Below are 144,179 nucleotides of genomic sequence, written 5' to 3' on the forward strand. Positions count from 1 at the left end.
TCGAGGTGATGGACGTAGCACAGTCAAACACCTCCACGATAACGCACAGTCAGACATCTGCATTACGACACAAGGCCTCACGTAATTCTGCACTCCCGAAAGATGCTACAATACATCATTGGACTATTCTTCCACTTCCATCATACAGCCCAGATCTCGCAGCTTCTGAATTCCACCTGTTTGGCCCAACGAAGGATGCACTCCACGGGAAGCTATACATGGATGATTGGGAGGTTATTGATGTGGCAAGACAGTAGCTACAACTTTGATGCTCCCAGTAAGGCAGCATAAGGCATTTACATTGAACAGATTGTGTAGAACAATAAGGGTTCGTAGCTAAAAGAGGAGGGATAATATGGTGTATTGGAAACCTGATTAGAACTAACATGCTTTCAGAAAAATGTGTTGTATTACTTATTAAACGCCCCTCGTACAAAAAACTTACATATGGCAACATTTGTGTACCTGCAAAATTTAGAAAGGACTCCCAAATTAATTATTTTCCGCTACTAAATTGTTGTCAAGTGCCATAAGATATACAGGCAGTAATAGGGAAGACCTTTAACTCGACGACTGAGCATTTTACTTGTCCCATCAAGACTCGTCTCGCTGAAGTCCAGTCAGCGTAATATGTATGACACGCATGCCGTTCTGTAAAACTCACATGGGCAGTGCTGCCTAAAATCCACTTTTAGAAGAAAGTAATCAAATTGTTCTCACGGCAAAAACTCGAACCTCGCATCTCATTCCATACTCGTAATACAAAGCATATTTCGGATGTTGATCTTGCATGGAAAAGAACAGGGAAAATCTTTATTGACTGGAGTTTTCAGTCCTCTGTGAACGCGTCAGTTTTTGACGCAACAGCATTAAATTCTGACACTATGCTTGTGTTTTGACTGAAGAAAGGCCTGCTGTAGTCATCTGCAGACATTAGATATGTGAAAACATTTTGATAAAAATATGGGCTGTATTAACACAGGTGTGAAAGACTTAAAAGACTTAAAAAATTTCAAAATGTTTGGTGTTGAATCTATGTTGAACTAGAATACAGCACAGAACACGTGGATAATTTGCTGATACCTTACATTTGTTGCAGATACTTAGAGAGAATTGCATTGAATTTTCAGAATTAACTGAGATGTCTCTCTCAAAATTTCGTGTCCCAGGATTATCCATCAAGCGACGTAGATGGCGAAAGCCGCCAATTGCTTGGAAACGTATACTGTGTTCTGTGATGTGATACCACATGCATATTATACAATTTGTGATATTTGTATTCCTCTCACTTTTAGGGAAAGTTGTTATATTTTTGGAGCAAGCTGATACATTTTCTGTTGTTGAATGAGACGAGACCGTTCTCTCCAGACTGTCCCATAACTGTGGTTGTTGTTGAATTTCAGAGATAACAAATTCCTCGAGCATTATTTTTGGAGGGCAACAATTTAATTACGTCATACAAACAAGGCCAATTTGCATACATCTAATTAACATAGCAAGCATTCGGTTTACAGGAACAATACAGGAACAATACTAACAGATGTTTACGTCCAGGGGCTGTAAAAGAGGAATGGATTCTCGTTTGTTTACCGCACTCTGTAGATCATTCCTTAATAACAAAGTGATTGCCATAGAAGAGATGTGCTTCATAGCAGCAAACACGGACAAGTGCTCATAGCTCATAACGTATGGTATTTTACAGCCGATGTTTATTGCAAATTTTTATGTTATTTTGGTCTCAAAATACGGAACATCTTTCTTTAATTCCATGTCTATAATCGGACTTTTTATTAAAATTTTGTGGCTTTTATTGTAATACTGCAGTCAGATTAATGTACATGGTAGGGAAATTGTCTCGCTCTATTATTTTTTACGAGGGTTATTTTTATTTTCTAGATCCGATCCTTTGCGAAATGGAAATGAGGGTGAAAACTGGAACTGTTTAATTTGCAGAACTTAGCCACTCCTTCCAGCTGCTTGTCTACACAGTCGCGCTCCGAATTAGTCACATGTCGCAGCGTTTTACCTCCCGTCCTATACCTTGACCATTGCAGCCAGCCATCTGTGCTCTACGCCAGTTGTCTACGCCGTCCTGAAGGTCGATGCTAACCTCAAAATGCTGTTCGCATAGCGAGCGGAACATGTGAGCAAAGAGACGAAAATCTGAGCGAGCAATGTCAGGGACGTATGGTGATTGGTCCAACACTTCGTATAGACAATGCTTCAGAAGCGTTTTTCGTCGAAGCTGCAGTGCGCGGCAGAGCATTGTCACGAAGAAGGACAGTGTCTGACGACAACGTTGCCAGTCGCTTATTCTGAACTGGCCCTTCGTAAACGATTTTTTCGAAACGCGCGGTCGACTCAGTGAAGAGGGTCATCGCTTGACACTCGCTCCATTTCCCCGGCAGCCTGCGTGCTGGGCCTCTGTTCGTCGTGTTTCAAAGTTCCTGCGCCAGTACCGCACTACGCTGCCACAGAGACAGTAACGTTATGTGGGCTGCACCAAACCAAATGCAAAACCTCGGCCTGAAGATGTCGAATGACAACGCGTACTCCACACTCGGTGGGAGACTGTTGTTCGAGGCATTGTTCACTGTCCGCTCAGAACTGGAAGGTGGGACTCGACGCGATCAATCTGCGTACTAGAGACACTGCGTCAAGCATCTGCGCGAACGCTTATTGGATTTTGACTGCGTTTCTAGTATCAAGACTGATCGGACATTTGGGAGAAAAGAAAAAAGCTTACATTTTGTAATAAACTCAAAGAAAAGTCCTGTTTGTATTACTACCTGAAATACACTGGTCAGCCAGAACATTTTAACCACCTATCCACTTTCGACACGGCGAGAGGGGACTGTTACTCAGACACACGTACCGTGAGGTACACGCAGTATCACTGAGTTCAAAAATGGCTCTGAGCACTATGGGGCTTAACACCCATGGTCATCAGTCCCCTAGAAGTTAGAACTACTTAAACCTAACTAACCTAAGGACAGCACACAACACCCAGTCATCACGAGGCAGAGAAAATCCCTGACCCCGCCGGGAATCGAACCCGGGAACACGGGCGTGGGAAGCGAGAACGCTACCGCACGACCTCGAGCTTCGGGCAGTATCACTGAGTGCGCTGTCGGTGTGTGGAGTGGAGAAGGCGCGACATCCATCTGAGTTTGGTCGAGGCAGGTTGTGACGGCCCAGAGACTCGGCTCGAGCATTTCGGAAATTGCAGGACTTTTCGGATGTCCGAGGACTACTATGGTGAGTGTCTTCAACGCGTGGCGAAACGAAAGTTCGACGGCCACCCCTCATTACTGTTGCCGGACATCGTAAGCTGGCAGACTGTTAAAGCAAGACTAGTGGCGAACTGTGGCGGAATTAACCTCATACCTTAATGCTGGGCAGAGTAGGGTGTGTCTTACACAGTGCATCTAATACTTGTAACAATGTAAACACGACGACGTCGGCAAGTGCGACTGGAGTGGGCACACACCATCTTCTCTGGACGATGCCGCAGAGGCAGAGCGTTACACGGTCTGATGAATATCGAATTCTTTTACATCAAGTCGATGGAGGGCGCGGATCCCTCGTTTGCCAGCTGAACAGTTGTTTCACACTTGTTCTGCGGGAAGGAGACAATCTCGCGGTGGCTCCATTGTGTTCTGGGCAACGTGTGCGCCCCTGGCTGCAGTGGAGTTCGTGCACGGCACCAAGGCGGCCGAGGAGTGTGTACAGTGGTCGCAGACCACGTACACCCCTTCACGACGATCATGCATCCCGACGGCAGTGGCATTTTTCAGTAAGATAATGCGGCATGACACGAGGCCAGAAGCGTGATGCAGTGGTTCGAGGAACAGAGTGGCCAGTTACAATTTGTGTGCTGGCTCCCCAATTTGCCAGACCTGAAGCCGATCGAACACATGTGAGACTTGATTGAACTTCGCGTCAGAGCTGATCGCCCCTCTCTCGGGAATCTTTGGGGACTAGGTGACCTGTGTGTGCAGATGAGGCGCAACTCCCTCCAGTGACCTACCGAGGCCTCATTGGTTCCATACCATGACGCGTCGCCGCTGCTATTCATGTCAAAGGTAGACATACCAGCTATTCGGTAGCGTGTCACACTGTTCCGATTGCTAATAATGAGCTTTGCCTGAAAACGATAAAAGAAATGAAAAAAAAAATTCGGATCGATAAAAAATGATATAGACAGGAAGTGCAAAATGGCTAAGCAGGGATGGATAGAGGACAAATGTAAGGATGTAGAGGCTTATCTCACTAGGTGTAAGATAGATACTGCCCACAGGAAAATTGAAGAGACCTTTAGAGAAAGGAGAACCACTTGCATGAATATCAAGAGCTTTGATGGAAACCCAGTTCTAAGCAAAGAAGGGAAAGCAGAAAGGTGGATGGAGTATATAGAGGGTCTATACCAGGGCGATGTACTGAGGACAATATTATGCAAATGGAAGAGGATGTAGATGAAGATGAAAAGGGAGAGATATGATACTGCGTGAAGAGTTTGACAGAGCACTGAAAGACCTGAGTCGAAACAAGGCCGGCGGAGTAGACAACATTCCATTAGAACTACTGACAGCCTTGGGAGAGCCAGTCCTGACAAAACTCTACCATTCCTACATTTGTAGACTTAGAGAAAGCATTTGACAATGTTCATTGGAATATTCTCTTTCAAATTCTGAAGGTGGCAGGGGTAAAATACAGGCAGCCAAAGGCTATTTACAATTTGCAGAGAAACCAGATGGCAGTCATACGAGTCGAGGGGTATGAAAGGGAAGCAGTGGTTGGGAAGGGAGTGAGACAGGGTTGTAGCCTATCCCCGAGGTTATTCAATCTTTATATTGAGCAAGCAATATAGGAAACAAAAGGAAAGTTCGGAGTAGGTAATAAAATCCATGGAGAAGAAATAAAAACTTTGAGGTTCGCCGATGACATTGTAATTCTGTCAGAGACACCAAGGAAGATCAGTTGAACGGAATGGACAGTGTCTTGAAAGGAGGGTATAAGATGAACATCGACAAAAGCAAAACGAGGATAATGGAATGTGGTCGAATTAAGTCGGGTGATGATGAGGGAATTAGATTAGGAAATGAGACACTTAAAGTAGTAAAGGAGTTCTGCTATTTGGGGAGCAAAATAACTGATGAAGGTCGAAGTACAGCGGATATAAAATGTAGACTGGCAATGGCAAGGAAAGCGTTTCTGAAGAACAGAAATTTGTTAACATCTAGTATAGATTTAAATGTCAGGAAGTCGTTTCTGAAAGTATTTGTATGGAGTGCAGCCATGTATGGAAGTAAAACGTGGACGATAAATAGTTTAGACGAGAAGAGAATAGAAGCTTTCGAAATGTGGTGCTACAGAAGAATGCTGAAGATTAGATGGGTAGATCACCTAACTAACGAGGAGGTATTGAACAGAATTGGGGAGAAGAGGAGCTTGTGGCATAACTTGACTAAAAGAAGGGATCGGTTGGTAGGACATGCTCTGAGACATCGATGGATCACCAATTTAGTACTGGAGGGCAGCATGGAGGGTAAAAATTGTAGAGGGAGACCAAGAGATGAATACACTAAGCAGATTCAGAAGGATGTAGGCTGCAGTAGGTACTGTTAGATGAAGAAGCTTGCACAGGAGAGAGTAGCATGGAGAGCTGCATCAAACCAGTCTCAGGACTGAAGACCACAACAACAACACGTCTTGCACATACAGAAGTAGAAAGAAAAGGGATCAGTGGGTAGAGGGCGACGCGGGCTGAGAGCGCACGCAGCTGCGGCCGGAGGGTCGAGTGTTGGCGCTTCGGCTGGGGGGGGGGGGGGGGGGGGGGCGGCAGGGAGGCGGCGCCGGACGCATCCCGGGGGCGGCTGTCCGCTGCCGGCGCCGTCCGCTCAGCGACGCGGCGTCGCCCACTGTGCTCCAGCCGCCCCGGACCGCCTAATTAGCCCGCAGCGTCGCCTTGTCGCCCCGCCGCAGGCTGGCTGGGCTCGCAGAGCCCGGGAATATGCGTCGCCGCCGCCGCCACCGCCGCCCCCACCGCCCCCGCCGCATCCGGACACGTCCACCCAGGCTGCGGCGGAGACTGCAAAGAGGCTTTCCTCGTACCGCGATAGCGGCCGCGCCGTAACAGCCCCGGGGTCGTGTCGGCGTTCGACAGAGGCAAACTGCGTACCAGCGCTGTTTAATTAGGCCCGTCACGTGCTGAGGAGGCGAAGATAGGAGGGAGGGGGGGGATCAGGAGGTAACAGTCACTAGGCAGTCTATCGAGCGAGGAGGAGAGTCGCGCCGACGTCTCTTTACATTTATTCAGGAGGTCGGGAGGTGAATTAAAATGCGCGGTCAATAGCTCGAATGCTAAGATTCTCCGATGACACCGCTATCCCCAGTGACATCTATTTCTACATCTACGTGATTACTCTGCTATTGATACTAAAGTGCATGGCAGAGGGTTCAACGAAACACCAACCTGTGTCTCTACCGTTCCACACTCGAACGGCGCGCGGAGAAAAGAGAGCACTTAAAATTGTCTGTGCGAGCCCTGATTTCTCTTATTTCAACGTGATCATCAGTTCTCCCTATGCAGGTGGGTGCCAACAGAATGTTTTGGCAATCGGAGAAAAAATTGGTGATCGAAATTTCATGAGAAGATCCCGTCGCAATAGAAAACGTCTTTTTTTTAATAACTGCCACTCCAATTCACGTATCATGTCTGTGACACTATCTCCCCTATTTCGCAATAATACGAAACGAGCTGCCCTTCTTTGAACTTTTTCCATGTCATCCGTCAGTCCCACCTCATGCGGATACCACACCGGACAGCAATACTCCAGAACATGGCGGACAAGCATGGTGTAAACAGTCTCTTTAGTAGACCTGTTGCACATTCTAAGTGTTCCGACAATGAATCGCAGTCATTGGTTCGCTCTACCCACAACATTATCTATGTGATCGTTCCAATTTAGGTTAGTTGTAAATGTAATGCCTAAGTATTTTGTTGAATTTACAGCTTTCCAACTTGTGTGACTTATCGCGTAATCGAAATTTGGCGGATTTCTTTTAGTACGCAAGTGAAGAACTTTACACTTTTTTTTATTCAGTGTCAAATACCGTTCAAATGGCTCTGAGCACTATGGGACTTAACATGTGAGGTCATCAGTCCCCTAGAACTTAGAACTACTTAAACCTAACTAACGTAAGGACATCACACACATCCATGCCCGAGGCAGGATTCGAACCTGCGACCGTAGCAGTCGCGAGGTTCCGGACTGAAGCGCCTAGAACAGCTCGGCCACCGCGGCCGGATATTGAGTGTCAATCGCCACTTTTCGCACCATACAGATGTCTTATCCAAATTATTTTGCAGTTCATTTTGTTCATCCGATGACTCCAAAAGACGGTAAATGACAGCATCATTTGCAAACAGTCTAATACAGCTACTCAGTTTATCTCCTATGTCGTTAATATGGATCAGGAACAATAGAGGGCCTATAACACTTTCTTTGGGAACCACGGATATTACTTCTGTTTTACTCGATGACTTTCCGTCTGATGCTGCGAACTGTGACCTTTCTGACAGGAAATCACGAATCCCGACGCAAAAGTGAGGCGATATTTCGTAGGCACGCAGTTTGGATAGAAGATCCTTGTGAGAAACGGTGTCGCAGGTGAATGTGACAAACCATTGCTAATTTAATAGAGTCGAATGTAAAGTGTAATCGTCACACATTGTGGATTAACAGTAAACCGTAAAAAATAGAAAAAAAACAGAAACGAGATTAGCAATAAATTTAACATTATAACTGGGTCCACTATGAGGTTGAAGTGAGGAATTCTGTTGCCTTGCAAGCATAACAAGAAGTTCACTGGCAGTCAACAGCCGCCATAATTCCAGGAAGGAATTTCTTCGAATGTATCTTTGGAGAACATAATTGTATGCGGAAGGATTTAGAAAATTAGGCGGGTAGACAGAATAAGAAATGAGGAGCTTCTCTTCGAAGTCGGCGAGAGGAGGAACATGAGGAAAAAAACATTGACGAGAAGAAGGGGACAGGATGGCAGGACACGTGTTAAGACATCAAGGAACAGCTTGTATAGTAGTACACGGCGCATGCAATACTCTGAGATGAAGAGAATGGAACAGACGACTAAGTCGTGACGGGCCGCATCATCCAGTCGAAAGACTAACGACTACCAAACTATCTTATTTCGGAGGTTTTATTCGGGATTGGCACTCGATGGAAAAAGTATTTTACTGTATCTCGCATGAGCACCATTTCGGCTAGTTATATTTTCAGACGGGGGGCTAAGGGAGCTCGTCGGAAATTAACGATGTTCTTCTATGTTTCTACCGTCCAGTCTGTGAGTTATAAGAAAAAAAAAATAGTTCTTCGGTGTGTCATCACTTAATGAAGTGATGGATTTTCTACCACAAGACAACAGCAAATCTTCTACTCTCAAGTGACACTCAGCGTACTGCTTGGATCGCTTTTCAGGATTTTAAGGAGGACCAGCAGATGACGATACTGAGTTTTGACACTACTGTTGTTTTGAAATGTGCTATTCGTTATTGTCCAAACAACGGTAGCTCTGTAAATGTCTGAGAAGCTTACTTTCAGTGTTCGCTTAAAGACACTAAGTTGTGACAAAGTGGAAATGTAACGTCAAGGATTCCACTGAATAACTTTTTCCAATTTCCGTTGTGATTGTACTTCCGTCCGCGATGGAACTCATGAGGTTCGATCAAAATCGGTTCTTGTGTCAAAAAACTTTGATGCTATACCCGACACGATTGAATAGGCCTGGTCCGAGACTCACCATGAGATGCAATCGTCCCTAAAGCCTTCAGCAGATTCGATTTTGCATGGACATTTAGCCCGTGAAAACACGTTTTCCTGATGAATTCCACACAGTTTCGTAGAAGTCCATGAACGGGCTTGTACTAACTGGTGTTGAAAGATGTCTACCGCAGCGCGACCGTCTTTCACAAGTGGTGCACCACGTCGCCACTCACTTGCCGACACAGAGACAATGCTTCACTAGGTTCACCAGCCAGCTCTGTCTGCTGGAGTGGTACGTCTTTGTAGCAGGAATGGACAGCTACCTCTTGCCGAGATGCCAGAACTCTGACCTGTGCACACGATCGCACCGCTAAGCTCGTGTTTTTCGGCTCGACGCCTCATGTAGTTTTAAGCACAGACCGCTCCTTTTCTGCACAGCACACCGCACACAAGTGGCTCCGTCTGTCTTTGTGTATTTGATACGGGCGCAGTCTGAGCCGAGCGTTTGTCCCGCCTATAGTTTGTCATCTTCTCTTACGGTACTGCCGCCTCGTTTTCTTATTTCCATTTACTGGCGTCACTAACTTCCTGCCTAATTTGCCCGTGAGTGGCAGCAGCAGCGCGTATCGGTAAGTGCACTAATCGTACCATCTCTGGAGCGGCCGATAGTATTTCCGGGTCGTGGTGTGTCTGGCAGGGAGTTCGGGACGGACCAGCAGTGCAGTCGGGACGCAGCAGTAGTAAAGTCGGAGACGGACCACCAGTGAGGGGCCGAAAGCCAGTGCTCGCCGACCGCTGGCGACACACGTGAACTATCTGATGGAGGGAGAGTGGAGCGGGTCGACCGTTGGTTGGTCGTTTGGTTGTTCGTCTCATCGGCCGACGTATATTTGGTCGTTTCGCCGTTTCCAGGCCTGACAGTTGGTAGGTTGGCGTGGAGCAGCGAGGAAATCTCCGCGGCGCGTGATTTGGCCGGGTCCGCTGACGGCCTCTACGCGGTGTCAGAGTGTGTGGTGCTGTTCCCATTGCTACAAGGTTTGTGGCTCACCCATCCTGGACACGAAAGTTGAGTTTTGACTTAATCTACCGGCCAGTCACGACTGTTCACATTGTGTCGTTTCGAGTTCGTTGTCGGCTGTTGGGACATTCCTGCGAGCAACTACGCGTGTTTTCAAGTTGGCAAATTTTAGCCACGCTCCGGTGGAGTTTAACTGCACTTGGTTATTTGAATTGACGTGCACCAGCGGAATCTTCTGCCTTGTGGCCATTAATGTTCCTGTTACCTGCCCTGGCCGTTGACGTAAATTCGGGCAGCGTATTTTCCTCATCGTGTTGTCGCTGTCCAGCACGGTGTGTAGTTTGGCAGCTCAACGTATTATTGGTTGTGGGCGCCAGTACCTTATAGATTGTTCCACTGAACTCCTTGTTGTGTGCAGGTCGGGTGAAGCGGAGGTTGTCTTGTTGGTGCGTCCGTTGACTGCCTGTCGGTTGGGTTGTCGTCGGATCGACAATGGTTGTGTCGACTGCCTGTCTCACCTAAGCGAGCGTTAGTGTTTGAATTCCAGGCCAACGCTAGGAACTTCTGAGCGCCCTTGGGTGTACTGCCTTTTCTTCTTTGTTCTTGTTGTTTGTACTGGTATGGCTTCTAGCCGATTTTTAGATTAACGTTGTTTTGCCCTTAAGGCAGCAGTTGGTTTGGGCCTTCAGGCTAATTTAAGAACTGTTTTACGTAAAGACTTTGGCATTTTTAAAATTAAGGTTATTGAGTCTTAAGTGTTGGCCCTTCAGCCAATTTTGAATTTAAGTTGTTTGTTCTTAAAGTGTCAGATTCTTTGGGCCTTCAGCCTAATTAAGGAACTGTTGTAAGATAAGGCTTTGCCTTTTAAACTTCTGTTTTTGATTGAGCTTTATTAGAGTTATTGGCTTTCAGCCGTTTTTAAATAAATGTGGTCTTGCCCTTAAGGCATGAGATTGTATGGCGCATTCAGCCGCTAATTACGTTCCAAAACTAAAGCTGTTTTTTTTTTTTTTAAATTTTCTTGGCTCTTGTCATGTTTGATCAAATAAAAGGTTGAACGTTCGAGTGTAAGTGGCAGAGGCTTAAAAATGGTTCAAATGGCTCTGAGCACTGTGGTACTTAACTTCTGAGGTCATCAGTCCTCTAGTATTTAGAACTACTAACTAACCTAAGCGCATCACACACATCCATGCCCGAGGCAGGATTCGAACCTGCGACCGTAGCGGTCGCGCGGTTCCAGACTGTAGCGCCTACAACCGCTCGGCCACCGCGGCCGGCTGACAGCGGCTTATTTTAGCCTCTTTCAACAACGTAAACTAGCTGTCCTGTCCTGTGGGTTTAGCAGGGCGTCTCACAGTCGATCCGGAAATCGCAGCCAGCTGGACCGTGTTCGTGTTATTTGTAATCACGAGCGCGTAATGTAAATCGTGACCTTTTCGTGTTGCATTTTGCATTCCGACTTGAAGTGAAACATGTTAGGCCTTTTGATCTCGTGAGAACACTTTGCAACTCGTATGTGCTTCTGACATACGAGTGACTTACAGATACCCTTACTCGCAAGGTGATTAATTTGTCTTTAAGGACTCTTGTGCCATGAGGTTGTCAGGGGATTTTTAACGGTTTAATCCGATGTTTGTGCTTATTCGCGAATATTAACTTTGTGTACCTAGCTTACAAAACCATTATACTGCTTTTATCATACAACTGGTCCTTGCGAATGTATTATTTTCCACCTTTTCCCTTATTCATAAACTCCATCAAGTTTACCTTACCTGTGTGTTTGAATATGTAAGACTTTCTTCATATAAAAGCGTGCTCCATTCACTAATGCAGCCTTCCGCTCAGAGGTAACCCATACACAAGGTGGATCATTTTAATCGATTATGACGAACAACTCGGGTTAGAGATAAGATACAGCACATTGTTTTAGGTAAAAGTTGTAGGAGGCAAAGAGTGTCATGCATTGTTACTAATGGCCATGACCTTCAACACGGTTTTCAAGGTGACATGCAAGCTAAAGTGATTTTTTAAAATGGAAACCCTATTATTTGATTTAAGATTATAAAATAGCGGCAAATTTTACTTATAAAATGATTCTTAATTCGAGGTCATTGCGAGGTTCAATGAAGGTATAATAATCAAATATGCTTTTAATTCCAGTAGGGATTAACTTGCAATAGGGGTGGGTTACGGGAAATTATAATGTTAGATACAAACTGGAAGGAGTGGAAGTGGTCATGTAGATCTTAAAGGTAATTATCGAACGTCATTCGAAGATTGAGCTTTTTTTTTTTTTTCATGGAAACCCTACTGCGACTTCGTATTTCGAAAGAGCAAAAATAAATACGAAAAATGCATCGCAACATATAAATGTTATTTCGGAATTCAAGACAGAACAAACATAATATTGATTTACAAGGTGTCGAGTGTATCCCCTCGCCTCTCACTCCTCGCTGTGCTTGATTTAAGGACCTCCAGTGCCTTTAATAATGTACCTGGAAATTAACCATTGAGCATGTTCTCAAAGTGACCACAATTTACTGTATCCCTCCTCTGTCCCGAGTTAATTCACAACAGAACTAGAATCATATTTTCTTGTTTGACAATCATTGATCCTTGCCGTGACCTTGAATAATGTGTCATTTTATTCGTAAAATGTTAAATCAAATACTAGGGTTCCATTAAAAAAATTCATTTTGACCTCCAAATCACCTTGAAAATCACGTTCAAGGTCACTACCACTGCAGAATCCTTCGGTAGCACGTAAATCTGCAAAAGATTTTAAGTGAAAATTTTGTTCCACGAAAGTGTTTATTTCGTTCAGAGATTGTATCCCTCGCATTTCGCCTTGTTGTTGTTGTGGTCTTCAGTCCAGAGACTGGTTTGATGCAGCTCTCCATGCTACTCTATCCTGTGCAAGCTTCTTCATCTCCCACTACCTACTGCAACCTACACCCTTCTGAATCTGCTTAGTGTATTCACTCTTGGTCTTCCTCTACGATTTTTACCCTCCACGCTTCCCTCCAATACTAAATTGGTGATCACTTGATGCGTCAGAATATGCCCTACCAACCGATTCCTTCTTCTACTATAGTTGTGCCACAAATTTCTCTTCTCTCCAGTTCTATTCAATACCTCCTCATTAGTTATGTGATCTACCCAACTAATCTTCAGCATTCTTCTGTAGGACAACATTACGAAAGCTTGCAGGAGTAGGTTTAATAATGAATAAAAAAATAGGAGTGCGGGTAAGCTACTACAAACAGCATAGTGAACGTATTATAGTGGCCAAGATAGACACGAAGCCCATGCCTTCTACAGTAGTACAAGTTTATATGCCAACTAGCTCTGCAGATGACAAAGAAATTGAAGAAATGTATGATGAGATAAAAGAAATTATTCAGGTAGTGAAGGGAGACGAAAATTTAATTGTCATGGGTGACTGGAATTCGACAGTAGGAAAAGGGAGACAACGAAACATAGCAGGTGAATATGGATTGGGGCTAAGAAATGAAAGAGGAAGCCGTCTCTTAGAATTTTGCACACAGCATAACTTAATCATAGCTAACACTTGGTTCAAGAATCATAAAATAAGGTTGTCTACATGGAAGAACCCTGGAGATACTGAAAGGTATCAGATAGATTATATAATGGTAAGACAGAGGTTTAGGAACCAGGTTATGAATTGTAAGACATTTCCAGGGGCAGATGTGGACTCTGACCACAATCTATTGGTTATGAACTGTAGATTAAAACTGAAGAAACTGCAAAAAGGTGGGAATTTAAGGAGATGGGACCTGGATAAACTGCAAGAACCAGAGGTTGTACAGTGTTTCAGGGAGAGCGTAAGGGAACAATTGACAGGAATTGGGGAAAGAAATACAGTAGAAGAAGAATGGGTAGCTTTGAGGGATGAAATAGTGAAGGCAGCAGAGGATCAAATAGATAAAAAGACGAGGGCTAGTAGAAACCCTTGGGTAACAGAAGAAATATTGAATTTAATTGATGAAAGGAGAAAATATAAAAATGCAGTAAATGAAGCAGGCAAAAAGGAATACAAACGTCTCAAAAATGAGATTGACAGGAAGTGCAAAATGGCTAAGCAGGGATGGCTACAGGACAAATGTAAGGATGTAGAGACTTATCTCACTAGGGGTAAGATAGATACTGCCTACAGGAAAATTAAAGAGACCTTTGGAGAAAAGAGAACCACTTGCATGAATATCAAGAGCTCAGATGGAAGCCCAGTTCTGAGCAAAGAAGGGAAAGGAGAAAGGTGGAAGGAGTATATAGAGGGTCTATACAAGGGCGATGTTCTTGAGGACAATATTATGGAAATGGAAGAGGATGTAGATGAAGATGAAATGGGAGATACGATACTGCGTGAAGAGTTTGACAGAGCACTGAAAGACCTGAGTCGAAACAAGGCCCCGGGAGTAGACAACATTCCATTAGAACTACTGATGGCCTTGGGAGAGCCAGTCATGACAAAACTCTGCCATCTGGTGAGCAAGATGTACGAGACAGGCGAAATACCCTCAGACTTCAAGAAGAATATAATAATTCCAATCCCAAAGAAAGCAGGTGTCGACAGATGTGAAAATTACTGAACTATCAGTTTAATAAGTCACAGCTGCAAAATACTAACGCGAATTCTTTACAGACGAATGGAAAAACTGGTAGAAGGTGACCTCGGGGAAGATCAGTTTGGATTCCGTAGAAATGTGGGAACACGTGAGGCAATACTGACCCTACTACTTATCTTAGAAGAAAGATTAAGAAAAGGCAAACCTACGTTTCTAGCATTTGTAGACTTAGAGAAAGCTTTTGACAATGTTGATTGGAATGCTCTCTTTCAAATTCTGAAGGTGGCAGGGGTAAAATACAGGGAGCAAAAGGCTATTTACAGTCTGTACAGAAATCAGATGGCAGTTATAAGAGTCGAGGTGTATGAAAGGGAAGCAGTGGTTGGGAAGGAAGTGAGACAGGGTTGTAGCCTATCCCCGATGTTATTCAATCTGTATATTGAGGAAGCAATAAATGAAACAAAAGAAAAGTTCGGAGTAGGTATTAAAATCCATGGAGAAGAAATAAAAACTTTGAGGTTCGCCGATGACATTGTAATTCTGTCAGAGACAGCAAAGGACTTGGAAGAGCAGTTGAACGGAATGGACAGTGTCTTGAAAGGAGGGTATAAAATGAACATCAACAAAACCAAAACGAGGGTAATGGAATGTAGCCGAATTATGTCGGGTGATGCTGAGGGAGTTAGATTAGGAAATGAGACACTTAAAGTAGTAAAGGAGTTTTGCTATTTGGGGAGCAAAATAACTGATGATGGTCGAAGTAGAGAGGATATAAAATGTAGACAGGCAATGGCAAGGAAAGCGTTTCTGAAGAAGAAAAATTTGTTAACATCGAGTATAGATTTAAATGTCAGGAAGTCGTTTCTGAAAGTATTTGTATGGAGCGTAGCCATGTATGGAAGCGAAACTTGGACGATAAATAGTTTGGACAAGAAGAGGATAGAAGCTTTCGAAATGTGGTGCTACAGAAGAATGCTGAAGATTAGATGGGTAGATCACATAACTAATGAGGAGGTATTGAATAGAATTGGGGAGAAGAGGAGCTTGTGGCACAACTTGACTAGAAGAAGGGATCGGTTTGTAGGACATGTTCTGAGACATCAAGGGATCACCAATTTAGTATTGGAGGGCAGCGTGGAGGGTAAAAATCGTAGAGGGAGACCTAGAGATGAATACACTAAGCAGATTCAGAGGGATGTAGGCTGCATTAGGTACTGGGACATGAAGCTTGCACAGGATAGAGTAGCATGGAGAGCTGCATCAAACCAGTCTCAGGACTGAAGATCACAACAACAACATATTCTTCTTGAAGTCTGAGGGTGTTTCGCCTGTCTCATACATCTTGTTCACTAGATGGTAGAGTTTTGTGGGGCCTGGCTCTCCCAAGGCTGTCAGTGGTTCTAATGAATGTTGTGTACTCCTGGGGCCTTGTTTCGACTCAGGTCTTTCAGTGCTCTGTCAAACTCTTCAAGCAGTATCGTATGACCTATTTCATCTTCATCTACAGTCTTTTCCATTTCTACAATATTGTCCTCAATAACAACGCCCTTGTGTAGACCCTCTACATACTCCTTGCAACTTTCTACTTTGCCTTCTTTGCATACAACTGGGTTTCATCTGAGCTCTTGATGTTCATGCAAGGACTTCTCTTTTCTCGAAAGGTCTCTTTAATTTTCATGTAGGCAGTATCTATCTTACGCCTAGTGATATGCGCCTCTACATACTTACATTTGTCCTGTAGCCATCCCTGCTTAGCCATTTTGCACTTCCTGTCGATCTCATTTTTGAGACGTTTGTATTCCTTTTTGCCTGCTTCATTTACTGCATTTTTATATTTTCTCGTTTCATCAATTAAATTCAGTATCTCTTCTGTTACCCAAGGGCTTCTGCTAGCCCTCGTCTTTTTACCTACTTGATCCCCTGCTACCTTCACTATTTCATCTCTCCAAGCTACCCATTCTTCTCCTACTGTATTTCTTTCCCCCATTCTTGTCAATCGTTCCCTAATGCTCTCCCTGAAGCTCTCTACAACCTCTGGTTCTTTCAGTTTATGCAGGTCTCATCTCCGCAAATTCCCACCTTTTTGCATTTCGCCTTAGTAATCTGATCTTCTAAATGCCAGGCAGGTTGCAGTATTGAGCGACACTTCTCTGCTGTTGCGGCTACCTCACCCGGCCGTCGGCCCCGGCGACGAAAATGAGAGGAGCTCGCTCCAGTTTGCAGCTGCGGTAAATGTCGACGGACCGCCGGGATTTTAAACTGTTTTCGTACCTTTTATCCGGCGGTGTGAGGCGATGGCTACGTTCCTGTTTGTAAGGGATCACTGTTTTGTTGTATGCTGCGGGAGGTGGCTGGGCAACACAACTCTAATGAGAAAGAAAGAAGGGGTATCAAAGATAACGAGGTATTCTCAAACTGAAATTAAGTAAAACACAATATTTTTACGGAGAGCAGGCTTCACTAACGGTATACAATGATAAAGCAGCGTAGAGCACGTGAACTGAAACGGCATCCGGGTACACAGAGCTACAATCATGGCACGGAGAAAGAGTGATGAACCAAGAGAGCAGACCAAAATGACAAAGAGGAGAGTTTCTGGTGGACGTCACGACGCAGTTGGGGCCGTCGGTTGGGGCTCGTAGCGGGACGTACTTCCGCTCGCCGAGCGAGTCGAGTGGAATCTACACACGAGCAGCACCGCTCCGCTCTTTGCAAGGTACTGGAGAGCTGAACTGGCAACTGGAAGGCGGGAAACGGCTGCAGCGAGACGCGCCCCTCCGTGGTGAGCGGGCCGCAGCCAGAGAGCCCTGCTGAACGGGCAGCACACGGCGGCGGCCACACCTTTCACGGATTCCCTGGCGCCACACTCTCTTGAACTTTCGATTTGAAAAAGAAAAGAAAAGGAAAAAATCTACTGCCAGGTATCTGGGAGAGCAGGGGTCGAAGCCTGCCAGGTGAGACGTGCTAACAGCCCACGCCTGGCTACCAACAAAGGTTTCCTGTAGCCGCTCCGTTCCGACCTCAGAAAGGCGGTTGTCTTTCCGTCCCTTCGACTGCACGAGAAGCAATGGCCATTTAATACTCTAATAGTTCCTAACGGTTGCCGCCACTTTGAGTAAATTGTCAACTCCTCGTTGTTTCTAGACTTTGGTTTCTCAGTAACTTAGGAATGCTGTAACATAGCTACAACTAATATGTATCGCAGCTATAACTAATATTGCCTATGTTCGTCTGTGAAAATGGACTCGATAAGCAGCCTGAGCTATCAGTTCAAAAATGGTTCAAATGGCTCTGAGCACTATGGGACTTAACATCTGAGGTCACCAGTCCCCTAGAACTTAGAACTACTTAAACTTAACTAACCTAAGGACATCACACACACCCATGGCCGAGGCAGGATTCGAACCTGCGACCGTAGCGGTCACGCGGTTCCAGACTGTAGCGCCTAGAACCGCTCGGCCACCCCGGCTGGCTGAGCTATCAGTAATCGGAATCTAACGTGCATAACACTGTATGGGTGTCGTATGAATGTCAGTTTCACTGTCATTTAAGCCGTCAACAGATCGCTTGCGAATTTTACCTTGAATTACATCTTCAAGTGTAGCTAAGTCATTTAAATCTCTCCTGGGTATATAAATGAAATCAGGCCTTGAGTGTGGTAAGATCTGCCATCACCGATGTGAGGGCAGCGTGACGCATCTTCTGTCTCCGAGCTTTTGAGCGACACTACTTAGAATCGCGGTCCCATGTTTCGCTCACAGATTGTTATTACTCTCACAACAATACTTAGAATCGCGCTCCCATGTTTCACCCTCAGATTGTTAGCATCGATATCTGAGTGCTTATTTATTTCCAAACTTACACAATGCAAGGAATGGCGTTAAGTTGGCTATATTGTTTTCAATGTCATGGAGAGTTCTAACACACTCCTTACAACGATTATCATCAAGCTCTTTTCTCTCGGAGATTTCGTTAATGGTTTAAATAGTAACTGAATTTTCAAGAACTTAAAACAAAATTTACGGGTACTCCGGTGGGTCGTTTATCACTAAAGCGGTCCTGGGAAGGCTGGTTGTGTTTCGTTGTGGCGGTCCCATCTGAAACGACATGATATTTCAGATCATTTTTATTGAAAGTCTTTGCACGGACTCAAGTCGCCTTCAACGCAAACAAACGAAAAGGCGTAAACAGGGCGGAACTTCTGACAAGAGGAAGAAATGAGAACGGCGAGGAACTTAATGTCACGACAGATGGTCACAAAGCAGATGCTGTTACGGAACTCTCCTACCTAGGCGTCAAAATAACTAATGACGGACGGAGCAAGTACGGCATCAAAAGCACACTAGCACTCCCAGAAAGGACATTCCTGTCCAAGAGAACTGCGGTAGTATCAAACATAGGCCTTAATTTGAGGGAGAAATTTATGGGAACGTGCGTTGGGAGTAAAGCATTTTATGGTAGTGAAACATGGATTGTTTGAAAACCGGAACAGCAGGTAATCGAAGCATTTCAGATGAGGTGCTAGAGACAACTATTGAAAATTAGGTGGACCGATAAGGTAAGGAATGAGGAGGTTATCCGTAGAATCAGAGATGAAAGGAATATCTGGAAAACACTGACAAGGAGAAGAGGCAGAATGATAGGGCATCGTCAGGGAATGGCTTCCATAGTACGAGAGGGAGACGTAGAGAGCATAAACTGAAGAGGAAGACAGAGATTGGAATAAATCCAGCATATAATTGAGCACGTAGGTTGCAAGGGCTATACTGAGATGAAAAAGTTGGGACAGACGAGGAGGAATTCGTGGCGGGCCGCATCGAACTAGTGACAAGACAGACCACGCAAAAAAAAAAAGAAGAGGACGAGCGACCGCTGATAGTTCTAACAACCCTACCACAACAAAGGTCAAAATTTAATAATGATTGTGGTGCTGCTCACGCTGCTAAATACTGCATTTTCGGGCAACAACAAAGTTATTATGTGACAGGTGTCATTAGAGCACAGTTAATAAAATCATTTCATGTAATAATGAATAAATTAGGCACTCATCTTTTCGTGTTTCCCACGCTGGTCTCGTTGTAAAATCATGGCTCAATCGTCGAAAATCTAGGTGGTGATGGTTCCAAGCTCGGATGCAAAGAGGCTTAGGTTTTATTCTGCTATATTCAAAAGTTTTGTAGATGCGCTTCACAAACCATTCTTGAAGATTAAACCTTTCAAAGTTAGCACAATGGTGATGTAAAAAAATAATCAGCTTTCCGACTTTAAGGTACACTTCCTTTTTATTGCTTTTGTTGCAATATCACGTAACACACAAAACAAATACAATACAAAACATACTGTTAAAGTTCACATTTTATAAACTGACTACAATATGCGTCTTCCCAACATGACGTCCAAGACTCGACTTTCTCAAGGTTCGACCCTCTAACTAACTAACTAATAACCGCTTACGCGCCCAAAAATCAGCGTTACAAGTACGTCAAAGATCATAGTGACAAAAGAAAGAATACACGTAAGAATAATATCATTGCAACATAAACATATCGATGTATCAAAGTACCTCTACATTAATGAAATCAAATCTGAATTTTGTCTCAGAAATACATTAACTACTTCACAGAAACACAGTAGAATATAGCTGGTATCGAGAGGTTCAGGAGAGGTGCCGTAATTCTTACGTAATTCAAGTACCATTACATAGCGTAGTCGCGTATGTACAGGGTGTCTCCCCTAGGCGTTGCCAGGCGCGTTTCCTCTGGTGTTTCGGCTGATATTTGATATCGTTTTCGAAATGTGTAGCTGGAGACAGCCCAGGGAAATACTGCTCATCCAGACTACCATACGACCTCCAGTGTCGACGGAAAACGTCCGTTTGTTCCCATCATAAACGGCTTGATTTCTAAATCGGAATTTCACGTGACCTGTCGATAGGGCTCCCCTACGTTAGTGTAGTGCGATATTCGGTTTATCGATAACTGAAAGTAAAGCACGACAGCGGCTACAGCAGCGCGCCGGCCGCTGCCACCGTGCAGCAACGCTGCGCAGTCGCCGATGGAGTACACATCATTCTTCATGTTTTACTCTCCTGTTAACACTTCCCGATGAACCGAATATCGCACTACACTAACCTGGGAGCACTCTGTCGACTGGGAGCGTAAAATTCGGATTTAGAAATAAATTTGTTTGTGATGGGGAACAAACCGGTGCATCCCGTCGACAATGGGGGTCGTATGGAAGACGGGATGAACAATATATGTTCGAGCTGAGTCTAGCTACACCGTGCGAAACAGAAATCAAATATCAGCCGGAACACCAGAGGAAATGCACCTGACGACCCCTAAGGGACACGCCGGCCGGAGTGGCCGAGCGGTTCTAGGCGCTACAGTTTGGAACCGCGCGGCCGCTACGGTCGCAGGTTCGAGTCTTGCCTTGGGCATGGATGTGTGTGATGTCCTTAGGTTAGTTAGGTTTAAGCTAAGTTCTAGGGGACTGATGACCTCAGAAGTTAAGTCCTATAGTGCTCAGAGCCATTTGAACTATTTGAGCCTAGGGGACACACCCTGTACAACAGCTGTGGCTGGGGTAACTGCTGGCCGACGACGGAAAGCCGGTCAACAAAAGTAGACGCTGCTCGTCACGTGTGCCGTAGTCCTAGCCTCTGAACAGCGAACGACGTTAATGTTTTCACATGTCAAGACCTTAAACATGCAGAAACCCAGAACTGAGGGGAATTCTCGGGAATCACATAAAGACGCATCACTCATACACAAAACGAAAATAAACAAAATTTACTAATAATTATGGGGATCGCATTGTGAAGAATATCATTGAATATGGACACAAAGATACACCAAGTTCAGTTCAGAGTTATAGCTATATGAAACTTACAGTCAGTGGAGGGGTATCGTAGGTAGAATGCAGTGTAGTCGTATTGGGGCCTCCACAAGTCTTAGTTAAAATGTTAATATTTAAATAGTTCGGTCTGTAATTTAAGCACGGGTAAACTTAGGCGAAGAAATATGAACATTTTTGGTGATGTGATATGACTGTTCGTCAATACAGAGCGATCTTCAGCACTAAAAGCATGGCTGAATAAAAGTGTTGGAGATAATGTTACGCATTAAGTATTGTCGAATGACAAAGGAATACTCGAATATAGCTGAGTCGCAAAAGATCACGCTACCACAACCAGGTGAGAAGAAAGAATGTAATACCTCACACAGAACAGTAAATTCATAATAAATTCGTGTTATTTAGTAACTGGTGCTGTATGCGTGGTTCATTTCAACTTTAAACTGATTACGGCATCTTCGTGCTTGAGAAAATCCGTCCAGACAGTGATTGACCCTGAAGGAGACAACAGGAAAGTACCGGTACACCCCCAAATCCTTAAACAATCGAACTCTGTTATATACAACAGCTTCAAGCATCTGATTACTTTCCTTAAACATGTGACAGGGAAAAGGTTTACAGAAGGTTTGAAATTATATCTAGAGTGTGTTAGAAGGTGGTAAGTGCTGTTATTCTAGAAAAAACTGGACGAATATATTCTGGGTAATTTGCGCGTCGTAATCTACGCAACTTCAAGACATACTCGTACACACAGTTTGGACCTGTAATACTTGTGTTACTGAACTAAACATTTTACGTACGAGCGTACAGTAATAATCCAAAACATTATGACCACTGCCCACCGAGAACTTGTATGCCACTGGTGACGTTGCAGGCACGTGACGCGATAACAAAAGTGTGTAAGAGAAGCTGAGACGTATGGGGGATCACCCTAGCAAAGATATGGGCTGCAAATGGTGAAATGAACTGAAATAAGTTATTTTGTCAAAGGACAGATTATTATTACGCAAATCCTGTGAACGAGTACTTCGAAAACTGCGGAGCTGGTCGAATGTTCACGTGCTACTGCCGTATCCAAAGGAAAAGGTAGAAGGACAGTGAAACTACCACCAGGCGCTAAGTTGTTGCACGTCCACGACAGTTCAGAGAACGTGGTGTTCGGAGACTTGCTCCTCTGTAAAGTAGAATGGAAGGCGATCTGTGGCATATCTGCCGAAACAGCACAACGCTGGTGCACGGCCAAGTGTTTAGAGCACACCGTACATTGCACACTGTTGAACGGGGAGCTCAGCAGCAGACCACCCCTACGTGTCCACATGTTGACCCAACGACACCGAGCGAGGTGGCGCAGTGGTTAGACACTGGACTCGCATTCGGGAGGACGACGGTTCAATCCCGCGTCCGGCCATCCTGATTTAGGTTTTCCGTGATTTCCCTAAATCGTTCCAGGCAAATGCCGGGATGGTTCCTTTCAAAGGGCACGGCCGATTTCCTTCCCCGTCCTTCCCTAATCCGATGAGACCGATGACCTCGCTGTCTGGTCTCCTTCCCCAAACCAACCAACCAACCAACCCAACGACATCGCCAATTACGATTGCAGTGGGCATTGTACCGCCGGGATTCGACGGTAGATCAGTTTTCAGGTGAATGACATTTTTGTTGCATCAGGTCGACGGTCGTCCCCACAGACGCCGTCATCGAGGTGAAAGTTGAGCGCGCCACGGACGCAGGCTGGTGGAAGACATTCTTCTGCGTTTGCATGGGGCCTATGGTGGTATTCGAAGACACGCTGTCAGCTGCGAATCACATGCACCACTTCCTGGTTGATGTCTTTCCCGACGGCGATTTCATCTTTCAGCATTATAACTGTCCATGTCTCGGATCCCGAACGGCGTTGCAGTGGTTTGAGAAGCGTTATAGCGAACTCTCGTTGATATCTCAAGTGCCAAAATCGCCTGATGTGAATCCTACTGAATGGATCTGGGTCGCTATCGGGCGCTATCACCGCGTATGCGAATCAGCGGTCCGTTATTTGCGCCAGTTACGTGACTTGTGTTTAGACATGTAATGCCAAATACCGACACAGATCTATTAAAAACTGTCGGATCCCTGGTACGTAGAATTAGTGATATATTCCAATGACAGACAAACAAGCTGTACCTGTTAATGAGTAGATTATAACAACATTTTAAATTTTGGAATTCGGTTGATGAAATGAAATGAGCGTATGGCGTTGTTGGCTGGGAGGCCCAACTGGGGGGAGTCCGTCCGCCATATTGCAAGTCCTTTTTAGTTGACGCCACTTCGACGACTTGCGAGTCAGTGATTATGAAAATGATGATTATGGACACACAACACTCAGTCCCCTGCCGGGAATCGAACCTGGGCCCCCTGCGTGGTGGGAGGTAACGCTACTGCTACATTACGGAGGCGGACATTCGGTTAAAAATACGTTATATGAAATGTCGAAAATCAAATTTTTGTTGCTTGGACGCCGATAGATAGGCAACCTGCAACAAGTAACGGCCGACGGTGGTCCAGGTTAACCGTTTGGAAGGAAGGAACGTGCCGTTGACATCGAGAGCAGACGGAGCACAAGCTCGGATTGTGTCAAGGTTGGGAAGGAAGTTGGCCGTGTCCTTTCAAAGGAACCATCTCCAAATTTGCCTGGAGTGATTTAGGGAAAACACGGAAAACCTAAGAGTGGATGGGCGGACGCGGGTTTGAACCGTCGTCATCCGGAATGCGAGTCCAGTGTGCTAACCACTGGTAAACGGTTGGTGGCACAGAACGAACTGAACAAGTCCGCCGACTAACTGCAGTCACTCGACTGAAATAAAACTGTGCGAGATACGTCCACGAAACGTGAACTCGGGTGGGGGCAGCTCGGAGCAGACGCACCGCCTGCGCCACGCCCCCGGCTGGGCTACCGGGCCGGCCGCGCCGCCCCCTACCTCGTTAAGTCCGCTTTCTCTCGCTTCGCTCTCTTTGAAGTGCATCGCCTGTCCTCTCCTGGGTTCAAAGTGTGCCGCCTGCGACGGGAGGACAAGGCAGAGGAAATGGCAGAGCGACAATTAATCTTGAGTTCTCTTAATTACGGCGACGTGAAAGGATTCCTCCCACCCGAGCAAGGATTACAAAAAAAAAGAAAACCGGAGCACACGACAATGGCGTTCCTAATTCAAATGTCTCGTAGTGTGATGTTTTTTTCTCCAACCCCAAGAAAAAGGAAAAATACGCAGAGCAGCAGGTCTCGTAGGAAAATGTGAAAACTTAGATACATAGTCGTGATCAAGGGACCTCACTCAACAATGGAGTGCCAATTTTGTGGCGTGCTTTTTATGACTCGAATCCTTCAATGCTGACCCACAAGTTTTTCTGATTCCTCGTTCGAAATACAGCTCGATGAGCGAAGCTTATTCCCATTTTAGTCCGTACGAGTGTTGCGTGCCACACTTATTTCTTACCCACTGAGGAAAAATCTGGAGATTTACAGGGAGGTTAATGAAACACCTAATGCAGTGAATCAAAATGGCTGAAGAACAAGAGTTCTCTCAGATGAATATACGGCAACAAGAGAGGTGTCGGGAGAAGACGTAATAAATGTTGACACAGTAATAAAGTATTAAGTACTTACCAGTCATGGTGTCAAATGATATGACAGAGAAACTGGAAACGCAAACGAAGACAAAAGAAATATATAAGGTAGAACCTGACAAAATAAAAAGAAGAGAGAACTGAAAAAACTCGATAACGCTGGCATACAAGGCAGTCCTAACAAGGTACGAAAAATATATTCAGTATCTAGCAGTAATACATACCTGATCCTTTTACAAATTCAAACGACTTCTTTTATTGCATTTTATAATTATTTATGTTCCAGACATGTCCCGCCTTTTATATTAAGACATCTTGTCCACTCTAACTCTGCGTTTTCTCTCATCTGGTCACAGATTACAAATCATACTGCCATTTAAATTGTAAAACATCGAAAAATTTTCACGCCGCGTGTTTTTGTTTTCTAACTTACATATTTCGTTAGCTCACTGTTTTGAAGCATCACTACTGATCTCGCAAGAAAAACAGATTTTTCTTGCGTGAACTGTCTGCAGTTACCGCAACACCTTTTGTTTTTCTTAGAAAAAAATCGTCACATAGACAAGCTAGGTATTACATATTTACTTTGTAAGTAAATAAGAAAACCATATGCCTGCTAAAATTATACAGATGAGTATATGTAGTTAAAGAAGACAACTATGAAAAGGTGGAATTGGCACAATTCAAGCAAAAGGAGAAGTTTAATTTCGCAGTTCCACACCTCAGGGAAAGAAAGACCATGAGGGGTGCTGGTGCTTTTACGAGAAGATGGTGTGAAGAGACTAGCATGCACGTAACAAAACATACGCTACAGCGAAATGCGACGAAGACTGTTTGGAGATACTTACTGACTTCATTCCAATGCGACAGCTGCAACGAATTAGGCATTGTTGGCCTGATTCGCAAATTGTCAAAGTCTTTGTTCACACAATTGTGGAAAGAATGGAAAACAAAATAAATAATAAAGACTCATAAGAGGGAGTGTTGCTGTTCGATTTGTGAGGATATTGAAGCGGAAAACCAAGGTGCAGTAGTATCTATTATTCATCGCTTGAGGAAAGGCTCTCGATTAACTAAAATGGAAGGCAGTTTTTAGGAAACAAGGAAGCAGGAATAGATTCAGAGGAAAGGACATTAGCAAGCGAGGCCTAGACGGAAACACATATAGGGAGTGCAGGAGAAAGGAACCAACAAAGTAGCTATTAAGTCTTACGTCACCAAGATTTTTATATTTTTTCGGCTTAGTTAATGACAGTTGTGACTGATTGTGGCTTAATCCTTGATCATATAGATAGAATCATCGAACAAAAATGGGCACTGAGAGTTATTAAATATGCAACTGATCAAGTTATCCAAACACAGATCTGAAAATATCTTCGGATTGTGATCGATGGAGCAAAAGAAAAAAGCGAAAAATTGGAATCTTGAAACGTGGCAGTCTATTGCTGGATTGAGACGTCTCGTGTTTCATCGTCATACTCAAAGTTAATTCATTTGGTTTCATTTCGATCGATGATAGTTGATGAATTACCAAGTTTACAGCAAAGAACCTTCAGTAAATGTGCAGATTAGGACGTCAATTAATATCTTACTTATCTCTCTCTCTCTCTCTCTTCTGCACTGGTGGTAGTTACATGCAAGTCTTTTTGTAACTTTCTTGAACAGTGAGCCTCAGGTTAGGCCACTGTCTGGAAACCTTGCTTGTGAACAGTGCACTTCACGTGGGACAGCCCCGAAAAGTCTTGCAAATTTTGGAACCACACTCCTTTCTGGTTGAAAATCTAAAAGGTGGAAACAGTGGATTGGCTGGAGAGACAACTCGGGAGCAGAGTGGGGACGTCAGACTGACTAACTGAAAACTGAGTCTTGCCACAGGTTAACATTGCACACTCGGAAGTAGTTGGTGTATTTACGACCGTGCGATTTGGCAGCGGATTGTCAAATCGTCTCACTGGCCCACAGAAAGCCGTGGAGACGCAGAAGCAAGACTTAGTCTGGGAAGCGAGAGGAACTCACTTTTCCGTCGTTGGCCACCGAATTCAGACTTGGTGAGCGTCGAGGAGAGCCTTCTTACCAAGGAGCTGAAGGGAGCAGACTTGCGCCGGCAGCTCTTAGTAGCATAGCATGGATTCGGTCCATCGACTTACAAGGTTTGGTGGGATTAGGACAATGATGAAGAAATTTCGAAGTTGTGTACAGGAGAAATAAGAGAAGCGAGTCACTGTTTTGAATCTTGTTATTTGGTGGAGGGTTTGAGGGAATATTCCATTTATATGATCGAGGTCGACCACTCGCAGATAGCAGTTGGCAGCACTAGCGGTGTGTAAGGTATGTTTGGGGGGGGGGGGGGGAGGGGGTGTCGTGCAAAATGCTGCAATCGTTGCGTAATGCGAAAACGGAGTGATTTATCTGACGGCCAGTAGGACACGATCGTTTGCTTTCGGGCCAAGGATGGCATCATTTCCGAATACGATGACTTTGTAAACTGCTGCCGTAGTTAAAGTATTACATGCATGACAAAATGGTGCAATCCAAAACGGGCGCCAAGGCAACCAAGGGCCATAGGTGACACGGGTGAACGAGGGCTCCAGTGATGGACATGGGTGAACAGACATTCAACTGTTGACCAACTGACCGACCAGATGAATCACGGGGGCTACCAACAGTGTCTCCTCAGCGACAGTCCAGCGAACGTTGGTCCACGTGGCTTCTGCAGCCGGCTCCTAGTTCACGGACACGTGCTGACTAGTGTTCATAGGCGACTAAGGCTGGAATTTACATGCCAGTACCGTAACTGTAGGTCCACTGAGTAGTGACAGGTGGCCATTTCAGATGAAAGACGTTTAATGCTCCATCGGACAGATGTACGTTGGAATGTGTGGCGTGGAACGCCTAAAAGCAATCACCCACCCACCAGGGCCGGCCAGTGTGGCCGAGCGGTTTTAGGCGCTTCAGTCTGGAATCGTGCCTCGGGCATGGATGTGTGTGATGTCCTTAGGTTAGTTAGGTTTAAGTATAGATTCAAAAAGAATACCACAACTTTAAAAATGTGTATTTAATGAAAGAAACATAATATAACCTTCTGTTATACATCATTACAAGGAGTATTTAAAAAGGTTTTTTTCACTCAAAAACAAGTTCAGAGATGTTTAATATGGCCCCCTCCAGACACACGAGTAATATCAACCCGATACTCCATCTCGTTCCACACTCTCTGTAGCATATCAGGCGTAACAGTTTGGTTGGTTCAAATGGTTCAAATGGCTCTGAGCACTATGGGACTTAACATCTGAGGTCATCAGTCCCCTAGAACTTAGAACTACTTAAACCTAACTAACCTAAGGACATCACATACATCCATGCCCGAGGCAGGATTCGAACCTGCGGTCGTAGCGGTCGTGCGGTTCCAGACTGAAGCGCCTTTAACCGCGTGGCCACACTGGCCGGCCGTAACAGTTTGGGTAGCTGCTGTTATTTCTCGTTTCAAATTATCAATGGTGGCTGGGTGAGGTGGCCGAAACACCATATCCTTAACATACCCCCATAAGAAAAAATCGCAGGGGGTAAGATCAGGGCTTCTTGGAGGCCAGTGATGACGTGCTCTATCACGGGCTGCCTGGCGGCCGATCCATCGCCTCGGGTAGTTGACGTTCGGGTAGTTACGGACAGATAAGTGCCAATGTGGTGGCGCTCCATCCTGCTGAAATATGAATTGTTGTGCTTCTTGTTCGAGCTGAGGGAACAGCCAATTCTCTAACATCTCCAGATACTGTAGTCCAGTTACAGTAGCACCTTCGAAGAAAAAGGGACCAAAAACTTTATTGGCTGAAATGGCGAACAAATGTACAACTAAATGAAACTTTATAGCTCCCTTAATTCGCCGACAGATAGTGCTTAGCTCTGCCTTTTGTCGTTGCAGAGTTTTAAATTCCTAAAATTGTGGTATTCTTTTTGAATCACCCTGTAGTTTTAAGTTAGAGGACAATAAAGGGTGTATCAAAAAGAATCATCCGATTTAAAAAAAATCGTAACTATTATGTTATTTGAGACACCTGCGTGAACAATATACTGTTGGAAATGGCAGATTCTCGAGTTTTAGATGGTTCTCGCCGGGACAACAGAAAGCGTTTTGTGTTCTACGTTTTACTCAGTGCGGGTCAGTAATAAGTGTTCAGCTTGACTTTCGTACTAGGTATGGTATGGATCCTCCTACAGCCCAGAGCATTAGACGATGTCATGAACAATTCCGAGAAACAGGTGGTTTGTGTAAAAGTAAATCGCCGGGCCGTCCCCGAGTGTTTGGCGCAGACGTCGAACGCATCAGCCATAATTCACAAGGAGTCCGCCGAAATCTGTTAACCGTGCTTAACCGTGCAGCTCGACAGCTCAACATGTCACCGATACCCGTCTGGTAAGTGCTGCATCGACGTTTACACATACATACAAAATGCAGCTACTACAAGCTCTTCGTGAAGGTGACAAACAACAACGTGTGGAGTTCCGTAACTTCGTTCTTGGTAAGATGGAGGATAACAGTTTTCTTCCACGCTTAGTGTTTAGCGATTAGGCAACGTTCCAGTTAAATGGATAGGTGAACTGTCGTCATAGAGTGAGCATATGGGCTACGGAGGCTATACAGCATGAGAGGAACTCTCCAATATTTTGTGTGGTTTGTCAGTTTCACGGGAAAAAGTGTATAGTTCATTTTTCTTTGTTGAGAACACTGTTACAGAAAGCACATTTCTCCATATGTTTGAGAACTTTCTTCTCCCACAGTTGGAGAATGATTCAAACGACTTAATTTACCATCAGGATGCGGCACCGCAACACTGGCTTCTGGAAGTGCGGGAATTTTTGAATCAAAGGACTACTGAACGATGGATCGGTCGCACCTGACCAAATGATTCAGCCTTACATTACTAGCCTCCTAGGTCACCGGACCTGACTCCTATGTGATAATCTCATGTGGGCGTTTATAAAAGACTCTGTTTATGTGCCACCGTCACCAACAACAATGAATTAACTGAGACATCGCATAGCAGCAGCCGTGGAAGCTGTAACTCAAGACATGTTAGCCGCAGTGTGGGAACAATTTGAATACCACATTGGCATATGCCGCGCATCTTAAGAGGCGCATACTGATCACGTATGAAAAGATACGGTCACAAACTTTTTGAGTTTCCCTTTGATCAAGAAACAAAATGCGATGTATATGTTTATTAGTTTCAGAAATAGAGACGTGCCAATTAGGATGCCTGTATATCAAGAAAGGTACGCATCTGTCATCGGAAATATGTCCACTCCTGCATGCAATCTGTATTTAGTCAGCATTCTAGAGCAAGACAGTCCAACATGTCAGACAGTTTGCAGTGTTCGTGCGTGGTTAGAAGAGCACCAGGATCAATTTACCATAGTGTCAAGTCCCCTAGAACTAAGAACTACTCAAACCTAACTAACCTAAGGACATCACACACATCCATGCCCGAGGCAGGATTCGAACCTACGACCATAGCGGTCGCACGGTCCCAGACTGAAGCACCTAGATCCTATCGACCACAACGGCCGGCTACCATAGTGCCCTGACCACTAAACTCCCCAGATTTAAGCCACATCGACAATCTGTAGAACCAATTCGATCGGTGTGTCCGCACCATGGATCCGCAACCGTGAAACCTAGCGCAGGTGGCCACGTCCCTGCCGGCAGTGGTGGCTGGTTCCCATGTGCTAATGATCTACAACACACTGAAGATGTCGCACGAAAATTATGCCATTTCTCTTCGAATACAGCCATAAACAACACTAAAGGGTTTTGCAGCCTCCATAACTAGAAACCAGCGTCTCGTGCTGAAACGATGGTCAGCCGCAGTACGATCAACTCAGATAAAGGGTGCAGCTGTCTGTTCTCGACTGCACAAGATCTGATACGGCGTCATTCCTTCCTACAGTGCAAGTGTTACGTTGCTCACAGCACCAGTCAGTACTTTTTTTTTGAAATTGCGTGTAGCACATCGAATAAGTGTAGAGTACGAGGAATTTTTGACGTGCTGCTTTTGTGACGGGTTTTTCGCTGACTTGGGTTCGCATACTGTCGTCACCAACTTCCTTTTTCGTTTTATTTTATTCCTCTAAATGTTAAAATATTAATTATAAAATTTATATATGTGTAAACAGTATACGTAAAATTATTGTATTCAATATGGTCACGATTACTACCCTTTTAAGGCTAAACACTATAGGACACCACTCTCCAGCACACTGATAAAACTTTTCACGAGCAGCCACTGTCTGCAGCGGTCCGCACTACGAAATGGCTTACTGAGCCTCTGGACACGTGGTCCCATTGGTGTGACCGGGTAGTGTACTCAAAATGGTTCAAATGGCTCTGAGCACTATGGGACTTAACATCTATGGTCATCAGTCCCCTAGAACTTAGAACTACTTAAACCTAACTAACCTAGGGACATCACACACATCCATGCCCGAGGTAGGATACGAACCTGCGACCGTAGCAGTCACGCGGTTCCAGACTGAAGTGCCTAGAACTTCTCGGCCACCGCGGCCGGCCCGGGTAGTGTAGAATGCATGATTTAGTGAGTCATTCCTTCGGCATAATCACGCAACAGCTGATGAGGTACCGCGAGTTCATATTTTTACAAATGATTTATGACAACATGACCTCACAGACTCCATTCTATTCCACTCTTTGCAAAGACTTAAGTATCATTCAAGTTACAAAACATTCAGGCTATATACTTGTCATTTCTCATCCTCAGTCGTCTTTTAGATTAAAGTCATTTTAATGTTTTCTAGCTATTCACGTAATACATCATATTAAATTATCATCCTGTTTTATTTACGAGTAATAGTCGAGGTAATTATAAATGTTACAATATGGTGAATCAGTGACTCATGTTTCATTAGGGCTATGCTTTTCAAATTAATTTTACCCTTTGTACAGAGTTCAGTTAAATTACATTAAAGAGAGAAAGAAACTGGTACGACTGCCTAATATCGTGTAGGGCACCCACAAGAAGGCAGAAGTGCCCCAACACGACGCAGCATGAACTCGACTAACGTCTGAAGTAGTGCTACAGGGAGTTGACACCTTGAATCCTGCAGGGCTGTCCATAAATCCGTAAGAGTAGAAGGGGGCGGAGATCTCTTCTGAACAGCACGTTGCAACGCATCCCAGATATGCTCAATAATGTTCATATCTGGGCACATTGGTGGCTATCGGGAGTGTTTAAAATCCTGCAGCCACTCTGTGGTAGTTCTGGACGTGTTTGGTGTCGCATTGTCCTGCCTGAACTACTCAGCCCGTCGATACACAATCGACATGAACGGATGCACCTGAACAGGCAGCATGCTTACGTGAGTGTCATTTGTCACAAAGGTTTATTATATCTGGCAATATTGAGCTCTATTTTTGCAGCTTGCTTTCAATGACGGCCCACTACAGTTTGATGCCTGCTAAAAATAGGAAACAATGGAACGGACTATAGGCATATTGGGTTTCTACAAGCTAGTGTGTACAAAACGAACAGCAGCAACAAAATGAGACCAGCTAGCTATGTAGCACTGCACTTTTTTTCCGTTCGTTGTGGTTTAATGCGATTCTACGGTGTATTTGTGGTGCCTGACTATCATGCAACTGCTTAATAGGCACACACAATTTTCATCCTTCTCTTCGGAAAAGTACTGTAGCTTCTACTCGTATCTGAAGGGTCCTGACAATATGTTGCTACACTGCCTCATTTTGAGTGTCTGCCTTTGCAATGAACACTGCTTTTCCTTTAAAACACAATCAAACAGCGAATACACAGGGATGGCACATCGATAAATACCCCACCGTATGCCTGCAGAAACAGTGCACTACTACATGAAGTGTCGCGCCGTATCCGGTACTTCCGCGAAGGACAGAAGAAACCGGAGACAAACCGCGCGTTGGCCCGCACACGTCTGGAGAGCGTGAAGAATGACTTTTTGAATGCTTCTGCCTATGATGGAATTAGTCTAGTACTCTCCTCACGGTCCATACAGGTGCGACGCTTAAGGGGATGGGATTGTAGTACTGCTTCTTAAAACTTAGTATTTATACTAACCCAGAACAGTTGGCGTCCATTTTCAAGAGTCCGAAAAGTTAGTTTCTCAACATTTCCATGACACCCTCTCGTGTGTCAAACGATTCTATTGCAAGTAGAGCTGTGAGGACGGGGCGTGAGTCGTGCTTGGGTAGCTCAGTTCGTAGAGCACTTGCCCGCGAAAGGCAAAGGTCCCGAGTTCGAGTCTCGGTTTTAGTGTTCCAGGAAGTTTCATATCAGCGCACACTCCGCTGCAGAGTGAAAATCTCATTCTGATTCTATTACAGTTAGAGGTGTGCTACTTTGTAAATGTTCAGTACCCCTTGTTGAATCAGTTAGGTACATACACTTGACCAGTATAGGTGTTCCAAGACAGGACACAGATCTGTTTTGCAAGCAGTCTACTTTGTAGTATAAGGGGCATTGAAAAAGAAACGAGCTAGAGTCTGAAATGCGCAAACCAGTGACAGGAGCGTAATGTCGTGGTGTGTGCGACGAGGTGTGGTTCCGACCAGAGCAGGCAGTTCACAGCGTGTCGCCAGAGGGTGCGCGTGCACGTCACGTGACTCTACAGAGCTAGCAGCAGCATGCATCAATCGTCCAACGCTGCCAGTCGCATTGCAAACAGTGACATGGAGGTGTCAAAAGAAGAGCAGAGACATGTTGTTCGTTTTCTGACAGTGGAAGGAGTAGGAGGAACGGACATTCATCGACGAATGTCAGAAGTGTACGGCGAACGCTGTATGTCCCTCGCAGTATCAAGGCGTGGCACAAGCGCCTCAGAGAAGGACGGGTGTCGTTAGCCAGTGATGCACGGTTTGGAGCACCACACTGTATTGCCGATGACATCCAGCTGGTTGATGTACTCGTTACACAGGACCGCCGAGTGACAGTGAGAGCCATAGCCGCCGTGGTTGGATTGAGCGTCGGAAGTGTTCACACCATGATGAAGGAACGACTCCACATGCGCAAAATGTGTGCCCAATGGGTACCAAACAGTCTTCAACCACACCAGGAAGCATGTCTTGCTCATCTGCAGCGCTATGCTCGGGAAGGGAATGCGTTCCTGGTACGAGTGGTGGCTGGAGATAAGTCATGGTGTCGTCACTTCGAACCAAAACCTCCAGTGGAAGCATCAAGGTTCATCACCACCAAAAAAACCGAAGACCATCCACACGAGTGCAGGAAAGGTTATGCTGACGTTCTTCTTCGACCAAGACGGCCCCTTTCTGATTCACTTCCTGCAGCACGGGACAACAGCGAATGTCCAGTGTTATTCGCAAACCTTGACCACCCTTCGCCAAGCGATGAAATCAAAACGACCAGGCAGTCTCATCCATGGGGTCTTTCTGCTCCATGACAATGCAAAGCCTCATACGGCCAACACAGTCGCGCCACTCCTGCAGAAATTCAAATGGGAGGTTCTTGGACACACTCCATGCAGTCCGGACCTCACTCCTTGTGATTACGCCATTTTGGTGCCCTTCATATGGTTCAAATGGCTCTGAGCACTATGGGACTTAACATCTGAGGTCATCAGTCACCTAGAACGTAGAACTACTTAAACCTAACCAACCTAAGGGCATCACACACATCCATGCCCGAGGCAGGATTCGAACCTGCGACCGTAGCAGTCGCGCGGTTCCGGACTGAAGCGCGTAGAACCGCATGGTCACCGCGGCCGGCTTTGTGCCCTTAAAAAGACTCTGAGGGGCTAACTATTCACCTCTGACAACGACGTCTAGCTGTACGTGTGGACGTAGTTAACATCGCAGTTCGTAAACAGCCATTCATGGCCTTGTGTCAGAGTGGGACAAGTGTCTCAACAGCCAGGGTACAAGCAATGATCACACGCACGGCACAGCGGACACACCAGGAACCGCGGTGTTGGCCGTCGAATGGCGCTAGCTGCGCAGCATTTGTGCACCGCCGCCGTCAGTGTCAGCCAGTTTGCCGTGGCATACGGAGCTCCATCGCAGTCTTTAACACTGGTAGCATGCCGCGACAGCGTGGACGTGAACAGCATGTGCAGTTGACGGACTTTGAGCGAGGGCGTATAGTGGGCATGCGGGAGGCCGGGTGGACGTACCGCCGAATTGCTCAACACGTGGGGCGTGAGGTCTCCACAGTACATCGATGTTGTCGCCAGTGGTCGGCGGAAGGTGCACGTGCCCGTCGACCTGGGACCGGACCGCAGCGACGCACGGATGCACGCCAAGACCGTAGGATCCTACGCAGTGCCGTAGGGGACCGCACCGCCACTTCCCAGCAAATTAGGGACACTGTTGCTCCTGGGGTATCGGCGAGGACCATTCGCAACCGTCTCCATGAAGCTGGGCTACGGTCCCGCACACCGTTAGGCTGTCTTCCGCTCACGCCCCAACATCGTGCAGCCCGCCTCCAGTGGTGTCGCGACAGGCGTGAATGGCGGGACGAATGGAGACGTGTCGTCTTCAGCGATGAGAGTCGCTTCTGCCTTGGTGCCAATGATGGTCGTATGCGTGTTTGGCGCCGTGCAGGTGAGCGCCACAATCAGGACTGCATACGACCGAGGCACACAGGGCTAACACCCGGCATCATGGTGTGGGGAGCGATCTCCTACACAGGCCGTACACCACTGGTGATCGTCGAGGGGACACTGAATAGTGCACGGTACATCCAAACCGTCATCGAACCCATCGTTCTACCATTCCTAGACCGGCAAGGGAACTTGCTGTTCCAACAGGACAATGCACGTCCGCATGTATCCCGTGCCACCCAACGTGCTCTAGAAGGTGTAAGTCAACTACCCTGGCCAGCAAGATCTCCGGATCTGTCCCCCATTGAGCATGTTTGGGACTGGATGAAGCGTCGTCTCACGCGGTCTGCACGTCCAGCACGAACGCTGGTCCAACTGAGGCGCCAGGTGGAAATGGCATGGCAAGCCGTTCCACAGGACTACATGCAGCATCTCTACGATCGTCTCCATGGGAGAATAGCAGCCTGCATTGCTGCGAAAGGTGGATATACACTGTACTAGTGCCGACATTGTGCATGCTCTGTTGCCTGTGTCTATGTGCCTGTGGTTCTGTCAGTGTGATCATGTGATGTATCTGACCCCAGGAATGTGTCAATAAAGTTTCCCCTTCCTGGGACAATGAATTCACGGTGTTCTTATTTCAATTTCCAGGAGTGTATTTTTGATATTGTCCACCAGACATGAATACGGCTATTTAATGCAAACAGAGACTGTCGCAATACGCATCCCCTTGGTACACCTGAAGTTATTTCCACACCTGTCAGTGATTCTCCATCCAAAGTAAAATGTTGCCTTCTCACTACAAACAAAAATTCTTCTCAATTAAAATTTTGTTGCGTGGCATGTATAATAGCTCATGTATTTATTCATATGCTTTCGTGTAGTCAAGAAATGTTACATCAGTTTACACAGTGTCGACCCGTGATTATCAGGGTATTACGTGAGAAAAGAACTACTTGGATTTAATATGACCAGGTGGTGGAGCTCATTCTGTTCGAGACGTTGCACTAGAGGTATATTTGATGACATTCACAGAACATTGCAGATGCTCCACATTTTCGCATCTGGGTATTGCAGATAAGAAAATAAAAATTAGATATAGTGTCTTTGGAGCTCTGGATTATGAGACCATTCCTTTTAAAGCATCCCTCTCTCCAATCTAAGACGCAGCAACCATGTTTATTTGTGCTATGTAGGCTAGGTCGGCAGCTTCTTGGCCAAACAGAGCTTCAATTTTGGGTGCACTCATATTCGTTAAACGTGTGAACGACCTTCTACTTTAAATTCATCGAGTGTAATGGGCATACATGATACTAGTGTTATAAAAATTCACAGTAGAGGAAAATGAGCAGAAGAAATTCTTAATGATCTTTCAAAAGAATTAGTAAGTTGTTCTATAAAAATGGGCTCTTCCTCAATTTTTAGGAAAAAGGACATCGTATTGATTTCTCTACGACCAAGAAATTCATACCAACAACTTTCGTAGAACGTGAACAAGAGTCAGTAAACAATTAAGGGAGTTCTACATTTTCGGTGTATATATTGACGGAAACTTGAGATGGTAGAAAGCCGAGCTTCTTAAAGAATTAAGCTCAGCTGCTTTTGCTCTTTATATAATTGCTTGTCTTGGGACTCTCGTAACATATTTTGCATGCATCCAATGAATAACGTCTTACACAGTATTTACTGGCGTACTGAGTGCACAAACGCCGTTGTAAGAATGATATGTGACTTTCACCTACAGTCCTCTCGTAGGTACCTCTTGACATTTACGATATATGTATGTATGTTTGTTAATGAAATTCGTCATAAATAATACAGCACAAGTTAAAAAAAAATATCTGTGCTCATATCTATCATGCTAGAACACAAATGACCTTCATTACAGTGAGGCAGAATGCAGTTCAACAGGTATCAGCAACAATTTTTGACCGTTTGCGCAATAACTTAAAATGTGTGACTGGAAGAAAAGCACATTTTAAATCTGATCTAAAATCATCTGTCCGAACATCTCTTTGTACTTTAGAGAAGAATTTATTCATTAATGCTAAATTCAAGCCCGTGTACCATTTAGGAGCAAGTAAACGGCGAGCAGATAAGCATATAGTGAAACCAGTCACGCATCCATACTCTGCAGGCTGTTCGTTCCACCTAATTTCGATAAAATATAATTGGCGGAACTTGTAACTAAATGACTAAAGAATGTGATTCTGTAGTTGCAGCCTGTATTTGCGCACACACTATTGTAGGAACTCAGTAAAGTTTTTCTGGAATGATGGAAGGATGGACGATGAATGGACGTGGTCGAGAGCGATCTCTGTACGCCGACTCTCCTAAGTCTCTCTCCTGTCTGACCTTTCTTCTGGCAGCCGCCCTATGTAAACAAACCGCCCTACGCCGGAAGATACCTTGCGATACATTTCCTTCTCTAAGGCGGTCCGAGTAACTCACAATCCGTCCCCGAGCACCATTACTGTCCGCCGGGAGGTTGACGGGCAATTTGTAACGGCTGGCGCTCGAGAATTAGGCGCGCCGTATTACGGCGTCAACTGCTCCGTGTTTACCCAGTCATTAATCTCGCGCTGCTGGACGGCAATCTGTCAAGACTCCAGACGGCGGTCCTCTGGAGGAGTGGAGTGGAATGTTCCTCCAGCGGAGCTCGGCCGCACAGTGTCTCGGGAGGCTGAGGGGTTGGTTGGGAAGGGGGGAGGGGGGGAAGGAGGGTGGAAACAAGCGCGTGCCGCCCTTTGGGCTCGAACTCGATTACAGGTAAGTTAATTATCGCTCGTTGCAGGCGGCAGCCATATTAAAACACTTGGCGCGCCGGAAGCGGTGTTCCCCGCGCTGAGTGGCGCGGCTCCCACCAGATGGCGCGCGCGCTCCGCATCACAAACTGCCCGCACAGGTTTCTGTGTGTGTGTCTGCAGCTCGCAGAGTCCCGTCAGCAAGTATCAGATTGTATGAAATATGCTACATCAGAATTTCTTGTGCAGGTCTTCAGTAGCTAGTAATGATGAGAATACGCCTTTAACAGCTGTACGAGTGGATATTAAATCCATCTGTTTCTCCCGGGATTCCACTCGTGAACAACGTATTGGAAGAATGATCATCGATACAACTTCGTATTTCCTCTAATTTCTCAGATTTCCTTTTGTAGTCATTTCGGCAGTGCTATGTGGAATGAGGTAATACACTACTGGTCATTAAAATTCCTACACCAAGAAGAAATGCAGATGATAACCGCGTATTCATTGGACAAATATATTACACTAGAACTGACATGTGATTACATTTTCACGCAATTTGCGTGCATAGATCCTGAGAAATCAGTACCCAGCACAACCACCTCTGGCCGTAATAACGGCCTTGATACGCCTGGGCATTGAGTCAAACAGAGCTTGGATGGCGTGTACAGGTACAGCTGCCCATGCAGCTTCAACACGATACCACAGTTCATCAAGAGTAGTGACCGGCGTATTGTGACGAGCTAGTTGCTCGGTCACCATTGACCAGACCTTTTCAATTGGTGAGAGATCTGGAGAATGTGCTGGCCAGGGCAGCAGTCGAACGTTTTCTGTATCCAGAAAGGCCCGTACAGGACCTGCAACATGCGGTCGTGCATTAGCCTGCTGAAATGTAGGGTTTCGCAGGGATCGAATGAAGGGTAGAGCCACGGGTCGTAACACATCTGAAACGTGACGTCCACTGTTCAAAGTGCCGTCAATGCGAGCAAGAGGTGATCGAGATGCGTAACCAATGGCATCCCATACCATCACGCCGGGTGATACGCCAGTATGGCGATGACGGATACATGCTCCCAATGTGCGTTCACCGCGATGTCGCCAAACACGGATGTGGGCATCATGATGCTGTAAACAGAACCCGGATTCATCCGAAAAAATAACGTTTTGCCATTCGTGCACCCATGTTCCGAGTTGATAGTCCATCTGCTGCAAACGTCGTCGAACTGTTCGTGCAGATGGTTGTTCTCTTGCAAACGTCCCCATCTGTTGACTCAGGGATCGAGACGTGGCTGCACGATCCGTTACTGCAATGCGGATAAGATGCGTGTCATCTCGACTGCTAGTGATACGAGGCCGTTGGGACCCAACACGGTGCTCCGTATTACCCTCCTGAACCCACCGATTCCATACTCTGCTAACAGTCACTGGATCTCGACCAACGGGAGCAGCCATGTCGCGATACGATAAACAGCAATCGCGATAGGCTACAATCCGACCTTTATCAAAGTCGGAAACGTGATGTTACGCATATCTCTGCCTTACACGAGGCATCACAACAACGTTTGAGCAGGCAAGGCCGGTGAACTGCTGTTTGTGTGTGTGAGAAATCGGTTGGAAACTTTCCTCGTGTCAGCACGTTGTAGGTGTCGCCACCGGCGCCAACCTTGTGTGAATGCTCTGAAAAGCTAATGATTTACATATCACAGCATGTTCTTCCTGTCGGTTAAATTTGGCGTCTGTAGCGCGTCATCTTCGTGGTGTAGCAATTTTAATGGCCAGTAGTGTTTCTTTCCGATATATATTACGTCTGATTTTGGATACTAAATCCTTCCGCTATGCGGAACGCCCCTCTTGTAATCCATGACACTGCAGTTTGTTGACCATCTCCGATCCTGGGACGCAACGCGCCGCTGTTGGTCGGGTCTTGTTTATCACGCCTATTAATACACTCTGCCAAGGGTGTCACACTGATGAAGCAATTCCCAACATTGGAACAAGTGATTTGTAAGTTACTTTTTTGATGGCCGAATCAAATTTTCTTAAGACGCTTTCAGTAAATCTCTGCCTGGGACGTGGTTTTCCTACAAACTGTTTTATGCTGTCATTCAATGTATGGTCGTTCATGACGTTTGCTGCTGTGTATTTTAGGGTACTGGTACTTCCTGTTTCCAGGGTCTTCTCGCCAACATTGTACTTGCGCAGTAGTGGATTCCTTCGCCTATCTGTGCGCAATACGTTACATTTATTTAGGTTAAGGTCAAATGCCAGTGCATGCACCAATTATCGGCACCAATTATTGGCCCTCTACAGGCCTTCCCGCAATTCACTGATTCTTCTTGCGTTACTCCCGTCTTATAGACAACCGCACCGTGCGAACTGCACCGTAGATTTTCCGACTTCATCAGCTACATTTAGTCACACGATTATCTTTACAGCTGGCGACTTTGTTCCGTTCAGTGTGATGTGTTGATTTCTGTCTGCAAGGAAGTCCTGCATCGAGTCACACATCTGGTCCGACACTCAGTAAGTTCGTACTATGTTCACTAAACGACACTGTGAAGGTGCGCGAAATGGCTTTCTGAAGTCGAGGGACACGGCATCAACCTGGCCGACGACCGCTGTGGCGCTCTGTACCTCGTGGACTCAGAGAGAATTTCAGAACGTAGAGAAAGGAAATACACAGAATTGTACCGGCTATAGAGCAAGGAGTGTTGTACCCGATGAGGGTACACCGGAAGTGCAGGTAGGTGACGACTGGAATACCAGGTGTAGACAATACAATCTGCCTCAGACAGCTCCCAAAATAGGAACTGTTAGAGCAAGCAGATATACATCACATTTATTGATTTTAACAGCGTTGGTGGCCGCGAGCCGTTTAAAGGTTTCGGGAAACAAACTGCGGGAAATGAGTACCTCATTTGGGCAGATGTTCGGAAATGCGTCAACTTGTAACTGTAGAGAAAAGATCTTTAACAGTGCAGGTTTCATTAACTGGAAGCAAGCATGAGAACATGTAGGCAAGTGGGGACGTACCGTCTGTGCTGGTTGGTTAGCTCCACACTCGTGAGGGCCTGTAACGGAGGATGTCACGTGTTCCCCACGAGCGACGGCACCGCCCTCACGGACAACACCAGCGCGCTCTCCAGAGTGGAGCTACCATGAAACGCTGCTACAGACACATCATTCCCACTCTCCCGGCCTCTTCTTACGTGCGCCTTCAGCAACTTAAACGTGCAGTACCAACCGTCTTTTCTCTTCACTTTCAAGTGGGTTTACCTCCCTGGTACGCAATTCCCGTCAGTGTCCGTACGACGTTAACATGTCAAAGGAACGAGGCGAAGAAGTAGACCTGTTTCAACACTTTATTAGCAAGGGAGATTAAATTTGTTAAATTACAGTCGTTGTGGAAGTAGCGACTAAAATCGTCTAGATTGCTTACTAGCTGACGGCGCCTATTCGGCATCGCCGATTTCGTCCACATTTGTGGTATACGCAGGGCTTCTGACAGAGATAGGTGGGACCTCCAGATTGTGAAGCGTGTAGAAAAATATTCCCTTTATAGGGCAGCTCGGGCGAGGTGTGAGTCGTTTATATTAGCATAGTTTCGAGGCGGCGGTTGGGGCAGCGAGAAGATCACAGAACGGTAATCTTTTGGTCGTGTGGGGACGAATCCTTATGCAGAAAACGTTTTGTTTTCAGTGTTTGCGTTACCTACACGGCAAATAAAATGAAATAATGCCCAGTATATTGTATTTGTTAATATTTACATAAAAGGCGACAAAAGGAAAGGCAAAGTAAAATATACGACCGTAAATAAATTTCCGTGGATTTTACTTTACACTTTATTTACACATTTTGGGGTGATATTCATCGTTAAGAACATTGGAATCAATAATTTTTTTGGCATCTTTCACAATTTACGAATGCCGTATTTTTACATTTACACGGTTCTTTAAACTGTCTATAAAGACACAAGAGTAGTTTGGATTTATAAAAGGTACTATATCATCGCACAATTTGGTAGACAACTAAACACAACGCAAAATTTTTCCAAATATTTGCTAGGATAGCTAGTGATGTACAATGGAATGTATTTCGATGCACTCGTATCCAAGGTCTAAATGAATTACAAAGTCTTCCACACAATCCCTTCTTCAAATGTTATTTGCAGACTCCTCTTGGACGCTGAGCCGTGGTAAAATTTGCTGTTTTGAAGAGCGCGTGCCGGCCGGAGTGGCCGACTGGTTCTAGGCGCTACAGTCTGGAACCGCGCCACCACTACGGTCGCAGGTTCGAATCCCGCCTCGGGCATGGGTGTGGGTGATATCCTCAGGTTAGTTAGGCTTAATTAGTTCTAAGTTCTAGGGGACTGATGACCTAAGAAAACTTTTTTTTAAAAAAAAAAAAAAAAAAAAAAAAAAGAGCGCGCCGTAGCGCGTTGTGTGAAGCAGTCGCCCTCCGTTTCTGGCGGTGGCGCCGCTGTGGTAATCGCAGCTTTGGTGTCTCCCTCTGGTGGGAAAGGGGAAAGATTGCCTGTTCACGTGCATTTAAGGGGCGCTATGAGCTCGCCAGTTGGTCAGTCTGGGTGAGTCTGGAGTCAGTCTGGGGTCAGTCTCTCGTTCCCAGCTTGCTAGTCTGTCTCTCGTCCGAATTTGTGGCGCAGTGAGAGAACTCAACGAGTGGTCGCCAGGTCGGGGGTTAGTTCCTGCATCCGAGTCTGCGCGTTAGGCCGCCAGTGTGCTCGAGTTGCTCAGGCAACGGTCATTGGCGGTTGGATCGATCGGTTGGTCGGTCGCGCACTGGGACACAAGATGACTTGTCCGCCTGGAGCGTCGGCGCATGTGAGGTCGCCACGCGAGTCCAGTGGGCCGCGCCGTATACCGAGCGAGGGTTAGTGGCTTCGCGGCCGACACGAGAGCAACAGAAGTCAACCCACGACACCAGTCTGGCCGGTGCGGGCTGCGACGCCGTGAGACGGGAGATCGGCGCGCCTTCTTGCGTCCGTTGAAGCGGCTGGCAGCGGACGGTTCGGGAGAGCGTTTTGGCGGCGCTGCGCCAGGTCTTCGCCAGAAATCGCAGCTTACTAGAAGTTAAGTGATTGCTGATATGTTGTTTCATTTACTTGTTAAATTCTACTTGTTTTCTTCGTAAGTCTCACATCCCCAACTTGCTCTTGTATCTCTCGTCCGTATTTGTTAGGCACCTAGTGTCTGTCTGTCGGATTCGGTGTTAACGAATTTATTGCTTGAAGTGTAACGGCCGAATTCCTGAAATATGTTTTTATCTTGCCTATCATCTTGAGGGGCGGTATATGTGTTATGTAGAGCGTGTTTGGCCAACCTTGTATATTTTATGTAAGACTGAATTTCATAGGTTTTTTATTTAAATGGCCATTTTAGTATATAAAGTTGCCACTCTTTCACTGTAGGAGTTTTTCTTTAAAATCAAGTTGCACCTTCGGTGGCAAGTTAATTTTTTAATGTTAGTGTTTTGTACCAATTCTATCCCTCCTACGGGGTGCATAGTTTATGTGCTTGTGTGAGTTTTTAAAATTTTTAGTTTAAAGTAATCTGGTGTGTTGCAGATTTGCACCAGTGTAGTCTTTCAGAGGTGGTCATGAGCGGTCGTGACTACTGCCGTGTCAAAAGGGAGCGGCCAGGTTCTCTGCCCAAAAGCTCATACAGTCAAAAATTTGTTTTTTCTGCCTCTGAATAAATTGTAACTTGATATTTAGAGGATGCTTTCTGATTATAATTTTAAATCTGATTAAAAAAAGAGCTTTTAGGAATATAATTTCCATTTGTTGAAAGAAATTTGATTTGTTTTCATCAGTTACCCACTGGCAACTACTTCCACTCTCACATAGTGTGATTAAATGCGTAAATGTTCTTGATGAATCGCTAGTAAATAAAGTCTTAAGTATATTCTTGAAAATAAATTCATGGTTCAGACGCTGTAAGTACTATGCTGTGTTCGAAATTTATTTGCAATCTCAGATTTTCCTGTAAATTTCGTTTTCAGACGTTTTATGAAAATGTTAAGAAATACAACAAACTGAGCATTATTTCGGGTTATTTGCACTCTAAGTAACGTAAAAACTGAAAATAGAAAATAATACAATTTCCGCCTTCGTTCTCCACCCCACGACCCTCAGATTGCCCTCCTGCAATATTTCCAGTGCGCAAACCGCTAGGTGGAAAATACGCTAGCAGAAATGGCTCACGTCTAGTCTGAGCTGTGACGAAAATGCTGTTTTCTCCATACGTTTGCACATCTGGAGCTCCCACTTGAGGCGCTTTCGTTTCTGGTCAGGCCCTGCATGCACAACAAATGTAGACCAAATTGGCTACGAAGAGTGAGAGCAGTCTCGTTGCTCGTATATTTCAATTTATAACGAAATTTAAGCTACTTCTATAGTCAAATCATTTCTCACAATTCGTAAAACAAAATAGGAGCGGAAGTGCGTGGCAGAAGAAGCGAGTAGGGATTTGTTAAAAAACAGAAAATCGCATAACAACCTGGGCTTCATACTGTTGAGTAGTACTTAAGATAAGTAAATAAACTATTGAAATCAAAGTGAAGTAGAAATTAGAAAATAAATGAAAAACTTGGTTTACATACTGGCAAACAGCAGGCAGAACAGCAGAGCAGAAGAGACAATGACCATGAAGTCAGCAAGTTCCACATAAGCGGACACTGTCGATTCAGCCGTCAGGGCATCGCCCGACCGGCTCACGTGTTTCTCAGTTGTCATATGTGAGCATAGGCCCTCGCCTACATTCCAAGAGCCAATGACCGATGTTAAGAAGATTCTTCGAGAAGCTTTTCAACGTGACAGAAGAGGCAATGACCGGCTCACGTGTTTCTCAGTCGTCACATGTGATCAAAGGCCCTCTCCTACATTCCAAGAGCCAATGACCAACGTTAAGAAGATTCTTAGAGAAGCTTTTCAACGTGACAGAAGAGTCAATGACCGTGAAGTCGTTTACCTCTAGTAAACTGAAGTGAATAAATACGCGAGACGCAGTGGGCCCGAGAGACGAAGGAAGAAGAGAAGAGTAGCAGTAGTTTTCAGTCAGTTTGGGTGCTGAAGAGCGTGATGCAAGAGGAGACTACATCATACACAGACGCACCAAGTCCGCCGCTGTAATGGAATAGCAAGCAGCAGCCTCGGCGCCAGAAGACAGAAGTTAAAAGGTACCTGAAGTCTGATGTTTACGTACCAGGGTGACTCGTGAGGACGGGAAGGAGATGGCCTCAGATCAGCAGTCACCTGTGAGCTGGAATGAAGATCTGACAGCCGCAGACTGGCAAGCGGGAGTCCGTTGTTCGAGTCCGGGACACTGGCCTTCCCCCGCCGCGCCGCCCGCTAGCCGACGCACGACACTAACACACGCGGCCGCTTAGAGAAGAGAAACATAGGGACGCCACATCCAAGGTATCACCGTCCGATGCACGACTTCGCTCTCAATAATTAAACGGGCCGCAGCACGATGCGCGTCTCCAGTCAACTGGGCGAGACAGCGACACGAGATACACCCAACCAGGCGTAATCAGACGCCGCCGCTGCCGCAGCAGAAGGCTTCACAAACGACACAGCTGCCGCTCTCCGAGCCAGTACAATCCAGTAAGAAAACCGTTGTACATATCTTCAATAAAAGTTATTTTATGTAAAAATGCTGTTTCATTCTACCTCATACCTGAGCCAAGGAAGAACCCACCCTGCCCACATGTTGTTAAGAGAGAAGAATTAATTTATTTAGTATTTTCATCCTGACATAAAGCTTTAAAATTAAATGCCCATTGCAGTAAAGCTCATCCTGACAAGTGACTAGCATCAAAAGAGAAAACCCAGTTACATTTAGTGTCAGAACTGTTACAATACCGACAGCAAATGAATGGCATGTTCAAGATGCACGGAACAAAATAGGGAAATATAAAGTCATACGTAAGCAGCTACATCCAGTATTGTGGAATGACAATAATGCCAGAGGAACAAAGTAACTACTGTAGAGGTGTGTTATTGAAAGCATTACCTGTTATGGGGCATTGCTTTAGACAATGATGAGGAACATTAATTTAAACAATGGCGTGAACTATTTGGAGGCAGAAGAGGCTCATAATACACGTACTGGTCTGAGATTGGTTCGGGAAAATAGTTGGTTAATTCGTGTTTCTCTACAAATTTTGCTAGATGCTTTTGTCCACACCGATGAAATGACGTTCAAAGCATTACTAGTGTTATAAAAGTGATTTTGTAGATATTCGATTCCCATGCCCAGCAGTTACTGAAATACATTCTTCGTACTGCCAAAAAACTTTGAACATCTCTCTATCACTGATTTTTGGCCGCTACTATTAACAGAGACTTTCATGTCAAAAGCTCATTTTTTACGCGTTTTAGGTCCAGCCCACGGTCAGGATACCGGATAAAAGAAATTAGTTCATAACACAGCGTAAAAAATTTTCGACCTAAGCAATGGTGCGCTATTCAAAATGCTAAGGCGGAAATCAGCTCACGTCGTGTGAGCTCGTTTTTAGGTTCTTTTATCTGATTACAGGGTATGCTCGTAAAATAAATAAAATTTTATCAATAGGGAAACTCTCGTTATTAGCGGCCAGAAAGCAGTGACAGAGATGTGCTCACTTATTCACGTAATAGTGGCAGGACTGCTGCCCGACTTCTAGTCGCAAGTTAGAGTGAGCCCAAAATAGTAATTCAGGTTGTTGTTGTTGTGGTCTTCAGTCCTGAGACTGGTTTGATGCAGCTCTCCATGCTACTCTATCCTGTGCAAGCTTCTTCATCTCCCAGTACCTACTGCAACCTACATCCTTCTGAATCTGCTTAGTGTAGTCATCTCTTGGTCTCCCTCTACGATTTTTACCCTCCACGCTGCCCTCCAATATTCAAGTAAGGTTCTATAAACATTAAAAAGTGACACATAACGAATATCCAAGTGAGTGTTCAAATGAAATACCATTTCCGATTTTTTCTCACCAAATGTCAATTTCCAGAACGTCTTCCTAATTACACAGTTTTTTAATTTTCTGTGAAGTTTAAAATCCGATTATGAAGCTTAGATCCTCTTGTCATTTCTCAGCTAAGGGTGTTTATTGTACGTAAATTGCAACAAAATACGACAAAAAAGAAAGAGACAGGGTCTCTGGTACTGTGCTGAATACCTTCGTCACCATCCGGCTATGAGCACTTAATTGCATTCTCCTGTGTGACTTTACTCCTTCAGTAAAGTATCTTAGACAAAGCATTTACAATGTTCACTGATCAGAACACTGTTTTAGACGAGATACCAAAAGTTCCGCCTCTTTTTTTTTTGGCGGGGTGGGGCGGGGTGGGAGGGGGGGGGGGGGGGAGGAATTCCATATCCATGATGATTGCGTGATTTTGTGAATCAGGAAGGATGTGCTGCGTGAGAAGACTGTGTCTCTCGAACTGAATGGGTACCGTATTTGCCTTCAGCTGAGGATTTCTCAGAGAATACAGCAACCTCCTCCTGAAGCTTTATGAACAGAAATTCTTATGTCATGAGAGCGTACGTTAAGCTCAGCAAACATGGATTCTTTTCTTTATGGGGACATTGTTTGTTTTAACAGTGGGACCAAATTAAAAGAAAATACAACCGGGCCCCTGAAAAGCCAAATACAGAAGTACTATTGAAATTTAATGAGACTCTGGCTGCTCCATGGGTGTTATATAAACATCATCAGCAAAACTGAATATAGCCAGCAGAAATAAAGTTTCTGAGAGCATTAAAATGATGTAACAGATTAGACTGAATTAAGAATGACGACATTACAAATGGACTGAGGGTTAATAAACTGTTAAATAAAATTCATGAAAATAGAACAAACAGGAATGAACACTTCAAGATGATGAGTAGGTAAACGTTTCCTCACAGAATCATACAAACTTAATGAGAGAAGAAACCAAGGAAGAGCGAGGAAAATGTAGGTATAGCAACAGGAAAATGCACAGCGCTTGAAGTGTAAAAGAAGAAGTCCACTCAGAAATAATATGCATCACTGTAGTTGGTGGACCCCGGCACAATTTGACTCACTTCACAGAAAATATAATAGCAGTTTTCTGGACAATTAAAGACACCGTGTTGTACTTGCCTGGAAGTACTGGAGAACAGCTCAACATAATTCTCATCAAAGACCATCGAGAACTGTCAGACACTGCCACATAATGCAAACCATTCCTAAAAAGGGAAACTCCCCATCGCACCCCCCTCAGATTTAGTTATAAGTTGGCACAGTGGATAGGCCTTGAAAAACTGAACTCAGATCAATCGAGAAAACAGGAAGAAGTTGTGTGGAACTATGAAAAAAATAAGCAAAATACACAAACTGAGTAGTCCATGCGCAAGATAGGCAACATCAAGGATAGTTTGAGCTCTGGAGCGCCGTGGTCCCGTGGTTAGCGTAAGCAGCTGCGGAACGAGAGGTCCGTGGTTCAAGTCCTCCCTCGAGTGAGAAGTTTACTTTCTTTGTTTTCTGAAGTTATGATCTGTCCGTTCGTTCATTGACGTCTCTGTTCACTGTAATAAGTTTAGTGTCTGTGTTTTGCGACCGCACCGCAAAACCGTGCGATTAGTAGGCGAAAGGACGTGCCTCTCCAATGGGAACCGAAAATATTTGATCGCAAGGCCATAGGTCAACCGATTCCTCCACAGGAAAACACGTCTGATATATTCTATACGACACTGGTGACGGCATGTGCGTCACATGACAGGAATAAGTTGTCGACCCACCTAACTTGTAGACTTGGTGAATGAGTAAAAAGATTCTACCTTGCCCGATTTAGGTTTTCTTGTGGATGTGATAATCACTCCCAAAAAAGTGATGAAAACATAAGAGTTTGTCACATAAACTGCAACAAATGAATGCAACCGTTTCACAGTCGCTCAGTTTCCCCTGCGCTCTGTCAAAACATATGTTTTTAATGTTTTCAAATTTTTCCGTGTGTACACCGTCAAATCCTGCATATGTCCAAGCAAATCTGAACATGTCCTGGAATTTTGGAGAGCGAAGTTGATTATGTGTGAGTGCCTGAACTAACCTAAGGACATCACACACGATCACGTAAACAATACTGCTCTGTGTACCTGTGCAGCTTCGCAAAATAATTGTCTGAAAAATAAAAAAAATTAACTTTTCAGTCGATGGAAGACTTGAACCAAGGACCTCTCGTTCCGCAGCTGCTCACGCTAACCGCGGGACCACGGCGCTCCTGAGCTCACGTTCTCCTTGATGTTGCCTGTCTTCGCATGGCCTACTCAGTTTGTATATTTTGCTTATTTTTCTCATAGTTCCACACAACTTCAAAAAAATGGTTCAAATGGCTCTGAGCACTATGGGACTTAACATCTGAGGTCATCAGTCCCCTAGAACGTAGAACTACTTAAACCGAACTAACCTAAGGACATCACACACTTCCATGCCCCAGGCAGGATTCGAACCTGTGACCGTAGCGGTCTCGCGGTTCCAGACTGAAGCGCCTAGAACCGCTCGGTCACACCGGGCGGCCCACACAACTTCTTCCCGTTTTCTCGATTGATCTGTGTTCAGTTTTTCAAGGCCTATCCACTATGCCAGCTTATAACTAAATCTGAGGGGGGGTGTGATGGGGAGGTTCCCTTGTAAGAATTGAAAACCATATGGACCGGAGCCATTTGTCACGGGAAGAAGACTTCCAGAGGATGCAGGAGTGGTGAGACCGTGCTGTGACGGTTACTGCGTCCTCAGTAAGTGCTGCCAACAGCTTACACGTGGGGACTGATATTTGTTGAAAATCATGTTATTACGCCTTCCGTTCGAAAACAAGAGCAAATATGCTAATATTATCTCGGTTCAGTGACATCAAATTAACCGAGTTTAGCTTATTTCATTCACTTTTCACGCGTTGAGCAATGTTACATACCTCGGGTCAAGCACGCGTAGAACTTACCTTTAAAGGTTTCCAAAGTTAGAAAGAGCTGCGACCTTGTATAGCAAATTACGTTCCGTGATCGGCAGTAATTGCTTTTCGCAAGTTCAGACCTTTCCGCGCTCTCTCGACAGCTTCACAGGATGCTGAAATACAGGTTTGTTTCCGGGCGACTGAAGGCCATTTAGGCACAAATTACGACGTAGCGCCCTTGGTAGATAGCTCGTGTCAACCGAACTGAAACTAATGTTTCCGACCAGACTCTGCTCGTATACGTATAATAAATAATTTGGCAAATTTCCAACACCAATGCACGTGGATGTGCGACTGTGCCCAGAAATGTATTCACAGTTTACTTGCCTCTAACTCTATTACATCATTCCTAAGATTTCAGTATTTAAAAAGAAAGATAATAGCTAGACTTTTTGCGACCAAACATATAATCTTTCATTTCTTACGAAGTTTAATTCAGGGTCTGTGTTAGGGTTTCTATAGCATATTATATGTTCTGAGGCAACCTAAATCATGTTAGTTTTCAAGACAATGGCTAGTAGCGTTTAAATCGCCCAATTAACGACAGTGAATTGCTGGAACATAAAAAAGATGGATCAGAGAACTCTGATTTTGCCAGCATTTCCTTGAAATACACATTTAGCCAAACAATACCATTTCGTGTGACATACGTGTCACCGCATCATAACTATTCTCCGAACCATTTGAAGTGGCTAGGGCGAAGAACTTTCACTCATGTCCTTATTTTGTAGGAGCTATATATGTTTCGGACTTGCACTAACAAGAAAGTCGCTTCCGAAGGGGATAAATCCTCGAAAATTTAATTTAAAATTACACGTTAGTACGTCTTCCCTGAAAACATTTATCTGGAGTGTAGCCTTGTACAGTAGTGAAACGAGGATAATAAACTGTTAAGATAAGGAGGGAAAATTATGACACATAAGAATACCGAAAAATCATCTGGTAAATATCAAACACCACTGTACGGAAATCTTATATGGAGGTGTGGCACAAGCTGACACTGTGGGACATACCCTGAGTGATCTTCGAGTTGATAGTTTGATTAATGAGGGATGTGTAGGGGGTAAAAATGGTAAAAGGTGAAGCTTGAGCTACAGTGAGCACGTCCAAATGGATAAAGGTTGCAGAAGTTATCGAGAGACGAAGACTTGCACAGGATGAAGTAGCGTGTTGAGCACGATGGGACCAATCATCGTACTGAAGATCAGGTCAGCAAGAACAACATATACGTTTACAATGTTCGCTTGTTTTGTGAGTGTACAGGTGCATCGTAGGTTTCTATTTTCTTGCGTATCTTCGACCACTGTACCAGTGAGCCACGTTAGGCATTCTTCAGCACGCAGTGCAACAAACGAATGACCAGGCAATAAATGCTCCAGTTCTTTATTAATCGTGTGGACGTAGGTTTATTTACCTATGGAAAACTATCCATTCGGAAAGGTGTCTCACTGTATTATCTGCTCCGTTCAGAGGCCTTCAGATGTAACTACGCAGGTACAGAGCTCGAGTGCTTTTGAAAGAAACGCTTCGCTTTATTTCTACTCCGATAAAATTGCAGTCACTTGTTGGTGAATTCTGAGTATACAGGTGCTGATGGAACTCCTCCTCAAAAGAGCTAAATTTATATGCTAAGAATCTTAGACTGTTTCACGATTTTCCAAGTGCATCGTACACATCCCACCACACCCTCGGTTAATTTAATATACATTTTCGAGTGCACAGACCCTGTTCACACTTACTTTCTCTTCAGTCCCGCCATGTGCATCGACGAATTCCACAGGGAAATTTGTTACTTAACACTTGCGGTTCTTTTCAGACAATTATCGGCCGACCTTGTCGTGAGATAGATGCGTTTGCTAGTTTCTTTTTCATTTTTTCTTCTTTTTGGGGGGAGGGGTGCCATCACTCTTCTGACTGGTTTGATGCGTCTCATCTCAAGAGTAGCACTTGCAACCTACGTCCTCAATTATTTGCTGGATGTACTCCAATCCCTGTCTTCCTCTACAGTATTTTGCCCTCAACAGCAACCTCTAGTACCATGAAGTCATTCCCTCATGTCTTAACAGATATCCTATCACCCTGTCCCTTCTCCTTATCAGTGTTTTCCACATATTCCTTTCCTCTCCGACTCTTTGCGGAACCTTCTCGTTCCTTACCTTATCAGTCCACCTAATCTTCAACACACCACATCTCAAATGCTTCGACTCTCTTCCGTTCCGGTTTCCCCACGGTCCATGTTTCACTACCACACAATGCTGTACTACAGACGTACATTTTCAGAAATTTCTTCCTCAAATTAAGGCCTATGTTTGATATAAGTAGACTTCTCTTGGCCAGGAATGTCGTCTTTGCCATAGCTAGTATGCTTTTGATATCCTCCTTGCTCCGTGCGTCACTCGTTATTTTACTGGCTAGGTAGCAGAATTTCTTATCTTCATCTACTTCGTGACCATCGATCCTGATATTAAGTTTCTTGCTATTCTCATTTCTACTGCTTCTCATTACCTTCGTCTTTCTTCGATGTACTCTCAATCCATACTCTCTACTCATTAGACAGTTCATTCCATTCAATAGATGATGTAATACTTCTTCACTTTCACTCAGGATAGCAATGCCATCAGTATTATTGACACCCCTTCACCTTGAGTTTTAATTCCACTCCTGAACCTTTCTTTTATTTCCATCATTGCTTCCTCGATGCACAGATTGAACAGTAGGGGCGAAAGACTACATCTTTGTCTTACACCCCTTTTAATACGACCACTTAGTTCTTGATCGTCCACTCTTATTATTCCCTCTTGGCTGTTCAATTGGTTCAAATGGCTCAGAGCACTATGGGACTTACCATCTGATTCATCAGTCCCCTAGAACTTAGAATTACTTAAACCTAACTAAACTAAGGACATCACACGCACCCATGCCCGAGGCAGGATTCGAAACTGCGACCGTAGCAGCCACGTGGTTTCAGACTGAAGCGCCTAGAATCTCTCGGCCACAGCGGCCTGCTCTTGGCTGTTGTCCTTATTGTATATGACCCGTCTCTTCCTATAGCTTACCCCTATTTTTCTCAGAATTTCGAACATCTTGCACCATTTTACATTGTCGAACGCTTTTCTCAGATCGACAAATCCTATGAAACTGTCTTGATTTTTCTTTAGTCTTGCTTCCATTATTAACCCCAACGTCATAATTGGCTCTCTCGTGCCTTTACCTTTTCTAAAGCCACACTGATCGTCATCTAGCACATCCTCAATTTTCTTCTCCATTCTTCTGTATATTATTCTTGTCAGGAACTTGGATGCATGAGCTATCAAGCTGATTGTGCGATAATTCCTGCATTTATCAGCTCTCACTGTCTTCGGAATTTTGTGAATCATATTTTCCCGAAAGTTAGATGGTATGTCGCCAGACTCATACATTCTACACACCAACGTGAATAATCATTTTATTGCAACTTCTCCCAATGATTTTAGGAATTCGAATGGGATGTTATCCATCCCTTCTGCCTTATTTGATCTTAAGTCCTCTAAAGCTCTTTGAAATTCTGAATCTAATACTGGATGCCCTATCTCTTCTACATCGACTCGTGTTTCTTCTTCTATCAGACAAATCTTCCCCCCTCATAGAGGCTTTCAATGTACTCTTTCCACCTATGCGCTCTCTCCTCTTCATTTAACAGTGGAATTGGCGTTGCACGCTTAATGTTACCACCTTTGCTTTAAATGTCACCGAAGACTGTTTTGACTTTATTGTATACTGGGCCTGTCCTTTCGACACTCATTTCTTGCTAGTTGGGAATAAATAAACGGTAGGATATCACAAGTTCACCTGACAACCAAGGCAATCCTCTCAAAAATCTTGACCTGGAACAGGGGATTGGAACGATTTTAGTTTACTTTGAAGGTTGCTGTCAGATAGGTCAACATTGAGCTTTTACTACCTTCCGTGTCTATTAACACGCGAGCACTTTTGTTGTGATTGTTGTGTGCGCACTAATCGATGCCTCAGATGAAGATAGTCTGGACGGCAAGTTTGGGCGACATTCTCTGGTGAACATTGTCTCGACCAATGAGGGATGAGCACGACTTGGGGTAAGATGCTGAGGTCGGCGTTCAAACGAGAACGGAGAGCCTAGTCTTGTTGTTAATTTGTGCATAGTCTGGTGTATGTAGACGGACAGGTTGGCTGGCGGTTTCTGCTTGGGTTTGCTTGCGCAAACTTGCAACGAGATTTGCTTTCTGTATTAACTAGTAACAAATTACAAGGTTAAGGTCCGCTGCTCGTGGTCTTGCGGTAGCGTTCTCGGTTCCCGCGCACGGGGTCTTGGGTTCGATTCCCGGCGGTGTCAGGGATTTTCTCTGCCTCGAGATGACTGAGTGTTGTGTGTCTTTCATCATCATCTCATCCTCATTCACTCGCAAGCCACCGTATTGGCCTTAAGGAACTTGTGGAGCGGCGGCCGAACCGCCCCGCGAGGGGTCTCCCGGCCACCAATGCCATATGCTCATTATTATTACGAGGTTACGCAATGGAAAGTGCAGATTGGCATATAATTTCAGAGCAAAGAATTGACATCTGTACTGAGCCATTACGAGTAACATAGGATTCAATATGCTCTGTGCTGTGTGATATGTAGTCTTGATTCACATGAGTCATAATTCGCTTTGTCTATATGTCACTTCCGAGTCATAGGTAAACTTTATAAATAGCTTCCTCATTTCTTGACACTTTCGTATGACTTTCGAATATGTTTTGTATACATTTTCTTTGTAGTGATATAGACTTCCACGTGGTTCGAGCCGAAGTACCTGTGTTCTTCCGAGTGTTGTCGTCTATGTTTCACTTGAAATGATAAACAGTTTGGGAAGTATCTCTCTGAATTTATTTATGTGCCTTGCCACTTCTGAGGTGATAGCTGAAATTTCGTAGTTCTGCTTACTATTCCATGAGCTCATAGACTTCACAAATTTAACCACAGTACGGTGTCTACCACGATCATTTGTCCACACCAAAGGTATTAATTATTTGTACTGTCGACACTCATTTACTCAGCAACAAGGGAACTGATAGCGCTTTCGCACGAATGTTTCAGGTTTCTGAAGGTTTGCATCAGAATTTTATAAACACAAGCCCAATTAAAATTTATTTTGAAAATGTTTTCCGTTGTCACAGGCAAAAACTAAAGGTAGAGAAAGGGAAACGAGAGACGTCCTGCCATCGTGGTCACTGTACACAGTATCGTGATACATTACAATCACCGTTAGATAATGAAGACATGTAAATCTTCCCTGGCCTGTTCAAAAGAAACATCAGCAGTAATCGATTCAGGTAACGGCGGAAAGTCGTGGAAAATCAAAATCTGGATGGCATGACTATGATTAGGTTCCTCCTGTAGCAAAATACGGGTGAAGTGTCTTCAACAGCGTGCTGTGTCAGTCGAACGAGACGAATTTTTGTGAGTACCGAGTTTTTATAACATATCTCTAATGTCTCAAGGACTGGTTCCTTGTGGCTGTTTAACCAAAATGAGTGAATTTTTCAGTTTTTCGTGGAGTGAAACATTACATTTTAGGAAGACACAAATTGGTTTATATGGACTGTCCCTACAAGGACGCAGCCGACACTCGTCCACTGATACGAGTTTCGTTCAGTAAGCAATGCCCCACATTTTTAAAAAAAAACCATTAATATAATAGACAAACGTCATTTTTGGTACTTCACATATAATGTTTGCTCTGTGCGCCGGTGAAGTTTCGAACCGTTCTGGCAGATGGCAGAGCCGTCCACTAAAGAGACAGCTTACACTACACTCGTTCGTCCTCTGTAAGAATATTGCTGCGCGGTGTGGGATCCTTACCAGGTGGGATTGACGGAGGACATCGAAAGGGTGCAAAAAAGGGCAGCTCGTTTTGTATTATCACGTAATAGGGGAGAGAGTGTGGCAGGTATGATACGCGAGTTGGGATGGAAGTCATTAAAGCAAAGACGTTTTTCGTCGCGGCGAGATCTATTTACGAAATTTCAGTCACCAACTTTCTCTTCCGAATGCAAAAATATTTTGTTGAGCCCAACCTACATAGGTAGGAATAATCATCAAAATAAAATAAGAGAAATCAGAGCTCGGACAGAAAGGTTTAGGTGTCCGTTTTTCCCGCGCACTGTTCGGGAGTGGAATGGTAGAGAGATAGTATGATTGTGGTTCGATGACTCCTCTGCCAAGCACTTAAATGTGAATTGCAGAGTAGTGATGTAGATGTAGATGTAGATGTAGTACAGCGTCTAAATGGAATGGTGTCTACATACGACTCGCGTTACAAGCAGCCTGCTGTTATCGAATTCTTGTGTGCAGAAAAAGAAACCGTGGTGAACATCCATAAACGTTTGCGTTCACTGTATGGCGATGCTGCAGTTGATCGGAGTACAGTTGGGCGATGGGTAAAAAAAAGCACAGCCTCAGGAAATGCAGAAACAGAGCTCCATGATCAGCCACGCTCGGGATGTCGTCTCACAGTCACCTGAAGACTCTGAATGAACTCAAGAACCACTTCCGACGTGTTCGATCGGACAAGAATCCAGCAGAAATCTTGCTTCAACAGGATAATGCATGTCCACACACAAGTCTGAGGACCGGTAAACACATCGCCAAATTGGGTTGAACATCATTGCCTCATCTACCCTACATTGCAGATCTGGCACCCTCAGACTTCCATCTCTTTAGTCCGCTTAAATACTCTCTGCGGGGAACAAACTTTGAAGAGGGCGAGAGTGTCAGTCATGCAGTGAAAACATGGTTACCCCTACAGGACAGGAGCTTTTACCATTTTGGAATACATGTGGTTTAACAAAGTTGGTGTACGGCAATAGAACGTGATAGAGATTACATAGAAAAATAGCACATGGCCAAGACATGTTGATGTATATCGTCACCAAATTCTGACTCTTAACAATAAATATGTTCTGAGAAAAAAAAAGTGGGGTACTACTTGTTGAATGACCCTCGTACATCCTCATTGTAACGATCAACTACATGGACTAATTATTATTACATGCTCGATATTCAAAGCTCTGTTTCAAGTATCCTACATTCATACGGCTGGTTCTTTTTTTTTTTTTTTGTCGTAGAGCGCTACGCGATAAAGAAATTTCCGCTACAAAAGATTCCCAAGCTGAGACCTGGTATGACGTGGAAATCAGTGTCGTTGGCATACATAATGTACGCAAATGGACGGTCGTGGTGTACTGTTTGCCTCCATACATCGAGCGAGCAACTTATCAACACTGCGTCTGCACAAAACTGCCATCCCTCGTATGGAACGAGTGCAGAGTGTTTGACTGTTATAGGTACAAAGGGAATGGGCGGTGGAGTACAATAAAACAAGCAAATAATCCTGATAAAAGTAGGTTGGCAGCCAGAGGTTTCCTCGATACGAAACTTTAAGAGTCCCCGAGGATCCAAGCTGCAGATACTCACTTGAGGACAAACGTATAACAATATGGCTTCTGTTCATGTGAAGGTAGGCTTCAGCGCCTCTCTTCATCGATACTCATATATTTTGAAAAATAAGTACGGTTCAGAATGCACTGAAAATCTCTACAATATGGTCCTGAAGTTCACTTTCACTAGCAACAGGGCTGGAATACACCAAAACTTTCCAAAATGCCCCCCCCCCCCCCTTCCAAAACAAAAAGGAGTTCAAGTCGTGGGACATGGGACGCTATGGTACTGCCGTGCTACGACAAATATACCTGTCGTCGAAAATTCGTGCTACGAATGCCTGCACTGCCACATGATAGTATGACGGTGCACCAGCATGCATGTACCACATATGCATCGTTTCAGCATTACGAAAGGCTGGATAGTAACCCTGGCGTGAGTGTACCTGTGTATACGTCCTATTGGGTAAACCACTGATTCCCAGACCCGAGTTCATTAGAATTATTTATTCGTGTCATTGCCCCCACTGGCGTGTTACACACACACTGTAAAAACGATCAGACTGGGGAAGTATAATGCTGTGGTTAGTATCTCATCAAACAAGTATAGAACTTACTCGTTTACTGAAATGTATGAATCCCAATGTATGGCAACAGAACTGTGTTAAAATGAAAGTATCAAACAATTGGCCTGCGAGAAGGGAACCTGTCTTCAATGAAATTTACGTATGCTATCTGGCTGCAAAAGAAAATTTAAAAAAAAAATGGTTCAGATGGCTCTGAGCACTATGGGACTTAACTTCTGAGGTCATCAGTCCCCTAGAACTTAGAACTACTAAAACCTAACTGACCTAAGGACATCACACACATCCATGCCCGAGGCAGGATTCGAACCTGCGACCGTAGCGGTCGCGCGGCTCCAGACTGTAGCGCCTAGAACCGCACGGCCACCAAAAGAAAATGATTCCGAATAAAATATTGGCCCTGAATATTGTTAATCTTTATCTTTAGTCTTGCAAAGATTCAGTGTACCAGAACTGTAATTCGCATTACATAGCAAATGAACATAAAATTTAACGCATCTGACTTCAAGATAATGTTTCGAAAGTAACAGGATAGCACTTTTCTGAAATGTTTTACTGATGTGAAACCTCTGAACAGGTATGATATTTTCACAAATATAATCAGACAAACTCTTTACCTTATAGCCAACATGAATTCTGCTGACAATTAAATGTGCGCACGGAACGCTCGTCTATTCTGCAATCTGTAACTATTAAGATAACAAAGAAACTGTCAAAATCAAAGTTTATTTAAAGTACTGTGATGTGCAAAGCGCGAATACGAACCCACTCATAAAGGTAAAGACTCAAAAATGACGAACTAACGTACTGAATGGTAAATGGCAATAACGACCCAAAGTGTAACTATGCTTTATTAGGTCATAACAATACACCGTTGCATAAAGTTCTGACAACTTGAAAACTTAGCAACACTCCATAGTAATGTATATGTGTATATGTGTGTGAAATCCTATGGGACTTAACTGCTAAGGTCATCAGTCCCTGAGCTCACACACTACTTAACCTAAATTATCCTAAGGACAAACACACACACCCATGCCCGAGGGATGACTCGAACCTCCGCCGGGATCAGCCACTCAGTCCAGTCGGCTAATCCTGTGTACAATTGCTTTCCTTAACACTTGTTTCAATTATAAGGCCAATCCATTTCCTTGACTATAAAATTTCTACAGTAAACTAACCATACACGATGTTTAACTACAATAAACTACGCAATTACGAATACATGTAAAAAAAACCTAGATCACCTTAGAAAACTTTCTCTCCGACATTTTTGCATTCATCATCTCAGTTCCACAAATCCTTTTCTCAGACAAAATTAATACAAAATCATTTTCAGATAATGCTGCCTTCACTAGACGGCAGACCAGTTTCCATCTTTCTCAAACCAAGTACATAGGCAGGCTGTCTAACACACACTTACTGACTGCTACTCTGACAAAGTGAGACTAACCTCTCTGACCAAGATCTGTGCTCTCAGGAACAGACTTACAAAAAATGTAGTTATATCAATACTATGGAGTTTGAGTAATTTATAAAATTAATAATTTCATTCACTTTTATGGCCAAAGCTACCCGAAAATTGTCATGACATATTAAACACCCTCCTTTCAACTGCATACATGTTGTGAAGATTTTTATCCTTCTGTCGGCTACTGTTGATTACAGTCATCTCATAATTTATTTTCAAAACATAATACGAATTGAACAAATTACATATGGGACGATCAAACTGTTTCCAGAACCGGTATCCCAGACAGGCTGAATCGCCGTGAGCACTGAGGCAGTCATCCATCGACCGTACAAGTTGAAGATACCCGTTTGGTGAAGCATGTGTCCTCTTGCACAAAGAAATGAGTAGCTACCTGCTCCCAATTCGTCATCCTACCGGAATCGACGGCTCTTCGAGGAGTGACGCTCACGGGGGGAGAGGTCACGACCATATGGCCCCACTTCAGCTGACATACGAGTAACTTCTGCGTTACGACATTTGCGATATGGGGACGTGCTTTATCATACAGCAGCAGCACCCCTTGCCGCAGCTGGTTTCCGACAGACATTCTGCCCCATACGCATTCTTCATTGGTTCAAATGGCTCTGAGCACTATGGGACTTAATATCTGAGGTCATCAGTCCCCTAGAACTTAGAACTACTTAAACCTAACTAACCTAAGGACATAACACACATCCATGCCCGAGGCAGGATTCGAACCTGCTACCGTAGCAGGCGCGCGGTTCCGGACTGAAGCGCCTACAACCGCTCGGTCACAGCGGCTGGGCAAATTCTTCATTCTGCGATGGAAGTTTAACAGGTGTTTCTTTTTCGGTAGCCAACAAAAGATTAACAGCATGTAGGTCCTGTTTTGATGGATTTGGTAATAACGTCGTCATAGTTCACGTTCGCCCATTTACCGCACGTAGGTCGGAGAGACCTAAACGCCACACTAATGCCTCGCCTACAGGTCGGTGCTTGTACATGTCGAATCACCACAATATTTCACCGGAAATTTCAACATGTTGTAATAATACTCAGCAAGTGTATTTTTTGTGCAAACATACACTGTTGTAAATGGAACAATGCCTACTGACACTAAAACACTAAAAGTAGGATAAATTAGAATGTCAGTGCTGTTTGTTGCAGAATTCTAGTGCGAGTCGTTTACGAGATACGTATTTTCAGAAGTTCCCACACATACACTTGTAGAATACACGTGGCAGCGCGCAGTAACGAACAACACAAGTGCTTACAGTACTTATGTGGATTCTCAGCAGTAACGAGACAACTGACCATCACAACTTGTGTTCAAGATGGCCATGGCCACCGCCAGCGGCCATACAAGCTCCCAGTCTGAGATGGAACGACTGGTGCACATGTGATGTCTCCGCCAGACACCACACTTGCTAGGTGGTAGCCTTTAAATCGGCCGCGGTCCGTTAGTATACGTCGGACCCGCGTGTCGCCACTGTCAGTGATTGCAGAACGAGCGCCGCCACACGAAGGGTCTAATCTAGAGACTCCCTAGCACTCGCCCCAGTTAGATAGCCGACTTTGCTAGCGATGGTTCACTGTCTACTTACGCTCTCATTTGCCGAGACAATAGTTTAGCATAGCCTTCAGCTACGTCATTGATGGATTAAAGTTAAGTATCAAACTAATTTCGTCCGCTTTCTGAATTCTAATTCCTTGTCATGTTACAGACCTCACGTCAGTATAGTCCTCCCTCACGCCAGCCCGCGTGAGCTAAACGCGTGCATTTCGGCCTCCTCTCGTAACACGGTGTTGGCTCTTCTGCCAACACAACAGCACACGTGCTAGTATTTCAGCGGATACGTCCGAGCAAGTTACAGTAATACGACGTTGCACATCAGATATAGTTGGTACGTCTTTGTAGACAGGGTCTTTCAGCTTTTCCCACGGAAAAAATCTACAGGCGTCGAATGAGGGTATGAGCTGGCGCGGGTACAGGTCCTCCGTGTCCAAACCAGCGATTTGTAAGCACTTCGTGATGATATTCTGTAGTACCCCGTGCACTACTGGCGAGACAACCATCATGTTGCTGCCACAAGTTCCTCCTGGTCTGCACAGGAACGTCTTCCAGCATCCGTGGAAGAAGATCTGTTTGGAGGCTGCGACAGTTGTGCGTGTTCAGTGTTCTGTCCGTGGAACATGGGCCTGTGAGCTGACAGTTAACTACCCAACACCACAGGTTTACACTCCTGGGACGCCGACCTCCCACCTGACGAAGCCAACGGCGATTGGCAACAGCGCATGTTTCAGCGGTTTACCTGGCCGTGATCACTGAACAAGATACACGATGCGACAGGGAATATCCTTTCTTAATGAAAATTTAGAGAAGTTACCACGATTCTCATAACCGTTTCAATGCAGCTCAGGATCGAGAGCGATGTAACGTACGTCGATGGAGAATACGAAGTACACTTTCCTCACTCATGCCACTTCCTCGAGCGATTACGCAGGAACTAAAGTGCGGATCAACTGCAACAGTAGCAAGGACACTAATTTCCCTCAACTCTGTCGTCACTTGTTTCCTCCTGCTAGATTGTCTAGGTGTTACACTACTACTTTCACGTAACCACTTGAAGAGGTTGATAGATAACTGCCGAGATGATTGAATTCTATTTGGATATGTTGTCGCAGGTGTTGACAGATGTGAAAATTACCGAACTATCAGTTTAATAAGTCACAGCTGCAAAATACTAACGCGAATTCTTTACAGACGAATGGAAAAACTGGTAGAAGCGGACCTCGGGGAATATCAGTTTGGATTCCGTAGAAATGTTGGAACACGTGTGGCAATACTAACCTTACGACTTATCTTAGAAGAAAGATTAAGAAAAGGCAAACCTACGTTTCTAGCTTTTGTAGACTTAGAGAAAGCTTTTGACGTTGTTAACTGGAATACTCTCTTTCAAATTCTGAAGGTGGCAGGGGTAAAGTACAGGGAGCGAAAGGCTATTTACAATCTGTACAGAAACCAGATGGCAGTTATAAGAGTCGAGGGGCATGAAAGTGAAGCAGTGGTTGGGAAAGGAGTGAGACAGGGTTGTAGCCTCTCCCCGATGTTATTCAATCTGTATATTGAGCAAGCAGTAAAGGAAACAAAAGAAAAATTCGGAGTAGGTATTAAAATTCATGGAGAAGAAGTAAAAACTTTGAGGTTCGCCGATGACATTGTAATTCTGTCGGGGCAGCAAAGGACTTGGAAGAGCAGTTGAACGGAATGGACAGTGTCTTGAAGGGAGGATATAAGATGAACATTAACAAAAGCAAAACGAGGATAATGGAATGTAGTCAAATTAAATCGGGTGATGCTGAGGGAATTAGATTAGGAAATGAGACACTTAAAATAGTAAAGGAGTTTTGCTATTTAGGGAGTAAAATAACTGATGATGGGCGAAGTAGAGAGGATATAAAATGTAGACTGGCAATGGCAAGGAAATCGTTTCTGAAGACGAGAAGTTTGTTAACATCGAGTATGGATTTGGGTGTCAGGAAGTCGTTTCTGAAAGTATTTGTATGGAGTGTAGCCATGTATGGAAGTGAAACATGGACGATAACTAGTTTGGACAAGAAGAGAATAGAAGCTTTCGGAATGTGGTGCTACAGAAGAATGCTGAAGATAAGGTGGGTAGATCACGTAACTAATGAGGAGGTATTGAATAGGATTGGGGAGAAGAGAAGTTTGTGGCACAACTTGACTAGAAGAAGGAATCAGTTGGTAGGATATGTTTTGAGGCATCAAGGGATCACAAATTTAGCATTGGAGGGCAGCGTGGAGGGTAAAAATCGTAGAGGGAGACCAAGAGATGAATACACTAAGCAGATTCAGAAGGATGTAGGTTGCAGTAGGTACTGGGAGATGAACAAGCTTGCACAGGATAGAGTAGCATGGAGAGCTGCATCAAACCAGTCTCAGGACTGAAGACCACAACAACAACAACAGCAACAACAATATGTTGTCGCATACATCGTACAGTAAGGTGCTGGATCCTTCCTACAGTCTCCACACACAGTGATCATGTCGACTTTTTCTGCACTGGTAAATTCCATCGTCCATTCATGACCTACTGCTTGGACTGTCTACAGTAACTGAGTAGGAAGACGTAATATACTCAAGAAACGCTATAAGAACACTGTAAGCAAACATAGCAACGTCGCACCTAGCACCTACGTAGGTTGAATGGCACAAACAAGTGTCGGTGTTGAAACTTTTCAAAATACGATATCTCGGAAACGACTCGCTTTACAGTCCTGCAACAAACACCACTGCCATTCTAATTTACCCTTCTTTTAGTCTGTCAATGCCAATTCAATGGCTGTTCCTTATCTATATAAACGATTTGGCAGACAATCTGAGCAGTCGTCTTAGGTTGTTTTCACGAAATTCCAATCATCAACTTTTTCCTCCGAATGCGAAAATATTTTGTTGACACTGACCTACATAGGAAGAAACGATCGCCGTGATAAAATAAGCGAAATCAGGGCTCGTGCAGAAAGATATAGGTGTTCGTTCTTTCTGCGCGCTGTACGAGATTGGAATAATAGAGAATTGTGAAGGTGGTTCAATGAACCCTCTGCCAGGCACTTAAATGTGATTTGTAGGGTATCCATGTAGATGTAGATGTAGATTGTTCCATTTTTAAAAAAAAGGATGTTTCCAGGAAATAAACACTTTCTATTTAGTGTTACACTCTGTTTATTGGCTAACAATACGAGCCCCTGACAATAATCCATTCTATGAAAACCACACATCAGCAGTACTTTCCATTTCCGCAATATCTGCGGTGCAAGTTTTAGGTGATTCACTCTGTATATACCTGTGTCTGTGTCGCGTACGTTGCACATACGCTGCAGACACTTCCTCATACGTTTTGGTCTCCCCTTGCACATCGTGCCTGAAGTGTGCTAGAGAAGCAAGAAGGTCTGAGTTTTGAGTCTAGTCGACATGAGCGTTATTATACGCAATGCAAAAGAGTGTTTCGACAAGTGTGAGGGCAAATATTTATCACACTGTAGTTGAAGAAAGCATGCTAACATTCCGGGAAAACATTAAAAGTCTAAATACCACAGAACAAAACATTTGCAATACTCCCGAATATTACGTAACTTTCTTCGTCGCAGCACCTTACCATTAGATTACGTACCCGTATATTACTAACTCCTTAATTCTAAATTCTGGAAAAAGGAAAAGTCGAATTAATGGCTTTCCACAGACGAACCGTAGTTCCACGTTGGTTAGTGCGGAAAGTGTATAAGGCTTAACTACAGCAAGCACGTTCAGGTGCGGTAACTACGTAGACGTGAAGAGGCTTCCACACGGCCGACCAGCTTGGGGAGTTTCAAAATGACTCTGAGCGCTGTGGGACTTACCATCTGAGGTCATCAATCCCGTAGAACCTAGAACTACTTTGAGAGGCACCCACGTGCCTTGCTCATACTGTGGCATCAAGCAGCCAGGCCTGCAAGACGAGTGGTCTGCCAAGTGAGTGGATTCATTCTTATTTATCGAGTAACATGAACTCTCGTACTCACAATTAAGTCACTAATCAACCTCCTGTATGAATAATACGCAACGGAAACGCACATCTGACTATCAGTACTTTACAGAACTCTGACTGTTCACTACGCACTGGCAATACCACATTTTTCTTTTATTTAACGGCTTTTATCAACACGTGGCCATCGCACTGAATATGAGTGGCGCATACATTATAAATTCTGGATATCATGACAACATACAATTCGAAGGAAAAGGCCACCAATCTTTTTCTTTTCACTATCTTATTTATTCCGATAAATTCTATAACCTAAACACACAAATTCTAAAACCTACAACAATAACACATGAGAAATTCCGTCCAGTGGGCATGGCTTAACATTGGTGAATCTCTATATTATGGTCTCGTAATTATTTAACGCTACAGTGCACTTTCTGAATAGGATGGTGGATCTTTTATTATTTCTCACACTTCCACTCTCACAAGCATCATCACGAAACTTTCCTCCAGACCGAGCAGTACAAAAGGAACATGCACAACCCACTACCTCTGAAACTGTCTTGCTACTCTCCCATGCAAACCACACATACTTAAATTACATGACATACACCACACTACAATATGAAATACTACACAAGGAATAGTCACAACATTATCACTTTCAGCTTTCCCACTTCAATTAATATTTATCCCAGTTTCACACGACACTGCCCCACTTCGTAATTCTACTTTCCTACTATGAACTCTTGAGATATATGCACGTCTTCCTGTGCAATGCAAGCCAAGTGGCGTTGCTGGATAGACGGCCGACTCACCTTGCTTCTCTCTCAGAGTTTGAATCTAGCGTCACACGGAATCATATCACGCAAAGTAATATTAAGAACGTATTCATCACACACGCGAGTCCTCAACTGATACCATGGACGAGTAATTCTCTTTATCCTTTGTCTCATACACAGATTGGGACTCACACAGTACTCACCACGTGGAAGTACTCGTCTCTAATTTCAAGTCCAGCACACGCCATTTCTTAAATATTTCAACTTATGGTACACACGCTATTTCTTAAATATTTCAACTTATTGTACACACGCTAGTAATTCAGCTTAACTTAAGCACACGGAAGTATTTCAACTTGTTGCTACACGTGGTTTCATTGTGACCGTTGGTCACTTCCGAAGATTACTACAATCCCATTAATATTACCTGCCTGACATTTAATTCTCCCCACAAAAGTTCCTGAAATAGAGAAATTATTATTTCAAACTACTCTTAAATATTCCACATGCGTACCATGTCTCCACTCTTTTGTCATTATGGAGCACTACTAAAACAGGTTTTAACAGCACAAGATCCAGCGGTAGAGTGCTGAAACATGGCCATTCTCCAGGTCCTTTCACACCTCTGTCGAAGTGGGGGAGCACCTGCTACCGTATTGGTCAGCCACATTTCAGGCGCTCAAAGCTCAGGTAAATTTCATCTCTTTGGTCCCACCAAAGGTGACCAAAGGATCGTCTCAAAGATGATCATATATTCACATTCACTATTTGCGATTAGCAGACGACCATACATTCATTCATTTCACAGATCTCACCAAACTGGATGTAGGGATTTACTTTGTGGGAGTGCACATGTGATCAATTAAATAAATAAATCGTCATTCTTTCCCACACTGGTATCCGGCTTCGCTGTATTAATTGAAATTGAGTTATTTTACAAAAAAAAGTGTTGTTCTGACAATAATAATGAAGTATGTTGTACCTATTTTAAATGTCGGGTGGTACTGTACCCTTTCAACTTAAACCTAACTAACCAAAAGGACATCACACACATCCATGCCCGAGGCAGGATTCGAACCTGCGACCGTAGCGGTCGCGCGGTTGCAGACTGAAACTCCTAGAACCGCTCGGTCACACAGGCCGGCCTGGGGAGTTTCAACAGACAACCCCTCAGACTGAGGACTTGATCAGAAAGCGCAACATACACGTTCACAAATTTCAGCTGTTTTGTGAGCGGTCCAGCTGCATCATACACTTCAGTTTCCTTACGAATGTTTGCTGAAAACGTAGCTTCTGTAATTACACCACTGCATCATTAAAAAACAGTAAAGGAGACAATTGTAACTCGATTGCAATTACGTACTGGAGCAAATGATTGAACACTGAATAAATGATACAGTTCTTTATCCTCACGTAGACGTACGTTGTATGCCACCAGTTCCCTGTAGTAATATTCAATAGTTGTGGAAAAGCACAGCATTGCCATAAGACATCAACAAAAGCAAAACGAGGATAATGGAATGTAGTCGAATTAAGTCGGGTGATGCTGAAGGAATTAGATTAGGAAATGAGACACTTAAAGTAGTAAAAGAGTTTTGCTATTTGGGGAGCAAAGTAATTGATGATGGTCGAAGTAGAGAGGATATAAAATGTAGACTGGCAATGGCAAGAAAAGCGTTTCTGAAGAAGAGAAATTTGTTAATATCGAGTATAGATTTAAGCGTCAGGAAGTCGTTTCTGAAAGTATTCGTATGGAGTGTAGCCATGTATGGAAGTGAAACATGGAAGATAACTAGTTTGGACGAGAAGAGAATAGAAGCTTTCGAAATGTGGTGCTACAGAAGAATGCTGAAGATTAGATGGGTAGATCACATAACTAATGAGGAGGTATTGAATAGGATTGGGGAGAAGAGAAGTTTGTGGCACAACTTGACTAGAAGGTGGGATCGGTTGGTAGCACATGTTCTGAAGCATCAAGGGATCACAAATTTAGCATTGGAGAGTAGCGTGTAGGGTAAAAATCGTAGAGGGAGACCAAGAGATGAATACACGATTCAGAAGGATGTAGGCTACAGTAGGTACTGGGAGATGAAGAGGCTTGCACAGGATAGAGTAGCATGGAGAGCTGCATCAAACCAGTCTCAGGACTGAAGACCACAACAACAACAGCCATAAGACGCTTATTAAAATTTTCAGTGAAATTTTGTAAGGAAGGAAAGGATAGAATGTGTATTACAAGACATCCCGTTAGCAATAATTTCACCATCGTTTTCGCATTCATCGCAGTCTCCATTAACTTTTTCCCTGTGCTTACTTTCCAGTTATAAACAACTGGGATATTTGTGTGTGTGTGTGTGTGTGTGTGTGTGTGTGTGTGTGCGTGTCAGACGGCTCTATGGAATCCGCCCCGTAGGATGGGTTGACATGGAGGCTTGTCAGAATATCAGGAAGGAAGTGTCTTGTCTGGGCGTTCTGCACAGTGAATGGAGTTACCATATTTCTTGGTGTATTGACGGGGGGACTGCCCGTTGTTGTCTACCAGGAACGCTGTACACCCACCAGCCAAAATTTTATGACCACTGCCAACCGCGACGATGGATGCGGCCTGATAGCGATGCGTACACGTGACGCTGTAACAAAAGTATGTGCGCGAAGCAGAGACGGACGGGGGAGCCCCTTGTCGAAGAAATGGGCTGCAAATGGAGATATTCAAAAAGATAAGCGACTTTGATAAAGCCCAGATTATTATTACATAGAGCCTGTGAAGAGCAATCTCGAAAACAGCGGAGGTGACCGAATGTTCATGTGCTATTGTCGTGAACATCCACGGAAAGAGATAAAAGGATAGTGAAACGGAAACTAGGTGCTAAATGGTTGGAAGTCCACGACTCGTCACCGAAGTTGGAGTTCGGAGGCTTGTCTGCTCTGCACAGTCGGATAGATTGTGGTCTGTGGCATCTCTCCCAAATGAGTATAATGCTGGTGAATGCACAGGTGTTTTGGAGTACACTGTTCCTCCTACACTCTTCAACAAGGGGCTCGGCAGAAGACGTGTTCAGATGTTGACCCAACAGAAACGTCGTCACGGAGGTGAAGGGGGGCTCAAAAGCTACTGCTCGCCACGGACGAAGGCTGGTGCGAGCACTATTATCCTATGGGAGACGTTCTCCTACCTGTGGTAGTAATCGAAGACACGCTGACAGCTGCGAACCACCTACAACCCTTCATGCTTGAAGTCTTGCTCGACAGCGATGTCGTCCTTCCGCAGGAGAACTGTCCATGTCTCGGAGCCAGAACCGTGCTACAGTGGTTTGAGGATCATTACAGTGAACTCACGTTGACGTCTCGGCGACCAAATTCGTATGGAACTAATCTGGGTCGCTATCAGGCGTCATCATCGCGTACGCATATCAGCAAAAATGGTTCAAATGGCTCTGAGCGCTATGGGACTTAACATCTGATGTCATCAGTCCCCTAGAACTTAGAACTACTTACACCTAACTAACCTAAGGACATCACACACATCCATGCCCGAGGCAGGATTCGAACCTGCGACCGTAGCGGTAGCGCGATTCCAGGCTGTAGCTCCTAGAACTGCTCGGCCACCCCTGCCGGCGCATATCAGCAGCCCGTTATTTGCGTGAATTAGATGACCTGTGGATAGACGTACTTCCATATGAAGAATCAGTGATATATTTCGTTCGGAAGACGGACAAACAAGCTAGTAAGCGGGTGGTCACAATGTTTTGTTTCAACTGTGCACTTCACGCAGCCGCTAACTCGGCGTAAGAGCGATGATCGTAAAAAAAATCCAAACTGCTGCGGACCGGACCCGTATGTCACGCCTTGTCAAGGACAAACGGTTTCAAATTCGACAAAAATTGTTGCTGTCCGTGAATGTAAGCCTATTTCAACAAGTTACTGGGCGGATATTGCGAACTGAACTGCACGCAGTGGACCTCTGAAGATGGGAACCTCACGAAGTGTCGGCGCTGACAGCGGCACACAAATCTGTGCGTAATTGAAGGCGCGGACGACACATCGAGTGAGCGGTACCTGACGGCGGCCTCACAGCCGAGTAGCGCTTGGCTCTGTCTCTTTCCGAACGACGCGCAGCGGTGTAGCTGGATCTCTAACGTTCCGGGAGTGTCTTTCGTAACGTCACTGACTCATTCAAGTTAATGAGGATGAACGAGGATATTAATGTCAACATTTCACGTAACCTAGTCTACATTTCGATGATGAGTATACTGAGTCTTCCAAGATAACAACAGCCATCAATGAGTGGCTTGTGGTTGGATCTCAAATACTTCCGTAAACTTGTAACCTCTCCTGGTCGCCGAACTGAGACATTAGTCCAGCCGTTATCAACGCACTGTCTCTCGGTGTGTTTATGGGAAAGATGCATGGAACCTATACGAAAATGAGAGAGATCTTCTGAGCAAACAAAAGCAGCTGTTCTAATAGCACTGAAGGACCTTCATCATTTCATTATCATCATTAAACACAAACAGGCATTTAGGCCCATGGTAGAAGACGTAAGTATACAAGAACATAAACGCAAAAGAACAAATGGTTCAAATGACTCTGAGCACTATGGGACTTAACTTCTGAGGTCATCAGTCCCCTAGAACTTAGAACTACTTAAACCTACCTAACCTAAGGAAATCACACACATCCATGCCTGAGGCAGGATTCGAACCTGCGACCGTAGCGGTAGCGCGGTTCAAGACTGAAGCGCCTAGAACCGCTCGGCCACACTGGCCGGCAACAAAAGAACGAAATTATCAACACATCCAGTCCACGACTCGTGACTAAACAAAATTGTAACAACACCAAAAATGTTTACATATGTTTGCCCTTTTACTTCTGTCACGAGCATCCTCAGTGGGTCTGCTTCTCCCAGGGTCATCGAAGTTCCGTATTTCCAGCTTTTCCGTGGACGATCTCTTCGACGTCTACCAGCTGGTTGATGTACTAATACTTTGCTAGGTAGAGTACCCTCCGCTAGGAAAACATGTCCTCCTCATTGTAGTTTTCTTCTTCCCGCCATTCTCCCAGTGTGAGCTTCTTAAACCTCCGATGCAGATCTTCTTTGTGCCTTCTTTCCCATCTTCCAGTTTCTGTGTTTCATACTGTCTTTAAAATCTTCCCCTCAAATGTACGGATGTGCTTTCCACTGTCTGTCTGTACTTTCTCATGTCTCACAATCATACAATATAAACGGTTGCACTAGTGACGCGTATAGTTGTGTCTCGATTTCGTGGGATACAATACGTGACATGCAGAGAGCTTTTAAACTGTGGTACACCTGGTTAGCACTGATATCATTTGCCAAATATCCTTTTCTATCTCACTTTTATCCGACAATATTGACTCAGGTAGAGGATAACAATTATTCAACTATATGAAAAAAGCTTAATTAGTTACAAACTCCGGCGTGCACACACTTCATTCAACACGCAAATTCGCATTTAGATTATGACGTGTTCGATATGCCTGCCATCAATGGCCATGATGTGGCGCAGACGAATAGCGAAATTCTGCATTACCCGCCGATGTCTCTGAACATCGATGCTGTCGATGACCTCCAGAATGGCTGGTTTCAGTAGCTCAGCAATGGCTTCGGGTTTATTGCTGTACACCTTGTCTTTAATGTAGCCCAACGAAAAGGAGACGCACGTGTTTAGATCCGGAGAATATGGCAGCTAATGGAGGCCCATGCCAGTGGCCTCTGTGTACCCCAGTCAACAAAGTGCTCCTCCAGGTTATAAAACACTCTTCTGCTTCGATGGAGTCGTGTTCCGTCTTGCAAGAACCACGTCTTGTCGAAATCAGGGTCAATTTGGGTAATAGGAATGAATCATCTTCCAAAGCCTTTACGTAGTGTTCGATAGTCACCGTGCCACCAAGGAATATCGCATCGTAATCAGTGACTGGACACTGCACACCACACTGTCACCCACTGACGGTGAAGAGACTTCTCGATCGCGAAACGCGGTTTGGCAGTCCCCCAAATGCGGCAATTTTGCTTGTTGGCAAACCTACCCTAATGAAAGTGGTCTTGGTCGCTGAACCAAACCATATTCAGCCAGGGTGGCTGAGCGGTTCTAGGCGCTACAGTCTAGAACCGCGCGATCGCTACGGTCGCAGGTTCGAAACCTGTCTCGGGTATGGATGTGTGTGATGTCCTTAGGTTAGTTAGGTTTAAGTAGTTCTAAGTTCTAGGGGACTGATGACCTCGGAAGTCCCATAGTGCTCAGAGCCATTTGAACCATTTTTGAACCAAACCATATTCACATCAAAGTCCTGTTCGTTAATTATGTGGACAAGAGTGTTGGCGGAACAAAAGCGGTGTTTCGTGTCCCTGGGGCTTATTGGCTGATGGGTTTGAATTTTGTATGGGAAGACACGCAGGTCTTCAACAAGAATTTGTCGCAGTGTCTTCCAGTTGATTCCCACCTCTTGTGCAGCTCGTCCGACCGGTTTCCTGGGGCTGGTTTGAAACACAGCGCGTGTCTTCTCGATGTTTTTATGGGTTTTACTCATTTTGGACGACCGACATTGCCAACACTGTCATCGCGAACACTACCCGTTCTCTCAAACTTGCGTATGAAATTCTTGATTGTTAGCACACTTGGACCGGTTGTCTTCAAAATGGTTCAAATGGCTCTGAGCACTATGGGACTCAACTGCTGAGGTCATTAGTCCCCTAGAACTTAGAACTAGTTAAACCTAACTAACCTAAGGACATCACAAACATCCATGCCAGAGGCAGGATTCGAACCTGCGACCGTAGCGGTCTTGCGGTTCCAGACTGCAGCGCCTTTAACCGCACGGCCACTGCGGCCGGCGGTTGTCTTCAGTTTGAACTCGTTCGAAAACTTCCTTTGAGTCGCAATTGGGCTGTTATTGCTTCACAAGCGTTGTACCGTGATATACTCACTTGCAAATGGCCGACAACAACAAGTAGCGTGCGCATGCGCATACTAATACCCGCCGTGCGGGTAGTAGGGCAGATACATAGAACTCGTACTGACGGTCGAGAGAGCCGTCAAAAAAGGAACGATAAGACGGGTGGTCGGGCATTGATAATAGCCGACAGGCATACCGACAAAGCAGTGTATCGCGCCGGTAGGATAGTGGCAATTCACCGGCTTCAGCATGAAGACTCTCGACGGGACTAGTATAGAACTCTCCGATCGCAAGACGTAACCCCCGATGTTGTATAGAGTTGAGGCGGCGTAAGATGGACAGCCGTGCAGAGGAGTATACAAAGCTCCCATAATCCAGCTTTGAACGGACGATCGACCGATATAGGCGAAGTAGGACGGTTCGATCCGCTCCCCACGACGTACCGCTGAGAACACGGAGGACATTTAGGGAACGGGTACAACGGGCAGCCAAAAATGACACATTTGTGGAGACCAGCTAAGTTTCCTGCCAAATGTAACACCTAAAAATTTTGTTGTCTCCACGAATGGGAGAGCAACGGGTCCGAGATGTAAGGACGGTGGGAGAAACTCTTTGTAGCCCCAGATGTTGATACAGACCGTCTTCTCGGCAGAAAAACGGTAGCCATTGGCGACACTCCAGGAGTAAAGACGGTCAAGACAACGCTGAAGACAGCGCTCGTTGAGTCCATAAAGGTGAAAGATAGAAGGATCTCGCAGCGGCCCGCACGTTCTGGCGCACATAAAGTTGCTGTCTCACTGTACCAGAGCGCTGTGCGGGGAGGGCAGTCAAAAGGCAGCCGGCCGCGTGTCTGCCTGCCGACTGCCGCAGGCGGCGCTGCTGAGCCAACAGCAGGGGCTGCGCCGCGCCGCGCGGCCAACACAGGCCGCAATTAGCCCGCCGGCTGGCGCGGTGTCTGCACAGTGTCGTGCTGCCTGCTGCCTCTACATATTGCACGGCTCGACCCAACATGCCGGCGGTTTCTCACCTCGCAGCCGGGGCACACGGCCTCGACAACTACTGCATTTCTTACATTCAAGTGTGTACGTGTGACTGATGTTGATACATTTTAGAAAGAGCGATACGTTTTTTTAACCAATCATTTTTTCATCTAATCGCAAAATGGAGGAAGATGGCGAAGGGATGTACACTGTCGTTCAAATTTAAGGGGGGTAGGACGTCAAACGGGATGACTTGAAGCAGAGGAGACACCACAGGACATTTTAATTTCCACTGTCTATACTTTTAAAAATAAATTCATAAAACTTTGTCAGAATGGCCAGAAAGGTTTCAGGATTTACACTTATAGTGGTGGAAGTTCAAAAATATAAGAAAATAATATATTTTTTTACATTTGTATTTCACCTTTTTTTCACTTACCGTTGGCTGCATTTGTTGCTATAGATACACTTTTCTTCATAAGTAAGGGACATTCTTCGATGAATTTTGCACAGAATACAAACCATACTTACAGGTGTATGAAACTCTAGAATTTTCCAAATCTATTAAAAACCGTGGTAAAATTGAGATAATTAAGTAAAAAATTTGAGTTTTTTCTAAACATGAAGTTTAAAATATAACAGCACATTCATTTTTTCATAAATTAAATAATTTCTAGAGTTTCATACTGCTGTAACTATGGTTTGTATGCTGTGCAAAATTCTTCGAAGAATCTCTCTTACTTATGAAGAAACGTGTACCTATAGCAACAAACGCAGCCAATAGAAGTGAAAACATGATGAACTTTCACACGTAAAGAAAAAAAAATATTTTGTTATGTGTTTGAACTTCCACTGCTATGATTGTGAAACCTGAATCCTTCCTGGTCATGCTGACAAAGTTTTATGAATTTATTCGCAAAAGTATAGACAGTGGAAATTAAAATGTCCTGTGGTGTCTGTCCTGCTCCAAGACGGCCCGTTTGACGTCCTACCCCCGTTAAAGCAACAAACCATTATTTCCCCATCCTGTGTATAATTCACGATATAATCATACAAACTCTCAACAGATGTCCGTTCGATTGCGTTCTGCATGAAAGACGGCATTTCGGTCAACGGAAAACAAGGCCTGCGGTGATGTCAAGGCACCTATCACACGGAGTGGTATTTGTCGGGTAGTCCCACATCCACAATCGCTCTGTACACAGTCACAGACGGTGCAGTATGGCACAGAGAAGACGACTACCAGACTCTCTGTGGTGGAGGGCCACAGGAAGAATGGAACGAAGCACAAAGCACTCAGTCTTCAGGCCACAAGTGGCCCATCGGGACCATCCGACCGTCGTGTCATCCTCAGATAAAGATGCGGATAGGAGGGGCGTGTGGTCAGCACACCGCTCTCCCAGTCGTTATGATGGTTTTCTTTGACGTGAGCCGCTACTATTCGGTCGAGTAGCTCCCCAATTGGCATCACGAGGCTGAGTGCACCCCGAAAAATGGCAACAGTGCATGGCGGCCTGGATGGTAACCCATCCAAGTGCCGGCAACGCCCGACAGAGCTTAACTTCGGTGATCACACAGGAACCGGTGTATCCACTGCGGCAAGGCCGTTGCCAAGAATGGAACGAGGACAGTCCAAAACTCGTGTGGCCTGATGGTTTAATCTGAATCGTTCTGTTGTTTCTCGGATGTGGCGACAGTTTATAGAGATCGAAACGACATCAGAAAGAGAAGACCGTTATTTGACTGTAAGGGCACGACGGTAACGCCTTAGCACAAGCACTGCACACCTACTGCCGTCTGACCCAGCAGCATCCACAGCACGTGCTGTATCGAGGTAAACAGTGTAGAGAAGGCTTCGACAGAGTGCCCTCTATTGCTCGAGAGCTGTTGCATGTGTGTCTCTGACCCGTTTTCACAAAAGGGAACATCTAAAGTCGTCAATATGCCAGCTGGATAGTCCAACAGAGGGCCACATGTTCTTTTCAGAGATGAGCCCCGATTTGGTATGGAGAGTGAATCTCGACGGTTTCGCTTCTGGAGGGACTCTGGAACATGATTTCGAGACCCGAACATTTTGGAGAGAGCCCGATTATGTTAACCACACGGACACCTCTTCACGAAATTGTGCGGGTGAATGGGAAAGCTTTAACTGCTGTCAGGTATCGTGACGAGGTCTTGCGACCTCACGTATGGTTGTTGCGAGGTGCTGTGCACTCAGACTTCGTACTGATGGGCGATAATGTTCGACCTCATAGACCACGAGTGGTTGACGCTTTCTTGGAAACGAAATGTAGTACAGGCGTGGGGTGGCCCTCCCAATTTGAATCCCACAGAGCATGATTGGGATGCACTTGGGAGACGGGTTGCATCATGCCACAACACAGGATACACAGTGGTTTCGGCTTTTCTACAACAATAGTCGCGCACCACCAACAGGGATGTATGTGGGAGGGGGGCGGGGGGGGGGGGGGGGGGGGCGTTATCGTGAGCCAAGAGCCAGGAACTGTCTCGCTTAATTTCATGCCGTTTCCTTCTCACATTTTCCCGCAGGCGTCCCAATAGTACGATCGATTTACACTGTGTCCCTGTGGCACGAATTCACGGTGAACTCATCCTTCAAAGTCAAAGGAAACTTTCAGCATGGCTTTGAAATTTGACCTAACTTAATGAGCTTTCTTTGATCTTGGACAACTTTCATAGAAAGGAGATGATACCGAAATATTAGCTGTTTTCTGTTCGGATACTTATGTCCAGATATAAGCAAGCTATTAGCGTTCTTACAAAAAAAAAAAAAAAAAAAAAAAAAAAAAAAAAAATGGTTCAAATTGCTCTGAGCACTATGCGACTTAACTTGTTTGACCATCAGTCCCCTAGAACTTAGAACTACTTAAACCTAACTAACCTATGGACATCAGACACATCAATACCCGAGGCAGGAATGGAATCTGCGACCGTAACGGTCGCACGGTTCCAGACTGTAGCGCCCAGAACAGCTCAGCCACACCGGTCGGCATCGTTCTTATAGCTAGCGGAAATATGGTTCGGTCGCTTTTCGTAAGGTTACATGGTTAGTGGAAGACTAAACTTTATTGTTTTACGTCTACTATTTCTGCATAACTACAGAAATAATAGAATTACTATACGCGTTTATACTCCAGTGCTTATATTGGCAACTGTTTTAGTGAGCATTAATATGGGGTGCGTGCATCATTCGTCTTTATAACGGCCTGAACGCCGCTGTGGATCGTAGAACTAGAACCGGACACACCTAGGAGACAGTGGCCGACAGGCCGAAGTCGTCGACGGTGAGTCGCCGAAAACCACGAAAGGCAGCAACAGCGTCTAATGAGCCTACCACAACAAAGGTAAAAAATTAATTATGACTGTAGTGTTGCTCACGCTACTAAATATTGCATTTTCGGGCAACAACAAAGTTATATTATGTGGCAGGTGTCATTAGAGCACAGTTAATAAAGTCATTTCATGAAATAAGGGATAAACTAGGCACTCATCGTTTCGTGTTTCCCACGCTGGTCTCGTTGTGAACTCATGGCTCAATCGTCGAAAATCTAGGTCGTGATGATTCCAAGCTCGGATGCAAAGAGGCCTAGGTGTTATTCTACGATATTCAAAAGTTTTATAGATGTCTTTCGTAAACCATTCTTGAAGATTAAACTTTCGCAAGTTAGCACAATGGTGATGTAAAAAAGTAATCAGCACTCCGAATTTAAGTTACACTTCTTTTTTTATTACTATTTGTTGCAATATCACGTAACTCACAAAACATCAATTCACAATATGAAACATACTTGAAAATATCTTCCTCACTGTTAAAGTTCACGTTTTATAAACTGACTACAATTTGCGTCTTTTCAACATGACGACCCAGACTTGACTCTCTAATAACCGGTTACGCGCACAAAAATCAGAGTTACAGGTACGTCAAAGATCATAGTGACAAAAGAAAGAATTCACATGAGAATAATATAATTGCAATATAAACATATCGATGTATCAAAGTACCTCTACATTAATGAAATCAAATCTGAGTGTTGTCTCAGAAATATGTTAGCAACTTTACAGAAACATAGTAGAATATTGCTGGTATCGAGAGACTGAGGTGAGGTGCCGTAATGGTTGCGTAATTCAAGTACCATTACAAGCGGCAGACTGACAACATGACAGAATGACAAGTCTAGAGTGTAAACCTTATCGACAGCCTAGACGTTGCAGTATCTGGATGCAAGCAAAGCTGCGTACAAGTAACGACACGTAAGCGCAGCCGGGACAGGACTGAGCTCCGGGCCCCTACTCCGCGGCCGCGAGCGCCGATAGGCGCCAGCACACCAGTCGGCAAAGATGGATAGTAGGCGCTGGATCAAACGCACCTTTCAAGAGAGAGGTCAAAGACAGACTCGCAAGCAACGCGCCGCCATCGCTCTCTTGACCGCAACTATTTGGAACGGCGCCGCTGACCGGATGGGCTACGTCAATCTCGGTCAGTCTCTCAATGTCAATCATTATCCTAGTTGGCACCTGTGAGTTCACAAGAGCGTGTAGCGACGAGAGCAGTGTTTATAGCAGGACTTGCACCTCACCAGCAGTGAGATTAACAGGGACTATTATTTGAAGAGCTTGTACCACAACACATGGACTGTCTTGAAGGTAAGTAGCTTCCCGTTAATGTAATAAAGAACCGTGTTAATATACGTGTGGGCTTGTGCTGTAGAAAGAAGATACTGGCCACCAAACAACATCCTCTCCCTTGATGCCTATAGTACAGTACACTACAGACACTATTAGTAAGATGTCTGAAAGTCTGTAAAGGAATTGCAGCACGTTCCTCCCCAAGAGCCGACACCAGAGAAGGTAGTGATGTTGGACGCTGTGGTCTAGATCTAGATCGACATTTCGACTCATTGAGAATGCTTTCCATTGGGGTTCCGGTAGACTCACTTGGTAGGCCATACCATTTCAGGAACGTTATTGACGACAAATCATTGCCTTACAGACGCTCCTTTACGATATTTTGCGTTGTCATGTTGACAAAGAGTAGTCGCTGTCTACAAACTGTTCCCCTGCCATACGCGAAAGACAGTGCTGTAAAATGTGTTTATAACCTACCGCATTTAGCTCTAACCGCGGCCACTCCCATACCGTAATGTCAGCTCCTCTGTACTTTGCTATTAGCACAACAAATGATGACAGGTAACGTTCAGGTATTCACCAAACCCAGCACTTCCCTTACCACAAGGCATAACGTGACTCATTACTCCAAATCACTCGTTTCCAGTAATTACCGTCCAGTGGCATTGCTCTTCACATAGCCTCAAACATCGCTTAGCATTCACTAAATGTAAGTATGGATTATGGGAAGCTAATAACCACCTTATTCCATTGAGAGATTGCAGGGCACTCTTACTTCTGATTCGGCGTTATGCCACTTCATGTTCTTAGGGAAGACGATCTTTATTACGATTTGACTTCATAAATCATGATGAAATGGTGGGCAGTAGTTAATGCTCTTGCTGGCATGCTCTAGGGAAGGAATAACGGTAAGCTTTACCTGCGTTTCCCGGCCGAAGTGGCCGAGCGGTTCTAGGCGCTACAGTCTGGAACCGCGCGACCGCTACGGTCGCAGATTCGAATCCTGCTTCGGGCATGGATGTGTGTGATGTCCTTAGGTTAGTTAGGTTTAAGTAGTTCTAAGTTCTAGAGGACTGATGACCACAGCAGTTAAGTCCCATAGTGCTCGGAGCCATTTGAACCATTTACCTGCGTTTACAGAAATAGGATGGCGATTTAAACGACTGCAGTAAAAGCGCGGTGACTGTTGGCCGAGGAAAGCGCGTTTCTTCTATGGAACCTAGGTAGATGCATTTACGGGTGGCCGAGTTCCGCAGTCTCATAGTGCAGGCACGTTGTTTGGCCCCGGTCGGTTGGCATTTGCATCCAGGTAGACTGACTAGCGCCGAGAAGTGGCCGCTGCAATGGCCATCGCGTTGTAGACTGGCAATAAAGCAGAGGATGTGCGTTTGTTACGTAGGAAGCCGACGAGACAACTGTAACCGTTCTGCGAATTTCCGTGGGACAGGTCTCTGGCGCCCAGATGTCTAGAGTCTGTTACAAAACATATTTGTGAAAGCATGAGGCTTTTAACGAGTTTATGACCGTTCTTTGGAAACTTCGAAATGGACACAGCAGGGGAGATAATAAACTTTTTATGGAGGGGTCATGTTGTTAGCAAAAGGCACGGCGTAAATGCGTGGGAAAGAGGGAACGAAGCTGAATCTTTTTTCCTTTTCTGCCAATTAATTTTAAACTCTCTGATTGGTCAAATCGGTGTATGCAGAGCAAGGGACTCTCTCCAAACTTTTAATGCCACATCCCAGCTCATGATTGGCTTGTGCTGACGTGGGGGAAGTCTACGATGTAAATAGGCTTTTGCTACCGAGCTGAGGAGAAAAGCGGACAGAAAGAGAAGATTACTCTTGTACTGGCACTTCGCTAGTAAAGAACTGCAGGTCTATACCTAAACGGTGAGACTTTTGTCCTTTGCTAGTGTGCCACATGGAGTCTGTGCCAGTCACTTTCTGAACTGTCATAAGTACTGCTTCTAGCATCACACATACAATGAGAGATGCGTGGGTGTACTTATTCGTCTTGAGTTGACCATATAAACATTTGACAAGTTCCGTCACACACAATCGTTGCATGGAGTCGGATTGGTTTGGCAGCCCAGCAAATGGGTTCACCGGGGTGCCAGAGACTCCTCGGGGAAGTACCTGCGTTCTGAATTAACCAAACGCGAGACCACATACTTGCATTCTTCGGGCGCGCACCCTGACCGGTAGAAGGGTAAAGTATTTGCTGCTATGGCGTAGGGCTCCGATATATATTTCTCAGCACCCTGTTCTTTCGAACCATATTTTTCTTTTTTTTTTTGGAATAGTATAGATGCTTGATGGTGGTGTAGTTCTTGTGCCATAGCCCAGATTCAAGTGTGTGAAGTCAGATAGAGCGATTAGTGTTCTGGTTAGTGTCGTGTGTCGATCCCCAGCTGATCACTTTGTCCACCATATACCTCATATTAGTGAAAGCGTTTGCGAAATGAAATTGTTTGTGTGACGTTTCTTTAGTCTTTTTTTGTCTTGTGATGTTAAGAACGAATAAATCTATTGTCATTTCTATCACAACTTCTCCCTGTGTTCTGATTAACAGTACCTTGCCCTTTCTATTAAAGTCCAGATTCTAAAAGAGAGTAGCAAGCTTGCACCATTTCTTCAACTTCTTGTGCAAAGTAACTGTTCTAGGTGGACTGCAGCTAGTTTATTGGAAATCACAAGTGATTCCTTGCGCTGATTTCATGCTGTTTGTGACAACTACTTTCCCCAACGCTGGACGTCCCTGTTCGCCTGGTCTTCGTTTAGCTGTCGTTGTTGTTTCCTGTTTCCATTTCACAGTCACATTAGCAGCAGTCGACTTCGACCGCATTAGAAGGATTAAAGCGTTCCTGAAGGATGTGTTACTCTGGTGACTTCCAGCGACTTCTCCACGTCCTGCGCCACTGACCTCTCGTGACCGACACTCTATGCTGTCACTGTTTCTCTACTGGCGATGCGGCACTCGCCCTGGCTATACAGGGTGTTACAAAAAGGTACGGCCAAACTTTCAGCAAACATTCCTCAGACACAAAGAAAGAAAATATGTTATGTGGACATGTGTCCGGAAATGCTTAATTTCCATGTTAGAGCTCATTAGAGTTTCCTCAGTATGTACTGTACTTCCTCGATTCAACGCCAGTTGGCCCAATTGAAGGAAGGCAATGATAACTTCGGTGCTTGTGTTGAAATGCGATTCATTGCTCTACAGTTTGGGCAGGCATTGTTGGTGATGTCTTCAATGGGTCCCATGTTCTTCCACCTATGCTCAATGGAGCACGTTATCATGATTTTATATCGGAATACTCTACCTGTGTTGCTAGAACATGTGCCTTTACAAGTACGACACAACATGTGGTTCATGCATGATGGAGCTCCTGCACATTTCAGTCGAAGTGTTCGTACGCTTCTCAACAACAGATTCGGTGACCGATGGATTGTTAGAGGCCGACCAATTCCATGGCCTCCACGCTCTCCTGACCTCAACCCTCTTGACTTTCATTTATGGGGGCATTTGAAAGCTCTTGTCTGTGCAACCCCGGTACGAAATGTAGAGACTCTTCGTGCTCGTATTGTGGACGGATGTGATACAATACGCCATTCTCCAGGGCTGCATCAGGGATTCCATGCGACGGTCAGTGGATGCATGTATCTTCGCTAACGGAGGACATTTTGAACATTTCCTGTAACAAAGTGTTAGAAGTCACGCTGGTACGTTCTGTGTTTCCATTCCATGATTAATGTGATTTGAAGAGAAGTAATAAAATGAGCTCTAACATGGAAAGTAAGCGTTTCCGGACACATGTCCACATAACATATTTTCTTTCTTTGTGTGTGAGGAATGTTTCCTGATAGTTTGACCGTACCTTTTTGTAACACCCTGTATACTGGTAGGTCTCCTGTCGCGACGTCAAGTGGTCAGTTGCCCCTTACCCAGTGGTGTCCGGATACTTTTGATTACGTTGTGTACATTAGGGTGGCTCCTTTTTTTCGAGTTACATTTTTTCGTTGTGCTATCCATAATTTGGTTCCACTGCTCAAAAAGAATGACACGTGTGTAATTCGGCTGCATAGGAATAAGGGAAGCTTTGCTGGCGTCTATACTTGAAAAAAAAACGAAAAATCATATAAAATGGTATTTACTATTTATTTAAAAAATATAACACAAAATAGCTAATTAAGTAATTAATATCAACTTCATTACTAAATTTATTGTATTAACTCTAATAAATTAATGTGTAACGCAACGAAATATAATCTTAGTGAAACAAATATCGGCCCCTTCCGCCGGAGGTTCGAGCTCTCCCTCGGGCATGGGTGTGTGTGTTGTTCTTAGCATAAGTTAGTTTAAATTAGTTTACGTAGTGTGTTAAGTCTAGGAAACGATGACCTTAGCAGTTTGGTCCCTTAGGAATTCACACACATTTCAACGTTTTGAAGCAAACATGAGAAAAAAAAATTTCTTTCACCAATCGTAATTGTTCGGTAAGTCTCTTTCTTATACCATTTATACTGGTCACAGTCACAGTAAGACAGAGTTCTGGATAGTGTACGTCAGTCCTCATTGTAGTGTTATGTTTATAAATGTAACTGTTATTTTGCAATTGGCAGCAGTTTTTCGCGACATAAGACATAAGGAAGTAGAACGTGCTGAGATGCTGTATGACCGTATCTTTGAAGTCCAGTCTACGTGCTCCTCTGCAGCAGACATTTTCTTCCTGAACAAACTACCTCACAGCACGGTGCTGCAAGTCATTAGGAATGCATATTGGAAAACCAAGTCCGCTTACCTCCGGTAACGAAAATGTTTCTGAGCTTAAGACAGTGGAAAAGATCTTTGTCATGTCATCTCTAGTGGAGTTTCTTATCAATACAAATGCCTAGACGTTTTGAATATTCTCTAGCAGTTCGATTTTCATTCGAGCATTATTTCTAACGGTGTGATCAGACACGGGACAGAGATATCTGGAGCAAGCTGAAGAGGTCGGCTACCAAGAACAACGCAGTTTCCAGGAAATCCAACATATAGCAGTGAGCCAAACCATTATGATGACCTGTTTAATAGCGTATTGATCTACTTATCAAACACAGTACAGCAGCGAGTCTGCTTGGTATGGGTTCTATAAGTCCGTCATAGGCTTACTGAACAATGTGGCACCAGATGTCTACTGACAGCACACTAAATACCAGAAAATCACGGTATAGTGTTCCAATGGGTACAGATCAAGCACATTTGCTCGCCAAGACATCAGAGTGAGTTCACTATAATGCCCCTCAAATCACTGTAGCACCAATCTCACCTTGCAACACGGACAGTTCCCTGCTGGAATATGCCACCGCCGTACGGGGAGACTTCAAGATGCTGGTGGTATTCGATAATGTTCACGTAGTTCTCTACAGTCATGATGCCTTCGACTGCCACCACAGATCCCATGGAAGTCCAATTCAGTGTACCCATAGCATAATTCTCCTCTCAACGGCCTGCATCTGTGGCGCGATGCACGTTCAAAGCAGCAATTTGCCTGGAGAACGGCGTGTAAGGACCCACTCGTCGACCTGGTGTAAGAAGAAATGCGATTTATAGGACAGGCGAACGTTCCTATAAATCCGAGGTGAAGACTCGGTGATGCTGTGCCCACTGCAATCATCACTGACGATGTCTTTGCATCAAGACAGGAGCACTTAGAAGTCGTGTGATGTTGAGCTCCGTGTTCAACAACGGCCTTTGAACGCTGTGCTCCGACACACCTGTGCCTGCACAAGCACTGTACCCCGTCGCCAGATCCGCCGAAGACGTGGGGGATGCTCCGACCTCTACGTATCGCGATGAGTCGTTGACATCAAGTACCGTACGACCGGCGCGTTATTCCAGCAGCCTTCAACCATTTTCCAAAGGTGCTCACGACAGTAGTATACAAACAGGAGACGAGCTTCGCCTTTGAAAAGACCCTGTCACGTGTTGCCAACACCACCAGGTGCCATTCAACCTCGCGGTGGGCAGTGGTCGTAACGTTTTCGCTTTTCAGTGTGTGCTAGCTGTTTGCTCGTATGTGCACCTCGCCAAAAAAGATGATGACGTTAGTTTCCGTCCTATCATCATCACAACTGCGAAGATGTAGCTTCTACGTTATCGTTACCGATTCGGGTTAATGATGTTAGATATTCGCTGAACTTTGCAGATCTGAATAAAGTTAGCGTGCTTATAAGCTATACGTCATGTGCAACATGAACAGCTGCGATGCATTTTATGGTTTAACAGCAAGAAGGAAACACGTCACACGACCAGTGCAAGCAAAGAGAGTGTAAATAGTGTGTGAGTTACTTCTGTAGACTTTAGCGTAAACAGCGTAAAATACAGATGTAATTTTTGCTTTCTTACTAGCTTCCCTTTATACGTGAGCCAATGAACTCGCGTGGAGGGGTTGTTACTGGCATAGCGAAGTTGTCGGAGTAACGAAATGCAGAGAAAGAAAACGAATGCTCAGGCCTCTTCCAGAAGTAATTCTCCTGGAAACAATCTAATATCCACTAACAGAGCGCGGACTTAGCATTTTGTGGAAGAGCAATAACGTTGAACTGCGGAATACACTGCTCAGAAATGGAGCAACCGCTGTTGGCTGTTACTGCCAAATATCTTCAACGACTTACTATCGTAATTTCATAAAACCCACTGGGAAAGTTCGTGCAACGTTGCCGCAATAAAATAAAGCATATTTCTTCATCTACTCTAAAAACAGACAAGTGGTGCATGTATCAATACTACCGTTGTTACAAAACAGATCGACCGGCCGGAGTGGCCGTGCGGTTCTAGGCGCTACAGTCTGCAACCGAGCGACCGCTACGGTCGCAGGTTCGAATCCTGCCTCGGGCATGGATGTGTGTGATGTCCTTAGGTTAGTTAGGTTTAATCAGTTCTAAGTTCTAGGTGACTGATGACCTCAGAAGTTAAGTCGCATAGTGCTCAGAGCCATTTGAACCATTTGAACAAAACAGATGAAAGCGCTCGAAGCAAGTCCCACTCGGAATGCTACTAAATTCTTACTAGATATTCGTCAGAACATACTGGTGATATTATCTTCCTTCGGAACGACAATTTCTCGAGGATTCCATGAACAGACAACAGTCCTGAACGACTTCTAGAGAGAACTGTTGACATCCTTGTAACTCTTCTCAAATGTGCAGGCTTATTACCTTCCATTGCTCACATGTACCCGTAGTAGCATTCTACTGTGAACTAAAGAGTCCGAAAGTAGTAACCAACAGCCAGCAAAAAGATTAATGGTGCAAAGCACCAACAACTAGTTTAGCAAAACACACTCGCGTTCATCACACATGACATCCTAAGTTTTCTGTACGCAGATTCGGCAAGTTTTCTGCCTTTCGAAAAACTTAGAAAAATATTGCATTCGAGGGAAGAAAGGCTGTACATACGGTAATACCATCTAGTAGCCTACATAACATTGGAAAATAAATTACGAATGACACTGAAATAAAACTACTGGAAAATTGCTTGAACAGGTATTACTTATGGAATGGGTATTGGAAAAATGTGAGGATTAAGTTAAGTTTAGAAGGGGGAATTATTGAGCTGCGTTTGATTATTTAATATTGAACCGACTGAACATTAAATGATCAAACACAGCCCACTACGTTCCCCCTTCTGAACTTCCCTTAATCTTCACATTTTTTCCAATTCTCCTCACATTGACTGGTGCATTCTGTTCCCCCATTCCTTCGATGTTTATTTATGTTACTGTCGTTGTTCATGTCATTGCAGTAAATAAATTCTTCAGACCACTAATATATAATTTAGTTTACATATTTCGGGTTACAATTGTCAGTCGTATCTTATACACTGTTTCTGCATTCTTAATTTAATTTGAACTCCTATATAGGCTATTTTACCATACATACATCTTCTCCACTGTTGAGTTTAATACTTTTCTTGCGTTCTCCCCAGTCCACTCCATGTCTGCGTGCACAAACTAGCACGCACGCACATACCCACACACCTACCCACACACACACGCACACACACACACACACACACACACACACACACACACACAGATTTTTCGAGGTTTAGTATAAATGCTTCTGGTTTTTCCGATTATTTTTTATCCATTTGCTGTTCAACTTTAACAAATACAATCTCGTCACCACTGCACTGCAAAGATGCCATTAAAACTGTGTTTGTCGCTCACTTTCGATGTGTAACATCTTACTCTACGCTGTTCACGAATACTGTATTCTGTTCGATGTAGACAGTCAGTGAAAGTCTGATGACGCTCTAGTAAACCAAAAGGAGTTAAAAAAATAAATCAATACCGTGGAGAATCTATAGTTTTGTGGGTTTAATTTATAATTCTGAAGTTGTTCTAACATGAAGCGATGGCAGAATCATTAAGCTTTCTAAAAGTTTAAGAATCGATATCTAACTGATACCTGGTAAATTAGATACGTCCCTGGGGAACATTGAGTCTGATTTGCTGTCCGATTTAAGAATTCTTGGCAGGCAGAATGCAGCAGTTTATCCTTGTCGGGAGTACCTTAGAAAAAACTAATAGAGCGACTTCTGTTCATGTTATACTTGGCGTTCCAAGAGAAATAATAAACGCTTCAGGGGGTAGTAGTACATAGTAATTCGAAAACCACATTCCATGTAACGTGTGCCCATTTTTTTCACAGTTGAGTTTCATAAATACCACTTCTGCCTCCAGTGGAAGTTGTAATTCTTCTGAGAACGCTGTGTGTAGCCCTTCTGAGGCCGTCTGGGTATTCTTTTATGAGGCCTGAGGACAGTGCGGCGGGGCATGGGCAGCAGGCTCAGACGTTGTATCAGCTGACTATCTGAATGTGCAGCGCTCCTCCATCCTGGTAGAACATACCCATCCAAACAACCCTCTTCCAGTTGTGCTGGAAGCTCGTTTTCAAGAATGCCTGGATGCCGAGGCCCTGTGAGACGAAGCGGAAACACAACAGGGCCAGTTAACTGATTGTCTGTAACAACAAACCACACAGTTAGAGAGAGACATTCTTGAAATGTGTCTCCACAAACGCATGTGGATCTCCGTCGGACAAACTGTGTTCTTTACGAGTGCTATTGTCACCGTAACGAGTGAAAACGGCTTCATCAGTACACACTGCAACGAAAATAATTAGTGATTTGCAATTGGCAAACGACAAAATTTCAGTCTCCTCCCTTCATCTCCACCTCGAAGAAACTGTGTTGTCGATGGCACACCTGACGGTGGATACATAATGTCAGCTACATTCTTGTTAATGGAACACCGATACGTGTAAGAATTCTACGTATGACTGCTGAAGGACCACGTTCTACCATCGGAATAATGTCTTCTGGTTCAAATACACTCTTCATTTGCACGTTCAGGTGAAATATGGATACTGCATCAATCTCACTCAGTTTAGCGAAATGGCGAGTAATCATTCTTGAATCTGTACCAATTAGTTCGCTCGATGGGTGTATCAAAACCACAGTAAGTCGGAACAGTTGGCTAAGCTCAATGAAGAATGTCACAGACTTGTTGGAAAATCATAATGGTGCCCCAAAATATATCTTAGATCTAGATGCTCTAATAATAAACCTCCAAGGCCTTTTCTTACGGAAATGTACACTATTTTTCTACTCATAGTTGAATGGAATGGAAAGTGTCTTGAAAATCGCCTAAAAGGGGCAATAAACATGAAACAAAGATAATAGGAGCTAGCAGAGTTAAGTCAGACGATGCTGAGGAAATTAGATTAGGAAATGAAGCACTAAATGTAGCACATAGGTTTTGTTATCTGGGCAGCAAAATATCTGACGATGGCCGAAGTTGAAAAGATGTAAAATGCAGATTGGCAAAAGCAAGGAAAGTGCTTCGCAAAAGAAAAATTTTTTACACCTAATATACATTAAAGGATTATGAAGTCATTAGTAATCGTGTTGGTATGGATTGTAGCATTTATGGAAGTGAAACGTCATGACAAACAGTTCAGACAAGAGGAGGAAAGAAGCATTTGAAATGCGGTGTTGCAGATGAATACTCAAATTTAGTTGCGACGATAACTAAGAAGTTTTGAATAGATCTAGGGATCAAAGAAACGTGTGACACATTCGTAAAAGAAATGACCAGTTGATAGGACACTTCATGAGGCATCACGTTACCGTAATTTGGTAATAGAGGGATATTTTGTAAACACAACAAAAATTGTAAAGGGAGAGCTGCGATTTACTACAGTAAACAGGTTCAAACTGGTTTCATAGTTGTGTAGAGATTGCAAAGCTTGCATACGAGTGGTCAGCGTAGACAGTTGCAACAAATCAAACTTCGGTATGATACCACAATGACAACATAAAAATTACCAGTTTAATCGTACCTGAAAGTGATTTGCTTTGATCACACTGATTACAAGTAGATGCGAAACATTTACTAACCTTACCTATTATCGTAGAATCGGCAAATTTATTGCAGTTATGACATTCCATCACCTATATACGAGGAACTTCATAGACTTCTGAGATAATGTTTCTTATCGTGAACAGAAGACTTCTCCAAACATTACTTTAACGTATGTATCTGTAAATAACATTGTTACCACTGGTGCAACATGTAAAGCAAGCGCTGGCTCTGAAAAAGGATGATAACTGTAATTAATATCAACGTGATATCTCGTTATCAAGTGGAAACAAAGCTGCATGACAGATACTGAAATGTACATGTTCCAAAATAAAAGCCGGTTCATTAATGACACCAATAAAAATTTGGACCAGTTTAATCGTACAGTGCCTGCCGCTGTGACCTAGCGGTTCTAGGTGCTTCAGTCCGGAACCAAGCGGCTGCTACGGTCGCAGGTTCGAATCCTGCCTCGGGCGTGGATGTGTGTGATGTCCTTAGGTCAGTTAGGTTTAAGCAGTTCTAAGTCTAGGGGACTGATGACCTCAGATGTTAAGTGCCATAGCGCTTAGCGCGATTTGAACCATTTAATCGTACAGCGTGTAACGCAATGGTAAAAAGCGTTTCGAAACCGTAAGTCTAGTTCTAATCCCAAGGATTTTGCAAGTGGAAAGACATCTTTGTTGTATAATAGATTTAGAGTCAACGCAAGAATGAAGTTTTTAAATACTGGTATAGAGCGCAAAAGTTTAAATGGCAACGATGCACGACGTGAAACGTTTATAATCGGCGAAAATCCAGGCTTGTTGTAACTGGGTAAAAGTGGAATTTATTAATCTTGGCGTGGAAGAGTTCTTCATCAACTCCTGAGTACGGAAGTGGGATTTTTACAAATAGAATAACCCAGAAATGCAAGAGAAATGAAAGTCGATTGAACAGGAATACCTCTGCATGTATATTATTAAGAAAATTTGATTAAAACTGTTACCCAGTTAAACGTCTACTGTAGCAGCAAACTTATGAAGCCATTTATTTGTTTAATTCGTATGAGGTGATGTCTGTACAATCTATAAAATTTACAGATCAGTTCGGTTTGCAAGAGCTGCAACGTTACAAAAAAAATGGCTCTGAGCACTATGGGACTCAACTGCTGAGGTCATTAGTCCCCTAGAACTTAGAACTAGTTAAACCTAACTAACCTAAGGACATCACAAACATCCATGCCCGAGGCAGGATTCGAACCTGCGACCGTAGCGGTCTTGCGGTTCCAGACTGCAGCGCCTTTAACCGCACGGCCACTTCGGCCGGCTGCAACCTTACAGCTCTACTAATAAAAGCTACCCTTCTCTTTCCCACAGGCAGCAGTGATTATCCGTCACGCTTCTCTTATAATAAAGCTTTACGAGTGCTTTTACCTGGATAACGGAAACAACTTTTTAGGGACATTTGTATGGAAATCAGGTATGGTGATGGTGGGTGCGTGTAGGTTCTATTGAACGGTTCATGTTTATGTAAATCAGCAGCATGATTTAGGAGCCTGTTAAGCGGTATGCGAAGGACTGAGCCATTGCCAGCGTCATCTACACCAACAGCGTGTGTGTTGGCCACGGGCCTGGGGTACCGGCTGCGGCCCACCGGCGGCGCTTCGAGAGCTTTATAAAGACAGCGTAACACAGTGTACTGTGACTGGATCGAATTTTTCACTATCGTCGCAGCTACATCGCTCTATACAGGAGAACGCAGGCCGCAAGACGTATTGTGAAACAGGTTCGCTGCCGTTCAGTTAGTTACGGGAAAACTTAATGTCAACGGCAACCACGATGGGTGCCGCGTGGAAATACTTGAGTTATTGCTGATAGCTTCTCTGAGAATGTAAGTTGTTGTACAATTTCTCTCTCTACTCTTCACATTATTGATGTCCCTTTAACATTATTTTCTCATTAATAACCTGCCACTATTGGACTTTCATTCTGTTGCAAAACTCTCTCTCTCTCTCTCTCTCTCTCTCTCTCTCTCTCTCTCTCTCTCTCACACACACACACACATACACACACACACACTCACTGGTCATACCGGACTACTCGAGAGTCCATTACCGCAGCAACGCATTTTCACCATCTGTCCCTGTCTTGGGCTATTTCCTTCCATTCACCTTCAATACCTAGGCTCCTCAAATCAGCCTTCACATTGTTCTCCCGTCTACGCCTAGGTCTCCCCACAGGACGTTTTCCTTCTAGGTGCCCTACCAGTACTCTGCGCGCTGCCCTGCCCTCATCCATTCGAGCTACGTGACCCGCCCATACTGATTACGTCAGGGCTTGAATAGAGTTCGTGAACCTCTTCGTTATACAATTTTCGCCACTCTCCGCTAATATCATCCCTGTGGCAAAACTGCACTCAAAAAAACACACACATAAACATCCAAATACACTACTTTATCCACACATCAAAAATTTTCATAATCTTGATCATTTCTGTTAGCACAACTGCTATTCTCCACGTTGTAAATACGAGGGCCTGCTGGAAAGTAATGCATCAGAACTCTTTATTCTGTTCTCAAGACTGGTTGAGGTATGTTGTCCTCGACGGCCCGTGTTTATCAGAGACAAGGGTATCGTCAAAATTAAATGGTTCAAATGGCTCTGAGCACAATGCGACTTAACATCTGAGGTCATCAGTCGCCTACAACTTAGAACTACTTAAACCTAACTAACCTAAGGACATCACACACATCCATGCCCGAGGCAGGATTCGAGCCTCCGACCGTAGCGGTGGCGCGGTCCCAGACTGTAGCGCCTAGAACCGCACGGCCACTCCGACCGGCAAGGGTATCGTCAGCAGAGCTCCAGGGAAGTGTGATAGGACCGCTGTTGTCCTCTACATATATACACGATTTGGCGGACAGTGTGGGCAGCAATCTGCGGTTGTTTGCTGACGATGCTCTGGTGTATGGTAAGGTGTCGAGGTTGAGTTACTGTAGCAAGATACAAGGCGAAACAGACCTAATTTCCAGGGTGAGTAGGAAGGAGAATCCTGTAATGTTCGGATACGGTACTAGTAATGTCCTGCTTCACTAAATCAAGTCGTTTAAATGTCTGGGTAGAGCGATATGAGGTGGAACGAGCGTGTGAAAGCTTTGGTAGGGAAGGCAGATGGTCAACTGCGGTTTACTGGCAGAATTTTAGGAAAGAGTGGTTAACCTGTAAAGGAGAGCGCATATAGGACGCTGGCGCGAGGTATTCTTGAGTACTGCTCAATCTGGATTGAAGGAAGACATCGAAGCAATTTAGAGCCGGGCTGCTAGATTTGTTAGCGGTAGGTTCGAACACACGGAAGAGTCGCGGAGTTACTTCAAGGAACTCAAGTAGCAATCCCTGGAGGGAAGGTGACGTTCTTTTCGAGAAAAACTCTATTGAGAAAATTTAGAGAACCCGCATTTGAAGGTGCCGAACGATTCTACTGCGGCAAACATGATCGAGCGTAAGGACCACGAATATATTAATTTTAACTTTAATAATGAACAGCCTCAGTTGCACCGTTTACCTTGAAATTTACCTAGGTTTCAGTCGGGATAACCCAGCCTTCTTCAGAATAACAGTATCTATCGTTTGTCCATAGTGAACATCGTCGAGGTAAAACTGTTGTTGTGGTCTTCAGTCCTGAGACTGGTTTGATGCAGCTCTCCATGCTACTCTAACCTGTGCAAGCTTCTTCATCTCCCAGTACTTACTGCAACCTACGTCTTTCTGAATCTGCTTAGTGTATTCATCTCTTGGTCTCACTCTACGATTTTTGCCCTCCACACTGCCCTCCAATGCTAAATTTGTGATCCCTTGATGCCTCAGAACATATCCTACCAACCGGTCACTTCTTCTTGTCAAGTTGTGCCACATGCTCCTCTTCTCCCCAATTCTATTCAATACCTCCTCATTAGTTATGTTATCTACCCATCTAATCTTCAGCATACTTCTGTAGCACCACATTTCGAAAGCTTCTATTCTCTTCTTGTCTAAACTATTTATCGTCCATGTTTCACTTCCATGCATGGCTACACTCCATACAAATACTTTCAGAAACGACTTCCTGACACTTAAATCTATGCTCGATGTTAACAAATTTCTGTTCTTCAGAAACGCTTTTCTTGCCATTGCCAGTCTACATTTTATATGCTCTCTACTTCGACCATCATCAGTTATTTTGCTCCCCAAATAGCAAAACTCCTTTACTACTTTAAGCGTCTCATTTCCTAATCTAATACCCTCAGCATCACCCGACTTAATTCGACTACATTCCATTATCCTCGTCTTGCTTTTGTTGATGTTCATCTTATATCCTCCTTTCAACACACTATCCATTCCGTTCAACTGCTCTTCCAGGTCCTTTGCTGTCTCTGATAGAATTACAATGTCGTCGGCGAACCTCAAAGTTTTTATTTCTTCTCCATGGATTTTAATACCTACTCTGAATTTTTCTTTTGTTTCCATTACTGCTTGCTCAATATACAGATTGAATAACATCGGGGAGAGGCTACAAACCTGTCTCGCCCCCTTCCCAACCGCTGCTTCCCTTTCGTGTCCCTCGACTCTTATAACTGCCATCTGGTTTCTGTACAAATTGTAAATAGCCTTTCGCTCCTTGTATTTTACCCCTGCCATCTTTAGAATTTGAAAGAGAGTATTCCAGTCAACATTGTCAAAAGCTCTCTCTAAGTCTACAAATGCTTGAAACGTAGGTTTGCCTTTCCTTAATCTTTCTTCTAAGATAAGTAGTAAGGTCAGTATTGTCTCACGTGTTCCAAACTAAACTACAAATCCATAAATTATCGCCAGAATGTGAAACTTATCTGGCACTGCCTCGCGGGAAGAATGGTGTATGATTCCTTTGAAAAGCACACGGGACATGTATTTGTCCATTCCGAGTCGACTGGAAACTTTAAAAGTTCCACGGTTTAAATACACAACATTAGGCGTGGTTGGGTGTTATGCCCTGACCACTCCCCCTGCGTCCGCCCTTTGTCAGAATCGCTCATGAGTGTCGATCTGCCCATTTGGTACCCCTTTCGTCCCTGCCCCACCTGCACACTTCCGTCGGCTCATCGCGTTTCTCTCATGCAATAACACACACACCGATGGGTCAAGACATTATGAACACTGCCCACCGCAAGGCTAAATGTCTCCTGGTGCTGTTGCGGGCATGTGGCGCAGTAAGGAAAGAATGTTAGCGGAGGAGAGACGAGTGGACTGTTATTATAGGGAACATACGAGCCACAGACGCGGAAATTCACTGATATAGGACTTAAGATCAAATAAGGCAGAAGGGATAGATAACATTCCATTATAATTTCTAAAATCATTGTGGGGAGTGGAAACGAAACGACTGTTCTCGTTGGTGTGTAGGATTTATGAATCTGGCGACAATTCATCTGACTTTCAGATAAATACCATCCACACAATTCCGAAGACTGCAAGAGCTGAAAAATGCGAGAATTATCGCACAGTCAGTTTAACAGCACATGCATCCAAGTTGCTGACAAGCATAATCTACAGAAGAATGGAAAAGAAAATTGAGGATGTGTTAGAAGATGACCATTTTGGATTTAGGAAAGGTAAAGGCACGAGAGAATCCATTCTGAGGTTGCAGTTGATAATGGAAGCAAGAACAAAGAAAAATCTAGACACGTTCATGGGAACTGTCGACTCTGGGAAAAGTGTTCGCCAGTGTAAAATGGTGCAAGATGGTCGGAATTCTGAGAAAAATAGGAGTAAATTATAGGAAGAGACGGGTAATACATATGTAATTAAGCCAAGAGGGAATAATAAGAGCGGACGACTAAGAACAAAGTGCTAGGATTAAAAAGGGTGTAAGACATGGATGTAGTCTTTCTCCCCTAGTACATCGAAGAAGCAATGGTGGGAATAAAAGGAAGGTTCAGGCGTGGAATTAACAATCAAGGAGGAAGGATATCAATGAGGCGATTCACTGATGATGTTGCTATCCTGAGCAAAAGTGAAGAAGAATTATATGATCTGCTGAATGGAATGAACAGTCTAGTTAGTACAGAATATGGACTGAGAGTAAATCGAAGAAAGACAAAAGTGAGTGTGCTGTGGCGCTGCGGCTGGGAACGAGAATCTCCGAAACGGCGAAGCTGGTCGTGAGTCCCTATGGAAAGTGGCTGAAGGATGTTGAAATAACGGGTGAGCCGTATAACATCGGAACACCGCGTCTCATCACGGGACATAGAGATCGGAGGATCCTCCTCCCCCCCCCCCCCCCCCCCTTCCTCTGTGTAATCCAGGATAGGCAGCGATCTGTGGCAGATCTGACGACAGAACACAATGCTGGTGCAGGCACAGGCGTTTTTGAGCACACCGTCTAAAGGCGATTGTTGAACCTGGATCTCCAAATCGCACGACCCCTACATGTTCCTGTATTGATCCAACGACATCGCCAGTTATGATTGCAGTGGGCACAGCATCATTATAGAGTTTTCACTCTGGATCGATAGGAACGAGTCGCCTGTCCAGTGAATCTTATTTATTGTTACACCAGGTCGGCGGTTGAGTTCTTACACGCTTTCATCCAGGCGAATTGCTACTCTGAACATGCAACGCGCCACGGATTTAGGCCACTCAGGGCAGAGTTATCCTATGGGGTCCACTGAGTTGGGCTTCCATCAGATCTGTGGTGGTAATCGAAGGCACCATGACAGCAGTGAACTGCGTGAACATTAATGCGGACCACCTGCATCGCTTTAGCTTGATGTCTCACCCTACGGCGATGGCATCTTCCAGCACGATAGCTGTGAGTGTTGCAAGGTCAGATAGTGGTATAGTGGTTTAAGGGGCATCGCACTGAACTCACGGTGATGTCATGGCAAGCAAATATGCTTGATATGCACCCACTGGAACCCCAGCCCCTAATTCGCTGGAATTTAGTGAGCTGTGAGTAGACATCTGGTGCCACGTACTCCTATGAAGGCCTTTTAGAAAGCAAGCCAAACAGGCTCGACAGGTGACGCCTGTATATAAGAAGGGTAGAAAGACGGATCCTCAAAATTACAGACCAATATCCTTAACATCGGTTTGTTGCAGGATTCTAGAACATATTCTCAGTTCGAATATAATGAATTTCCTTGAGACAGAGAAGTTGGTGCCCATGCATCAGCACGGCTTTAGAAAGCATCGCTCGTGCGAAACGTAACTCGCCCTTTTTTCACATGATACCTTGCGAACCATGGATGTAGGGTATCAGACGGAAGCCATATTCCTTGACTTCCGGAAAGCGTTTGGCTCGGTGCCCCACTGCAGACTCCTATCTAAGGTACGAGCATATGGCATTGGTTCCCAAATATGTGAGTGGCTCGAAGACTTCTTAAGTAATAGAACCCAGTACGTTGTCCCTGATGGTGAGTGTTTATCGGAGGTGAGGGTAACCATCTGGAGTGCCCCAGGGAAGTGTGGTAGGTCCGCTGTTGTTTTCTATCTACATAAATGAACTTTTGGATAGGGTGGATAGCAATGTGAGGCTGTTTGCTGATGATGCTGTGGTGTACGGGAAGGTGTCGTCGTTGAGTGACTGTAGGAGGATACAAGATGACTTGGATTTGTGATTGGTGTAAAGAATGGCAGCTAACTCTAAATATAGATAAATGTAAATTAATGCAGATGAATAAGAAAAAGGATCCCGTAATGTTTGAATACTCCATTAGTAGTGTAGCGCTTGACACAGTCTCGTCGATTAAATATTTGGGCGTAACAATGCAGAGCGATATGAAGTGGAACAAGCATGTAATGGCAGTTGTGGGGAAGGCGGATAGTCGTCTTCGGTTCATTGGTAGAATTTTGGGAAGATGTGGTTCATCTGTAAAGGAGACCGCTTATAAAACACTAATACGACCTATTCTTGAGTACTGCTCGAGTATTTGGGATCCCTATCAGGTTGGATTGAGGGAGGACATAGAAGCAATTCAGAGGCGGGCTGCTCGATTTGTTACTGGTAGGTTTGATCATCACGCGAGTGCTACGGAAATACTTCAGGAACTCGGGTGGGAGTCTCTAGAGGAAAGGAGGCGTTCTTTTCGTGAATCGCTACCGAGGAAATTTAGAGAACCAGCATTTGAGGCTGACTGCAGTACAATTTTACTGCCGCCAAATTATACTTCGCGGAAAGACCAGAAAGAAAAGATAAGAGAGATTAGGGCTCGTACAGAGGTATATAGGCAGTCATTTTTCCCTCGTTCTGTTTGGGAGTGGAACAGGGAGAGAAGATGCTAGTTGTGGTACGAGGTACCCTCCGCCACGCACCGTATCGTGGATTGCGGAGTATGTATGCAGATGTAGATGTAGATGAACTGTGTTTGAGGAGGCTATTAAGCGTGTGGTCACAATATTTTCGCTCATCGGTGTTACTATGACAAAGAAGCCAAAAATTAATTTAGTGAAAGAATTACCGGTGTGACCGGAAACGCCGGCGGGGAAGTGACGGGTGGCAGGAGCTGGCGGTGTCGGCCGCCGCGCGTCGTTACGGAAGCGGCGCACACTGCAGGCTGACAGGGTAATAAGGGAGCTGCGGGCTCGGCGCCGCCCTTTGCCCGGACCGCCTCGCCCTTTCCCGCCTCCCTTCGGCCCGCAGCTGCGCCCAGGCACGCGGCGGAACTCGCCTCTCTTATTCCGTCTCTCTGGCTGGCAGTTTGGCCGCCGCCCTAACGACCGACTAAATTGTGTTCGGGACGCCGACGCGTCGGAACGCCAGAGGAAGAGCGCAGCATGGGCGGGTGGGGTGGGGGGAGCTGGAGGAAGGCGGGGAGGAAAGAACAGCGGAGCGGCGCCTGTAGACAGACAGCCCCACCGCACTGTGTTTACTCTGCTCGCTGTGGGCGTGCGGCGTGAGGAACACCTGCGCCGTGACGTCAGCTGTTGCACCATCTCACCTACTGCAGCCTCGTCTGTTACACAAAAAACAGTGCGTATCATTTCTACTTTAGGGGTAGTTGCAGACTATTCGTAACGTTACAGCTATTTCTAAACTCGTCTGCGTAGTTTGTCTTCCTTTTGCTGTCAGTTTCCAAACTGACACGAATAAAATAACTGCATCAATGACGATGAAAGCGATCGGAAATTGAAAGACATCGAAATGTCAGTGTAAACCGTGGAGAAATGGTCAATGTACCGGGTGATAAAAAAGTCAGTATAAATTTGAAAACTAAATAAACCACGGAACACATGCTTGGAATGACATGGGATATTATTAGAACAAAAAAACAAAAAAAACAAAAAAAATTCTTCGAGGAAATGCGTGATTCTGGTTTTGTAACTGCTACCGTGACGGGTGAGAGGTACGCCGATATGTTACAGAATCGCATCATCCCCAGCCTGGCTGATAAACACCTGCTGGAACGTACGATGTTTGTGCAGTATGGCGCTCCAGCCCATATTGCTGCACGCGTGAAAGACCTCTTGCGCGTGTCGTTTGGTGATGATCATGTGCTCAGCCGCCACTTTCGTCATGCTTGGCCTCCCATGTCGCCAGACCTCAGTCCGTGCGATTATTGGCTTTGGGGTTACCTGAAGTCCCAAGTGTATCATGATCGACCGACATCTCTAGGGATGTTGAAAGACAACATCCGACGCGAATGCCTCACCATAACTCTGGACGTGCTTTATAGTGCTGTCAACAACATTATTCCTCGACTGCAGCTATTGTTGAGGAATGATGGTGGACGTATCGAGCATTTCCTGTAAAGAACATCATCTTTGCTTTGTCTTACTTTGTTATGCTAATTATTGCTATTCTGATCAGATCAAGCGTCATCTGTGAGACACTTTTTAAAATTTTGTATTTTTTTTTTTTTTTTTTTTTTGTTCTAATAAAACCCCATGTCATTCCAAGCATGTGTGTCAATTTGTACCTCTCTATCTACATTATTCCGTGATTTATTCTGTTTTCAATATATACCGGCTTTTTGATCAACCGGTAGAATGCAACGAGTATGTCGTGACTACTGAAAATTTGTACAGAACCGTGAAGTGGACAAGTTTCGGGTAATCTGCATATAGCGTTGCCAGATAGAAAAATAGGAAAGCCGCACTAGGCACTACATTCAGACGGCATTTTGCCCTAAAAACCAGACTGCATATTTTGAACAGAAATGGAGTCAGTCTGCTGTTTTGAATCTTTTCTAATAATCAGCTACAATTGGTTCTTCTTGAGATCAACTGTAAATGCGCTAAAACTTAAAAAGTCAGTAACAAGACTCATAATTTGGTAGCAACTACGTGCTCAGACTTCTTAACTGCTTAGTCTTCTTCCTAAAATAATCTTACGTCAAAATAAAGAAAAAAGTCTATGACAATATTTTTTGAATGTTCCGTCGGTTCTCGGAGGGACATATATTAATAACTTGAATACGAATTATTAATATTAATGTTCCACAACAATATTTGTTTAATAGTTCATTATGAACCGGCTTTCGGCTTCTCAGTCCATCGCCAGATAACTTACCAGTACACATAATAGTCCAGGCAACTTGAGCGAGAGTTCATTCATAAATATACAAAGATACGTGACTTTTTATGGCTATAACAATATAAAACACAAGCATAATGTAGTACATAAAAAGAATCTGTACAAAAAATCTTATATTACAATATATTCAGATATTAAAACTAAATTTAGGTTAAGTAGTGTGTTAGCTTAGGGACTGATGACGTTAGCAGTTAAGTCCCATAAGATTTCACACACATTATTAAAACTAAATGAATGTATAAGCGAATGATGACATTAGCAGTTAAGTCCCATAAGATTTCACACACATTATTAAAACTAAATGAATGTATAAGCGAAATATTTTGTACAAGTGAGTAAGGACACAGGCTACTGTGTCATATGGACAAACTAGTGAACGTCACAAACGGTCCGAAAAGGGGGGGGGGGGGGGGGGGGGGAGAGAGTTGAGAAAGAAGTCTATGAAATGTGGGTGTGGAACAGTTATAATAAGCGTATGATGTAATGGTGAGAGAAATAATAACTGTTTGCTGCTACTTTAATAAGGGCGAATAATGGAACTGTGTCTGTACATTATGGACCAAGTGAAGATTCTTTTATTGATGTTTAATAATGGACAGAATTTCAAGAAATTTTAGAATTTGCCTTTAATTCATTTATGGAGAACGTCACATCATATTAACGACATTCATTCAGAGCATGTTTCACCGGCCGGAATGGCCGAGAGGTTCTAGGCGCGACAGTCTGGAACCGCGAGACCGCTGCGGTCGCAGGTTCGAATCCTGCCTCGGGCATGGATGTGTGTGATGTCCTTAGGTCAGTTAGGTTTAATTTGTTCCAAGTTCTAGGGGACCGATGACCTCAGAAGTTAAGTCCCATAACGCTCAGAGCCATTTGAACCAGAACATGTTTCGCAATGCTTCCAGTCTCCGGCTCGTTTCATGCTCAGTGAGTCCATCAGTTCCAGCCCTCCCTGACTGACCCACATATAATTTGCCACATTCTTTCTTCCAGCCCCGTTTTTTCGGTCTGTTTATCACATTCCCCAGTTTGTCCAACATGACATAGTAGCCTGTGCCGCTACTCATTTGTTCCACATATTTGGCTTACACATTCATATAGTTTTAATATCTGAATACTCTATAACATAAGATACTTTTCGTACAGAATCCATTCATACATTTCATTATGCTTGTGTCTTGCATCGATACAACCGTGAAGTGTAGCATATCTTTGTACAGTTATGAATGATTTCTCGCTGAAGTAATGTGGACTATCCGCTTAGTACTAAATTATCGAACAATGGCCTAAGAAGTCGGAAGCCGGTTAATAACGAACTATTAAATAAATATCACTGTGGACCATTAATATTTTGTATTCAAGTTCGGGCGGAAAACGAAAAGAGACGGTTTTCAATACCTCTGACCATTGCAGTTGGACTCATAAGGAAATGGCAATGGACTAGCGGAGGTTCAGCGCAGACTAACTCTCGTTCGCACTTGCGTATCTCATGATGGATGAGGCCGACGCGACGTGATGCGCGGACGACCGGGCAGCCACCACCTGCTCTGTTTCGCTGGCTCTGTGCCTAACGTGGTCGTCAGAATACGTGTCAGGCTGGTTCGGCTTACCAAAGGAAATATCGGACACAGGCATAACAATATCTCTGGCTGGTATCTCTGTATATTCTTGTACCATACTTGCTTATCCCCCCCTTATACTTATTCCTCGCGCTTACGTCATTAGCTTGGAACCGGGGCCAACGAGACCTAGCGGTGCCGTGGCGTACGTGATAGCACCTGATACTGCAGCTCTTCCGAGCAGTAATCGTCTCCAGCGGCAGCCGACACGGTATTTCGGATCATCGTGTGTTCAGATGGACTAGACTTAAGATCTCGATAACGTATGACAATGTTAAGGACTTAACTGCGTACCTTCCTACTGACATACAGATTTTCCGCCCGATTCCGGACTTAGCCGAGCGTTCGCGATGTATGTTGGGCAAGGCGACTAGTGTGACGTCACAAGTTATTGCGCGGGGGGATGGGGGAGGGGTGGTGTAATTTCTGTGTGCTCCGTTTTTAATGGACCTTAAAGTAATTCATCGCTAAAAAGCCAAACACAGGCCGGACCTGGGCATATCTGGTCGGACGCAACCGTTAACCTGGCAACCCAACTGTATATCGCAGCCGGCCGGGGTGGCCGGCGGTTCTAGGCGCTACAGTCTGAAACCGAGCGTCCGCTACGGTCGCAGGTTCGAATCCTACCTCGGGCATGGATGTGTGTGATGTCCTTAGGTTAGTTACGTTTAAGTAGTTCTAAGTTCTAGGGGACTGATGACCTCAGAAGTTAGGTCCCATAGTTCTCAGAGCCATTTGAACCCTTTTTTTTTTAATATCGCAACACGTGACTCATTAGTATACATATCGTTTCACGTCAACGCATCTTCGTTGATTTTATTCCCGTTCGTCTACTAATTTACTTTCATGCGGTTCATTTTATTTGCAGAATGTACTGAGAGTACAGTGTCATATCCCAGAAGCGCTACGTTGAATACGCAGAAGGTTAAATCGCGCTTGGTACTCCGTCTAGGGGAGACTGACTCTGATATCCCTCAAAGTTAATATCAGGGACTTGGAAGCCATGGGGTCCGTTCCTCGCTGTCACATGTCAGCCGACCTTCTATCACGGCATTGCTACTTACAGTGTGTCTTAAGCGATTGCTACGAATTCTGGAATCAGCTTACTAGGTATTAGTTATATATGTAGCTTAGATATAATAGATAACGATACATACTATTTATTGAACAGAAAATCACAAGGAAATGGGGAGGCATCCAGACTTTACCAGTTACTTACGTCATCTGTGACTAATGCGTTGAATGCAGCGTTTCGCAGTTACCACACGAAATCATACAGGATTGAGTGTTTAAAGCATAAAACCCTACAGCTCACAGCACAGGAACTCTACCAGTACGTAGTCAGCATACCTCAACGTCTTGCCGCTTCCTCTGATGCCCATGGTTAGATTGCAGTTTCTCATCAGTGTCGTGACTAGGTGCAGAATCTGTGCAAACTCTACAGTTTGCGTAAATGAAAAACTCAGCTCAACTTTCTGATATCATACTACCGACGACTAATAATTTCAGTGAGCGTAATATATAATGACCCCAATCCCTTCCTTATAAATTGGCAAAAGCCCCTTTGTACCTCTAGGACAACTTGAGCCCTCCCCCCCCCCCCAACCCCCTCATTTTACGGGTAGTGTTAACTTACAAGCTATTCTCTGTAAGTTGTAGAAAATGATTACATGACCTATTTCCAGTGGCTATACCACTATTCTTTTGTCTCACTGCTCGTTACGTGTTATTCAGCTACCCGATTATCTGCCGCGAGTAAATTTTACTTGTAGCGGTCTGTTACTGGGTGACTTGAGAAATTTCGTGACTAAAGAAATTTGTATATATTGATATATGACACACATCAAGATATGGCTAATTTCTCATGTACATCATCAGTTTACCTACAGAGGGCAACAAACACCTTGAAGACAAAAGTTCCACTTTTTGTGTGTAGAAGCGACCTCTGGAAATCGCCTGCAGCTGGACAGGTAGCTGTGAACGTGGAGACACGCACTAGGCTCGCACGCCGGCTAACACGCGCCACTCCCGGAGGGAGCTGTGCTTCCAAGAATCGAGGAGGTTTAGAGGAATGAGCTCCATGAAACCTAACTGATTAATCTGCTGCTTGTAGTTTCAGAGGATCTTTCTCGGAGTACGTGCGGGCGACAAGTAACGGGTGTTGGTCAACAGCAGTTGTTGTTGATGCAGGCTACCACAACATCGCAGATGTTTTTGCCACGGCCTCGCTGCTCGCACCTAGCTGTCGGTCTTGCCTTCACGTTTAGCTCACACCATCGCCGTTCGCTGCTTTGATAGCTATGAAACTCGCCAGGCGATGATATCAGCCGGGTACATTCTGGAGCTGCCAGCACAGGCCTATATTATGCCCTATAATTCAGTTCTATTCGAACACTAGTCGCGTAGATCTAATTTAGAATTATATTTTCACCCACGGCTATCTGCGATGACAAGTTATTGGCCAACATTAAAAGGCCGTGCGACTTTGTTGGCAATCCGGATATCATAAGCGAGCTAAACGCAGCATATGAAAGGAAAATTGCTGCCTTCTGTAACAGATCGTGTTTTCTTAACTTAATTCATCTTCAGATGCTTAACATCATGCTGTCATTGTTTGTATATAGCAGATGCCAGTCGCCCTTTTACGAAGTACAATTAAGGTTGACGAGGAAAGAACTATTACTAAAGAAAGCGTATTTTGAATTAATATATATACAGGGTGAGTCACTAACTATTTGCACCAAGAATACCTCCGAAAGTATGATAGGAGCTAAAAAGTTTGTGGGGCAAAAGTTGCATGGGACAACGGAGGGCATAATATGACGTTGGTTTCTTGTTTTTAGGTGGGGCCGCTTCAGAGGTATGAAGGTCAACATTGTTTTCTTTAAATGGGATCTATAGTTTGGCACTTATTTTCTGATAGCGGCCATCAAGAAGAAACCAATGATGCGTAACAGTAAGGTCTTAGAAGTTCAACGATGGTCAAAAAGGTGGCATGAACGTTTTATAGAAGGTGTTCGAAGTGATGACCATTGGTATGAGTGCAGTGCAGCAATCTTCTTATGATGGACTGAGTGGTATTCCTTATCACATCGACACTTATCGAAGCGCATGCTCTGACAATTCTCTCTCGCATATTGTGCATATAGTAAATATTCCTTCGAATACAGCGCATCCATCTAACTTGCCATTGACTTGTAAACACATGTAAATGTTTACAGAAAGTGAAACGGCTTGCATCACTTTCTTGAATTTGAAAGAAGTGTCCAAACTCAAGAGGGCACAAATAAATGCAACACTGGCCCGTGACTGTGAATAGCACTGATGAAGGTTCGAAGCTGAGGTCACATTCGAAGCCTTCGGTCCCTATTTTCGGTTGGTCAATATTTTACTCTACTGTCGGCATTCTTTCCAACGATTAATAGGTGCGAGGGAAATTAGTAGGTGGGACCGAAGTTTTGGTCGTGTTAGTCAAGGTCATATATACGGGATGTCCCAGAAAGTACGGTCAATATTCAGGGATACGACAGGAACGCTCATATGAAACAAAAAGCTTCAAATCGATATGTCCTGTTCTGAATGATTTCCGAGGTAGAACACAATTAATGTACATTTATTTTTGGGCTAATGCCGCATACTATGTGTCTTACCTACCCAACCACTTTGACACTTTATTCTAGTGCAGTCTATCTCGTTTCGATCCCATTTGCTTGGAACGTGATTCTGCCACAGGAATAAAAGTTAACTCGAAATTGAACCCTGTGGGATTCCCTTTGTGAACTTATAGGGTGGCTATAATTTTAAACTTTCCTAAGTGTGACTGTGTAACAATGAAACTTTGTGGAAAAATTCGTAAGGACTTTCGAAAGAGAAGCCGTTCCACATACGAGGGTATTGTTTATTAATTACCTCCCGCGTTTACGTTACAGGTTACAAATGTCGCCCAGTGTGAGGACCACCTGCACCCACGACAGCCTGGAGTCTGGACACCAGAGTCTGTCGTGACGCAGGCCGTGCACTGCTTGAAGATCGCTCATTGCGTCCTGACTCCCAGCCACGACAACAGTAAGTTCTTGAACAATTGGTGGTGAAACTGGCCGTCGATCTTTCCCAGGAGCAATTCCTAAATATCGCCAGTTAACTGGAATTATGCCCAGCTCCGGTGTGGAAAGAGGACCTCAATGTATTACTTCGATAAAACAGCTTTACGAGGAAAACCCTGCTCACCTTATCCTTAAAATGTAGCCTGTCTGCAACTTTGATGTACACTGAACATCATTCGCATAAAGCTCGGTCCCCATGTGGCGAATAGTTTTCTGTCTACACTGGATCAAGTAACAAAAGTTTAATTATAACCACGTTGTAAGTTGGGTTATCCACCTTAAGGTGAATGAAATATTTCCCGATCCGATTTCACGTTACCCACCCTGTAAAACAACTGATAAGCTGCTTTAAGAGTTTCTATTAATGCAAGTAGATTTGACTATTTCGTCATCAATTTTGCAGACCGTAAACTGGGCAACTTTTGGACGCTATATTTCAGTTTAAGCTCTGATGTCCGCGAGATGACGCTGCAATAGTCGAAGTTAGTTGAATCAAATAGTCTGATATCCGATTTTTGTTGTAACGTATTACAATGTCCTTTATCTATGCGAAGAAGCAACAGTAAAGAAGATTTTAGTCTTCAATGTTTTAGCTACATTGACCAGACTGTAAGGAGAGATCTCGAAGTTAGAAAGTGCACGTGCTTCTTCCTCTAATTATCTCAATGGTTTCTACATTACGGAGATATACTACTGGCTGCACTTGGAGGTGATGTTATTGAGGTGTTTGAGTGATGTTGTTTTCTCATTTTGGCGGTAACAGTTTTCATTATGTTTTGTAACTGTTGTCATTGTGCTATTGCAATTTGGGCTTACGTGTCATTGTCAAGCATCTACAAATATGGAATACTTCGCAATAACATAAGCATCTCAGGAGAAAAACATATCTAGATGCAAATCTGAAAATTCACATACTTACAAAATCCGCCGCTCGGGATTAGCCAAGCGGTCTCAGGCGCTGCAGTCATGGACTGTGCGGCTAGTCCCGGCGGAGGTTCGAGTCCTCCCTCAGGCATGGGTGTGTGTGTTTGTCCTTAGGATAATTTAGCTTGAGTAGTGTGTAAGCTTAGGGACTGATGACCTTAGCAGTTAAGTCCCATAAGATTTCACACACATTTGAACTTACAAAATCCGATATCATTTTAGAGACTAAAAACAGTTTAAAGGTAATAAGGTCGCCGTAGGGCTATGTGCCACATGATTGTCTATAAATAAATCATAGATGCACGCGACATGTAGAGTGGCACTGATTCCAACTTCATATGAGCACAAAGGTGCATAGCAGCGGGAATGTTTACAACGGCAATTATCAGTGACATAATTCGTAAACTTCTGTTATTTACATGCAGGTCGGCATCATACATCTGCGCTTATTGAAAACAGAACAGTATAACCTTGAGTGGACCAAGTACTTCACAATGAGGATTCAGAGAGATAAAAGTGAGTTGCTCATAGGTAAAACGAGCTGTTACGGATATCAAGTTGTAAAATACGAGTACAAGCAATCACAGCGCCATTCGAGAAGCTACAAACTCATGGTGCTCAAACGGCAGGTGGCGTATGGCAGCATGTCAGGTAAAGAACAGAATAAAAACGCCGCTGCAATTACAGGCTTGGCAGAAAGTGCGAATTTCGTTTATGTTCCAGCCCTGAGCTACAAACGTAAAGAAAGAAAGGAAACATTGTTGCACAACTCTCTACTTAAAACACAATCTGGTAACGAAATAATTAATGGGAGCGAGAAATGGCTTACGACAGATCAAGAACGCTAGTCGTTCTCTCACACTTTTGTTTATGCCGAAAAGTTGTTCGAGAGTGTTGTTGTTCATGTATGTCGAGACTGAAGTAGACGATTATCTACACTACCGTTTGTAAAAAGCCCAACATTCATAAGCAATGGCTTGCACCGTTCGAGGATAAGAGGACGTGTAGAACAGCGGAACCGTGGTAAGTGATTTAAATGGGAGAGAGGTGACGTGCGCGTAGGGCGAACAGCGTCCTCTTTTGACTGACCGGTCAAGTCAATTTTACGCAACGCTCCGTCGACGCGGAGCCGTCATACGAAGTGCAAACGTGCAGCCGAGTGGCACTATGTTTCGCCGACATCACAGGCTGGAATATCGGAATGTGAGGGCGTTCGGACGGAGCAGAATGACTGCTCTCCAAGTGACGGGTCTGCCGTTCAGTGACACTACGGCTCGTACAGGGCACGCACGCTGCCTTAAAAGTGAGGCGTTTGTGGAACCAGTCTGGTCCGCTCGGCTGTAACCGGCAGAACAGCTTCGTTCTCAGTGTTGGTGCGACGCTGCGGCACTGTAACAGATGTGGACATGTGTGCGTCGTCGGTTCGACTCCGTCTTCTGTGGACTGGGGTGGTGGCACGCTTGCCATTACGTCGGCTTCCATTGACCAGAACCCACCGACGCCGCAGACTGCAGTGGGCACTTGAACCGCGGCACATGAGCGCTGAGCTGTAAAATATGCTGTTTACAGACGTGTGTCGCTTCCACTTGTCCTACAGTGATAGCTCCACACACGCTTGACGCCGGCGTGCTGAACGCAATCGGGTAGATTGACTGTCGAGCGGTTGGACAAACGCCAAGTGTGATAGTTTGGGGCAACATCGCTTATAACACTCTATGTAGTCTCCTGTGTCTTGAGGGCAGCCTGAACAACTACTGTTTCACTACGGAGGTTTTACACCCCGACGCAATGCCCTTCCGACAGGCCGTTCCACGTGCCGCATTTCAGCACAGCAACGCCCGGCCACTTGTGGCGAGCATTGTGCAAGCGACTGGTGGCACTGCTTCCTTAGACTAACCGTTCGCACAGCTAACAGGTCTCGGATGTTCTCGGACCGCAACTTGTTCATTCAGGTTCTCGTGCAGCGACAATTGATGCTTCGTGGATGCACCTAAAAACCGCATGGCAGAGTATTCTCGAAGAGCATAGTCAGGCGCTGTTTGATTCCATGCCACGACGCCGAGCTGCTCTGATATGTAGCACGTGATGGCGCTACTCCGTACTGAATTGCCACATCACAGAGCGTGCTAATCGTTTGTATAGTGTCATGTTCCTAAGATGTGGAGTAAATTTCATTGTGATCATATCTCTCAGTATTGCTGTTTCACTTTTCGAGACAGTAGTGTATACAGGGTGTTACAAAAAGGTACGGCCAAACTTTCAGGAAACATTCCTCACACACAAATAAAGAAAAAGATGTTATGTGGACATGTGTCCGGAAACGCTTAATTTCCATGTTAGAGCTCATTTTATTTTCGTCGGTATGTACTGTACTTCCTCGATTAACCGCCAGTTGGCCCTATTGAAGGAAGGTAATGTTGACTTCAGTGCTTGTGTTGACATGCGACTCATTGCTCTACAGTGCTAGCAACAAGCACATCAGTACGTAGCATCAACAGGTTAGTGTTCATAACGAACGTGGTTTTGCAGTGAGTGCAATGTTTACAAATGCGGAGTTGGCAGATACCCATTTGATGTATGGATTAGCACGGGGCAATAGCCGTGGCGCGGTACGTTTGAATCGAGACAGATTTCTAGAACGAAGGTGTCCCGACAGGAAGACGTTCGAATCAATTGATCGGCGTCTTACGGAGCACGGAACATTCCAGCCTATGACTCGCGACTGGGGAAGGCCTAGAACGACGAGGACACCTGCAATGGACGAGGCAATTCTTCGTGGTGTTGACGATAACCCTAACATCAGCGTCAGAGAAGTTGCTGCTGTACAAGGTAACGTTGACCACGTCACTGTATGGAGAGTGCTACGGGAGAACCAGTTGTTTCCGTACCATGTACAGCGTGTGTAGGCACTGTCAGCAGCTGATTGGCCTCCACGGGTACACTTCTGCGAATGGTTCATCCAATAACGTGTCAATAATCATATCAATGCAAATGTTCTCTTTACGGATGAGGCTTCATTTCGACGTGATCAAATTGTAAATTTTCACAAGCAACATGTGTGGGCTGACGAGAATCCGCACGCAATTTTGCAATCACGTCATCAACACAGATTTTCTGTGAACGTTTGGGCAGGCATTGTTGGTGATGTCTTGATTGGGCCCCATGTTCTTCCACCTACGCTCAATGGAGCACGTTATCATGATTTCATACGGGATACTCCATCTGTGCTGCTAGAACATGTGCCTTTACAAGTACGACACAACATGTGGTTCATGCACGATGGAGCTCCTGCACATTTCAGTCGAAGTGTTCGTACCCTTCTCAACAACAGATTCGGTGACCGATGGATTGGTGCAGGCGGACCAATTCCATGGCCTCCTCGCTCTCCTGACCTCAACCCTCTTGACTTTCATTTATGGGGGTATTTGAAAGCTCTTGTCTATGCAACCCCGGTACCAACTGTAGAGACTCTTCGTGCTCGTATTGTGGACGGCTGTGATACAATACGCCATTCTCCAGGGCTGCATCAGCGCATCAGGGATTCCATGCGACGGAGGGTGGATGCATGTATCCTCGCTAACGGAGGACATTTTGAACATTTCCTGTAACAAAGTGTTTGAAGTCACGCTGTACGTTCTGTTGCTGTGTGTTTCCAGTCCATGAGTAATGTGATTTGAAGAGAAGTAATAAAATGAGCTCTAACATGGAAAGTAAGCGTTTCCGGACGCATGTCCACATAACATTTTTTCTTTCTTTGTATGTGAGGAATGTTGCCTGAAAGTTTGGCCGTACCTTTTTGTAACACCCTGTATACTGCCTGGCAATGTTGTATATTGGGCGGTCACAACAATAATTCGTAGACTAGAAAGCAGGAGACATATCAGGTTAGCTAGGGACACTACGGAATATCAACAGATAGTGTGCATCGTAACATTCGTACTGGCGATGGTACAGTTAATGCTAGAACTCGACCTGGTACGAAGGTTACTGTCGCTTGTCATGTCCTGCAGCTCCTGCAAGCTACCCTCTGTAGTAATGGTTACACAAATTCGTGCGGTCCGCGAAATTACAGGCCCCTGCGTGTTACTGCTGGGGTACAAATAATTTCTAGCGGGTGGGTTTAACAAACCGGTAAAAATTTGAACGCAACGGATAACGCAATATTTTTGGAACCACTACAGAAGGCACCTATGCTGGGATTAATAGAGAGCATAGTGACATTATTTACTTTCATGACCCAGAATTCAACTGTGGTGCCGACTTTATTCTTTACGATGAAGGGGAGAAACAATCAGTCGAAGATATAGGGTAATTGATATTTATTCAATACCGATGGTATTTCTATAACTAGCCGTGTGTCTGTTGGAGTATAAATCACCACAACTGGTCTCTCTAGTTAACATGATTCACTTTCGCCACATAACTATGGAAAGGGAGAGGGGAGCGCAGACCCGGCTTGAATGTAATTTTATGCACGCAAGCAATTATACCTAAACCCATGCTTATTACAATCAGTCACTAAAGGTCACGCAAAACAAGTTCAGCAAAGACACTGCAAGCGAACTCGGTCAGGGCGGAAGACTACTTGCCTAAATATTTCAATTTTCGTTAAAACGTACGCTGAAGGATGGGTAGCAAATGGTGCACCTAACTATGAAGGAATCTTGCTTTGAGAAACAACACCACGTCATTGAGCTGGGGGGGGGGGGGGGGGGGGGGAGGGGGGGACAACATTAACTACCATATGGCGGGAAAACTTTGCAAATCTTTATTCCATCAACAGGCATTAACATCTGAACATTCCTGGATACAAGAGTTTAACCCGTATCTTTTATGTAACGCGCAACATTGCCAGCAAATCAAATAGTTGTAGAGGGGCACAAGAAATATTAACTAATTATAACATTAATACTATTTTACACACGTGGCCAAGTAGCGGTAGCCAACAGAAATGCAAAAAATACGGACACACAAGATTATTCCTTCTCTATCTCACACTACCCACTACCGTATGGTTATTCACTCGACTACTATAGATTTTCAAACTGAAACTGAAGTTTACCAATGTGGCGGTTGCTCCAACCGACCACATGGTATGATAGCAAGTACACAGAGGAAACACAAGAAAAATAAATAAAAATCTCTCAAAATATTAGTGTAAAAGAAAGACCCAATTAAAATACATTAAATGAGTGAACTTCTGTTTAGCACAGAGAAATAATACGACCGTGAGATTAAGGTCCATGGTGCGTGGCCTGACCAAGGCACAAACGCAAAGTTATTACTGAAATTTGATTAAATTATGGAATTAAACTCCCTCATGGTGGTTTGGTGGTAATCTCACACCTGATTTCAACATCTGGACTTTATTATTAGCAGTTTTGAGACATTCTGGTTAACATTACCAGAACTGAGAGCTGCGTCTCCACGTCTGCCCAGCACCGCTACCCAGGAGCAAGTGTGCCTGCGGCAACCGTTCTTCGTTCAAAATGTGGTGGAGGGGACGGTTCGCCAACCTGACAGAGTCAATACTCGTGCCTTCGTGACATCTCTAACCTGACTTGCACACTATCTTTGCCAAACTTGTTCGCGTTTAGGGGTTGGTACTATCCTACCACAGAACCACTCTACTCATACAATGCTACGACCTCTGACCAAAGCTTTCTGCTACTTCACATATCTCATTCATACAGTCCAACGTCGCATAAGGGAAAGGGTGCAAGGAAACGTGGCACACACGAAATAAAAAATTTGTAAATAAGTAAATAAGCACCGCTTGTTCCATTCTCTGCTGCTTGTTACACACAGACTTACTTCTGCTGAGTAAAAATCACTCTCGCCATAATTCAAATAGCTCTGAGCGGCATGGGGCTTGACATCTGACGTTATCGGTCCCCTAGAACTTAGAACTACTTAAACCTAACCAACCTAAAGACATCACACACATCCATGCCCGAGGCAGGATTCGAACCTGCGACCATAGCGGTCGCGTGGATCCATACTGAAGCGCCTAGAACCACTCGGGCACAACGGCCGGCTCGCCATAATTCTCCTGTACTTAAATTTATTGAGGAAAATATGGAATGAGACAACAAGTTCTGTTTCAAGTGCTATAACTGAATAACCTAATAGATTTACTTGCCTTTACAGTCATGCAGAACACAACATGCATTTCCAATCTCGGAATAAAGTTTTTTGCCACCTCGACAGTAAATTACACTGAAGAGCCAAAGAAATTGGTGCACCTGCCTAATGTCGTGTACGGTCGCCGCGAACACACAGAGGTACCGCAACACGACGTGGCATGGACTCGACTAACGCCTGAAGTAGTGCTGGAAGGAAATGATCACCATGAATCCTGCAGCACTCTCCAGAAAGGGGGTGGATGCAAGGCATCCCAGATATGCTCAACAATGTTCATGTCTGGGGAGTTTGGTGGCCAGCGAAAGTGCTTGATCTCAGGAGTGTTCCTGTGGCAATTGTGGACGTGTGGAGTGTCGCAGTATCCTGCTGGAATTGCCCAAGTCCGTCGGAATGCGCAACGGAAATGAATGGATGTAGGTGACCAGTCATGATGCTTACGTATGTCTCACCTGTCAGAGTCGTATTGAGACGTATCAGGTGTCCAATACCAATCCAACTGCACATACCCCGCACCATTAAGGAGCCTCCGCCACCTTGAAATGTCCCCTGGTTACATGTAGGGGCCAGGGATTCTTGAGGTTGTCTCCATATCCGTCCATGTCCATCCGCTCAATACAATTTGAAACGAGACTCGTCCGACTAGGCATCATGTTTCCAGTCACCAATAGTCCAATGTCGGTTTTGACGGGCCCAGGGGAGGCGTAAAGCCTTGTGTCGTGCAGTCATCAACGGTACAACAGTCGGTCTTCGGCTCGGAAAGCCCATATCGACGATGTTCCGTTGAAAGGATTGCACGCCGATGACCCGGCATTCAAATCTGCAGCAGTCTGCGGTATGATTGGAATTCCGTCACATTGAACTATTCCTTTCAGTCGTCGTTGTTCCCGTTCTTGCAAGATCTTTCCCAGCAGCAGTGATGTCGGAGATTTGATATTTTTTCCGGCTTCTTGATATTCACGGTACACTCGTGAAATGGTCGTACGGGAGAATCCTCTATTCATCGCTACCTCGGAGATGCTGTATTCCAGCGCTCGTGGGCCTACTGTAACACCACATTCAAACTCATTTAAATGCTGATAACCTGTCACTGTAGCAGCAGTAACCAGTCTAACAACTGCGCCCAGCGATGCCGATCGCAGGGCCGTATTCGGCCTGTTTACATATCTCTGTATTTGAATACGCATGCCTGTACCAGTATTTTGGCGCTTCATTGTACCATTAGAGCTTCGCTTGTTCTCGCAGACCTGACTAACTATGACGTCGGCAGCCGCTGTCCCGTGGATCTGTGCTGCCGTACAGAGAAGAGGAACTGGCCCCCTAGCGCTATCGTCGTCGTCCTTTATATTGTATATACCAAGATGGTATTTGTTCTTTCGGACATGTCCGAAAGAACAGATGCCATCGGTGACCATGCAGCTCGTTAGAATGAAATTACAATGAAATGAACACCCTTAGCTGGTTACAGGCGTTGACATACGTCAACGGGGACAGATGAAAATGTGTGCCCCGACCAGGACTCGAACCCGGGATCTCCTGCTTACATGGCAGATGCTCTATCCATCTGAGCCACCGAGGACACAGAGGATAGTGCGACTGCAGGGACTTATCTCTGGCACGCCTCCCGCGAAACCCACATTCTCAACGTATTGTCCCGCACTACATTCGTAGTGCCCCCGCCCAATATACTCATTACTCGCGGCGCGTTGCCGCCTCCTGTAAGAGTTCGGGCACTGTTTGTGCATTCGCACAGAAGGAGAAGATGGTCAAGTGGCCGGTGATCCTTAAGGTGGTATCTGACTTGCGTGTACTGCCACTCTGGCGCCATCTCCCACAGTCCGCAGATACTGACGTTCGAGCTAGCGGGCTTTTGACGGCCAGCGCACGAGCGGTGTCTTAGTATAACAGCACAGGTAGATCAGTTTTACATGGTTTCTAAATTTCGGTAGCGACAGTAATGGCACAGATGATGTTCGCATAGCAAGAGTATTGCTTTGTGGATTCCAGAGGCAAATAAATCTACGTTTAAATGTACGCTGCGTGACGCTCTATGGAGATACCGACGTTAGCGACATTCGACGTACGCAGCGAGTGAGAAATATCTGGTTGTAGGAGGACTCGGTACTCGTCCTAATATCTCTCATTTGATTTCTTTAACCCCAAGAGAGTTATACGACCCTGCGGCTGAACTTTTTCACAGGAATGCTAGAAAAGCGGATCTCTAATTTTAGCAAACAGGATTCCACCAGACGAAGGCCGCTCTCCTTGCAGGAATTCTCATTTTAGTTCCTCAGCTTCGTTATATTTTCGTGTGGTATGTACCGACACCGACCTGTTACGAAACTTGCACAGTGTTCATAATACACCTGCTCTTGGTCCCATGCGGTAAGAACTCCAATTACTGAAGAACTGTGCTGGGCTTTAGTTGCACTAGCATTTTGTACGCCGTTTCCGTTTCCTTTAGGCACGTTCCACCTTTTCCCAGAAATTTTCCGAGTCCTTCATTCGTCTCCCGCTAGTTCTCTAACTGCGCCTCATTTTAGAATTAGCCGAACAGAATCGACGATGTGTCGTGGTTAAGAAATTTACTCCTGATCTTGCAGTCGGACACTACAGGATTTTTCTCTCTCAGCTGTCAACACTGTTAGCTCGGAGAGCTCCTCGCACAGTTTAACCTCCTGCATCCTTTGATATCATTTATGATGCCGCAGGTTTTTATTTTTTATTTCATCGTCGTGCGCTCCGGCTGTCGCGTTGGGCCGCTGGTATTGTATGCCACAGATTACACGCTTGCCTTCTGTCACTTTTTTCACATTCTCAAGGATCCCAGCAGGTGGCAGCAGGGTTCAGTAGTAACGGATTTTGTACTGCAACGATCTGTGGAATACAAAATGTAAAACGTATCAATTGTTATTAGTTTTGAAGTTCTGACAACTTGTTTTTAAAATGTCCTCGTACTTACATGATGCAAAATCCAATGCTTGAAAATGATATTGTTATCAGTAACAAACAGTTTTCTGCATGGTATCACCCATGATACCCCGGGACTTACGTTTTTAAGTCACATCAACTTACAGGTACACAATCAACTACTGACGCCTAAATATCATGCCATTGGCATTAAAATTTTAAAATCGTATGTTCTCCTACGTTAACAAAGTGCATGATTGAGGTATATCCCCACTGTAATTGCCTGCAGGCTTGTCTGAAAATGAAATTCTGGAGCTGTCAGAGGTGACAGAGCCACATATATCGGATGAAGAATGGTCTGAAGATGAAAACAATGCTGATTCAACAGTCCACGCTACAACTGCTCCAGCGGATGAGGTAAAATAGAGACTAAGAATAATACATCATTTTCTAGACTTTGGCATAGCTGCTGCAAGGCTAGAATACAGACAGGATGCTATCCAAAATAAATGGACAAGGAAGGTATTACGCGTTGAAACTCGATATTACTCAAAATATGATCTACTACAAGAGGCCTGCTGAACAAAATGAGAGAAGCTCAAAAGAGGATGATGGACAGCAAAAACTCGATCGTGCGATAGTACTTCAGGCGATGCCACCAGTTCGGTCTAGGTGGTCAAGCGCTCTACACTTGCCACAGAGGAGAAATTAACACCGGAAGTACAGACTGAAACGTAGGTTCAGAAGATGTAAGGGTCTCGACTTCATTCGCTGTACAGAATGAAAGGTATTTTTATGCAACTCTTGAAGTTTCACAGTATCTAATCAAAAAACTACATTAGCTGGAGTTGAAGATTAATTTTACAAAGTGCAGGACGGAAATTATTGAACTGTTAGAAAAAAAGACGTAAATCAGTTACAAACTACGGCGTGCACACACTTTATTCTACATGTAAACGTTACTACAGATATGCGGATTTAGGTTATGATATTTTCGATATGTCCGCCATCACTGGCTATGATGTGGCTCACCCGAATAGCGAAATACGGCATGACCGGCTCAAGTGTAGAAACATAGATGCTGTCGATGAACTCCTGAATGGCTGTTTTCAGCTCAGCAGTGGTTTTGGGGTTACTGAAGTGCACCTTGTCTTTAATACAGCCCCACAAAAACGAGTGCCATGTGTTCAGATCCGGAGAACACACCGGCCAATCGAGGACCATGCCAGTGTGCTCTGGTTACCTCAGAGCCAGAATGCGGTCACCAGTGCGCTCCTTCAGGACATCCAACACTCTCCTGCTTCGATGGGGTCGAGTGCCGTCTTGCATGAACCACATCTTATCGAAATGAGGGCCACTTTGAATAATGGGGATGAAATCATCTTCCAGAACATTCGCGTACCGTTCGGTAGCCACTGTGCCATCAGGCAATATTGCACCGATTACTCCGTGACTGGAAATTGCACACCACACAGTCAACCGTTGAGGGTGAAGAGACTTCTCGGTCGTGAAATGCAGATTCTCAGCCCCCCAAACGCTCCCATTTTGCTTATTGGCGAACCCATCCAAATGAAAGTGCGTTCGTCGCTAAACTAAATCATGCGGCGCATACCATTTACAATCACGCCCCGCGGCCAACGGTGCAGTCTGTACGTCCCAACACAAACCGCTCAGAAGTTATGACGATTTAATTTCGTATCGTTCAATAATTGTCACCCTTCAAGAAACAATTTTTTTTTCGTTCACGTATATTATGTAATAGTTGATTACACAGGTATCAAATATGACACCATCTGTAAAATTTTTATTTAAAACAAAACTTAAAAAACATATTATGTGCTGATTTATGTACTTAGTAGTCGTTTCATTATGACAGGAGATTTTATGTGTCTTCCGCAGGGCGGATACAGTCTGCTGCGCCGGGATATGACTGTTGTTCCTCGCGGTTGGTGCGTTGTTCCTTAATTTCCGCGTCAGAAAGTGCTTTGTACAAACAATTATAAATACGACAACACACAGAAGAGTGTGACAGACGGGTGACGCACCCGAAACCTCTCCTCTGTCTCAAATGACGACTGTGCTGGCACCAAGGGCAACCGGCCTCCTGGTCGAAATAAAATAAACTTCCCACATTATGAGAGACAGAGAAACCTACGTCTGGAATCAACTGCTAATCTCTGCAGCGGTTAAGACTTTCTATCCAGTGACTAAGACTTTCTTGTGCTGATCATCATCAGCAAACAATCCGACAGTGCTGCTGACCCTACGTGACAAACGGTTTATTGTATGATTATATGATAGCGGAACAAACACTGGTAGCAGTTATTTCTGTAAAATATCTGAGAGTATGCGTGCGGAACGATTTGAAGTGGAATGATCATACAAAATTAATTGTTGGTAAGGCGGGCACCAGGTTGAGATTCATTGGGAGAGTCCTTAGAAAATGTAGTCCATCAACAAAGGAGGTGGCTTACGAAACACTCGTTCGACCTATACTTGAGTACTGCTCATCAGTGTGGGATCGGTACCAGATCGGGTTGACGGAGGAGACAGAGAAGATTCAAAGAAGAGCGGCGCGTTTCGTCACAGGGTTATTTGGTAAGCATGATAGCGTTACGGAGATGTTTAGCAAACTCAAGTGGCAGACTCTGCAAGAGAGGCGCTCTGCATCGCGGTGTAGCTTGCTGTCCAGGTTTCGAGAGGGTGCGTTTCTGGATGAAGTAGCGAATATATTGCTTTCCCCTACCTATACCTCCCGAGGAGATCACGAATGTAAAATTAGAGAGATTCGAACGCGCACGGAGGCTTTCCGGCAGTCGTTCTTCCCGCGAACCATACGCGACTGGAACAGGGAAGGGAGGTGATGACAGTGGCACGTAAAGTGCCCTCCGCCACACACCGTTGGGGGGCTTGCGGAGTATAAATGTATGTGTGGATGTAGATTTATATGGAGAACAGCAGCGGTCCAGTTCTGGTTGCCCATACAGTAAGCGTAGGTGGCTGTATTAGTTAAAAATATTTCGAGACATTTGCAAATACAATCTTGTATGCTGTCCTACACATTTCACTTTTCTAGGACGGAATTACAAGTTATAAAAACAGCTACGCATAGAGAATTTCAGAGGAAATTTTAGAGGAAATACACATGTGTTACGAATAGTGTTTTAGAGCTGTTGATGAAAATGTCGTTCGTTTACATTAACGGGCAACGGCCGTTTGGTATACGAGGCACCGATAGACACTACAGAAAAGCTTGTTTCCCACGTTAAGTGAACCTCCAGCCAGTATTTGTGAAGCAACTAGTTGTAGTGAGAGTGTTAAACAAGCATTATCACGCAGATGCCAGCTGTGCATTAATTCAAAGGGTTAAATTATCAGCAACATCTCTGAAGCAATATTCTTTGAAAGGCAGTGTGTGTCCTCTGTCACTTACGTTTTGTTAATATTTAGCTTTTAACTGTATATACACAATGGATCGCCAAAGCAACTGGTATAGGCATGCGCATTCAAATACGCAGATATGTAAACAGGCAGAATACGGGGCTGCGGTCGGCAACGCCTAAACAAGACAACAAGTATCTGGCGCAGTTGTTAGATCGGTTACTGCTGCTGCTGGCCGGCCGGAGTGGCCGAGCGGTTCTAGGCACTACAGTCCGGAAACACGCGAACGCTACGATCGCAAGTTCCAATCGGGCTTCGGGCATGGATGTGTGTGATGTTCTTAGGTTAGTTAGGTTTAAGTAGTTCTAAGTTCTGTGGGACTGATGACCTGAGAAGTTAAGTCCCATAGTGTTCAGAGCCATTTGAACCATTTTGCTGCTGCTGCAATGGCAGTTTATCAAGATATGATTTCGAAAGTGGTGTTATAGTCGGCGATGGGACGCAGCACGTCCGAGGTAGCAGTGAAGTGTGGATATTCCCGTACTACCATTTGACAAGTGTACCGTGAATATCAGGAATCCGGTAAAACATCAAATCTTCGACATCGCTGCGGCCGGAGAAAGATCCTGCAAGAACGGGACCATCGAAGACGTAAGAGAATCGTTCAATGTGACAGAAATGCAACCCTCCCGCAAATTGCTGCAGATTTCAGTGCTAGGGTATCAACAAGAGTCAGCGTGCGAACCATTCAACTAAACATCATCGATAGGGGCTTTCGTAGCCGAAGGCCCACTCGTGTACCCTTGATGACTGCGCGGCACAAAACTTTACGCCTCGCCTACGCCCGTCAACATCTACGTTGCACTGTTGATGACTGGAAAAATATTGAGTTGTCGGACGAGTCTCGTTTCAAATTCTATCGAGCGGATGGATGTGTACGGATATGGAGACAGGCTCTTGAATCCAAGGTCTCTGCATGTCGACAGGGGACTGTTCAAGCTGGTGGAGGCTCTGTAATGGTGCAGAGTGCGTGCAGTTGGACTGATACAAGACCCCTGATACGTCTAGACAGGACTCTGACAGTTGACACGTTCGTAAGCATCATGTCTGACCACCTGCGTCCATTCGTGTCCATTGTGCATTCCTACGGACTTGGGCAATTGCAGCAGGACAACGCGGCTCCCCACGCGTCCACAATTGCTACAGGAACACTCTTCTGAGTTTAAACACTTCCGCTGGCCACCAAACTCCCCAGACATGAATATTATTCAGCACATTTGGGGTGCCTTGCAACGTGCTGTTCAGAAGGTAACTCCCTCGTACCTTTACGGATTTACGGACAGCCCTGCAGGATTCATGGTGTCAGTTCCTTGGAGCAGTATTTAAGACATTAGTCAAGTCAATGCCACGTCGTGTTGCGGAACTTCTGTGTTCTCACGGGGCGATAGGTGGTATTAGGCATATGTTTCTTTGGCGCTGCAGTGTTATATTTGAAGGATCTCTCTGTCCATCGTCGTGTCAGTGTTTTCTTAAACAGCGAAAATACAGTTTGAGAACATAAAAAACAACTTGGTGTCCAATAGTGGTCGGAGGAAGACGTTGAAAGCTTTCCTTGTCTAGAGTACCCATTAAAAGGCGACGGTGTCTGCCTTCCCAATCACAACTTGTCCAACTTGTGACGTATCTGCTGGTGGAAGATGGAGGCAGTGCGCTCAGCCAGTATGGTTGAAAAGTGAAATCACTATAGTCCTTCGGCTTCCGCACTACTATGAAGCATTCCTGTTGTTCAGAACTGAGGACCTACGTGCAAACAGAGTGCACACCACTTCCCAGAAGGAGGTCTCAGCAAGAGGCTCCGAAATGTCACTTTCAAAGAATTTAGGAAGAATGACGCGGTACCAAAACCGAAGACTTTTTAACTTGACATTACCTCACACCAATAATCCTCTGCCGGCCGGGTTGGCCGAGCGGTTCTAGGCGCTACAGTCTGGTACCGTGCGACCGCTACGGTCTCAGGCTCGAATCCTGCCTCGGGCGTGGTTGTCTGTGATGTCCCTAGGTTAGTTAGGTTTAAGTAGTTCTAAGATCTAGGGGACTGATGACCTCAGAAATTATGTCCCATAATGCTCAGAGCCATTTGAACCATTTGAACAATAATATTCTGTGAAGGTTACTGCCGAATTTATATCCCACCATTTGCCTGTCCTTTTTGCTGCTCCATATCTGTCTTGTCATCGACGGATGTTAATCCCCTATTTCAACCTTGGGCTCCGAAGTACACAACAGCGAATACAGGAAGGATATTTTTACTTAAAATAAAATCGAGTCGGGCGTCAATGAAAGGAGATGCGTGTCTGTCCCATTTTAAGTGAAGGAATCTCATCACTCTCAACATGGGAACTCCTCTTTCCTAATGGTCGACGAGATTCTTATTAACGGAAACCAAGTCCGAGAAATGTCATCTGGGGAGTGCTCTCCGCTTATGAGATGAGAACTGTGACGCCACGGTTTTGTACGCTGCGTCGTTCAGACCCCAGCTGCCTGCGCAGCTATTACGTGGAACCAATAAAGAGTTCCACCCGATTTATTGGACGATAATGTTATTCGTTGACAGCAAATCAAACGCGCAGGTCGAGGTCAGCTATCCATTCGACAAACTGCCCTCAAATAAAATTAATCTACATGCAGCACAATTTCCGTCATCGATGTAATAACGTTTAAGCGACTATGTGAACGCAATTACATTGAAGAGAAATTACATTTGCGGCGGTAATTCGATGTGGAAAGTTTATTCATCGTTATTTCAGTCTGTGTACACAAAAAATGGTTCATATCACTCTTCGTAACTGTATATTACTCTGGGTAGTGATGAAAACGGCGTGTCATATTTCAGAATGTATAATAAGAATACTGGCTGCGACAGTTTGACAGTTGTTAATGCACGAACGAAACCACCTACCTAACAATTTTTGACGACTGTTTTAATCATTGGAACTCTGACACAAATCGTTATATGTATCACGAATAAACGTTATAAAATGTTTCAAGCCTTGTTCAGTTTCGTGATGACAGTTATACATGAATCGTAGTGACATGTTACTAAGCACTCTAATATTCCTAGATAGGGGTTATGACGCATTCCAGTGGCTGATCCAGTTGTCAAATAATTTCAGAAGAACCTGATCAAAACCCACATGTGGCAAACATTTTCAATCTAGTGGACATCGGAACCTTATCTTCGTCCTATTAACAGCAGAAAATCCATCTACCAGTGATCGACCGTCTTGTACTTGCAGCTTCGCGAGCGTTTTGCTTTCGTATTCCTTGCACTTGGTGCATGACTGTGCCGTGGATTCTCAGGTTAGCATTACACCTCTCACGGGTTGTCTCCAAGGTGATGGTTCAAGAACGTACTCAAAACATGAAGTTCACGCAGGGAGAGCACTCGTGGTAGTCTTCATGCGAGAGCGAGAAAAACAGTCGAGCAGTCAGAGTAGAAAACCATACCAACTATCCATTGAAAATGTAGTTTACTGATCACGACATCACCAACGGTACTACTCTGCAAATACACTTATGAGTGGACACGTCACGACTGCCTGGTTAACAGCCTGTTAGTAGACACTTGGTAGGCAATGCAGCACCGACTCTGCTTGCCATGAACTGGACGAGTCGTTCGTAGGCTTCCAGAGGTACGTAGCACAGCTGTCTACGCGCCAGTCACGCAATTCTCCCAAATTGCAGGCCGGTGGTTTGCGGGGAAGGATCTTGCGCCTGACACTGTCTCACAAGGGAATGGTCAGACTTGTCATGCCGAAACATCTATTGCTTTTTTTTTAGCACTGTTATTTAACTGTGCAAAAGGTCCGTATGCAAAATTGTAGCTGCTGACATGAACTGGAAGGCACCTAAAAAAATTCACGAACATGGCTGTGTTTCCTTGCAGTGACGGCTTGAGTCGCGAGCGTTGTGCGCACGGTCGGGAAGTGCGGCCGTCTTATCGCGGCGTTCACTAAAGAGGAATATCGCTGCACGGTTTTGGTGAAAAGGGGAAACGAATATTCGTTTCTGTGGGATGCACGTCCTTTTAATTTCTGCTACGTATTTCGAAACATACCGTCCTGAAACTGGTTAGAGATGAGAAAGATGTTCTGTACATGTTCATCTATACTCCGCAAGCCACTTTACGGTGAACATTCAATCTCCCCTCACAGGTGATGGCGGACCCTGTAAACGTTTTGCTGCTTGCCATGGAGATATACCACCGACGCCAAATGAAGCAATCAGCAAAAAACACGCGTGAAGACTATGTGTTGTGCGACATGGTTGTTAAACTTCTAGACGAGCATGTAAATGGCATAGACATGTGGCTAGAAACAACTGAAGCACTCGATATTGCAGACTGTGAATCTACAGACGGCGAAGACACCGACGAAAGTTGCACTCATGAAGACTCTTCGAGTGATAGTGCCACGTACCATCATCAATTATCTCCGAAAGTAACACCAGCAACTACAATTACCTCATCAGACAAAGACAAAGCGGTGACGTATAGGTTGGATGAAAGTGGTAAGAAACGCCTACGTGTCAGTACTGTTCAAAATAAGTATCACTTTGTCCGTTCTGAACGTGAACTGTATAGATGGAAAAAGGAAGTCGCTGGACGACGTAAGAGTCGACTGGAAAATGCGACGGAGATATATACGCGACTTTTTGACCTATTTGCCGGCCGAAGTGGCCGCGCGGTTCTGGCGCTGCAGTCTGGAACCGCGAGACCGCTCCGGTCGCAGGTTCGAATCCTGCCTCGGGCATGGATGTGTGTGACGTCCTTAGGTTAGTTAGGTTTAACTAGTTCTAAGTTCTAGGGGACTAATGACCTCAGCAGTTGAGTCCCATAGTGCTCAGAGCCATTTGAACCATTTTTTGACCTATTTACCGATGCCAGACAACAGTCATTTAGTGTCAGCGATACAACTTTGCGTGATTGGGCGTTAGAGATTGCCAACGCGATAGGTGCTAAAGAATTTACTGCTTCTCAAAGTTGGATTAGTCGCTTCAAAAGATCACATAAAATTGTGGCAAGAAAAATAACAAAATTTGTATCGAGAAACAGGTCGGAAAATGAAGTGACACAAATCGAAATGATAGAAGCTTTTCTTACGAATGCAAAAAATAAAATCGCTAGTTTTAGTGAATCGTACGTGTACGATACAGATCAGTCAGGTTTTCAAAAAGAAATGCGTGCGAAAAGAGCACTGTCATTCAAAGGGAAAAACATATTGAGGTGATTGCGCAGTCCAAGACTGCACTCACCCATTCATACACTATAATGCCCATAATTAGTCTGGATGGTTCATTGCTGCCTAAACTATATGTTTGTCTTCAAGAACCAGCTGGACGTTTTGGACCACGTGTCAGAAGAACAATGTTCTACGCAAACAATCTTGTGGTAGACTCACCGAAGTCTGGAAAAATGGGAAATGAAAACGTTACACTTTTCACGCGTCATGCTTTTCTTCCGTTCTGCGAGAACAAATCTCTTCTCCTTGTAGATTCGTGGTCAGGTCATAAAAGGTCTGATTCATTAAAAGCTGTATTTCGAGCCCATCCTGACAAAGAAGTAGAGATACTTCAGATTCCACCCGGCACTACGAAAGTAATTCAACCTTTAGATAGAGAATTTTTCCGTCAGTGGAAGGCATTTTACAGAAAACTAACAGAGAAAATTATTGTGTGCAGATCACTGCAATTTCCTGTCTATCACCGTGACAATATTCTCAAGCTGCAATCAGTAGTACATTGTCAATTTTCCTCCCCACGGTTTCAGAATTTGATTAAATATGCGTGGCACTCCTCGAAATATACTGATACTAGGCCTCATTCATTCCTAACACCAGCCCAGTTTTGTCTACGGACATCTAACAACGTCTGTGATTCGCAGGGCTGTCATGTGTCGTCTTTGCTTGTATGTTCTTGGTGCACAAAAAACCTATGTTTTGAACATTGTATCAATATTTCGCATTTTTGCGGCAATTACAAGAAATAAAATTTGGACATGTTCTAACCCGCACATTTATTTGTGTCTATTTCATAGCTATTTGGAAAGAAAGTTGTAGATAACATATCAGCCATACTTGTCAACGAATGTTTAATTATCATACGATCGCTTTCACTGGGGGGAATCAACTCTCTGACTGCTGTGGCAAGAGAGCGGCGCGTAGCTAACGCCACCTTGTCCCTAGATGGCGTTGGTATAACGTAGCGAGAGAGGTCAGGGTTGTACAAGAGGCAGTTATAAGCGCGGAAACCGTGCGACAATAATGTCTTACTTCATAAAATTGTTTACAGACTTCCAGGTCATGTCAGCAGCTAAACTTCTGCATACAGACTTCTTGCAATGTTAACTCACAGTGGTAAAAAAAGCAACACAGGTTTCGACAAGTCTGACCATTCCCTTGTCAGATGTGTTCAACAGGGATCAGATGAGGCAAATCTGGTGGCCAAGACATCAGCGTGAGTTCCCTACCACGCTCCTCAAACCACTGCAGCACGATTCTGGCCTCGTGAGACGGGCAGTTATCCTAATGGAAGATGCCGTCCCCGTCGGCGGGGGCTTCGAGCGCGAAGAGATGCGCGCGGTCCGCAATAACATTCATGCATCCCCAGCTATCACGGTGCCTTTGATTACTGGAACACATTCCATGCTTGCTCAGAGGATTCTGTCACACAGCTTAATACACTGGTGTCCATAATTAACAAACAAACCAAACTTTTGCAACGTTGCGTTTATTTTGTCACACAACGGTACACAGGTCATAGTAAAGTAGAAACAATGTAGAGAATACAGAAGGTAAACAACTGCAGCATGCGTAACGGTAGACAAAAATACTGTATGATTAGTTTTTTCCAACTTAACGGATTTGAATACACATTCTGACAACTGCTTAATGTGCTTGCTTAATGTGCTCTGTATGGGGCATGACGATCTGGCATCAATAAAGGCATGCAGTGAGTGTAAGGGGGGGGGGGGGGTAGGGCATGCTGCGAATGATGTCATCAGTCTCGTGCTTAGGTAGTAACGCTCGTTCTTCCTGCAGAGCTGCTCACATGTCTTGGAGGGTGGTCGGTAGACGCTGACTTGATGCAACCCGCATCCCCGGGCACCCCAGACATGCTCTATGGTGTCCAAATCGGGAGAGCGAGCAGGCCACGCTACGCGTACATTCTCTTCCGTTTCCAAGAAAACATCAACCACCTTGTGCTCTGTTAGGTCGAGCATTATCGTCCAACAATACTAAGTGTGGGCCCACAGCAAGTCGCAAGAACTGCACATGAGGTCCCAATATCTCATCACGGTATCTGACAGCAATTAAATATTGCCGATTCACCCGTATAATTTCGTGAAGAACTGTGCACGTGGTTAACATAATCCCTGCCTACACTGTAACACTCCACCCGCCACTTATCTGGTTTTGGCGTGTGTTCACCCCAGCTGATTGACTAACAGATCAACAGAGAGTGCAAAAACTGCCGCAATATCGGATAACGCAAAGAAAGTAATAAGACCCTGTGACTCCTGATTGAACTGCAGTGGCAGTATTGATATTAACTGATTCATAATTGATCCCTTTTAATTAAAAGGGGTGCACATTGATGTTATATTCAGCTATTGAACACCAGATACAAATGTTGAACATGAAATTAATTAAGAAAGTGACTTGGGATTTCAACTACTTGATCGAGAAAAGATGCAGTCGATTAGAACAAATTTATTTTAACTCACGACCTTCAAATCATCACATTACATGACTCTCTTAACAGGCAGTGGGAATAAATTGCATTTACGTGGAGTAAAGCGCGATAGATCAAAATTAATTCCTATCGACTGACCCAGGCGTAATGCGAAGTGCGAGAAGAATTCTACAATACACGGCCCATGAAACCCTCGTGGAAACTTTGCCGACGTGATCCAACAAATTAATCAGTTGCATAACTGAAGCCGGAGCAGGCATAATATCACCAAATTCAGCGTGGCGGGGCGTCGTCGTTGTGTGGACGTCGGCCGGCCTCGTGGTGCTGCAAGGCTGCGCTCATCTATTCACTCTTAGCTATCTTGCTCAGTGCATAGCTGAACCAAAAGTTTCTATCTCCAAGCTCAATCGTTCCGTTTGCTAAGTCCTAAACTGCAGAGATGCTCTCTCTTTCTCAGGCAAGCTGAGTAAAGAACGCCAAGTCCGCACTCTAGGCAAGCTGGGAACGGAAGACAACTATGGAGACTTCTCCCAGTCCGCTCTTCGCCTCGGTTTCTCCTCCAGAAAAATCACTTTCGCCAATTGCAGCGCAAGTCGCGTTAATTATGCGTCGCTTGCCAGTGCCGACCAATGCCTGCTCTGGGAAGTGAACAAATTCCCACAAAATTTCCCTTCCTCTCAACTTCTGCTATTTAGCTCTTCCCAGGCCACTCATCAAGGTTAGCGTCTGCACAAAACACCAATTTTTCCGGAATTCTGACTCCCAGGAGAGTACTTCAAATTCCTTAGTCCTACGTTCCCATCGGAGGCCGGCGTATTTCATTCTGTCGCTCTTCACCTGATTTACTTCAGACTCTGTGGATTGTGAATTCAGCGTGAAGTTGTTACAGTCACGAACACGCATATTTCGGCCTCTGTTGATTGCTCCACCGTAGCTTTGCGCGGCTTTCTCGCATGTTTCACTGAAAACGGGATGACGGACATTTATCAACAGGCGTACAAGTTCTCTGTCTGCTTCCTGGTACACCAGCATGGGGTCAACCACCACCTCACTGTCACTCATCTTAAGGCAGCTGGAGGCCGTGCCCCGTTACCACTTTGTCAGAGTTTGAGCTGTCCTGAGCTGCCTATTGTCGCTTCCCTTCGCCACTCCCCAGCCCGGCCACAGTCAACTCTGAATACTTCCTTGGGATAAACTAGCCTCGAAAATTGATGCATTTCCACAAAGTTTTCATGTCGCGTGAATTATTTTAAAACCATCACCCAACATTAATTATTCCAATACGTCCATACTCTACCCCCTACAAGATGCATTGTGCCTTGTCAGTCATTTTTGTTCAGCCCTACTATTCACTCAACGTGAGTTTCGTGATCTTTAATGACTTCATGTAAGGGGCATAGTTCTTGGCATCTTACAACACCATTAGGGACCCTCCTCGATATCGGTCTCTTTCCAGTGCCTGATTTCCGAAATCAAGTTCCACGTTCCCTCCATACGCGAATCCTTCGAGAATGACTCTCCACACCACATCGCGTCTCATCTGTGAAAAGAACATAGGCCCAGTGTTCGACCGTCCAGGTGGCACGTTGACGAATCCACTCTGGAGCTTCCCTTCCGTGAAGCAACGACAGAGGTACATACACGGCAGGTCTCCGACGTGAAGGGCAGTCTGCCGGGGGCTGTTGTACATAGTTGGCCTCCATACAACACGTGCAGTGGATGCTGCGACGTCAGATGACAGTTGCCCTGCAGTACCGTCGTGCCCCTACAGCAAAATCACGGTCCTCTCTTTCTGATATCACAAATGTTCGGCTCTCCCCTGGTTCGGGATACAATTTCGGTCATTATAAACTGTCACCACATCCGAGGAAGAACAGAACGATTCACATGAAGCCATTGGGCCACGTCAGTGTGTGCCTGTTCTTCCCGTGGCCCTCCACCTAACAGAGCCTGGTAGGCGTCTTCTCTGTGCCATACTGCACCGTCTGTGACTGTATACACAGCGACTGTGGATGAGGGACTACCTGAGAAACACTGCCCCTTTTGATAGGTGCCCTGACGTCATCGGCGGCGTGGTCGTCCGTTGAACGGAATGCCACCTTCCGTGCAGAAGACTATCGTAAGGACTTGTGTTGACAGTCTGCGTGATTATATCGTGAATTAGACGCCGAAAGGGGAAACAGCAGTTTGTTGCTTTAATTCTGGTCGCCGGCATACTAGTCTCCAGCCCCAGTCCTCGCTTCCCATCCGTGTGCCATCCATGTTTAGAGGCGCCGTTCGCCTAGACAGCAGTGTATCCAACCTTGAACAGCTACCTGGTGAAACAAGGAACGTGGTTCGTACCAGCAGGCGACATGTTTCCACTTGTTCACGGCCCAATCGACCATCCCATGGCCACTCTAACCCTATCTGACGACGTCGTTAAGTGAACGTGGGAACATGGAGCTACTTGTTCGCCTATGAGCACTGAACCGCGTGCTCCGAAACGCTAGTGCCTACGTCATACTCTGTCGTCAAATTCACAACAGATGGCGGCCTATGCCGTTTGCACGGTCAGCGACGAGGCAGGGCGCCCACCGCCTCGCCAGCTACTTGGCGTCTCATCGTGTTGCAGTCACTACCACAGGTGCTCGAGACAATAATATGACAACAGTCAACTCAGCAGCTTCCTAGACACTCGTTCCCACTCAAACTGTCCTTTGTCAGAGTTGCTTATGTCAGCAATTTCTCACATTTGCTACTTTTGTAGTCGCTGGAGTGCTGCTCCATTTCCACCTGTACACTTCCTTGCCGCGTTCGCAGCATCACTGTGTAACGTTCAATCTCGTGTTGTATCGTTTCGACCCTTCAATGTCAGTACCAACTAGCTGTAACATAGGCCTACTTAAGTGAGAGAGACAGAGTAGTTTGTATGATATTCGTACATACACTGCTGGCCATTAAAATTACTAAACCAAGAAGAATTGCAGATGATAAACGGGTATCATTGGACAAATATATTATACTAGAACTGACATGTGATTACATTTTCACGCAATTTGCGTGCATAGATCCTGAGAAATCAGTACCCAGAACAACCACCTCTGCCCGTAATAACGGCCTTGATACGCCTGAGCATTGAGTCAAACAGACCTGGGATGGCGTGTACAGGTACAACTGCCCTTGCAGCTTCAACCCGATACCACATTTTGTCAAGAGTAGTGACTGGCGTATTGTGATGAGCCAGTTGCTCGGCCACCATTGACCAGACGTTTTCAATTGGTGAGAGATCTGGAGAATGTGCTGGCCAGGGCAGCAGTCGAACATTTTCTTTATCCAGAAAGGCCCGTACAGGACCTGCAACATGCGGTCGTGCATTATCCTGCTGAAATGTAGGGTTTCGCAGGGATCGAATGAAGGGTTGAGCCACGGGTCGTAACACATCTGAAATGGCAACGTCCACTGTTCAAAGTGCCGTCAATGCGAACAAGAGGTGACCGAGATGTGTAAGCAATGGAATCCCATACCATCACGCCGGGTGATACGCCAGTATGGCGATGTCGAATACACGCTTCCACTGTGCGTTCACCGCGATGTCGCCAAGCACGGATGCGACCATCATGATACTGCAAACAGAATCTGGATTCATCCGAAAAAAATGACGTTTTGCCATTCGTGCACCCAGGTTCATCCTTGAGTACACCATCGCAGGCGCTCCTGTCTGTGATGCAGCGTCAAGGGTAACCGCAGCCATGGTGTCCGAGCTGATAGTCCATGCTGCTGAAAACGTCATTGAACAGTTCGTGCAGATGGTTGTTGCCTTGCAAACGCCCCCATTTGTTGACTCAGAGATCGAGACGTGGCTGCACAATCCGTTACAGCAATGCGGATAAGATGCCTGTCATCTCGACTGCTAGTGATACGAGGCCGTTGGGATCCAGCACGGGGTTCCGTATTACCCTCCTGAACCTATCGATTCCATATTCTGCTGACAGTCATTGGATCTCGACCAATGCGAGCAGCAATGTCGCGATACGATAAACCGAAATCGCGATAGGCAACAATCCGACCTTTATCAAAGTCGGAAACGTGATGTTACGCTTTTCTCCTCCTTACACGAGGCATCACAACAACGTTTCACCAGGGAACGCCGGTCAACTGCTGTTTGTGTATGAGAAATCGCTTGGAAACTTTCCTCATGTCAGCACGTTGTAGGTGTCGCCACCGGTGCCAACCTTGTGTGAAAGCTCTGAAAAGGTAATCATTTGCATATCACAGCATGTTCTTCCTGTCGATTAAATTTCGCGTCTGTAGCACGTAATCTTCGTGGTGTAGCAATTTTAATGGCTAGTAGTGTATTAGTTTGCTGCCAAGCAAATGATATTTAAATACGTGAGCATACTTTCTATAACCACACTTTAAGCAGTTTGCGTGGAATCATGGTACGAACAGGCACTTTGGTATAGGGGTCTGTTAGTTATTGGGAGCTCCAATGTTAGGCGGGTCATGGAGCCCCTCAGGAACATAGCGGCTAGGGCGGGGAAGAAGTCCAACGTTCACTCGGTGTGCTTGCCGGGGGGCCTTGTCCGGGATGTGGAAGAGGCTCTTCCAGTGGCTATCGAGAGTGCGGGGTGCAGTGAGCTGAAGATTGTTGCACATGTCGGCACCAACGATGCCTGCCGTCGGGGTTCCGAGGAAATCCTTGGGTCCTTTCGACGGCTGGATAAATTGGCGAAGGCGACCTCCATCTCTCGAGGAGTGGAAGCCAAGCTGACGATCTGCAGCATCGTACCCAGGGTGGACCGGGGTCCTCTCGTTTGGAGAATCTAAACCGGAGGCTACGTCGACTCTGTGACGAAAATGGTTGTAGATTCCTCGGTCTACGCTATGGGAAGTTCATGACACTGATGTGGGTGTGCCAACTGTAAAAATTGTTTGTTCACCCACACAGGACATTCCAAAGGATTTAAATATGCTAAATCTCATGTTAGTGTCTGTAGCAAGATCCCCGAGGTACTATCCGAAATAAACAGTAGCAATGCCAATATTGTATTAGGTATCGAAAGCTGGTTGAAACCAGACATAAATAGCAGTGAAATTTTGAACTCGGATTGGACAATGTTAAGGAAGGATAGGACTGATGCTATGGGATGTGGCGTGTTCATTGCAGTTAAAAACTGTTTAGACGCAGTTGAGATCGATACTGGATCGGACTGCGAAATAGTCTGGATAAAGCTGTCAATCAGACAAGTATTGACCATTGTATTAGGGTGTTTTTATAGACCATCAGCATCCGCAACAAACGTCACAGAACGTTTCAGGGGAACTCTTGAGTATATAGGAAATAAATAACCCAATTATCCATTATTTATAGTTGGGGACTTTAATCTGGCATCCATTGACTTGGAAAATTACACGTTTATGACAGGGGGCAGAAGCAGAAGCAGACTCGTATGAAGTTATTCTATGAGTGCTCTCAACAAACAACCTTGATCAATCGGTTAGAAAACCAACTCGAGATGGGAACATATTAGATATCTTGGCGACAAAGAGACCTGATCTTTCTGAGGGAGTTAATCTAGAAGAACGTATTAGCGACCATAATGTCACTATGTCACTGTGGCTTCTATGTCAGTGGAAGCTGAAAAAAAAAAAAAAAAAAAAAAAAAAAAAAAAAAAAAAAAAAAAAAGTTTGCTCCAAGTATTCACCACGGAACACAAAGATACTGAGCATCTTTGGTCGGAATTTAAAGGTATTGTCCACAATGTGCTAGAGAGGTATGTGCCTAGCAAAAATATAGGAGAGGGAAAGGATCCACCTTGGTACAACAAACATATTAGGAAGATGCTGAGAAAGCAGAGAATTTTGCACAGTCGTCTTAAACGTAGTCACTGAACCGCCGCTAAACAGAAATTATGCGAAATGAAAGCAGCTGTCAGAAGGACAATGAGAGATTCTTTCAACGAACTTGAAAGCAATATTTTATCTGCAGATTCTAAAAATAGCCCCAAAACATTTCGGTCTTACGTAAAATCTATGAACGCTACAAATAATTCAATACCTGCTCCAGCTGACAGTACGGGTAATGTAACTGATGATGATAAACAGAAGGCCGAAATTCTAATCCTAGCTTTCAAAAACTCGTTTACGGTAGAGCACTGCAGCACCATTCCCCCTTTCAATTATCGAACAAACGAAAGGATGGCAGACATAGTGTTTAGTGTATCTGGGATTGTAAAACAGTTAGGATCTTTAGACGTCCGGAAGGCATCTGGCCCAGACGGTATCCCCGTAAGATTTTATGTTGACTGTGCTACAAATAGAGCACCATTCTTATCCTTCATATATCAGAGATCGCTGGAACGGCGGAAAGTTCTACTGGACTGGAAGAAGGCCCAGGTCATAGCAATCTACAAAAAGGGTAGAAAATCGGATGCACATAATTACCGGCCAATTTCACTGACATAAAACTGTTGTAGAATTGTGTTCAGACATAATGACCTTTCTAGACTTTGAGAAGCTCGTCTGCAGAAATCAGCACGGTTTTAGAAAACGGCGGTCATGCGAGACACAGCTGGCCCTCTTTGTGCGTGATATACAACAGGCTCTAGATGCCACCTATCAGGCTGATGCCGTATTTATCGTCTTTCTGAAGGCGTTCGACTTAGTTCCGCACTGTCGCTTGCTCCAAAAAGTGCGCGCTTACGTTCTATCCGATAACATATGCGGTTGGATAGATGGTTTGCTAACAGACAGGAAGCAGTATGCTGTCCTGAACGGGGTGACTTCAACAAGAAACAAGCGTAACTTCAGGTGTGCCCTAGGGAAGTGTAATAGGTCAGCTGCTTTTTATGATTTACATAAACGATCTGGTTGATGGTATTGACAGCGGCATTAGACTGTTTGTCGATGATGCTGTAGTCACGAGGAAAGTAGTATCACACGAAAGTTGTGAACAAGTCAATGGGGATTTGCAGAAAATTAATACATGGTATAATCACTGGCAGTTATCTCTCAGTGTTAATAAGTGTAACCTACTGTGTATAACAAGGTGAAAATCCCCATTAATGTACGAGAACAAAATAAATTCCCAGTCTTTGGAAGCGGTAACATCCGTCAAGTATCTAGGTGTGACTATTCGAAATGATCTCAAATGGAATGATCACATTGCACAAGTAACGGGCAAGGCGAACTCTAGATTGCAGTTTATTGGTAGAATCCTGAAGCGATGCAGTCCTTCAACAAAGGTAATAGCTTACAATACGTTAGTTCGTCCGGTCTTAGAGTATTGTTCGTCTGCATGGGACCCTTACCAGTTGGGTCTGATTCAAGAGATTAAGAAGGTCCAAAGGAGAGCGGCAAGATTCGTGGCTGTACATTTAGTTATCGCGAGAGCGTTACAAATCTCATAGAAAGTTTGAAGTGGGACAGACTTGGAGATACACGGTGCGCTAAGCGGAAAGGGCTGCTCACTAAATTCCGAAATCCGATCTTCGCCGAGGATGTAGAGCATATATTTTTACCACCAACTTTCAAATTTCGCAATGATCACCATTCAAAGATAAGGGAAATTAGAGCTCGTACTGAGACGTTCAGACAGTCGTGTTTCCCTCTCGCGATCCATGAGTGGAACAGTAGGGGGGGAAATATGACTTTGGAGCGAGCTGTGCCGTCCGACGCACACCGCTTGGTGGCTAACGGAGTATATATGTAGATGTAGATGGGAAATAACAAGGTGAATTGCTGGATGAATTTAGAATTAAGGGCCAACTGAAGTTTTATTTGCAAGAATAACAGCTGCTGGTGCGGAAATACTTATTACATTTATTACACGTTCTGGCTTCCTACAAACAGACGCCGAATTGATCATTCAATTACGTGTTCTGGCTTTCCGCAAACTAATGCTGAATACATTTATTCATTGCGTTTTCTGGCTTTCTGCGATCTAATACTGAATTGATCAGTCCATTACGTATTCTCAATTTCTACAAACTGATACTTATTTGGTCTATCCTTTACGTGTTCTGTTTTTCTACAAACTGATAGTAAATTGGACAATACATTATCCGTCCTTTCTGCAAAATAATACTGAATTCATCTAGTCATTACGCGTCCGGTTTTATAAAAACTGGTACTGAACTGTCCCAACCCATTACGTCTTCTGAGTTTCTACAAACTGATAAGGAATTGATCTGCTCATTACATATTGTCATTTTCTACAAACTGATACTGAATTGAGCAATCCATTAGGTGTCCTGATTTTGGACAAGTTGACACTGTATTGATACGTCAGTTTGTTTGATAGTGATGGGTCACGGGCGTAAATGTGCTGGGAAAATTGGTCATTTTGTCGGGGCCCCGAGGCTGTGGGTCCCTGGCTTTTGAAATCAAGAAACATAAAAAGAAACATGAGAAATTAAAAATAAGGCACAGAAGCGTTTCAGTCGCAAATAACGAAACCTAATTAGTGAAGTGCTTTGTTTTTGAAATCAAGTTGACGGAAAGAAATTCGAATCGTTTAGTCAACTTTAGCTAGCACACAAAGCTGTTTCCTGTGCGGCTATGCACTCGTGAGGCAAATCAAAGAAATATTGTGTAACTGAATTTCAACTGGGTTAAATTTATTGCTATGTTAAATGAAAACGCTCTGCATACAATATTGAAAGTTAGGCTGGGTATCTACGGTAAAAGAATGTACATCAGTCCGAAGTCACACGCAGTCTTCCCACTTCTGTCGAAAGAGCTACTCCGGCCAGTTTCTGCTCCTAGAGTCTGCTCACAGTGAACGACTGATACCTGTGGCGTCAGATCAGTGAGCACATAGAGGCGTAGGAGGTCGGCTGCAAATTACTCACCGAAATAGCACACAGTATTAAACAATGATGACACCAATGTTGGTTTTATTTAGCACGATAGTATCTGATCGCCGAAGTAAGTGGCGAAAACTATCAACATTTCAGCATCTCGATTTCCAGCGACCTCATCATTTTTGGAACGCAACCTACGACCAGCTTAGAGACAGAAGTGATGACACTTTCTGCCGGACCTGACCATCATTTTGCAGGACAATGCTCAAGCACGCACAGTGCAAGCTGTTACTGATTTGTTTGACTGATGGGGCTGCTAAGTGCTATACCACCTACTGCGCTCCCCTGACTTAAGCCCTCGTGAGTTCAACTCGATTTCTAAACTGAAGGAAACACTTCACGGCATTCGCTTCAGAACTGCTACAAATTCGTCGGGCAATAGACCGCGCCGCTCGAACTGTTAACAGAACTGGCACTGCTAAGAGTATCCTACGACTTCCACACCACTGGCAACGGGTTCTACACAATGGTGGTGACTACTTTCAAGGTCAGTAAAACTTTGAGACACGTATCTATTTTGTAGGAGCTGTCAATAAGTAGTTCCCACTATTAGAGTGGCAACTCTTTATTTACAGCTCGTACAAAAGTTCCAACCGTCGTATTATACGTAAGGAGAAACATCAAGTTCCAGTCGCTGTTCATTCCGTTTATAAGAGGCCAATGATTCAACAAGCATATCAGCTTCCCTACGAAAATACAGCTTAGTCCATAATGCGTTAGAGATTCTTATGAAATGTGTAACTACGATATTTGCAAGGAAACCTGTGTTTCAAAACCACCTTGTTGATATACTCCACACGTCAAACATTATCTCTATGAGCGAATACCGGGAGCACTTCGCACAAATCTTCGTAGACGAATACATTCGGTTTATCTTCAATTACAACATTTATGATGTTTATCCTTCTCAAACACAAACTGCCTTAGAGGATTGCGATAAAGTCTAAATGACTGGCTGAAAAATGAAATACTTATGAATATAATTGCATGGTCAAAGATCTCCATGTTCATTAACCTCACATGTCTGTGAGAATTTATATTACGCGCCCACAGACGGTTGCAATCGATGTGACGTTTGTGTTTTGTATGGGACGGACTAGCGGAACTCAGATGATTGTTGAAGGCTTACCTTCCGACTGCTATCGTTGCTCTGTGCTTTTACTGCGTTCCACGGGTTTCTTAAGAGTTTTCTGAATGGGGACGAAACATTGGAGGTGTTCATGGGCTGCCTCGTCTCAGACTGTTGCTGAGCAACAGTAGTGGCCGCTACACAGACGCCTATATTGTAGACGGTTGAGAGTTACGTCACGTCGCAATATGTTGCCTATTCTTACAGGACACGCACAAAACAATCATTGCGTGGTTAAGGAATCTATTCAGCAGTAGGAGCAGAGGGATAACTATGCTGGGGCGAAAGGGTCAATGAGCCCTAATATAGGGTACCTATGGAAAGAAAAATCAGTAAGGAAATTGAGGAAAAATTAAAATTGGAGGATAAGTGACAAAATTAGATAAATCAATCAGAAAAAAGAAGTCTTATGTTATTTTAAAATAATGAAACGTTATTTAGGAAATCGTTTTCACGTAAAGATATGCGAATCATTTGTGTCAAATATGAGCCTGTATTAGAATGCGAAGATTAATTAGTCTAACTGAATATACAGAACGAAAGGGACTACATTTGAGCAAGAGTTTTGCCTACGGCTATGACGGAACACCCGTTATGAGTGGGGTATACAGTGGTGTGCAAAATAATGAAGTCACAGTTTAAATCAATCCTTAAACCGACGGCAGAGGCAAAGAGTCTAATCAACGAACAGCCCTTCATTTCAAAACATTTGAGAAAATGTACTAATTTGATGGCTGCAAAACGTTGTCCCGTGAGTACCTTCGAGTTGACGCCGAAGTCACCAAACGGTGTGGCCGAGCGGTTCTAGGCGCTTCAGCCCGCAGCCGCTCTGCTGCTACGGTCGCAGGTTAGAATCCTGCCTCGGGCATGGATGTGTGTGATGTCCTTAGGTTAGTTAGGTCCAAGCAGTTCTAAGTCTAGGAGACTGATGACCTCAGATGTTAAGTCCCATAATGCTTAGATCCATTTGAAACAAACGGAACGCGTCTGTCTGGAAGATAAGAATTCCTCCGTACTCTTGAAAAGGAAACCATTGCCGTTGTTCAGCTCTCGTAAACATAATTCGTAAGAGTGAGAAATGCAACGGACGAAGTGTACCAACAGGTGTCAAAGCATAATCTTATTCTTTTGACTGGCAGTTACTCGTAACCAAATACCTGATTATTGAGGAATGATGTATTTTACAAACGCGTACTTAGCAAATCGATATTTTTTTCATATATACTGTTTGTGACGAATATGTTACAAATTTAAGTTTTTCAATGACATTTTGTCGTTGCATTTCTCTTCTTTTTGGAGGATAGCTGATGTTGACTAGGACGTCATTAAAAATACAAGTAAACACAGTATGTAGAAGACTTTGCTGCGCCGATGTCGAGGTACCCTGATGTGCGCACAACCGTTCTGGTGTGTTTAAACAGGCTACCTGTGTTTGCAAAAACTGAGCTTTCGTTTTACAAGCTATCAACATTTTAACGCGTACTTACATCCTACAGTGACGTCGGACACAGTTGTCCGGTTTGGCGGTACTATCAGTACGAGGATGATGACAGGTTTACTTGACTGCTGGGAGAGCGTAACAGACGTGCTGAGAAATTTTATTTGGAAGAACTCGAAGCAAGGAGCCGCACGTTCGCGATTGGGAACGCCGAGCACCAGTCGCTCAGCGCGGATATCGCGACAGTTCTCCAGACACTCACTCGACTGAGACGCGGAGATCGTGCAGATGGCATTTGGCTCAGACAGCGACGCAGAAGCACTGGTTCTTCACACGGAACATTCGTGAGTGTAACATAAACTGTCGTTTACGTTCAGTAGGAAGTATCTCCACCACGCACTTTACAGTAATTTGCAGAGAAAATATGAGAATGTAGGTGCATATATGTATACAGAAAATGAAACAGCACGAAGCTGATTTAAAAATGTTTCTAAAATTATTAACTATTTTGCACACACAACAACGAATAAAACGCCAACGTAACTAATTTCTCTTTTATGTGCATCAAACCGTCGTCCAACGCAAGCTTTTGTGCTTAACCTTTCGTCTGCTAATGCTAGAGATGTCATCAGAGTTACAAGAACTTCAGACGTAAAAAACGTCAACGAACAGAACCGTTCGTCGCCGACCTGTATTACGGATCTTATATTGAGCAGTCATCGGTCTGTTCGCTTCATTTGGAGCTAAAGCCCTCACATTTCTAATTTCAATCCTGAAAAGCGCAAAAAAAAAAAACGTGGACAAAAAAAATTGTAACAGAAACGAATCCTTCAAAATCACAGCAGCAACTTTAACAGAATATAAGGAGGACTGAAATGAGACACGTTGTGGGCTTTACTGATTAATAAAGCAAACAGAATCCTTTTCCACTACAAGCTCATTAAGCAACGTTGGCGAGACCCCGCCATCTGGGGCGGCATTTTGATGGCGTCATGACCCGATCGTTGCACGGATACATGCAAACAGTTCGGCTCGCTGAGCTTGCTACCCAAGCCTTTATAGCCTTTAATAATGTCTCCGACACAGAAACATGCTGTGGAAGGCGACCTAATTCACATCAATCAAAAAGCACCAACGGCTCAAGTGCCGGCCGCGAGAGCCTGCTTCTATAGTCATTTACTAGCACCAGAAATTTACAGTAGATAACTAAACACATACACTGATAAGCCGAAACATTATGACGACCAGCTTAGTAACGTGTTTGTCGGTTATTGCAATACATCACTGACTCTGCGTATCAGGGACACGATAATTTGTTGGTAGGTTCGTGGAGGTACGTGGCATTACATGTCTACGAGCAGGTCATGTAATTTGCGTAAATAACGGCCGCTTATTTGCGTACGCGGTGATGGAGCCCTACAGCGACCCAGATGGGTTTCATAGGATTTACATCAGACGAGTTTGGTGGCAGAGCAGTTTAATGCTCCTCAAACCACTGTAGCGCGGTCCTGGTTCCGAGATACGGGCAATTATGCTGCCGAAAGATGACATCGCAGACAGGAAGACATCAAACGCGGTTCGCAAGTGTGAACTTGTCTGCGATTACCACCACAGGTCCCACACAAGCGCAGCAGAATCTCTCTCACAGTATGCTACTGTTCACAACAGCCTGCGTCCGTGGTGCGCTGCATGTTTGGAGCCGCCGTTATCTAGACGACCATCGACGTGGTGTAGCAAAACTGTCATGCACCGGAAGAAAAAAATGGCTCTGAGCACTATGGGACTTAACATCTCAGGTCATCAGTCCCCTAAAACTTAGAACTACTTAAACCTAACTAACCTAATCACATCCATGCCCGAGGCAGGATTTCACCCGAAGAGCCGACACGTTTGCGTTGGTCGACGGTCGAGTCCCAGTAGTCCCGTGCCAACTGCAACCGTAACTGACGATGTCGTTGTGCCAACACGTGACCACGTAGCGGCGGTCTGATGCAGAGCTCCGTGTTCAACAACATACGACGAACGGTGTCACCCGAGACACTTGTCACTGCACCAGCACTGTGCTCTTTCGGCAGCGGTGCCACAGAACACCATCTACCCTACTTTACACAACAGATAAGCCTCCGAACCCCAAGTTATGTGAAGAGCCGTCGACGTCCAGCCATTCAGCGCCTAGTGATACTTTCACTGTTCTTCTACCTCTTTCCGTAGATGCTCACGAAGTAGCGCGTGAACACCGTTTCCGAGGTACTAGTTCACAGTCTGTGAGTAATAATAATGTGACCTTTTTCAAAGTCACTTATCGCTATGGATTTCCTCATTTGTAACCTATATCTTCACCAGGATGACACCCGGTCCGTCTCCGTTCCGCTTACATACCTTTGTTACAGCGCCACGTGTCTGCAGCGCCACCAAGCAGGATTCAGCGTCGCAGTGGGCAGTGGTCATAATGTTCTGGCTTGTCGGTGTACATTTGATTAGCACTTTACGTCATCAGACGGATACCAGAACTTACACTGAAACCTCCACACAATGCGCAATTGACCTCTACAGGTCGTAAAAGGCAGAGGCGGTGCGTCAATAGAACGCGGACTAGTCACTGAACCTCATCCGGTAATAAATACAACAGGGGCATTTCAACTCTTGCAAAGCGGCCGCAGCCGACAGTCCGTGATGTGAATGTCAAAGGAGCGACGAACAAACACAGCTAAATCACAGCCAGAGAGACCTCACGTGCTGCTGAACCTGGAACGTCGAACGAAAGTAACGGAAGGAATCACTTCTGAGTTTGAAAGTGCTCCCAGCAGCCCAGCTAGCAGACTCACTGTGCGTAAGAAGTTAAAAGAGAACGGGGTACAAAGGCCGGGCAGATCCTCATTATCCATACATTTCTGTCGTTAGAGCTAAGCGACGGTTGAGATGGAGCAAACACCGCTGGCAATGGACAGTGGATACCTGGAAACAAGTGATTTGGAGCCATGAATCACGCTATAGTATATAGCAATGCACTGACAGGGTTTCGGTTTGGAGAATACCTAGCGAACGTTACCTGCCATCGCTTGTAGTGCAACAGTAACGACAAGGGGGTAGTGCTGCGGTGATGTTGGAGTGTCCTCCTCTTATTCCGTTCAGAAAACGCTAAAGTGGAAGGATATCAACACATTTAACAGGATACAGCAGAACATAATAATGCACCCTGTCAGAAAGCAGTATCTCTGAGGCAACGATTTGTGGACAATAACATTCCTGAAATGATCGTACTGGAGTTTTACCTCAGTTCCCCAAGCTTGCAGAATATAATATGAATTAAGGATGCGTTTGCCTTTTTTGCAAGTACGCAATTTATTGTTTTACTGAAACATCCAAACATATTTCTCCACAGTTGTAGAATCGTCAATGGGTTATGGTCTATTATTTTTCTGAAATACATACATACAGCTTATTTTTAAGTTAGAAAATGCATTATATCAGATTTCGTTGTTTTTTAATATATGTGAGAACTTTACCTTGTATTGTACATTGTGTGTGTGTCCTGCGGCTGCCAGCTGCAATCAGCCACAAATCTAAATGAGTACGCCATGTCATTTAGACATTGTATAATAAAACCAGGGAGAAAGGAGAGAGAGAGAGAAATTTCAATGCTTGGCTAACCAGTGGACTATAAAGAGAAAACATTAAATTTCATAACTGAAAACCAAACAAAAAAACTAATAGGTGAGACACCCCAACGATTCTAAAGAGACTGACAAAAATTTCTGAAACATCAGATCTACAGCCTCACAAAGTCATATCAAAAGAACAACGCAAATGAATCCCAGGGCTTCCTCAATGAGAAGTTTACCAAAGACTCACAAGTCTACTATTCCAACGAGACGTGTGACTGATTTTACAACTCCACCAGCGTATCATTTGGCCAGACACACACACACGTTTCTACAGGAACACTAGACTTCCACAGACAACAGAAGATTAGAAAACACTAATGACCGATTTAAAAAAGTCGAAGATACGAATGTATCCAACACAGTAACACTACTCTCATTGGATGTCACATCAATGAAGACCCACATAACAAATGAAGAAACGATGAAAATAATTGAACGCCAACTAACACAGACAAACATTATACTGCAAACACAGACACATGAAGTATCAACTATTTTGTAAGTAACGACAAGCTAAGGTTTGGAAACTTTTGGTAATTTCCTATGGGACCATGCTTCTGAGGTCATCCGTCCCTAGGCTTACACCCTACTCCATTTAACTTAAACTAACTTAAGCTAAGGGCAGCACACAAACACACACACACACACACACACACACACACACACACACACACACACATTCCTGAGGGAGGACTCGAACCACCCACGGCAGACGCCGTGCGAACCATGGCACGGCGTCCCAGATCAGGCGGCTATCACGGGTGGCCAGGGCAAAGTCATTTCTGATTTAAAGATGAATACTACATTCTACCCATAAGTGGCCTGCTGGCCAATGTCCTCCTTAACCAATATGAAAACAAAATCTTTGAATAAACACTAAAAAAAAAAAACCAGTACGAAGTAGTGCATTGGTAGCACTATGTTGATGACGCTATCTGCCTGACAGATGAAACATTTGAGCGGTTGTTACAATTGCACATACACATCAGTACTGCCTACCCAAAAATGCACTTCACCCTTGAAACTGTAACACACGAAAAATTAAATTTCCTAGACATAACAATAGAAAACAAAAACAACAAACACCAGTTCTGAATATAGTGAAAAACCACATCATCCAGCTCAGTTATTCACAACATGCTAACCAGCTGACAGCCCACAAGCAGGTAACCTCAGATAAATCCTACACTGACTGATCAGAACTCCTATGTAGAAAGATAGCAACACACAAGAACAAATCACAGTGAGACAGATTTCCACAGACAATGGTTGTATAATATACACTGTTGACAAACTAAATCATAGAATAAAATCGCAGCTCACGTCAGATACACACAACCGTATGACAACATAACACGCCAGCTACAACCACATAGAAGAGAACACACAAGGCATACAGGATGAAAAAAACCACAAACAACAAGAAAAAACGACACACCCTGACTTTTAACAACAAAATAACACACATCATAGGAAAACAAGCCATACACGTGGCATATAAAACAAACAACAATCTGCAGAAAGGATTAAAAATATCCAACACCACCACAGATAAATTCAACAGAGCAGAAATATACCACCTAACCTGCAAGGACTGTGACTCAGTATACATTGGACGGACGTACAAAGTTCCAGGTAAGATATTCCGGAAATTTAAGAGCACTGACAGGTGACAGCGCAGATTCCACACTTGCAGACAACCACAACCACCAACACAATGGCATAGAAACAGCCCTTCAGATGTATAGCAGCTTTTAGCAATAGAAGAAACTTAACATATCCAAAAAGCTTACACACATGGCAAAAGAGTTATCGAAGATCCACCAATACTCTGTAACAGAACGCAGCACTCTAAACGAAGTCTCGAACAACACAAGGTGAAACAGACAGACATGCATTCACACACAAACGGTCGCGCGCGCACACACCCGCAAGCAAACGCGCGCGAGGTCGCAGAATGGAAACAAACAGAACAGATTCAAAGTCCGCCAACGTCAAAACAAAACAGTAAACAAACCACAGTCCAAAGGTATCAGAAACGTAATTTTGTGCAATGAAATGTGTGTCCAAGCCACAGCAACATAGCAAGATCCAGTATTCAAAGAAGATCATGGGAAAACCTAATTAAACTCTGTAAACATACGAAACATCGCCCATAAGTAACAAATCGTTCTCCATACCTAAGCTTCACAAATTGTTTTACCGATGCCCGCAGGTCAGTCCACCTGCACAAAAACAATAAAGATACGTTTGACACGAAAAAAAAACACCTGTCACATCTCAGAACTAGTCAAATGCTGCAACAGTAAGGACAAAATCGGGCACATACCACGGTTTTAATCTGAACATACATTATAAAAAGTGGTTTATAAACAAAAATCCAATGTAGACGATATCCTAACATCCCTCAAGTTTCCAGATAACATGGTGTAATAATCTAGACCTGTTGCTGATTTCGGTACGCAGCCACAGGACACAGACAATGAAATATAAAAGGTAAAGTGTACATAAGATTTAGATAAGAAAAAAATCTGATGTAATGTATTTCCTAACCTAAACATAATCAGTATGTGTGTGTTTAAAGAAATAAAAAATTAAAGAAAACGCCCACTGAGGATGCCACATCTGTGGTGACACTTACTTGCTTGTTAAAGTAAAACAATAATTTGTGTACTTCCGGAAATATGGACGCATTCTTAATTCATTACTACTCCTGAAATGGACTGGCATGCCCTGAGTCCCGATGAGAAACCAGTTAAGCACATATGGGTGCCAGTACAACGTCGATCTCGCGCCAGACGCCGACAT

Source organism: Schistocerca americana, chromosome 3 (genome assembly GCF_021461395.2).
Source record: "Schistocerca americana isolate TAMUIC-IGC-003095 chromosome 3, iqSchAmer2.1, whole genome shotgun sequence".
In the NCBI taxonomy this organism is placed as follows: Eukaryota; Metazoa; Arthropoda; class Insecta; order Orthoptera; family Acrididae; genus Schistocerca; species Schistocerca americana.